Below are 121,896 nucleotides of genomic sequence, written 5' to 3' on the forward strand. Positions count from 1 at the left end.
CCATTCCTTTAGTTTTATTGCTTTCTTGCATCTTGAAACAAGCAGCGTCAGTGCAAAATGGCATCAGGATGACGCGTTTGTACCATGAGCTGTAAAATGAGTAATCATTTAGGTAATTCTGTTTGGATAAGCAGTTTCAACTTTTTTACTAAGTATAACATCTTATACTTACCCTTTCTTTGAACGGATTTTAGATTGTCAAGCTGCTAAAAGCACAAACATCTGACTCCATGGAGCTTCTTTGTGACAGCAAATACACAAATTAACCAAGTTGGCATTTTCTGTCTCCACTCACTGTTTTTGCTGCCAGCAGTCATGTTTGATAAAATAGTAACAGTGGTCGGTACTAAAATAAGTATTTACGCACAGGCACACTTTGCTTCATCCTCACTTTTAGCTTTTGTCTCATCCTATAATTGGTAACCTTCAGTATTTGTCTCGGTGTGTTTCGTGCGCACGCGAGCACAGTCAAATGTTTCCCGCTCAAACACACACAGTCTTCCATGTTGCTGAAATTAGTCATTAATGAAACGCTAAGGTTATGCACTTTTTTTTTTTCCTGCATTTGTTTTCCATTAGTCGACCTACATCCAGAAAGCAGGTAGAAAGACTTTTTTTTTTCTTCCTCCATAAATAGTAGCACTTGGAATATTCCTTGTATATTTGTGGCATGTGTGCCGTTTTCCAATATGATGTCTAGACTTAAACCAGGCCTTAGCAGGGAGGGGTGGAGAAATGGATGGGAGCGGGAGAGAGAGAGAGAGAGAGAGAGGCCTGCGCTCTGCCAGGTTTGCGTCCACACTCACCGTGTATCTGAATAAGCTTTTTATATTACTCCTAACTTAGACCAGATGGCCTGCGCACAGCGGGCAGCCGTGCATACATATTGGAACGCTGTTATATGTGCATGTTGGTGCTTTGCTCTCAAGCAGCAGCAGCATGCAAACTTATGATCAGATCTTTGCGTGAATGTTTGTGTCCTTGCGTGTTTTTGCCGGTGTGAGCTGAGGTGCAGCTGTGTGGCGTTTGCGGCCTTGGATGCTGTGCCTCTGCATTGACAGCATGCTTCCCCCACCACCTCTCCTAACCTCCCATCTCCTGCCCCCCCCCTCCCCACACACCCGCCTCCAGTCAGTGGTTTCCAGCTCTTCACAGCAGCAGGCCGTCAGCCAGCAGCACTCACTGCTCTGCTATGAAATGCAAGTTTTCTGCCCGTGGTGCCTGTATTTGATCATTTCTCCTAGCTTTTGATAAATGGCTTAATGAATGATAAAAGACAATAAATTTGACATTATTGTAGGATATTTCGTAGCATATGTAAGCGTTTTTTGATAAAACAATGGCTACCAAGACGTCATAATGAAACATCTGTAAACATTGTCCTATGTGTTATTTGAACTTCTGTCTCTGTGTTGCTGTACAGGGTTGCTACACCGTCTGCATAATTCTGGAAGAGCCTAAATGTTGATTCAAGTATTTTCCAGATCTGTTTGCCTATCATCCATCCGTCCGTCAGATTAGTCAGATTAAGGTTTTAAAAATCAGGATCCATTGTAAAACTTTGTTGTGGACTCGAACGACACTCTCTGACTGTAGTTTAGCTTACTGCGCCGTCCAAAACAAACAAAAAATTATGTTCCCATCCTTTATTTTCTTCTCCTCTCCTCTCATGGGTTTATTGTTTTTCCTGCCTCTCTGACCACGCCGCTGCCAGATGCTCACAAGATGGGATTATCAGGGAAAACGTTTGCGCCGCATATTTCTCACAAGGGCTCTCTCTGGCCAATTACTGTCTTGATGGAAGCCAGAGATTCTCACCAATTACATGCATTTTTTTTCTCCCCCCCCCCCACCTCGTCTCATGCGTGGACGCCGTCCAAAGCCTCTGTTCGCTCTGTCACAGTGCAGTGTTTTCTCTGGCACTGGCATTACCAATGTCCGGAGAAGTGGCACGTAGAAACTCGGGGCTCCTGTTTGAAATTCAGGCGAGCGGAGGGGCTTGATATGCGTCGAGAGGAAACGTCACGTGTCCCACTTGTTTCTTAAGCTCTCAAAATGGTGAATTGGAGGCATTACTCAAATTTTTAAAAAGCCCCAATTATATGTTTGACTGGCAAACAAGGAAATGGGTAGTTGTGCTTCTGGTGAGATGAGAAGCAAAAAATTAGGGAAGACGGGAAACATTGTTGTTTGGTGGAAAATGTAAAGTAGAATCACTAACAGAGCTGGCCCTCCAAGTGTTTTTATTCACGTCCAGTTCCTCGGTGGTCTGCTGTTGGCTTGTGTAAAGCCCCCCAGCTTTATATGATCTGCCTCCCAAATAAAAACCACGCTCCAGAAACGAAGGTGAAGATTTTTCAGGCGAGCTGAGACCGTAAACTTCTCCTTCGCCTTGGACCACAGTTGTTTTGTTGCTCTGTGTGGTTTTCCAGTGAGGCTTTTTCCGAGCTCCGATCGCCTTTTTTTTTTTTTGTTTGTTTGTTCTGCAGATGGACCCAAACACACGTTTAAATATGCACACGGGCCATAAATGGGGAAAAACAAGTGGCTTCTCCACTTTCACCTTCTTATTTTAGCTGCAAGTTTGCAGCTCATCTTCCTTTAGTTTTATTTCCCAATCAGGCGCCTCGACCGGAGAAGTGAGTCACGGCTCACCAGATGCTGACACCCAAATATATTAGCCTCACATATGTGTCAGTGTCTTCCGTCATTGTTTTATTTTTCTTCAAAGTCCAGAGTGCCCTTCAGCAGTGTTCACGAAGGTCTGCTACAGTTGCTGTATTTTTTTTCTCCTTAAACAAGTTTCTTTTGTTGTAATGTCTAGTCTTTATTATATATTTCTTAACTCCTCTTAGCTTTGTGCAAATGTCATTCTTCATTTTTTTCCCTCCTGTGTTTGGGTGCCTCAAATTTTGTGTTTGATCAGTTATGCTGTCAGTGAAATATCACTCAAATGCAACAAAACAATAAGTAACAGTCTCATAGGGTTTTGTTTTGCTGTAAAAACACTTTTTTTTAGACTTCCGTGCGCAACTATGACAATCCCTCTGAATCAGTGAATCCTAAAATGCCACGATTTTAAACAGTCGCCAGGCATTATATTTTGTCCGATGTGATTGGCTTAAAAAAAAAAAAAGAAAGAAAAGGAGGCCATTCTTCTTTGGACAGTTTAATAATCATTTCATTTGAACTGACTCACTAACTTACTTATTGTCCTAATTTTTCTAAACTCTCCTATTCCTATGATTCTTGTCCTTTTCTTGAATGCAGCGGTTGAAATTTTGTTATAAATTAATGTCTTTATTTTGTCAATCAGTTGTATTGTTGTTGGACCTTAGCTTAGATTGTACAATGAAAAAAAAAAAAGAAACAACTTTTCTGATGTAGTTGATGATGAGTTTGCTTGTCTTTATTGATTAAATTTATAGAAATTACAAAAAGTAAAATGCAATTTTTCTTAAAAACAAAAACATCTAAAAAACTCTTTGTTTTTTCTTGACCTTGTGCATAACAGGTCAGTCAGGTGGCAAACCAGAAAGTCTCTGTCTGCATTTTGCAAATTGGATTTTTTTTTTTTTTTTGTGATCCCTGAATCCCTGTCCTTCTTGCTCTTTGTCGCAATTCAGGGGAAACGGGATGGCAGTGATTTGTTTACAGGCGCTCTCCGTAGACCTGTAGTTGCAGGTACTGATAATGGCTGCTAATTTCACAGGCCCTGTGGGATGTGTCCCCGTCACCCCGCGGCCTGCTGTTGTCCCAGAGGGACATTTTGGGCGACCAAGAAGGGACAAAAAAGTGAGCAGTTGGCTGATTAGCTGGTCTTGGCTGTGTATGCTCGTCTGAGTGCGTCTACGCTTGTTTGTATGTGTTTGCCTCTCAAGCGTCAGCCTTTGAGACATTCTCACAGTACACAACTTGAGTATAAATGACTTGTGTATAAATATATTTGAGTGAAAATACCACGGTTTGTTTATATTACTGTATTAGGACAAAGCATTACACACAAAGCTGTAGAGCATAATCTTTTATTTAAAGTAGAAAAACAACAATTATTCAAACTACATGACAATAAATTAGTTGGAGGACCTCGGGCGTCACTGCAAAATTGTTCTCTCTTCTGTGCAATGATCAAATAAACATTTAAATTCAATATATTACTTATTTTGATTTTGATATGCTCACCTATACACCAAACACCTGTTTGATTGAACTGTTGTTTTCATGTGCCTATACGATTATTATACAGTTTTGTTCTGCGGCTTGTTAGTCAGGCTATCTGCTCTGGTAAAACAGCTGACACTTCATACCATGACTATATGTAATTTTTTGTCTTTCAGTCCACTTAACGGCAGTGCACAGCAGTAGGTGAAGGAGGGTCTGAGCTCCATTACTCCTTGTTTCACTTTCTCTGACATGTGCTTTAAACTTTAGGACTTTAAAGAGTCACAAAAGGATGCCAAAAATTGTTGTAAATGCAACTTTTTTGCAGCCCTGCTCCTGGTTTTTGGCTAATGACTACTCTCGGTGGGGTTTGATGTGGATTTATTGTCCAAAGCTGCCAATTGAAACCTCTCAGTAAGCATTCTGTTGTTGGGGAAGAAAGAGACTCCTAAGTCTGGCTGAGCACTGGTAAATTATGTCAGAGCAGAGGCTCAGGAAAGCAAGTCGCATGTTTCTCTATGAGTCAGATTCATACCACCACTGGAAGTTGAATCCATTTCTCCTCTTCCTTCCACAGGAGATACAGCGGTGGCTTCATCCCACAGCTGGGCTTCACGGTTCTGCACGCGCTCACTCCTTTTGCGATGAGGAATGGCTTCTTGTGGGTTTTATATATTTAGCTCTGTGGGGTTTTTTTTGTTTTTTTTTCTGCTCACCAACAGCCAAAGGCATCTTTAAAAGAACGAATCCATGAACCTTTGGAGGTTGAGGTGACGAGTAAATATGGACATTGTTACTGACAAAACTATTTTAACTCGAATGTAGTGTACAATGACGGATGATAAATCAGAAAGAAACCAAACGCACGACGGACGTACAAGATTGTCCGGCCAGAAAACCATTATTGCAGATTTTATTGTAAGAAAGGGGTTATAGTCACGATAGTCTTTCACAGCCACGACCAAAGACTGTAGCTGTCTCATTTGTCTTCCTCTATACCTTTTCTGTTTGCTCTTCATCTTTCTTCAACCCACCCTCCCACCCGCCTCTTCTGTCTCTCTGTTGTTTACACCCCATCTCCCCCTTCCCTCCTCCTCCATGTGTCTCCATCGCTCTCCCAACGTGTCATTAAGTCTAACCTCTCTGGCGGTGTCAAACCAAAGCAGGCCAGGCTGAATGGGAAGATGGAGACAGACGCAGATGGGAGACTGGGGCTTTACAGGCCATCATCTCCGTGCTTGTTTTCGGACCCTCCGGCGTTCTCTGCGTCTCGACGTTTTTGCCTTACAGGCCCAAACGTCCACTTCTTGCCTCATGTTATAAACACCTTGTGGAGTCTTGTCATCCCCACCCTCACTGCAATGTTTACCTCACGGAGCAGACAATTTGGCTGTAAGAAAATCCCCCCCCCCCCCCCCCCCCCCACCACCACCACCACACACACACACACAAACTCCACACACATTAAAGGCAACATCATGGTAGAGCACTGTGAAATCACTCACCAAACGGTACATTTTAAGCGTCACACTTGTTTTTTTCCCTCCAAGAGATTCTCCTCTCTGTTTTTTTCTCCCCCCCCCTTTCATCTTTTCAGTTGGACGTCGTGGGAAGATCCGTGCAGATGTGAACAGATGCAAAATTGTCTCTCTGTTAGGGCAGTTTTCACCCAAAGCCAGAGCTTTTTATTTGCTCATTGCGGACACTGTGATCAGCAGGCCACCTCCGTGAACAATGTCTGTAAAGCAAACAGTGCCATCTAGTGGAAGGAAGATCTAAAATCGTTCACTTTCTCATATTTCAAGTTGCAGCAAATCTTCTATTTGACATATACAGGATTCGTCAAACACATTCAGAGATGCGGTTCTTTAAAAAAAAAAAAGCCACCTGGAACTTCTCCTCTACAAGCTTTAGAGTCTCATCTGATTAAGAGGGGGATTGTGATTCTCATAAAAGAGGGTTTGAGGTCTGTCTGGAATTTCCTTGCAAACCTAGAGTCTATTTTTAATTTGCTACCTTTTTTTCCCTCTATTTTCTCTTCTTCCGCCACTTCCTCCACCTCGTAAAGGCAGTTAATTAAACTCCCTGAGATAAAGCGCGTCACGTGGTGGGAAAAATGCTGCAGTTGAGACCAGTTTACATCTCCCTGTGGAGCGATGGTTTAGAGAGGAACTACGCTAGCCAGCGTTGTTTGTCAAGATTTCCTCTTGACCTGTCCCGTTTCTCTTCACTCGAATTTTTCTGATGATAATATCTACATGCGTGACCACAGGACAGGGTTCGGTTTGGATGCGGGTGATTCTGCTGCTTGTAAATTACACCTCTCGTTCCTTGCCCAGGTTTGCGAGGGGGCAGCACGTTTCATCAGGTCAGCTCCTACTACTTGAACGGTAACAACATGAGGCTGATTAAAAAGATCTAGAGCACCCCCACCGGCTGCTGTTGAGCTGTAAAGGTCAACCGAGGTGGAGGGGGAGAAAAATAACTCTTTATATTAACACATTCAGTGGGTTAAAAGAAACCCACCGAATGTGGGCATTCATTCATCACAGCCCTCTGTGAATGCGAGTAGTCGTCACACTCACAGAGGGCTGACTAAGTCCTGGCCTGCAGGCACCCGTCTGTTTTTGACCTAATGAAGTTACGTGTGTTTGTGTGCTGAACACGCACTAAAAATTTCGTTTTGTTGCTGTCTTCCTACCAGGTGGCATCTAAATAACAAAGCTGGGTCCAACCGACCATAGTGTGCAGTGCCATGCAGGCGTATTTATACCTCATCTTGTCACATTTGTGTTATCACAAATCCTTTGGAGGAACATACGTGAGAACATTAACTTTTTAAGTGGAAGGAAAATTCCACTTTTTTTCTTTTAATTGCGGTCAAGTTCCAGACGAATTCTTTGTCCGGTTTATCCTTGCAGAATAAGCTGGAGAGCTTCAATGAGAAGCAGTAATCGGGCTTTCTGTGACTGCCATTGTAGTCAAGTCCATCCGTCTCCTTATCAACTCTGACCAGCTTCCAGGTCTCCGATATTGAAAGGCATCTTCACAGCATGATGCTGCCACAGTCGTGTTTCACTGCAGGGATGGCCTGATTACGGTGATTTGCAGTGTTTCCGTCTGACAAGCGATTTTGCATGTAGGCCGTAAAGCTCTTGTTTGGTCTCATCTGTCCCACTTTCTTCCAAATGTTTGCTGCGCCCCTTGAATGTCTTGTGACAAACTGAAAGCATTTCTTGCTTCATGGTAAATCTCTAGCTTCAAATATTGTTTTGTAACCTCAACCTGCTTTGAACATCTCCATACTCTGCTTGCTATGTTCTTTAGTCTTTATGATCTTGCGAGTTTGAAATGTTTTTTCTAAGATTCTATATAAAAAATAAAAAAAAATTGCTTGCACTGGATTTTATTTAGGACCATCATAGTATGGTGAGGTTAAAACAAAGCTCTTAAATTTAAAAACAATTTATTCTCATCCTTCCACTTCAACCATAAAACTAACCGAGGCTTGTAGTTCTCATGTGACAAAATGTGAAAAATTAAAGGACTATGAATCTTTATTTCTATGGTTCTATGGTTAGTTGCTTCAAATGCATATCTCCCCCACTCATTTAAACCTTTTGCTGTTTTTCATTCTTTTCCTTGGTACGTAGCTGTAGGCCTTCCATCCCCCCCCCACTTCTTTCTTGCTTTCTGACTCTCCTCCTCTGCTTGTCTTTAAGAAACCATTATGACCTCTCTGCACATGGCTCTGGGCCACTAGTGTAGCCTTATGATGCTATCTGAAGTCTTATCAGGGGTGTGGAGCCAACCCGACCCAGGCCAAGAGCCTCTTAGCTTTACAGGGTGTTCCCACCATGGGCAACCGAGCCTCAGTTTGGCTCGGCCCGTGATAGCTCAGAGCCAGCCAGACCTCCACAGCCACCACCCATCCCACCCTCCGTTCCCTGAGTCTTTAAGGCCCCCCTCAGGGAGCGCAAGTGCGCAGCCCCACGCACTACCGCCTGGCCCACAAACACATAGTGCACACACATGTCTGCGTGCACCGTGTGCATATTTTTCAACAGTTTGCTCATACGCACAGGCATTCAAATATATCACAGAGCCAAGCATGCACAAACGTGTATTAATGCTGATTAACTCCTTATGTGCAACTGGACCCACTGTTTTGCCTTTGACACAGCGCTACAGAGTTTAACGCCTGCACAGCGCTGCAGACATATCACACTGTTGCTGAGTATTAAAGATGTTTGTCAGACTGACTGTCTCAGAGTACTTTGACGATCATGGCTGCATCTTCTTTAGTGGTTTATAAGTTGAAGATATGCCACCTTTGTAAAAGATTTATTAGAGTCAATAAGAGCAATGTCTGTTTGTGACAGTTTGTTGCTGTAGCTGGATGTTTATCAGTGGCAATGGTTCAACAAATGACTGTTGCCATAAATCTTTTAAGTATAAAGCCTACTGACCACAAGGGAGGGCAGTTTTACATTTACAAGCATCATCATGACTTTGGTGAAGTCATGACAGGCTGCTGATAATGAATATCTAAGTAGTGCTTTATTAGACAATCCTTAGTTTAGATTTGAATAATCAGATTGATGTGCGTTATGTCAGGGGTTCCTGATTTATATCCGCAATAAGAGCTCTGTCTCCCTTTTCTGTCAATCTCAACTTTGGACACTCACATCCCATTCTATTATCTAAAGTCAGTTCACTAATTTCTTTTTCATGTATCAGAAACTCTTTCCAGTACATTTTCTGTCTTTACCTATCTCTGGAATTGCTTTTTCCAGAGATAAGCTGTCTGAATTTCCACAGAATCAAGAAATCACACTGAAGTAGAACCTTTATGACATATTGATCTCCAAAAGCAACACTTTGTGGTCCGATCTAAAAAATAAAAAAAATTCAAAAACAGAAACCAAATCACTGGCGTCCATCAGTCTGGGAAGGGTTAAAAAGCCATATTTAAGCCTTCAGGACTCCAGCGAGCCACAGTGTAAGCCAATAGCCCTCAATGGAGAATGTGTAACAGTGGTGAACCTTTTGAGGGTTGGCCCACCAAACAAAATTACTCCAAAATGGCATCTTTGACTCACCCAGGACGTCACAAAAGAGCCCAGAATAACATCAAAAGTGCTGCAGACCTCACTGTCTTCAGTTCAACTTAGAGTTCATGATGCAACAATAACAAAGAGAAGGGAGAGCTTCAAGTTTCTGATCAACATGAATGCAAAGGTCTGTCTCGCAGTTCCAAAGAAACATCACAAAGATCCTGAGGACCTTTGGAAAAAAATTTCGTTGACTTCCATGATTGTCGTTTTAATATGCAAATTTGATGCAGGTGCCTCTTTGTAATTGGCGGATCTGGGAAACGGATTGCGGATAGGTTACTAATAGGTGATGACGTATAAGATGATGCTGCTCGTCATTCATCCCAACCAGCCACACCGTCACCTTTGAAGCACCTATCAGTGAACACGTAGAGTGTCGTATCTTGCATTGAGGCCTTTAATTGACAAGACAAAAAGTAGAATATTTCCAATGATGAGTTGCATTACATCTGGTGTAAGCTACGACAGCATTTCAGAAAACGAGCATCACACCTACAGTCAAACCCGGGCCTGCTTTGCTGTTTGGGACCTGGACGACTTGCCACAAGTGATGGAAAGAACAGGAGATCCTGAAGAAGAATGTCCTGCATTCAATTTGTGGCCTCAAACTCAAGGATACTTTGGTTATGTAAGCGGACAATGATCCAAAGCACACCAGCAAGTCAACCTCTGAATGGCTCAAACTAATATACTGAGACATTTTGTGCAGATCTCAAACATCTATCATCATACCAGTATGACGTCATGCTGAAGCCACTAGAAGAACATTGCCATCAAGTAATTTTCTTGCCACAGTAGAATAGAATAGAACAGAATAGAATAGAATAGAACATAATAGAGTAGAATAAAATAGAACATATTGTCCTATGTGGTCATTGCATAAGATATGCTATGAAACTGAGATGGTTGTGGTAAAATAAAGGAGATTAAAAAAAACAAACAAATGAAATAAAACAATGCAATGCAACTGAGATTGCACTCAATGGTAAGATTAATGTTGCTCAGATTTATTTGTGCTCTGTTGAAAATTAGCCAAAAGAAATAATTATCTGTTTCAGAAATTAATTCAGGTATCAATTTTTCACTCGCTGAAAACAATTTTGTCTGTGTTTTAGAGTTTAATTTGATTATTAATGTAATAATTTGCAGGTGTGCAGCACTCTATTCACAATTCCAACAGAGAGTGAAGTCTATGTATTTGAGTAAGGAGACAACACATTAAATAAACTAAAAGGATTTATAAAAATGAAGGAATCCCCAATGTCTCCAGACTCCATCAGTGTCTGTGTGTGTATTTATGATAGCTGGTGTGTCAAGAGCACGTATTTGCCTCACGTGCTCGTGAGCATTACCTGCACATAATCCTAGATATATGCATGTGAGCGTGAGTGTGTGTGTGTGAGAGAGAGAGAATCAGAGAACATACCTCAGGGGTAAGTTGAGCCTTAGCGGGGTGAATGGCTCCAGTGTAGGACGACTTTGTCACAACCCCAGCCTGCTGCTCTTTGAATAAAGAGGGTCAAACAATGCTGACTCCACCACTGTAAGCCAACCTGCAGTCAACCTGTTCATTTTTCACCCGACAATAGAAAACGTCTCGAGTTACGACTAGCTGAAGCGGCCTCTTAAAATCCATAACTCTCCAAGACCCTATTTTTTTGTCCTGCTGTCCTTGATGTGCTCTGGCACTTCTACTTGTTACTCACAACCAAGTCTCAGACCAATACCACGGATGTAGGCTGAGGTAAAATAAATAACAAAGGCCTTTATCATACAACATGCGGACCAACTCTTATCAATAGAATTTTCCTGCTCTGACCCACATTTTTCCAATTACTACTTTTGTGTTTGTTTATCACATGATGTCTAAGTAAGACCCACTGAAGATTGTGGTTGCTATGTAACACAATGTGTTAAAGTTTCTAAGGTATCATTTCTCACCAGGTACAGACAATTGAGCTCAGGTCTGGAAAAAGTATTGACTTTTGACATGGAAAATGTGTTGCACCTCGAATTGCACTTCTGTTCTCATCTGTATTTGTTTCTGTTGTCAAAGTGTGTGGCAACTGGAAGTTGTTCTTCACTATTGATTTGTTGTGCATGATTTTTATCTCATTGCAACTTTTGGCACGGGCTGTTAGAGGATTGTCACAGTTTGTGTGCCGCAGTTTCATGATATTATGGTTATTTGAGATGCAAAGATCTCAAACAAAAATCAAACTATCTAGTTGCTGGTCTAATTACGTTGATTTTTAACAGGAGAAGTAAACATTTGTTTTGCTGCGAAAAATAATATATGCATTGTTACTATTAGGCATTTATGACTTACTTTTAGCCAACCAATTTCTAAGGGTAAGCATACCACTACTGTTATCATCACTTTTTTAAATAAAATGTCAGAAAAATTCAAGTCACTCTCGTTCTAGAAAAACCAAAAAAAAAAACATTATAAATGTTAACATGGAAATAGTTTAAGAGACCAATAAACTGAAGACATGTTTCACTATAAGCCTTTTTCTACCTGTCATCACTTCTAGCTGTTGCTGCACTCCATCTTCAATAAACACCTAATTCATATTGGATGACAAGGTCATTGTTTTATGTCATCTAATCCTAAAACTTTAACACTTTTGGCAATGTTCTAAGACCCATAATAATGTACTAACACAGGCATTCCTTTGTATCTTGGATTAAACTATTTTATTTCCAGACTTTGGTACATTTAGCCCGTCTACCCAGGCAATAACTTTCACTTCTTTGGTACAAGTCTTTTAGTTTGCTCATGAGGAGAGCCAAAATCTTTCGAAACTTTAGCTCCAAAAATTCTTATTTTGTCTTTTCTTTATTAGCGTTAAGGCTCTGGCTTTTAGGGCCCACGGTACCTCAGGAAAGGTTTCTACAGTGTCTATATAATGACTCTAAAGCATCAGACATTTTCAAAATAAGCCCAAGATTCCTCTTTCCATCCAAATCAAATTGGATCTCTTATTTATCTTAGAAAGGACAATCCCAGTTAGTATCATTCATGATTCATGGCAGAAAACTACTGTATGTGTCTCAGATTCCCCGGCTTTTATTGAGTCTGCTCTGTGGCTGGACGAGTGTGCACATAATTTCTAGCCCCGGCCCAATACACCACCTGATTATTATTTCTCGGCAATGGGATACTTTAATAGCCCTCTCGGCTCCCCTTGATTGGAGATGTGAGTGAAAATAACCCTAATATTCAGAGGAGAGAGGTGGGTGAGGGGTTTTTGGCATTCCCAGGGCACCAAGAGCCTGGGAATTCTAGGACTCTCGATGAGCTTTAAGGAGAAAAAAGTGTCCAAAGATGAAGCATCTCTATTATGAGTGAATGACGCGATGGAAGCACTGGACTGGATTTGTGGCTGTGTCTGTATTTTCACACGGAACAAAGGCAAAACCCACCCCCAAAAAAAAACTGTCTGTGATTGTTGTGGAACATCAGACTGACAGATTGATCTGGAGGTCACGGATTTGGTGATATGTGTATGAAATATCTTTTGGGTGCAACTTGAAACGTCTCGCTCTCTGTTCTTTCTTGCTGGTTTAGTGGAAGCTAAGCTGGAGGAAGGAGCCCTGCCTACAATTTGGTTCAGGTACAAAATATGAACACTTGTTGGTTTCCTCTTCCACACCAGAAGGTCTTGTCCTTCCTTTTATTCCTTTCAGCGAAATGTCACAACTGACAAAGATTTATAATTAGGAGTAACAATGCCTTCTGTTCACATGCAATTCATCACCCCAAACAATATGTTTCTTCAGCATGAATAGGAAAGATAATATGTTCAGCCATTGTTTCAGCTCACTGATTCAAACCCGGTTTGTCAGCCCCAAAAAATGGGAAGCTTTGGAGGAAAAAAAAAATCACATTCAAAAGTTCAAGCTAAAGTTTCAACAGAGCTCTGTCTGAGCAACTTCCTGTCATAGATAATTTATTAGGCAATACACAAATCCAACTTTGATGAATGCTGACCAAATCTTAAAAACCAGCCATGCAAAACTCTACAGGCACAAGAAGGAACAGATACGTCTTTCAGAACACCTGATGAAAGTTAGACATGCTTTAGGTCGCATGTAATAAGCAACTAACAGGAGCAATTTGCAAGAGGGAGAGGAAAGACGAAAATATGGACATTCAGTAAGATGAGCTGAGGACTTTTTCCTTCTTAGTCAGAGTTGTGCTGCAGTGAAGACTTGGCCAGGCTGGGGCCAAAGGGGAGAATCAGAGGGGCCCAGCACAACACAGACGCCAGTCCCGCCACAATGAGCCACTTTAGGCCCTTGTGGTTTGGGCTCGGAGGCTGGCCGCCAGCTCACTGGAGCTCTCTCCGTTGCTTTATTTGCTACTCCTCTACATTTCTTTTTCTCTTTTAAATCATTTCTACGACTTTTTCATCCTCCCCGTTAGCTCTTTTCACGTGTTTCGGTTTGTTTCCACCCTGCATTCTTCCAGTTTTTGGTAGTTGTGAAGTGAACAACATGACAATAGATATCACTTTCTTTCCCCCTACATGTTGTAATGGGAAAAGGAAGGTTTCCAGGACTCACAATGTAGAACTAAATGCATCCCATAATTCAGTAGCTTGTAGTGTCTGCGCTTGAACTTTTTTCTCTTTATTGAGCAGATTTGAAGCCGCTTTCTTTTTCGTTGTGTTTTGCAGGTGTTACTTGAAGTACAGCTCTCTTAAAGTCTTATGACTTAATTTCAGTCAGTTTCAAGTCTTGACCTTGACTAGGCCAGAGACAAATAGGTTCTTCTGGACTGACCTTGTGACTGATTAGATAAATTTTTGTTGTACAGACGAGTTTGAGGCTGACTCAATGACCGCAAAGTCTTGTGGCTTCAAAATAAACCCAACCACTTTAAAGTCTTTGTGCTGACCTGTTTTCTTATGATTTTCTTCAAACAGTATGGTGTTGTGTAGCATGGTGTTTCAAATTCACAGAAGCCAGAGGCAGGTGGTTTAAAGTGGGTTGATACGATTTGTTTGGTTTTCCCTAAATATGGAGTTTGGTCATAATACACAACATCATTTCCAATCTTTGGAAAAAACAAAACACACACACACACACAAGACTGTATCATTACCTTTCCATCTCTGTGTTTTTCAATTGCTATCATGGGCTTTGTTTGGTTTACCCCAAACATTCCTTCTTCGATCTTATCAAAGCATATTGTATCATACCGTTTATTCCTCATTGGTTTGATTGAGAACTGTGTGCTGCTTTGGTCTGTAAGATGTCACATTACTCATAGGCTTCTGTGTGTTCTGCCGTGTTACAGGAAGTCTCCCTCTGAAACAGCGGTGTGACTTCTGTCAAACCTCCCTTTGGCTGTTGACTGAATGATTTATGGTCCTCCGCTTCTCTACTGATGTCTTTATTGTCTCATTTCCTGTGTGCTGGCAGCAGGTGGGCAGTGACAGCTCCCACCCTGTCCTTGTCCAGGTTGCAGAGTCTATCTGCAGCTTTTACTCCTGGCTCAGCCGCTGGGGAGAGGAGTCATGCCCCATTGGTTCTCTGCATAGCTTCACCGCACCACCTACCTGTATGCCTGCCTACCTGCTCCCCCCCCCCACCTGTTCTGTCCTCATAAGCAAAGGGTGAGAGAGTGAGGACAATGGTCTCTTTATTTCCCTGGCCTGCTCTGAAAGAAGTGCTCTTGTTCTTGGTTAATCTCTCACTTTCTGGATCATCTCTTGCTTTTGTCTCATCCTAACTCATATGCCTTTCTGCATGTCATGGGAAAATCCTCATGTGTGTCTTTCTTTGTACCGGTGGGAACGATCGCAAGGAGGGTGAAGGGCGGTGCCTGGGCCTTGTTTTTGGCGTCAGACACCCCACTGTTTTGGTACGCTTCCTCCTCCTCTCTTCCTTCAGTCCTCCCCTTTCCTCATTCTTCCATCCCAAGAGAGACAGCTTAATAAGGAGGTACGGGCCTGCCTTCCCTTCTTCTTTCTCTGTCTCTCTCTAATTAAGCCTGTCGCCTTGGGTCGGTTCTTTTTGTTTGTGTCCGCCTGACAGGCCAGAGACACCGCAACTCAAAACACATCTTTCTTAACAGTATTTCCCCTTCCTCCATCTGTGTTCCTCTTCCTGCACGTAAAGGGCTACTTTACCCAAATTGCTGAAGTATCTTCAGTGGCATGCAGCGGAGTGGCTAGTTTGAGGTTTGCACGCTAAAATGACATAAAAGATTAGAATGTTGTTGTTATTCAAAGTGGGACATCAGTAAATAGACTTATTGATTTTATTAAGTGAAAAGAATATCCACACTAACCTGACCTTATGTGGAACAAATGCTGTGTTTACCTTGAGCGTAAAGTCTCATGTGTAAACCAAAAGAAAAATCCTTAAGGATTAACTTGGTTTACTTTCAATCTATTGTAGTTTTTTTCTCTAGTATCCAACTATTAGTGATTCTACTTTGTTATTATCGCAAGTTAGATTTTAGGCCACTGCAGTTCAGGTAAATTAGCCTATATTAAGCTAAATATAAAACATGTATATACAGTATATACTAAATTACCTGCAAGATTTCAGTAATTCTTGCAACCACTGATATGAGAAAGAATATTGAAATTTAATTAAACATCCTCTAAAAAACACAAAAACAGCATTTCTTTTGATTCAACTTTTCAGCACAAATACATGTTTGACTTTAGGTTTATTCAATGCATGTCATGTCGTTACAAGACACTCAGTAGATTTTTGATTCAAGTGTCTCACTGATTGATCTGTGTGTTCAGTAATGCAGATCCCTTATATAAACTGGCCTATTTTTTAAGAGGGCAAAACCAAAAGTAGCTTGTAGTAGTCCTGGGTTCAATTCCCGGTCTAGGAATGCTGCGTGTCTTCCCCTCTCTACCCTGTTTCCTGTCTATCTGCTGTTCAATGAAGGCCACTACTGCCAAAGGAAAAAAGATGGCTTGAGTCAGCATTTTTTGCTAAAGAGAAGCTGAGATGAGAGAGAGAATAAAGAACGAGTGGTAGGAACAATTAAAGGGACGGGGTGGGAGAGGAGAAGAAAGGGCCAGTGTGGACAGGTAGGCGGTGTGACTTCACCTCTCCATTGACCTGCCTTCTTTGAAGTAATCACCGGCTGGCTGGGGTACTCTGAGAGTGAGACAAAGAACGTCACACGCGAGGCCACATACCTTTAGGTCTCTGTCACAACCCGGCCGCGCCGGACGTCTAGACCTGCACACTGCTGCAGATTCATCACAGGTGCGAAGCAGGCACGCAGAAGACTGCGCGGCATGCATTTGAGACTTGAGGCAAGCAGGGACTCTGCTAACGTGAACTCTCTAGCAATTCTTTTAAGTGCTAGGAAATAACATTATTAGTAGCAAAGACTCTAACCTGCAGCGTGCGTGTGGTTGTCAGTGTCGACGTTGTCAAAGGAAGAAACAAAAGAGCCAGCTTGTTTGCAACGTTGCTTCGACTGACACGTTTCGTCAACTTTGGTTTCACGTTTCAGGCAAAACATTGTAAAAAGTGTTTCCTCCAGAGAGGAAACACTTGAGCTTCTGTGAGAAACATGAACGCCCTGAAAAATATCAACGTTTTTCTGCAATTAGAGAAAGACAGATCTGGGTCAAGGCCTGAACGGTAGCTCTGGAGGAGTTGCAGAGATTCACATCTCGGATGAAAGAATGCGTTGACAGCACAACGATCAGTGGCGCACTCCACAAATCTGCCCTTAATGAAAGAGTGGCAACAAGAAAGCCAGTGTTGAAACAAAGCGGTAACAGGTCCTGTTTTCAGCTGCCACACGGAGATCATTGTGTTGTAGGCGATGATCTGGTCTGACGTGACCGAAACAAAAAAGTTGTGTGTAGTGAAAAACTAACATTGTGCATCACTGTGAAATACTAGTGGAAAATCAAACTGTGGGGTTGCAAATCTTGTTATGCGAGCATCCCCAGTGTCACTTTGAATTCCAACATTATTAACAGACCGGCATGTTTCGGGCTGTGGCCTTCATTAGAGTCAAGACAAAATGCCAATCAAATTTTATCTAAATAGCAAGCATGAAAAAAAAAATCAGAAAAAAATGCAAATAAAAAAGAATCACCTACTTACTGTACACATACTGTAGATAGGCTGACAAATAGAAGAGTGGGGTTTGTTCTGCATACAAATGCATCCCACACTTTTTAGCTATCTAATTGTAAAAAAAAAGAGAAAATCTAACAATGCTTCCTTTTCTTTCCCCTTTACACTTCAAATCCCAGTCAAAAAAAGTTCCAAGCATAGCAAGCTTTTTGCAACGTAATGTTTTGCTTCGCAAATTCGGAGCCGTGACATAACATTTTGTTTCAATCTTTTCAACAGCCTATATTTGTTCCTAAGTGTGTTTCTCCACAGATTGCAGAGTGTTTTATGAGCGTAAAACAGGAACAGCCGAACTACTCTGCATGGAAAATTTAGGGAAACGTGCAGCTCAATCTGAAGTGTTCCGAGCTTTGACGAGAGACCATTGTGTATTTAAAGAAACATAAACATATTTTTCACGTGTTTATTTTGAATTCAGTGAGGATGGCTGCTCCAAAGCTCTTGTTTCCACCCTCCAAATACGGAATGATGGTGTGTGGTAGCACTGCACATAAACAGCCGTAGATTATTAGCAGCGTTTGTGACTTAGTGGAAATAACTGAGCGTGTGCCTCTTGCCCGGGGGGGCTGGGCGGGGGGCCGAGTTTCATTGTGTTGTGTTTTGATTATTTTGTTTATTTCTGTCTGACTCTGGGTTGTAATTGAGGCCTGTGTAAACTTTTGGTTGGTTTCTTTTATACTCCATAGCTTCCCCCCCCTATTCTGGGAGGCAGCTTTGCTCACTTGATCCTCTCTTTACCCCCTTGTTCCATTCTGCCTCCTGTTGCTGCTCTGATGCCCCCCCCTTGTCCCCCACGCTCCACATCAATAGATTTCATTAGCGTTTGGGGATTGGGGGGGGGGAGGATGGAGCACGGCTGGACGCATGCAGCAGGAAGCCAGACTTGATGTGGAGTCTGTGGAAGTGGTATATATGTATATAAGCTCATGCGTGTTTGTTTGAATCAGAGAAAAAAAGCAGGGAGAGGGAGTCGGGGTACCACAGCACTTCTTTTTTTTTTTTCTTAATCATTTTGCCATTTAATAACAGGTTTTGTACCACAGCTACTGGGTGCGGCTCCTAAGAAGGCCATGTAGTTCAGAGTAAGTCAGGGCATGCACACGCACACACACACCCGCACACGTCGAATCGCTGTTCTTCTCTGTAACTTGGCTGCTGAGTCCTGACGCAAATGATTGGTTACATTGGTTAACCTGCTCAATAAATATGTTTACAGTAGGTTTTATAGGTGAGGCACAACATGGCAGTCTAAATACTTTGAAGTTTGAAGCTTGCACCAAACCAAAGGGCTATTTTACTGGCGTTTCTGAAGAATCAGACTTGCATTTGATCGTGAAGTACTAGACCAGCATCGAACAGATCAGTATTTTGAAATTCTTACTATTTCTCATAGTTTTGATCATTTTTCATGGAGGCGTGTGTGTGTGTGTTTGGTTATTTCTGGGGAAGGGGGTTTGGAGGAGAACGGATTTGTCCAAGTCAAAATCCAAATTTTGTCTTCATCACGCCGTCCCTGGTTTGCGCGTTCTGAAAAACAAATGGATAATATTGATGTTGACTTTACAGCAGATTGGAGAAACAGCTATCAAGTCAGATGAAGAATGGACTGCAATATTTACTACATAAATCTAATCCTGCAAGGTTTCTCTGTTTATTAAAATACTGCCAGTTTTTTTTTTTTTTTTTTCTTCATGTAATAAAATTTGCTTATTCATGATGATACATGGAAGGACGATATGGTGACTTCTCAACAAGAATGTTGTGGTTCTGGTTTGAATGTCAGACACCTGCTTTTGTTAGTGCCTGTGTTCTAATGAGAAGGTGTTCGAGAGTCAGGCCATTGTCACTGTTAAGATATGAATTCTGGTCAAAAACAGCAGTGCTGGGAAATGTTTCCATCCCTGTATGCTGTCTAATCACGTCTAAGAACCACACGTCCAGGCTTTAACGACTTTTCCTCTATTTTTGCTGAGTTTTACCTCAGGAACCTCTGAGCACAGTCACATTTTGCCAAGAATCTTAATCAGATACAGCAACCATTACATATTTCAGAGCAATCATTCAGAATTTTCAAGAAAAAGCAAATATGAATGACGCAGCGCAGCACTGAGACAGTGTGTACAGTATGTCTGTCAGAAGGCGGTGGGAATCTGCTTAACTACATCCTGAGTGCCGCTCCTGTGACAGTCCGACAGACAGACACGGATCTGTTTGGAGACTGGGAGTCGCTGTTTGTTGATGGAAGCTGTAAAGATCACACGTTAAAGAGCAAACCCAAACACTGTGCATGCTCACAGTGGTCACAGTGTAAGCCGAAACTCATACAGGTGCACGCGCGCACACGCAAACACTTCTCAGGAAGGAGATGAAGACTGACAACGGCCATTACCCGAGACCCCCACTGCACATCCTCAAACCGGTCTGTTACCTGCTAGACTCCCATCATAGGTTTTGATCACTGAGCTGTCGCAGTCTACCTGAAACACACCCACACACACACACACCCCCGCGGACCCCAACTTAACAGCAAGTTCTCCAAGGCCAGCAGCCAGAGACTGAGTAAATGAAAGAAGCTCTTTGACTCAACTTTTCTTTTGATGCGGATCACTAAAGCAAAAATATTTCAGGATACACAAGTCATTATGGGTTTAACTCCACTTGGGCGCATTCAGCTGACCTTATTAGTTCTGAGAAAATGTTTAAGAAATGTAACACACTGGACCGGCTGTAGTTTTAAATTTGCTGGGAGAAAGAGATAGAGAGATAGAGAGAGAGAGAGAAATGAAAAAAGTAAAGTGACTGCTGAACGTGAACGGATACGTTTAACGGGGACCTGAACCGTACGAGTCTCACTCCAAGAGGAGAGCAGGTCAGCAGTTCATCACAGGGTGACTGTAATTCAACTGAATCAAATGAGAGCGTAAATGAGAGACGCAGCTGGGAAATCAATGGCGACACTAGAGGAGCTGCAGAAATCCACAGCTCAGGTGTGAGAATCTGCAGATGGGACAACTATTAGTTTTGCACGCCACAAATCTGGTCTTTGCGTAAGAGAGCTGGAATTGTTCAACTAAATAAACTACACAAAATCCTAAAGAACGTTTGCTACAAGTGATTTTGGGGAATCTTTAACTTTTTGGAATTAAAGAAAAGCATGTTGGTGGCAGTATCATGCTATGGGGGGGTGGTTTTCCCCACTAGGATAGAAAAGCTGAACAAAGTTAATGTTTGATTGGAGCTAAATGTAGCGTAGGCTCTTGCAGAAAGTACTTCAGAACGGCATTATATGCATGGATATTACGGTTATATATTAATGCTAACCTACATAACTTTGTATGAAGAAAAATGGCTGCTGTGTTTGTTTACCTAACGCATTTGGCCCCGAAAGCAGAGCCATAACAAATGCAGAATAAGAGAGAGAGAAGGGAGGGTAAATGCAGAAAGGAGAAGTGCGGACGGATGGATTTTTCCTCTCTTCCTCTCTGAGCCGTCATGACAGCTCCTTTCATCCTGGCTGAGGCCCCAGTGTTAGTGCTGGCTCTGCACTCTGCCTGCCACTTTATCTAACCAACACACACGCACGCCCACGCACGCTTACACACACAAATACACGCACACGTCAAACCCTCCTGAACTCTTGATTCTGCAAGGCTCCAGCCACAGCACATGAAATCTGTTTATATCATTTGGTAGCTGTGAAAGTGTTGGTTTGGACCACAGTGCCTGCCTCGGATCCACAGCCCATAAAGCTGAAGACACAGAAAGAGCGAGAGAGAGAGACAGAGAAGAGAGAGACAAAAAGAGAAAGAGAGAGATGAAAAAAGGGGAGAAAAGTGCAGTTTTATCTTTTCTTCCTGTGAGCCAAACTTTGCATGTCTCAGTTCCCATGTTCAACTCCTCTAAAGTATTGTTTTGTGCCAGTCGTTTGTCCCCGCTCTGCTTTTTTTCCTCCTAAATGCGCCCACCTTCTTCCACTCCTCCCCCCCCTCCCTTTTTTTTTCTTACCCTGTGGCTCAGCTCCATTAAGCTCCAGTACGGGTTGCCAGTTTCTAATGATTATTTGGTAAGAATGGCATGCTCCATTTGCAAAGCCTGGCTGGATGCTTATCTGGCAGTTACTGGCCACCATTTTGGGACTTGAGTTACAGAAAATACTTACAGGGGTCATTACTGCGAGCCGGAGTTCTCTTAGTGAAGACCAAGAGTCAAAGTATGGAAACACTTTGACTTCTCTTTGGGTTTCTGACATAAATTATGAAAACATTACATTTGAATCTAAAACATCCACACCCTAACCCCAGAAGATTATTATTCGTGGACGGTGTTAATGCTTTTAGCTGGTGTTAATGTCCTGCGTTTGTTTGCCTTGGGAGAGATTATTAAACTTTTACCAAGTTGTGTGTGTGTTTTTTTTTTTTTTTAAGTTTTGAAGCCCAAAGGTGCAGGGTGTACAAAAATAAACCTGATTGCCCTGGTTTCCAAAGATCACCTTGCCTTGTAATTACCTGGGAGTCATAGGAGTGCCGCCGATGCTGTCACTCGTAATCACAACCCTGAGCCTGCCAGCGTCAGTCCCGACCTTCCCTCACACCTCGACTCCCGACCGGTCGCCTTTGTTTTCTCCTCTGCCTTTTTAACCGTTTATTTCTCTCTTGGATGTCCTTTTTTTAAAAAAATAATTTTATGCTAATCAGAAGGTTTGGCCAAAAAGACAGATAGAAAAGATAAAACGCAAGATATTTTTAAAGAATAAAACCCATTTATGGACGCAGTGTGAGATGTAAAGGTCTTTAAAGTCAATAAAGGACATTAATGACCTTTCTTTTGAAAAATGTGATCAAATCAATTTCTGTGAAAATAATTTCATCTAAAGATAAAATTATTCCCCTTGGTTTTTGAAGCATTGCGCCTTAAGGAATATTTATTTCAATTTTACAAAGTATAACTGAACATGTAAAACCTTGTAAATTATAACCCTATAAAGAAATAATACATCAAATATTATATTGTGAATATTTGCTTTTGTAATCCTGCCTTTTTGGTTCCTAGTAGCTGTAGAGTCGCAGTAAATTGAAGCTTCAGTACAAACTCGCTTTAAGTCATGTCTTTATGTTTTATTACCTCTTTCTTTTCCTTAATTTTCTTTTTGTATTCTTAAATTTTAATTCTCATGGTTGTGATCGCCACGATTTTGTGCAGACAAATTTGAAAAGAATAAAAATTGACCAGAGTACTTTACAATTTAGTCAACTGATTGATAAAATAAATACAGAAAAAAAAAAAAAAATCCCATGGAGTCAAGAAAAAAAATCTTAACTTCTTTGACTAAGCAAACAAATCCCTCTGGAAGTAAAATGTGACCCACGTCTGTTTCAGGATCATCACTCTTTCAGATATTTTAATTTTCTTTTCAAGCTTTTTGACATACAGTTTGGTATGTTTTACATCAGTAAAACATATTCCTGTATGTTTTACTGAATTCATCCTTTCCTCTGCCAGGAATTAAGATGAACAAATCTTCATCATGACGGCACCACCACCATGCTGCAGAGTTAAATGTTCTGCAGCCTCAAACATATTTGAGGTTTTCAAAAGATAGAGAACAATAAATCTGGTCTGTTCAGAGATTTCAGTCTTTTTTTTTTTTACGTCTCTGAAAAGTTTTTTCTTCATCTTCATTTTTTTTTTTATAGCAGGTGTAATTGCACATAGAGCTGTACAGCTCCAAAATGTGCTAAATCACCCAGAGAGGTGTTCTTCGGTTCAGTGGAGCTCCTAATGGACTTTCGCTATAGATGCCTGCGGCTTCTGTTGGTTTTGTTCGGGGTTCTCAAAGTTCCTTTAAAGCTTTAAAATTTGTACCACCTGGTGTTTCCTCATAATTATTCTTAGCCAGGCATAAACCAAACAGGCTAAGTCTGAGATTTCGTTATCTGAGATCTCAAATCTCTCGGGGCGCCAGAACCTCTTAATGGTTTTATTTGCCTGTTTTTCTACTTTGATATAACAGCAAAACGACTCATATGTCACTTTCAATGCGGTGGAAGTCCTCTGTCCTCTGCAGTACTGTATCAGGGATTGAAGACATTTTCACAACTGTTTCATTGTATGGCTGCTTGTCTTTATGCTGCCTTGAGCCTTTCGTGTGTCGCCCACTTGGTGATGCCTGCTCTCAGAAAGAAACCAGCGGTTTGTGTGCTTACATGTAGCATTTGTTGGTTTGATCCGCACTCCACACCCACTCACCATTTCTGCTCTGTCACTACCTCAATCTGTAACTCTGTGCGAGCCCGGCCCATATAAACATGAAATCAAATCGTTAGCTCAAGTTTCATTTGAATATTATCAGAGCAGCGTTACGCTCATGTGGTTTTCCCAACATGACCGTATGTGCAGACACATGGTCAGGTGGCAAAAACATGTGGGAAGATGTTCCAGGTGGGAACAAGTATATGTAAATATGTGAAATATGTGTTCTGCATGTGGGAATGTTGCATATGTGTAACATGCGCAGTCACACAACACAGATTCCACATGTGGAAATTGTGCTGTTTAGTATTAACTAGTTTAGTGTGAACATTAGGTTTGCTATGCCATATATTAGCAGCACAAATCATGTATGGGATTAGCAAGGAGCAATATGCACGCATAATGTTTTTGTTCTAAAAGTTTTACATAACATAGTGGTAATTTTTTTAAAAAATATGAGACTTCCAACACAGTTAATAGTGAATTTATTGTAATTGCATCTCAGACTTTAAACTCTTAAAGACTGAACTTTAATAGTTAAGTTTTATCCTCTTTTAAACCAATAAAAGCATTTTATACACATGCAAAAAAACCAACAAAAAAAAAAAACGGTGTCACACAGCTCCATTTCTCAGCGCAAAAGTCCTAAAATTACTGATTCATTTCGCAGCTGAAAATCTTATTGACTCCAATTTGAACCCACAGAAGTGCAGAGACTGCTCCAGCACTGCTTCTCCTTTTTTGCTTAATTGTCAGCTCATCTTTGGGAGCAGTGCTGTTGTTTACTCCTCTCGAGTAAACAACATCTTCATCTCCTCCTTCTCCTCCACTCTCATTAGAATCCAATTCCAGCAGCCAAATCTTTTTATGGACCTGGCCCAATTGCCTCTTAATGCTTTCGCTATTAGGCGGCGTGTAATCAAGCGGGCTATTTCCATAAAACAAGTCACAAAGAGTTAGCTGTTAGACGTGGGAGCGGCGCTGTCGCTCTTCGCAGCCTGTTGCTCACTGTACTCTCTGTTATTTAAAAAGCAGCTGTACACACCTTCAATGAGACGATTATAATCTATGACTCTGCCCACAATCTGGTTCTCTCTTCCCTCAGGCAGTATATAGCAATATTTAAAACTATGGGACTTTTTGCAGAAAACAAAAAAACAAAACTTGATGCCTTCCCGTAAGGCGAGCGGCAAAAAGCACAATTCATCATTCATAGCGAATGAGGGAAATAAAAGCGGGGCAAAAGAGAGAGACAAGAAACTAAATCCAGGGCTGTTTAAGTCAGGAACGGTGCCATGGCAACCAATTGCTATCTAATTGCGACGAGCCGCCCTTTTTGCGTGTAGCTACAGTAACTATTGGCAACTGTAGCAGGAGACAGACAATATCGCCAAAGATGAGGGGTTGCTTGAGAGAAGGTCGAAGCAGGAGACGTAAAGACATAACATTCAGGAGATGAGAAAAAAAGGTAAACTTACTGGTAAACTTAAAAGTATTCATACGCCTCAAACTTGTCCAACTTTTGCATTATGTTGGGATTTTATTTAGCAAACACAAAAGTGAAGTGGTACACATATTTGAACGCTTTTGCGAATAAAAACAGGAAAATGTTTATTTTCCCACTGTATTTTGACTCCCCTAAAGAAAAATGAATGCAATTTTCAAGACAGCTGAGAAGAAAATACCACACACAAAAGGAATTTGTAAATTTAAAAAAAATTCTAAATATTTTTGATAAAAAAAAAAAAAAAATCCCATCATATTCCCTTGTTTCACAGATAATTTCTCTTTAAAAGTGCTTTTGCTTCTTAAATCCCTGCTGACAACAAAAGGGCAGGAGAAACCGGCTTGAACTTGCTGCAGTGTTTTTGCCCTTCCCTGCCCTCACAAGTACAGGGTGTGAGGACGATGTGGAGTCAGAGGTTAGCAAGAAGAAGACATGTCAGAGTCCCCGCAGGGCCTGGGTGATGAACACCAACAGCTGACTGAAGCCGAGTGCATCAGCTGGAGTTCCTGGCTACTTTATTCTCTGCCTGGATGATTGCTTTTCTGCCTGCAGGTTAATGATGTCACTGGGTAAACAAATGAAGTTTTATTCAATGCATTTATTTTAAATGTGAGATCCACCCTCATGGCTGTGCCTTCGTGGTCATGTGTCACAGGCTCAGCCTGTCACGACAAAGTTGGGCCTCTTTGCACTTTACAAGGTCGGAAAAGATAAGGATAAAGGTGCATGTGTAGATTAAGTAACTGATGAGTATCTAATGTTTCTAAAATTGCCCAGTTTGAAAGGTGAAGTATGTTTTTATCTGCAGTGTCTGTCACTCACAAATTAATGAAAGTGCTATTGCGCTAGTAAATACTAGTGTCGCAAAAAAAATATATATATATATATATATATATATAATTTTAAACTAGAACTGCAAGCAGTTATCAACAAGTTCCAAGTCCTACCCAGCAAGCCCACCCCATGCCTAGTCCCTCTTTGCACTCTGCTCACATCCTGCCAGAATGACTTCACTGAGTTTCACCACGTGAAATTGAAGACAATAAAAGCACACTTATAATAAAATAAATTAAAGACCAGTCTTATTAATCTCCTGAAGCCATTTCTAAACAATTTCAATTGATTTTTTCTACTTTTAAAATGCATTAATATTTGTAAAACCTTGTTTTTTTTCTTTCACTAGGACCATTCAGCATTTCTCCTTATATTTTTGCTTTCCGTCCAAGCAGGGGTGCGGCAGGAGTATGGGTTCGCCTGCAACGATTTTAAAGGAAGAGTCTCAGGGTCTTCAAGCCATGACCATCAGCGTTCGCTGGAGTTGTTCACAGCCGAATGTGATGCCAATCAGAATCAGCTCCTCCAGGTGTGAGGCCATGGTTGTCAACTAGAAAAATGTGCATCGCTCTCGCAAGGTCAGGGGTTGATATCTTCTTCAAGCAGGGGAGCCCAAGTGGCTTGGTGTTGTGTTAATGACGACGTGGTAGGATGAAGTAGGAGAAAAACAGACAAATTGGGGCCTCATTATCTTGAAGGCTGTTAAAGAAAATCATGAGCCAACAAGTTCTTAATTTAATTGGTTTGTCAACGTTTTGACTCTTAACTATATATCCCCTCCGGCAAGAGAACTTTACTCTTTTATTCGTCCTTTGGAATAGTTCACGTGTTTTTGAGTCGAGGAAATCCAGAATTGCCCATCAATCCAATCTCAAATTATATTAGATTATTATCTTATTATGCTTCCTCTTCACAACCTATTGGTAAGCGAAAAAAGACGTTGCCTTCTGAGCCCCATACTGATCCCCAACCCATAGATTGAGATCTTCAGCCTGATAGGAAGTGAGAAATTAACTATGCCTCAATTTCATTCTGGAAAATGTTTTTTAGATGGACGTCATTGGAAAGCCTCGACACTGAATCCGTGTTAAATTTGATTCCGCAAGATTAGGTGTCAAACAGCCATATCAGTTCTTTATTTTCAGTGCCCTGAGAATTTCCAAACAACCCATTATTTCTTTATCACTGTTATGATTAAGTCATATGTGATTTTTCTATTAACTGTTGCACAATTATACATATTAGCTTACGCCATCAGCCATCATTTAAATCAACAATTCCATGTGGTCTGCGAGAGAACAAGAAAAGGCACAATTTATGCTAAAAGCTGTATTTAACCTTAATTGCCATAATTGGCATTTTTCAATGGCACCGCGCTAAAAATTACAGCGCACTCTTTGAACAGATTAGAGTTGTGTGATAGTCGGGCGTCCAACACATTGTAAAGCGCATGTGAAAAACCGTAATCATGCCAAACGCGTTGTTGTGTTTTAAAATATTATCTCCTGCTTCTAATAGGCGTTATTCTTATAAATACTCCAGCCTCCGACGAGGTAAAACGGCGCTGTACTGACTGCTGTTCGGCATGCACAGATAAGCTGGAGGAATAGGTGGAATAGCTGTGGCTGTGCTGCACCAGCGGCTTAACTGGTTTGACGAGGACATCAGTCCTCAGGGCGAAACAGAGCGCGGCTAATTGAATTACATAAATAGGTCCTAATGGAGCTTGGCAGGAGAGAGTCTGCCTCGCCTGCAAACACAATCAGTTGCGAAAATGTCAGTCTAATACCTGCTGTTGTATTAATTAGTCTTGTTTTACCTAAATATGATGATGGGGTTATTTTATTTTATTTATTTTTCTATTTGTTGCTTATTTTTTGTTGAAGAGGACTGTGTTCTGGGAAAGTTCTGGCCTTTTTTGAAGCACACAGGAATTTGGACGCTTCTCATGGGCATCTGTGCCTTGAAAAACTTTTCAAAGCCCTCGAACTGTTTTCCATTTTGTCATGTTAGAACCATAAACTTTAATGCGTTTTATTGGGACTACTTTGGTGTTTATGTGATAAACACCAAAGTAGTGCAAAAATAGTGAAGTGGAAAGAAAACGATTGTTTTCTAAACACAGAAAAGGGGTTTGATGAATTTGTATTCATCCCAGTTTACTCTGAAGACACTTTGTTGTGTGTGAAGGCCTCAGGGGGGAAAAAAATAATATGTAAAACCTTAAAGCAGGGTTAGGTTATGACATCCCGAGTTGATTTGTGTCACATATTGAATCAGAATCGTCATTATAACATTAATGTGCGGAATATCATAAGTGCATCCAATGAAGTTAGGCAAGTTGTGTATTGGTAAACAAAAAAAAAATCTCCTGAAAATGCTGGTTAATCGTAATATCAATAAAGCAAATTTCAGCAGTACTAGCACAGTTGGTAACACTTTATTTGACGGGTTGTGAATAAGACGGTCATGACACCGTCATAAACATGACATAACACCTGTCATGAACATGAGTAAGTCTCCATGAATATTTATGACTGTTGTCATAAAGTGTCATTCGGTAAATCATGACACTTTTAATACAAAGTTGACATTATTCAAAATGTCTTCGTTATGACAACTTGACATAAATTTGTTATAAAAGTATTACTGATTAAACGTAAAGAATTATGTAGCTTTATGTTATTAAAGTAAAGTGTTACCGCACAGTTAAATATTATCAGAATAGCATTCAGCCTAATTTTAAAATGGAAACATAATGGTACAAGTGCATTGCCGTCCACCGGAACTCAACATCAAGACATGCGTTAAATAGTATATCGGCAAATTATCTGTACTTGATTAGCACTTCATTAAGTCCAGAGGATCCCAAAGCGCTTCACACTACATTCAGTCATTCACCCATTTACACACACATTTGCACGCGGATGGTGGCAAGCTACTGGATTATAGCCACAGCTGCCCTGGGGCAGTCTGACTGGGGCAGTTTAAACTGACAGAGGCGTTAATCAGAGAAGCAGGCAAGGCATGGGAGCATTGGAGTACAGCAGAAATCCTATCAAACGCTTACAACTAACAAGCATTGCACTCAACAAATCCCGCCTTCGGGGAAGAGTTGTAAGAAGACGGCTGATAATAAATGAAAGTTATGAGAACTCCTGTTTGTAGTTTGCTACAAGCCATAAAGAGGATGCAGGGGCTCTGGTCGGATGGGTTAAAGCTTATCTAATTTTCTCTGACTTTTTGGGTGTCATTCGAAAGGCTTTCTTGGTTATATAAAATGTATGGAGGTAAATACAGGACAATCCTGGAAGAAAGCAGTGGTTCAGATTGTGTTAGAATGGCACAGTCCAAGTTCAGACCTAAGTCCAATTGAGAATCTGAGGAAAGTCTTGATTGACTTTCATTAATGTTCCCCATCCAGACTAATAGCATTACCTTTGGGTAAATAGAAAGAATTTACGTCTTAAGCAACGCTAGTTGGAACATACCTCAAAAGAGTATAAGTAGGTGGGCTGCGTACATGCAGGGCTCGCTTTTTAGATTATTATTTGTAAAACATTATGCAAATTATGTATCATTTCCGTTCCCCTTTGTAGTCGTTTTCCCCACTTCAAATAAAGCACATTAAAGTTTGTGGCCTGTAATGCAGCGAAATACTTTTGCAAGCCAGTGCCTGTGTGCTAATCTGACCACCTGTCAGCACAGGGAGCATCAATTTAAATCTTAAGGCTGTAAAGAGACCGAGGAGCCTCGTGTTCCCTCTGTCTGCCAGCCTACCTGTTGATGTGTTTGCGCAGCGCTTTATGACTTTTGCTGGAGTGCACATCCACATCGCTGTGGTCTCGGTCCTCCAAAGCGAGTGCATGAGAATGCATCAGGGCTCGGGTTTTTACTGCATTCGTCTGTTGATGCACAGAGACCAGACAAAGTGCATTGAGAAAGAAGCAGCGGTGGAGGCGAGGTGGGGAGGAGACGAGCTACAGCCTGCAAGCCCCAGACGGGCTGGCTCCGGAGAGGCTGCACCCAGGCACAGAGCTGCCTTTGTCAGGGTAATTATCCTGACTCTCAGCCTCTTCTGGTGGAGCTACTGTTCAGTTGGGTGGCTAAGACTCTAGCGCCACCATTCATTGCTGCAGCGAAGCTGTAATTATAGCAAACAAGTCTTTTATAAACAAGCTCAACTGCACTTAAAATAAGTTTTAAATGTTAATACTTGAGTGCTTAGTACGGTCACAATCCGTTTTCACGTCCTCATGGCATTGATGTTTGTCCAGCATTGATTCAATCTTCCAGTTTTCAGCAGCTAATCCAACCCCAGCCGGGAGCAACAGGGAAGACAAGATGTGTCAGAGGAAAGAGAGGGAAAAGATAGCCCAGGTACTCTCTGGGAGTGTGTGTGCGTGTAGGAACCAAAGGATTATCCCACAGGAGTTAAATGAAGCCTGTCCAAAACAAGGAAACTCTTCCCAGCCTCTTTAAACGTCTTCTGTTGACTGTAGTCGCCGTGTCAAAAAGGTGGCAGTTTGCCAACAGGTCTGAAGTGCAGCAGGAAACTGGATAGGCTTGATGATTTAGTGTTGTTTACAGTGGCAGACAGGGAGCCATCTTCGTCAGCCAGTCTGTCTTCCTCGGCTTGTCTCTCTCTCTCGCTCTCTCTGAGCCACCCCCCCTTCTACCTGCCGCCGAGGACACGGCTCGTTTGTAAGTGGTGAAACATGATTTGTGTGTCGTGTCGTATTTCGATATTTGACTTTGCTTTAAAAAGTCCCAGGAGCATTTTGGAGGTAGTCTTAATTGCAACTGATGCTTAATATCAATAGATTCATTTTGTGGCTGGGATTATCAAGGCGTCTTTGGAAACCGCAGCCATAAATCAACCATGGGGTTCAGAGCCTTGAAAGTCGTATTGACGGATTTCTTCATGCTTTTGCTTTTCTGTCACACTGTTTTTGTTTTGAATCTTCAAGCAAATTTTCTCTAAAGACTTTCTGCTAACGAGCAGAAGTCATGGTTTCGTCAATCACACCAAGTCACGCAGGTCCCTCGTCAGTCCGCAGAAAATGTTCCAAGTAGTCCTAAGGATCATCGAGACATTTTTGGGGAAATGTGCGGTACACCCCTGAATTTATTTTTTTTTTTTTGACGGGTAGCATTTTAAGCTTTTAATTCCCCCTTTGATGCCCTTAAATTTCTTATTGTTGCATTATTAACACTAATCTTAAGTGAAGTACACAGAGCTTTAGATGTCATCCTTTGTGAACTTCTAGATGAGTTGTGAGTTATTTCTCTAGGCCTGACACTCACATGGTTCATTGGACTGCCAAGTCCTTAGAAATGTCTTCATAGACCATTCCAGAGTTATGCTGTCGCCAGAACACTGTGTTGTTCTGGTGTTCATTTTATCCTTAATGAATTGAATCAGAGATGCCCAACTCCAGTTCATGAGAGCTACTAACCTGCAACTTTTACACACATCCCTTCTCCAATGCACCTGAATCAATTAGGAAATCATGCTAAAGATTTACATCATTAGCATGTCACCCAGCTCTGAAGAGGCCTGGCAATACATCAGTCCTATGCTTCAGATGTGTTGGAGCAGGGATTCATCTTAAAGTTGTAGTTGAGTTGACAGTTGCTCTCAGACTAAAGTTGGGCTTCAACAGCTAAGACTTTTGGTTTAGAGTGAAGAGTAACAAAAGAATATTACTGGAGCTGTGAAAGCCACATTTCGGACTAAAAGTGACCGACTGACATTTTCTTTCTTTATTTCTTTCCTCCTCCAGGTTTTCGACTTCAAGCTCGTGCCACCAAGTTTTTTCTACAAAAAGAAGTTGGTGGGTTTCTCTTTGAGATAGGAAGTAGGATAAACATTTGAAGACAAAGGAATGTCTGAAACTTGCACTCTCTCCGAGTTTCCACTTATTGTTCGGTGAAGTTGAGAAGACTAAAATACGAGTTGAAACATTTTGTTTTTTCCGACATGCGGCACAAAATGCTCTGTGTCCACAACAGCAGAGCTGTCGGGCAACAGGTGCAGCTGTTGTTATACAGTCTCAGCTTCTCTCAGGTTTTCCTATTGACCTATTGTTGAACAGCATTCTACTTGGTTCCATTGTGGGAAGAGACTAACTGTTGGTAAATTTTTTGCCTTACAGATATATTTATATCTGTTGAACTTCTTTATGTTTAGTCAAACTCCAAACTTTAGTGTATTTCACACATTTCAAACATGCGTCCCTACAGCATGACGCTGTCACTACTGTAACATATAGTTGGGCTGAGTTGTTTAGGGTGAAGCACAGTGATAGTTTTATGCCACACATTAGACTCTCACCAATGTGAGAGAAAGTTGAAACAATCTGTATCCGTTCTGAACAGAATATCTACTTCTACGGGTCTTTCTTCTTGAACCATATTTACACCAGTATGTTAAAGACAACCACAAATTATACACCACGCACTTACTTTGTAAAGTTCACATTTGTGGAGTGCATTACAAGGGGTTTGTGTCACAACAGAACCTCCTGCCTACCTGTGGATATCTGCAACTTCTCGAGAGTTACCCTAGATTTCCATGTCTTAGTTGGTTTGCGGTTGTGCACTCTTTCCATTGAACAGAGCTCTGTAAGATATTCTTTTATACCAAAACTTGCTTTATGCTTCTTCACAATGTAATCCCTGACCTGTCTGCTCAGTTCCTTGGTCTTCATCATTTTGTTTTTGAATGTTTTCCGACAAATGTCATTAATCGTAACTAGGATCAGCTAAACGTCTGAAGAGAATTTAATTTGAACTTTCTTCAATTCAATTTCAAGACATATGATAAATAGGATAAAAAAGATAGCCTAGGCAATTGATTAAAACAATTCACCTGCTAATAAGGTAGTAAAAAGTAGGGTGTGATTTGTGAGTGTGTGAAGTGTTAATTATGTAGCCGAAGTGCAGGTTGCATTAGATTGTATTTAGGGGCTGTTAGAGTAAAATGGAGATGAATACAAATGCATTCCACGCTTTTCAGATTTTTTCTTTTCCTGAAATCAATGCACTGTATTTACGTTTTCCACCTACTCCACAATTATGTGCTGCCTTGCGTTTGCTTCTCACATACAATCCCAATGAAACGCATGGATTTGTGTTTTTAATGTGGCAAAGTTGAAGGGTTTGAATGCTTCTTGCAATGCGCTATAAATACTCATAATAGTAAAGAGATTAGGTGCAAATTTCCAAGATCCTTTAAAACGGTTAGACCAGACTCAGACTTTACAAGCAGCCCTGTTAAAAATCACCCTCCTGATTATTACCTATTGCCACTTTTAACTATCAGTGGATATTGTGAAAGCTGGTCTTCTTGTGATTCCTCTAAAGTCTTATCAGCAGGTCTCTGCTCTTACCTCTCCTCCTCTTTGCCGCGACAGTAGCAGAGCTCAGAGTTTGGAAGCCAGGCGAGCGCTCCGACCGCAGGCTCCATGGCGGTAGCTGCTAATTAGAGTGCTGCTCAGTGATTGGGGTCTGGGGTTTTGGAGCGCTGCTGCAGGGAAGCGCCTCAGATGGCTGCCAAACAGGCCTGAGGGAAAGGGTTTCCAATCCCTTTTATATGCTGTACATGCACACGCAACATATGCTCTGAAATACTTCATGCTTAGCCAAAAAGTTACAAAAAAAAAACAAAGTGCTCTGTTGATTTAGTTAGAACAGTAAGCATCACTAATGTCCCGACAGATCTGTTTATGGGATTTCATCAGACCAAGAGTGTTTAATGCTAAAATGATCATTGAAGAAAAGCTCTAATAACTGCCCTGCCACTTTAAAGGGCTTTGAAACCTCTTCATGTTGGTTTTGCATCCTCGGGATGTGTCAGCAGCGCTTTCTCCTTTTGACGCAGAGGAACGGCACAACATGGAAAAACCATAAATCCTGCCTCCTCTTTTGCCCGTGTTTTCTCGACACAAAGCTGGCAGCCTCACAGGCTGAAACAACCCTCGCCACTTCTTTTTTTCTTTCATGAATTTAATCAGATGCCTCATCCCACGTTCACATACATTTTACATTTAACATGTAAAATGTACAGGAAATGGAATTACTCGCTCGGTTTCTGCGGCGATATTTAGCTGGGCGCTAATCTGGTCTACCAGTGACGGCCTTCTCCGGCTCACGGCGGCCATTGTTGCCTGGGAAAAGAGCCAGAAATGAATCCAAGCACTCTGGCGTGTGGACCGGTTCTCCTCCTCTCGGAGCGGCGCAGGTGGTCAAGTCTACCTAACGCCGAGTTGATCAGACCTGCTAAATAGCTCGTTTGGCCGCCGCGGAAACCAAGAAGTTGGAGTTAAATTGTGAAGAGGGTAGTTGATGGTAATGACCGAGCAATCGATGATTGGGTCCATTCATGGCTGAAGTGGCTGGATGTGGGGGCCTCGCAGTCACACTTTCGCCAGCATGCGGGGCACAGTGTGCACTGCTCTCATTACCGTCCATTGTCTGGGTCCTTTTAGAGCCTTCTGAGACGAGTGAGGCGAGTGAGAGAGGAAAGGCGAGAGAGGAAAAAAAGGAAGAGATTAAATAATGGCCTCGATTGGTTGATGGTGTAGCGAACTGGCCCCCTTGTTGTGTATAGTCTGTGTATGTGGCGGTCTTAGCGCAGGATGGTCAAGATTCAATGGGATGCGTATGAAAAGGGGGGGAACAAAGAGCGCTAAAACCACTAGTTGGGGATGCAGTTGCCATGTGAGGCTTCAATCGATTGCTGATGGCCGCTCTCTGCGAATCATCTCATTTGTGCTGGGAGAAGTGTAAATTTCGCCTCTATTTAGAGTCAAACACGTTCAACTCTCAGAGAGAAAGGCTCTCTGACTTTTCTCGAAGGCGTCTCTCTGGAGACCCCGACGGGATCAGGACAAAGCACGAGCAGCACGGTGGACTGCTTCTGTCAGAGGAGAGGGTCCTTCTAGACAGGAAGTGAAGGTGAACCAGTACTGCCGTGGAACAGGTCCTAGACACCATTAGGCTGTACTGGAAATATTGCTGGACTCACTAAGTGGATATCTGCATGTCTAATAAGCAATTTTCTTTCTGGTTTCACGTCCCTATATACACATCAATAGCTGCATTATAGGCCAATATTTAACTATAATAGTGAAGTAACTGTTGAGTTAGAACTACTAATTTGAACAGCTAGAAAAAGTGGCTTCTTAGCAAATTTCCTTCTATAAATATGTTCTCAAGCAGGAACACAATGCATAATATGGGGAAAAGATTACGCTTGCATGTAATCTTTTTGGGGGGGGAATACAAAAAAAACAAAAAAAAAACAATGATGAAGTATGAACACATTTTGGATGCACTGTGGTGTGTTTTTGTGTGTGTCGTGGCCTTGTGAAAAGTTCTTCTTAAGGTACTTTCAACCATATTCCCAAACCATGCGTATTAATTCTGAGTGTGCGCGAATGGTTGTCTACGATGTAGGCTTCTGTGTTCCACAGTGAAGAAAGTTATTAACATAATTTATAGGGACTATTTTAAAATACCAGAAACTTAGTTTTTCTTATGCTTTTGTAATTTCTATTTTTTACATACAAAACCACTTCATTACTGCTGGTACTCTTTTTTTAAAATATCTTTAACTGGTAATAAAATGTAAATAAACTGGTACTATACAGCACTATACAGATATACAGTGCTGTAAAATATATTAAAAATAATCATAAGTAGTGAAACTCTGTTGTTTTCCTTGTTAATTTTTTCTAAACACACAAAGGCAATTCAACTTATTTCCATTAAAAACGCTCATATGTGATTTGGACTGTTAAGCGTGAATGAATTTCTCCAGCTTGTTTGGAGTCACGCTGATGATCTCTGAGATCCTGCAGGTTCTGCTTTGACTTTAGGCGACATCGTGTCTTTTTCAGCACGTCCCCTTAGACAGGACGTCCTGTCAGATTGATCACACCGACCCGAACAATCAACAAAATTCCACCACAAACTGGTTTCCAACTCATCCTCTTTCCTCCACGAGGGGAACTAAATGTCACAGGACCAAAAAATAAGTTGTGAGCACATTAGCTGACAGACTACAGCTCTCAGTCAGAGCCCTGGATCCATTTTTGTCAAACTGAAGAGTTTTACCGCATGTCATAATGGCAGACAGCACCCATTTGACTGGAACAAGCACATTTTCTCTGCTCAGAATGGGCCACTGTCAGGAATAATTTGCTGCCGTAAAGTTAAAAAAGGTCCAGCGGCGAGCGGAGCTGCTCCTTTTAACCGACAGCTCGAACTGCGCCGAACGGCATCCATCAGCTCACACGTTGCTTTCACATAAAATCAGTCGCTGGTCCAGCCGGGCATCCAGTGTGGTCTGGACCGAGTTCTGATGCGCTCCTTCCGCTGTCTGGGTTGGCAGCAAATCTGAGAGCGTGGCGAGAAATCTCAAAACTGTGAGGGATTTGATTTAGCTTTGCTCTCAGGCAGAAATGTTAAACTGTGCCGCATTTTATTTTCTGTTATGATGTGGTGGCAGTTAATATTCCTAGGATGTTTACTCCTGTGGGCGGCGAGTGCTAAATGTGACAAAATAAAAATAATGATGATAATAAAACTGCCGTCTGTTCACACTCGGTGCTATTTCCCATTTCGGTCTACTTTTTCACCCATTTCCACTTTTCCTCCCTCTGTCTAACTGTACTTCCCAGCTTCCTCCTCATCTCCCGCTCGCTGCAGAGAGCCGGCTGGCTCCAAGCCTACCCCCAAGTCTGGGATCAGCCTACAGGCTCCCCGACCACGACCACATCGTAGGCCTCAGGTTGGCCATGGCCCCATTTGCTGGCATGTTTGCACTGCATCTCCCACGCTACACTGTGAGGACAGCAGCATTTATAATCTTTTAGCAGCTGCACACAGACCTCTAGGGATGGGATGACTGAAACAATTTAATGCAGACAAATGCTGTGAGACATCAATCTGACAGGGTTACTGATTTACTGAGCATTTTTGAAGCTTTTGAGACAAATTTATTTGTAAAACGTTGCGATATTTTCTGCCGCCGCTAGGAAGACACCTGAATTTAAGATTGTTTTCAACATCAAGACACGAATCAAAACAATGTGCAGAATGCTTTGAATGCCTCGGAAACGTCATCGGCACAGTCCTGTGGGAATCTGGTAAGGCTGCTTATTAATTTCAGCTGAAGTTCAACTTGTTCAACTTGAAGGCAAGTCAAAAAAAATAAAGAGAGAAAAAAAAGAAAAACAAATACATTTAGAAAGCTAGAAAATGCATTGGGTCAGATCCGGATTTTAGGATTAGAAATCCTAAAATATTATAATATTTATTAGAAACATTGCAATAAAATTAGGCTTTTTGGATACACAGTATAAAGAAACAAAGGATGACTTAACATCTTTACACAACACAAGTTATGACCCTGTGGCTCATAAATAAAATAAAAACATAGTTTATGTGACAAATCCAGAAGTTCACTTTCATGCAATGGATTAGAAAATGATCCGCATCATTTGATCTTTCTCATATGTTGTCACATTACAAACATAAACTTCAATTCGTCTTGAGGTTATGGGATAGACCAGCAAATAACAAAATGGAAGGAAAGTGATAAATGGTTTTCAATTTTCACATTTCTGTACACCACTCCTTTAGGTCTGATACCTCTAGCAAATCACCATTGTCACCAAAAGCGTTCGGAATTCACGTTATCAGTGAACCGACGTGACGCTGACGTGTTGTTTATTCTCAAAATACACACAGCCGTTCTGGGAAGGCCTCACAGCGTCATGGCAGCCAAGTTAGAGATAGACTTATGGTGAAGTTTAAAGCAGGGCTATACAACTACATGTCTATGGTAAATAAAAAAGCACCTGCACCATATGCTGGTTGTGTTATTACCTGACAAGAGACTGCACAAAAAAAAAGAAGCAAGAAAGCAGTTTATTATGTATGCTTTAATAGCAAACATAGAACATTTGACAGCAATCACTCTGAGTTACAATATAGCTCTTGTCACAGTTCATCACAGAAGCCGTCATTCAGCAGAGAAAAAACACACCTGTTCCGTATCCGGACTGAAATAAAGCAGCTACAATGAGCTTCCTGCATCTGGAATATTGAAGTTGGTGTATCATGCAGATTTAAAACAACAGGGGAAAAAAGCTGAACATAAAGTCGTTGTTATATATGTAAACAATGATACATGACAAACTTCTATGACCCTGCCTTAATGGTTAACGCTGTACAAAGCTTCGTTACAGTACACATATCTTCATAAGGCTATAATACTGCCACCCTATATATACCGTAGGCTCACGAGATGCAAGCAGCACACCATCTGAAGTCAATAAGCAAATAAATAAAGACAGAGAAACAATTAAAAGACATGTACACAGTGCAAAATTACAACAAAAGCTCTGCCTTGTTCTGAGCAGACGTGAAGGTGTGCTTGAAAGCAGAGAAAGGAAAAGCTGAGTGAGCATCACATGCTACAGTGGCACCAACCGAATCGCACCAGCTCCCTGCTCTCCAGCCACTTTGGTTTAGGAGTCCCTTCCTATGAAGCCAGCTCCATAGGGCCCTCCTCTTCACCGTCCGCCCGGTTAGCGCGGATCTCCATGAGTGTGCGAGCAAAGCGCGCCCAGTCCTCAGGGTGGGCCACGGAAAGCTGCAAAGGTCACAGACACAAAGGCGCGAGGTCGTTAATGCTGGGAGAGTGGACGTGGATGTAACTTTTTCCTTCTACTCAACTTTCCATTAATATGCTGCATTATTTGTGGGGTCTAGGGACAACTCTCTGTGGATAGCTAGAAATCTATGAATACTTGCCACTTCCTTCATCTAAAAATGCTTAGAACTGCCTATTTTAAATCATTCAAACACCAAATATGCATTAATATGGGTTAGTATGCATAATGGAAAGTGCCTCAAAGCTAAGTGAAGAAGAAAAACACTTTGTGTGAAAGTCTTCTTTTTGGTCAGCAGGGCTTTTCACCTCGGAAATCTCCTTATTATTCTTGAATCACAAATACTGACCGTAACTGAGTGTTTTTCCCATCGTTCTGTTACAGTGATTTCGTTATTCTACAGATCAGGTTGCGTAAACAAGAATTAAAAATAAAATGTGGCTCAGAAAGTCGATTCATTATTTGACAAATGCCGTGATTAATACTTCATATTTAGCCAGGCTGGTTTGGCCTTTTCTGTTCAATTTTAAACTAGATTGCCGCGTTTGCTCACATTACCTTTGTTCAGCATTACAATCTGATTGATGAGCTTCTCAATTTCACATTTAAAAGAAATTAGGATTTTTATTTCTATGCTGATATGAAAAAAAAAAAAATTAAACTTCTGCCTATGAAGCACTTTTCACAGTGACACTGTCCAGCTGAGCTGCCTGTTAAGAGTGCTAATATCTGCAGAGTTTATCCATCCAGCCAGCCAGCCACCTGGTATAAAGTCTGGAAAATGTCCACATGGACACAGCAGGTAACTGTCTGCAGTGCTCAGTGTGACGACCATGAGCTGCCTTTCTCTCAGACTCGCAATACATTTCCAAACGTCGCCCTGATCCTGCAGACATGTGCTAGCAGCGCCGATATCATTTAAAAAAACATCATTAATGAAAAACTCAGAGGCTTCTGGTGTTTTGTTCGCTGTGCCGCTCCCACGCTGTCTATCTGTCGCTGCGGAGTGCTTCCAGCAGAGAGAAAATGAATAATCTGGCTGTGAAAACACCACCTTTAAAAAAGTCTAATCAAATTTAATGTCAGCTCTGTTCTGATTGTATATAGTTCAGCCAGCTCATGGGGTGAAAAAACTCACAAATAGCCTAAGAAGTAAATAAAAGTCAAACATGTAAACACACAGAGAGAGTCTTAAGTGATATTACATAGTCGCGCACAGCTTCATGAAGATAAAAACATTTTGCAAGCATATTAGTATCACATGAAAACTCCACAGCTGCCCCTACAGGAGGTTGTAAAGGAGAGGGCATAATTAGTTCATTTTAAAAACAGCACCCTTCACAATAATTGAGAAATGTGTGAAGGGTCTTACAATAAATTGATGTTCATTGCAGCAGCAAAATCTGAAAACTGAAAAAAATGAAGATATACTCCAACAATAAACTTTGCATATTTATTTATCTACCTCCTTGTCAAACCCTGTTTGTTCCAGTTCCAGTTGTTTCAAACCTAATAGTTATTAAATGGACAGTAGAGGGAGCTTTTTCTTCTGATAGCTATTTCCTGACTTAAAATTAGCACACAAACGGAGTGTTTTCTTGTCTATCCTATTTTAAAAAGTGGCACAGAAAAAGGTCGGATGAATATGTGGATGTTTTCCAGTGAACTGAATTCAAGTGACATGGGGTTTAGTGGAAATAAACGACACTGTTAGTTCTGAGGAATGGAGTCATAAGGGAATGGCTCCTACAGAGTGGTTACCTAGTGATGATAAAATGATGAAAGTGGAAAAGAATCAACTAGCATCAAATGAGAAAAAGCAGCGCTATAAATCACGAAAGGTTAAAATTTGTTATTGAGCTATGTAGCGCATTTAGGGAAAGTTTTGACTTCCTTGACGTGTTTACACTGCACAAGTTTCCGTTTGGATTGAAATCTATCAATTCGAATATAGCACATTTTTTTTGCACACCGTCACAATGGCTTATAATCTTTTAGATCCCACAATTTGATGTTAAGTCTGACCAAGGTTAGTTAGGTCAACAATTACTTCCTTGGTATCTCAGCTAAATTTCCCATGATGCCACACGAGGAAGCAGAGTGCTTGAAGTGTGCCTTAAAATACATCAATGCGTCACTCCATTGAACTCCATAAAACCTCATCACATCATGTGGTTTTGTCTAGACTGTTTAAAGACAGTGTATCTCAGTGTATGTACACTTCTGGCTTTGAAGAGAGTATGGAAGAGTGATGCATGTCGTTAATGCAGCCTTTAGCAAATAGACACAATTTTGGTCGTAGTAAACGACCTAAAACGGGAAAAGCTTAGTCTGATTAAATGTCAGTGAAAAGAAGACAATTTATATTGTTTGTTTGTATTTGTTTGCACGGTGTATGTACTGTACATTTCTGGTTTCAGTTTCATAAGAACTCTTAATTTGCGTGAAAATTGTATTATTATTTAAGAAAACAGTAATAAATACAAGCACTAGCAAAGCAGTAATGTGTCACATGTTGATTGTGAAATACATAGTGAAAACGCAAAATGCATTGAAATGTTTTGGTGTAAAATAAGTTTTAAAAGTGATATAGGTGCATCAGTATAAATCTATTATGAGTGTAATCTCTTCTGCTATCCCAACAGAAGCAGCATCAAAACGAAAGACTTAAAACGAGGCTAAACGAGCTCATAAAGAGGGCTGGTTTTGTTCCTCTGGAGATGACTGTGCAAATCAAACAAAACATTACACGCAGCATCCTCTTCATCATACTTTCACACAACAAAAAATTCTCTTCAGTCAGGGGCTTCTTCAAAACTGCAGTAATACAGACCACTACAGGAGATGCTTTCTGCTCACAGCCATAAACATCTAAAACAACTCTTAGAAAAGATATGAATAATGCGAGTTACATTTCATTTCCCTTTGGGAATAGTTTTTAATTGAACTGAACTAAATTACCAGAAATGCCTAATTCACCAATTAGATTTGACAAAAAAAGAGAAGATTTGTTTTGTTAAAAGCATCCAAATTAACAGTTCTGTTTAAATTATAATGACTATTATTTGGGGTTTAGCAGCAATTCTTCCAATTCCTAACAGTGAAAACATTCAATTACTACCAAAGAAAAAGTAAACATAATCATGCTAATTTGATTGGTGTATATTTTATGACAGACCACCAGTTTGCCAGCAAGAACACATCCAACGATCTGTCGAGTGTTGAAGTCCAAGGAGCCACATTGTCAGTATGGAAAATCCGTCACATGAGCTGCACAGACCGTCAGGGTCAAACCGAACGTTTTTCCTTCTCTTTAGCTGAGCACAGTTGGACTCAGAGGGAGTGGGACAAAAGCCGCAGCCACCACCCAAGATGTCTGCAAGCCATTCGCATGGCTAGGCTGTAATTAATCAGAAACCTGGCCACAGTCACGGAGGAGCGGGGGAGAGGGGAGGTACGTAGCACTGATGAGTGGCGTAAGCAATAGCAGAACGACTACGAGAGGCTTGTTCCTAATGATGCCTAGGTTTGAAAATCAGGAGTTTCATTACTCTGAAATGTACAAGACAACAGGGACTGAGTTTTTATCCTGTGATTTGGATTTTCCACACAGGGCAACACTTGTAAAGTTTTAATAGATAACCCCGATGGTAAATATGCTTAAAATAAAATGCTTAGAGTAAAATGAAACTTGGAAATTGTTGGTATTTTGTCCTTCTTGGAAAAGTCTCCAGACTTGCTGTTATTCCCAGAGATACTTCTTGTTTCCTTAAAAAAAAAAAAAAACCCTCTCTTCCCAGTTTTAGCTACATGGGCAAGTTTACAGTAAAGTAAATACCCCATTACCACACACCCCTACACACACACACACACCCAAAAAAAAAAAAAACCCTGCCTAAAGGACCCATAAAACCTTTCAGCTTCACTCAGTTTTATTGAGGCCTCTTCATTACCATCAACCCAGCACTGAGGCCACCAGCTCTGCTTGACTCCCCTCTAGCTTACCACACAAAAAAGATGCTAAACTTAGCCAAGCAGCTTAGCTAAAAACATCTTCAAGCATTAAAACGCGTCGGCTAGAGCTGAATCTTTAGCTGGCTGCTTTGTGATGGGAGCACTTTCAAGATGCATTGAATAAAATGTTACATACAGCAGTGTGAAGCTGAAAATGTTTTGTAAAAACTCTCGACTTACTCCTGATAAGTAAGTAAAATGTTGCCAAAAATTCAGAGATTAAGATTCAGTTCCACGTGCTTTGTACTATTTAGTAATAATAACACAGACATGATGTACTGAGACCCAATATTTCTTTTACAAACACTATTTGGTCAAATTACTGGTAGTAAAATTCTCTCTACCTGCTCCTGTCCAGCGACTGCAAATTTTGTTGTTTTTATTCTAGTTTCCTCATGCTTTTTGCACCTATGTTGTAATTAGGACCTGATTGAAAATGAAACTCGTGAGAGCCTCTCAGCTATGTATCATAGGAGTCAATGTGAATCTAACATGTGAGCCCTCAGCAAAAACAAAAAAAGCTGAGTAAATATTAATGTATTTAACCAAAACTGTAGCATTTTCAGGATGTACCTTTTGTTCACAACAGCAAAGGAAAACCTCTGCAGGACTATTTTGTGCCCCAGCTGAACATTTCAATGGTTGTTTTATGTACCTCTCCTGTGTCGTAGATCCAAACTCTGCCCTCTGAGTCGCCCACGGCCACCTCTTTCCCTCCCGACGACCAGCGAACCCTGTTCAGAGCCGAAGCTCCCTCAATGGTCACACTGGCAGTTGGCACCTAGGAGGAAAAAAAATACAATAAATACATGATGAAAATACATTATATTTACCTGGCCTTTCATTTTCCAGTGAAGCCATATTCTCCCTTCAGCAAAAATAATAGTTCAAACAAGAAAAGTAAAACTACTAATTAGATACTACCTGCCACAATTAAACATTTGCTAACAGTTAAAGTTTATTAACATTGGCTTAGGTTTTTTTTTTTGTTTATTACTTCAGAAGCAGTGCCACTGTAAAGTATTCCCTCTTGATTGGCGAGATTATTCGCAGCGGGTTTCTTTTATTCTGAAGACAAAATAGAGTAATAAACAGCCACGTACTATGACAAGCCTCTTGAAACCTTACCACATTTTATTTAGTGACCCTAATTGCAACGTGTCCTAATGTTTATTGAAAAATTGGAACATTACATTATGTGATTACAGAGCAAATTTACCACAAGAACAGGGTGGCTTCATCTGGATGTGCCGGAGGTTACAAATACAAAGCTGTCACATTTACGGCTTTTTATTCGACCGGACACATGCGAGCCGACGTATTCTGGAAATAACCCGTGCATGTTTGCTGGCATGGGCCGAGCTGAATCTTGATTTCTGTCTTTTAGTGCTCATGTTGCACCTTTGAAAACCCAAAACCATCTGCAGCGTTTCCATAAACTGTTCCTGACATGTGGCAGGCGAGTCTGACACATGTCACCAGTGGAGACAGAGGCCTTGGCATCGCGTCTCCTCGCACAGCGAGCTCCTGCGCATTTAAAGCAGAGCTAACCACAGACTGACTGCCATTAGCCCACTAGCTTCCCTTCCTCCGCAAGAGTGGATCTGAACGGAGAGCTTTAAAAACTCCGTGTGTGTGTGGTGGAAATGAGAACCAGGCACGCTACGCTGCTCTGTTAATGTTGTTATGACTCTGTGTTTTTAATATGATGGCAACAATGAAAGCCTGTTGCTATCAGACTGGCTAGTGTGTGAGCGAGCGAGCGAGCGTGCGTGCATGCGTCCGACGCATCCGTTTGCGTGAGCGCTCGTCTGTGCAAATGTTTCTCATAAAGCACATTGTTAGGCGAGTTAAGCCCCCGATAATGAACTCTTCCTCTGTCTGTGAGAAGGCTGCTGTTGAGGGAACCATGGGAATATGCGCTGCAGACAGAGGAGCTGCTGCTCCCACAGCGGCGTGCGTTAAAGCAAGACAATCCGCAGAGATGGGAGCTAAAGTGGGAAGACATGAGAGTCTTGTATGGTAGAGAAAATGGGAAAAGAGGGAGAGCTTATTATTTGAGAGGAGTGAGAGCATCTGTCTTGACGCAGACTTGCATTAAGGTTGTAGTCACTGGTGTGTCCATGGAAACCAAGGAGGAAGGAAGATGGAGGATCCTTTAATCTGGACTTTTACCTGAATGATCAAAGGTTGTCTGCTGACAGGGTTGAAAGACAGAAAGGTTTTTTACGGAATCATGGTTGAAGTTACATTTTTGCTTTATAATAAATGTGATGAAAATAACTGTAGTATAGTCCACAGGACGTAAAGCTCCAGCAAGGAGACAAGCAGACAATAAAGTAGTTGCTTGTTTTTTTGTTTTTGACAATGGTCTATTCAAGTTCACTCCCTACCAAGTTTGAACGGTGTGAAGAAGAAGTTGTACCCTAAAGATTCACCAGTCTTTAAAAGATGAAGTATATGTATGCAAGTACAGACAGTTTTGACCCCATTTGCCACTTGTGATACAAAACCTTAATGTAAATAAATCTTGTGTTTTGGAACATAACATTTCAGAAAGAACAAAACACTTTTTCAGTACATTTTTTCAGAAGGGCAAAATATAAATGTAAAGAAAAATTACAATTATTTCCCACTCTGATGATATTATTTTGCACAACCTCCAGTTGGAAATAGACTTCCTCTGTAACTTTTCCTGAAGGTTTAACCAGACAAAATAATTGATTATTCCTCCTCGAATGAGCTGTCCAGATCATCAAGGGTACTGGTCTCTTCTCTTCAGCTACAGGTTTTGCAGATTTAAATCAAAAGACTTAAAGGACAAGGTCAATTTTGTGTCTGATGAAGCATTTTTGTGTATGATTTGGGCCAATATTCAGCTAAAAATAACTAATTACAACAACTGGTCCCCTCAGATTTCTTTAATTCAGGATTCCCTGGTATTTCAAAGATATCAAGATAGACTGCACTCTAACAAAGCCAACAGTACATAACAGCCGGTAGGAGATGCTTTTCCACATATTTACATATTTTATATTTATTTTCTGTTTGAAAAGTTATGGGTTAATAATTGTATATTTGAATACACAGACCAGCATGGCAACTTAAAGCAGTATAATTCAGAATGAAATGTTTCAGTTGTCCTATTTTAAAATAGAGACAAAAAAGACACCCCGTTATAAATAAGAGATACATGTTTTTGTCTTTATTTTAAAATAAAGACAACTGTCCCAGTAATTCTAATGATTCTGTTAAAAAAAACAATTATGCCCTTAGGAGAGATACATGTTTTCTTTAATGAATCTTAATGTACTTAAGTCAAAGGCTGAATTTCTCAAAATTTTCTGTGTTGGTACGGCTTCCCTAGGGGTGCCAACAAACGCACTTTGTGAATTTGTGTGAAAAGGTCTGGATTAAGCAAAACTAATTTAAACAAAATCCCTAGCAGAAATACATGTTTAATGACAAATGAAATGAAGGGACCAAGTTATAGGATTGAAAACTATCTGCTCATAACTTTAGACATTTATTCACTCCTTTTACTTTTTTTGTGCTTAATACTACACATGATTATGTTGAATTCCAGCACTCAAATGGCCTTAAATGCACTCATCTCAAAAATAACTGTCACACCACAGCATTTCAAAACTCAGCCCATGCTGGCCTGAACTTTCTTTCTTTTAATCATTATTTTTCATGGGACTGTGGACTGAGGGCTGGGGCTCTCTCCTTGTGGTCGCCGACACATCTGTGCACTGCTCTGACGGGACACAGTTTGGGAGGAAGATGGTCTCTGAGGTCGTCTGAACGTTAGGCAGAGGTTGTAGAAATGTTAGCGGGGTGGCTGGGTGGGAGCCAGAGCGAGAAGATGTCACCCAGTCAGATTTAAAGCGAGAGCTGTGAGAAACGCCTACAGGGGAATCTTGAATCTTGTGTGTGTGTGTGTGTGTGTGTGTGAAGAAGAGAGCTTTGGGTGTTGGGTTGTGCGGTTCGGGCTGAGCCCCAGCAACAGACCCGGAGGACACCAAACAGGCACGCATATTGACAAAGAACAAGATGACACAGAAAACACGCCCACCGTGACCTAAATCCACACACCTCCGTGTCGTTGTTGAGGTTCCACAGGTCCAGGCGGCCCATGCCGTCCACGGCGGCGAACATGGCAGGATGCACGGGCGACCACATGACGTCATACACATAGTCGGCATTGTCCTCAAAAGAGTACAGCGGTTTGTTGTGCTGAAAGAGAGGGGGCGAGAGAAAATAAGAAGATAACTGTGGACGAGTGTTTGAGTGGCACGGTGCGAAATAGCACTGTACAGAAAAAAAAAAAAGAAGAAGAAACGGAGAGATTACAGGAGATGACACATTGGAGATGGACAGCAAAAAAATAGAGCGAGAGACACCGAGTGAAAAGGAATGGAGAGAGGGAGTGTGTGAGCTTCAGACAGAGCGGCGCTGCCTCAGCCTTGGGGCCTGTCTGGGTGCAGAGCCTAATTAAAAAGCCTTGCACATTCACACAGTGCCATAAAACCGCTGGGAGAGATGAAAGAGAAGGCCCCGCCACAAGGTATACTGTAACCTTAACACAACAGCTGTCAGAGAGATGGGAAGAGATAGAGAATGCAACGAGAAAGAGGGGGCAGACAGTGGATGGGAACGAGAGGCGCTCCGAGGAGGATGTGCTTGTTTCAGGCATGAACAGGTTAATTAATGACGAGTTTATTGGTTATGTTCGGCGGTAAAGAGCTATTGTAATCTCTGCAATCATATCAGCTGATGATCACTGTTAACATAAACTGATATTAATAAAGATTTATATCTGGTGCCGTGGGAGATGTGGGAGATTTACTTTTGCATGGAAAACTTGTCAGTGCTCTCTAGTGGACAAATACTAAATTACCATAACTTGTTATTATTTACAGTACACTTTGTTGGAAAGGAGATCTCCAACACACAGAACACACACAAGTCCAGATTTGAATTTACATCATAATGCAACAAAATTTGTAGAGATATTTACATGACTGTGTGTTATTTTATCTATTTAAGTACTTGGAAGCAAACAAAAAAAGGGAGACAATGTTATTCCTCATAATTATTCATTTGGCCTGGCAACAATGTTTGGAGAAGAACATTTTGGAACACAGCTAGGAATGAAGGATCAGCTGGCATTTGTTTATTGACTATTGTTTATTGTGTTCCCCAGTTACACTGGGAACAAAAGACAAGCAAAGATAAACTGGTGACATTACACTATAAATATAAACTGCAAACATTTTTCTCTCTATATTTACATTGGTTATATCTTTAAAATCATGACTAAATTTCAATTTTTAATTGATTTGGAGTTTAGAGACTTGTCCACTCTATATGTTAAGTTGTTGGGGGCTACCTACTCGCAGTAAAGTTCTTTTTAACTTAACATAATAATAATTTTTGTCATATTTCAAATAAAATAAAAAGATATAGCAAAAACTGCTTAAATTACAAAACATAAAAATCCCAACTTGCACCAATTTTAGCAGTCTACTAACAAATTAAATAAAAAAATTACATTTTGAGCTCTCAATCAACATTTTTACAGAAATGCCTATACTTCTGTTTTGTTTTGTACTGTTAGTTTTTATTACACTTTAACCAAAGTGTAATTTTCTGTAAGTAAGACTTTTAGTTGTTGTGTCTCATCAGTTGATTTTGAACTTCTATTTAAGGGAAACATCTTTAATATGTTCTCTGCACAAGAATATTTAAAACAATACTAAACGCTGTGCCCTAGATAATTAACCCGTTGGACCAAACGAACACTGTGCTCCTCCTAATGGCTGCCATCCACGATGAAGCATACTTATAAGTGTTAAAATCAGAGATTCCGCTTCAGTGTGTGTGACTGAGTGTAATCCCCATTTTTCAGATTGACGACTCAGATTCCAAGGGCTTAAGAAACAAAACTGCGTTCCTGACAAGAAGAGAGGGAGGGGTTGTGGAGAGGAGACAGGTTGGCTGCAGGAGCGAAATAAAAGAATGTACAGTATTCTGTCTCTCTTCCTCATTCTTAGCCCCTACTCCCCTTTGATTGTCTTGCTACAAAGTTTCTGGGAGACAACACGTACGCACTTAGAAACACGGCGCAAACAAACATCCGAGTACATTTCTAGCTTCGACTGAAATAGTTTTCCATTCAGACGACAGCAGAACTCTTTTCTTGTTCTTTGCCTCACAGGTTTTACATTCAATAAGTTGGTGGGTCGACGTTTAAAGTTCTCACCATATCATTCGCTCATTGTCCTCATTCTTTACTTGTCATCTTTTATCACAGCTCATCTTCCGGCAGTAACCCTTTTCTTTTTTAATTGGCTTTAAAATCTGTCACTTTGGATATAAAGTCAAAATTATACATGACTTACATAAAATCAACAGAACTGATTCAGGCTTAAGCTTCTGTTTTGGTCATTTCCACCATCTCCTAAGATTGTGAAAAGTTTCGAAACTCATCTCAAAACATAGTTTAATCCGAGTGGCGCCACACAGAAAGTACCTGCTTGTCATTATCTTTCCAGTGATAGTAGGATACGAAGCATCTTGCACGTCTGAGCAAAAGAACCATACCTCAATAGAGTGCAATAAAGTAATACTGGAGGACCTGAACTCTGTTATCAGAACTCTGCAAGACCGAGCTGCAAAACATTAATTTTAAATTGTGCAAGACATCAAATATTTCGTCACCTTCCTAAAATAACAACCAAAGTGATTTTCTGCCAAAAGTGATTTTTATTTTTTGCTCAAATCATTTTTCGGCAAAAAAAAGATGTGGTGATTTTCTTTTTTTGTCAAAATCACGTTAGGCAAAAAATGATATAGGCCATAATTTTAGGAAAGTGACGAGATGCAATACTAAAGAAAACAACAACATTAATAGAAGGTACACTGATCAAAACACACTGGCATAAAAAATACAACTGAGAATTTGACTTCAGTCCAAAATGTAAGCAGCAGCTCACCCAAAATTACTTCTGTCCTATTAGCTCCTTTGAGTCACGGCTCACAAAATGTGGTACAAGTGTGGACTGCCTTTGGCGGTACTGAGAGGAAATTTCAGTATCAACTACTTACAGGTAAATAAGAAGCTACTTAACACACGTTTTTATGGCAGCAACCTTTTCCAGGAATCTGGATAGTTTTTTGGGACCATTATTAGGCCCCCTGTGTTTCTATTGCATTTACCAGAAGAATGACCCTCGTCTAAAAAGCCTTCAGCTTCACTAAATGCTGTTTTTACACATTTAAAATGGATCAATTATGTTTGCAAAAGCATTCCCAAATAGTGTCCGATTTTTCTTTTTCTTTACAAAATGTTCTTCCACTGGCTAAAAACTGAAATTTTGAGCTTAATGTGAAGCAGTGCATCTTGTTGGATATAGATATTAATTAATCTTAACAAGAGTTAAAGATTGCATCTGTTCCTCTGTTTATTGCATCTGTTGTACAACGTAATGGAGACACTCTTGCGTTTCATTATTGTTACCCAGGTTCACCGTGTCTATTAAGGTTTAAGCTAATTCCGGGTTTTATGGCCGTACTGACACACTTTCATCTAATTATAATCCTTCATATTCTGTGCTGTGAGAGCACACCGGGACAGACCCCTGCTATAATCTTATTTCCAAAGACACCTACCGACGCTCAGCTCCAGACTTGATCCACACTCTTCAACAATCACCTGAACTAACAGTGATGCAGGCCTTTAATTAACTTCTTCAGAGAGCAAAAGTGGAATTATTATACTTCATCCAATCACTTAGTAGACGCTGGGTTTGGGGTCAAGAGAGCAAGACGGTTCAAGTTATGCACAATCATAAACCCACTCCCAGCTGTCGCGACATTTTCAAACTCTGGCCCGGCGCAGAACGGTCTCGCTAGCCACAATATTTGCACCGCTGAGAGTAAAAACATTAGCAGGCTTCTGTACAACGGCCTTTTTGAACTGTGAGGGCAAACGTGCAAGTGAATACGAAAACAATTCTCAGTCGATCTGCAAGTGCGAGTGCGAGGGCGTGTGTGTGTGTGTGTGTGTGTGTGCGTGTGTGTGTGTGTGTGTGTGCGTGAGCGACCGGAGGATTGAAGGCCGACCTCTAGGGGATTTCAGCCCCAGCAAAAACTGCCTTCTTAAGATATATGAGAGACATATGCGGTGTGTCTGTAGTCACACACCTTCACACCTCCAGGTAAGTGCCTGCCCACACACAAACATGGGTTATGCTGGAAGAGAGACAGACGTGCATTCCTGCGGTGGCCCTCAAAGGAGAGGGAATTCCCAAATCCTGAAAAAATAACACACTCTCCTGATGAAAATCCGCAGAAATGTTTTAATATGTGTCACAGGGCTCTTTGCTCAAGCTTTATGGACTGGCTGCTTGCAAACCTGCGCCAGAATTCATCAGAATGTTTTATGGCCTGTCGGAGCCAAGTATGAAAAGTAAAACATGATCCAGGATCAGGCTGTAGGTATAACGGGAAATTCATTATGTGTTTTATCATATTCAGCAAGCCTTTATAAAGATGATTTTCTTAACGGTTTCTTTTTTTTAGTCTACATCAGCTTTTCTAAACCAATAATTTTAACTTAGAATCCCTAGTCTACTTCCTCCTGCTAACTTCTGTAATCAGTATCTTTTGTTCCTCTTATTTCTCAGAAGTAATTCTGTGTGACACGTAAAATCACCCAGAACAAAAACTTCAGTCTCAGTAGCACAAAAATGTCCTGTCAGTGTTTTAACCAACGTTTCTCTTATCCAGCCTCTCTCCCGACAACAGCAGTGACTGTTTGGATTTCACTGCCGTCTAAATGCTGCCAAATGGAACTCATCACGTTCGTTTGAAGGGAGAGCAAATGCCCTGAGTGGACGAGGTCACTCAAATGCACCGAGAGCAGGAGCGCCCACCTCTTGATTCTCTGAATGCACCAGCGCCGTCCTGTCAGAGCTTTCGGGGGTTACGCGGGGACTTTGACAAATACATCAGTGAACACAGAAGCAAAGCATTTCTTCTGTGCGTTTGTCAGGTTAAGTGCTAAAAACATAACAAGCGACGAAGACCAAGATGCACGTTATGTATATATCTCTAAAGCATGTGTAGACTCTACCGGACTTGCAGCCCTATTCAAAAGTATTCGCAGCCTTTGTATTTTTTTCACATGCACACATGTTGCATATTCTATTTAGATTTAAATTTATGCAACAACAAAAAGTCAGAAGGTGGTTTTCAATTTCTTTTTTTTTTATTTGAAAAGTGCGGTGTACATTTGGATTCAATCCCCAGCTGTTGGAGACATACCAAAAAGATTTGCAGATGTAATTGCAGAACATTTTTAACCCAGGAAGCCTGGATGCAAAATATACACTACACTTTTTTGATTTCTATTTTAAAGAATTAAAAAATAAATTTGAAAGTCATAGATAATTTTGTGTCTGATTTCATGTCAGTCTATCATAAACTCCCAATATAATACATAAATATTGTTGTAATGTGACAAACATGTAAAAAGGCTCAGGAGGACTGGACACCATGGCAAAGTTATTTATTGGCAGATATAATATAACACTTACCACTTAAATGACCCTCATTTAAATTTTTAAATCTTTTAGGAAACTTGACTTTGTGTGACTTTACATTCATAAATTTGAGAATAAAATTTCTTAATTTCTTTTTTTTTTGTAATATTCCTAGGTTTACATTTAGCATATTTTTACATTTGCCTATCTTCTTGAACTTAATTTTTTCATGATAAATACAAAGAACAAAATGTTTGGGTTTGTGTTTGTTGATTTGTCAGAATGATCACAGATCCTTCTGACGACCGACGTAACTTTCGAGGAACAATTACGAGAGATATTTTTGTAATGACCAGCATCCCTGCTGATCCCTCTAAGGGACAAGTGTGTACAGAAAATGGATGGATGGATTTTTGTAATGCATTTAGGAATCTTATCTGTTTAAAATCTATAAAGCACAAACATAACATCCCTTCTTTACTATTACTTTTACAGAAACTGTCACATCAGTGTTTTTCCGGACAGCACTGAGCCTTGGAGCATAACAACGTCTGAGAGGAGGAATTCAGGTCACAGTCATCAGAGTTCCTGGCTTCTGCTAATTAATTTCACAGTACACTCACACAGTCAATATATGCAACAACACATCGCAAAGAGCTTACTCCAACACACACACACGCATGGCAACACACAAATAGCAAGAGAAAGACTGATTTTCAAATAGTTGTTCATCCAATGTACTCAACTCCCTCCCCTCATTCTCTCAGGAGTCCCTCTAAGTAACCTTTCAGAGACCACAATCAACCCCCCACACATCTGTTCCCTCTGCCATTTTCTCCCTCCCTCACACACGCACACCCACCCCGACTCACACACGGCGTACCTTGGTGCTCCAGAGTTTGACGGTCCAGTCGAAGGAAGATGTAATAAAGAGGTGGGAGAAGTCTACAGTGCCTACTGCACTGTGACAGCTGATTCCCGTAACCGGCCCCTGGTGGCCCTCGAACATTTCACAGATGCCCGCTTTACTGGAGAAGACAACGAACGTTGATGATTAGTTTTAAAAATTGAATAACAATTTTTAGAGTTTGGGATCAACTTACTAATCAGCCAACTTATGAAGCATTAAGAGCATTTTGATTCCTTTGGGACAATTCAAATTCCTCTTGAAAGAAAAAGTGAAATCTTCTTATTAAAGCAGCTCTTGTTTCTAGTTCATATTTCATTAGCTTATTTAATTAAGTCAAATTTCTTAATTACTTGCATTATCGCTATGTTCATAATTTTTTCTCTTGTGAATGAGATCTTGTCAAAACCACAGCCAGTAGGAATAAAAATCTAATAAATAAAGAAATAACTATAAACATGCCGGCCGCTGATGATTTCTCCTTACACTGATCTAAAGAATATGTATTTAAAAAGTGACAAAAAGGAGAAACAGGCCTAAATGTGTCTAATTTGAGAAAATTGTTACATTTCAATCCTTTTTCCTTTTTTTATTTGAGTTCCTTCCTTGTGCTGTACGCCTATGGTTAACCTCAATCTGGACTTTGTTGTTCTGACCAATGGATATCAATTTCTATAATAATTATATTTAACATAAAAAATATATTTTCTTGCTTTTCATGGACACAATTTATTCTTAAGAGGTCAGATTTGCTGTAAAACAGTTCTATTTCTTAGACAAACTGATAACAGCATGTAGATTATCAGCTGTTTTCAGCATCATAGATAACAACCAGCTCAGTTAGCATTGTTAACGATAAACAGCAGACTCTGTTTCCTAGAGAATGTAAACTTTTACCTTGTAGGAGCCAGAATGAACAGCAGACATATGTGCTGTAGAGAAAATATTCCTGTTAAATAACTTCATACATCTCATAGCTAACACTGAGTCCTCTTCCCTTTTCTTCCACACTGAAGAGTGTTGTGATTGATGACATCTTAGGGCTTAGGCATGTGTTTACTGATTAAAAAAAAGGGGGTATTTGAATGGCTGTTAAAACTGATCATCAGAGGCCTAGCTAAAAAAAAAAGTAAGTTGTCAGCACAAAACATTTCACCCACCTGCCATGTCTGGATGCAGTATACACGGTGCCTTCCTCGCTCCCCACCACATAGTTGTTGACATCCCCCGTGGGGAAAGCCATACCTGTCACCGCCACAGGTTTGGATTTGTTGTACACAAGTTCCATGGTCTCCTATAAACAGGAATGCCATGGATTTGGTAAACTATGCAATTTAAAGCTTTCAAATACACATAAAGTCATGATTTATATCGATAACTGACAGTTTTTAAGAATTTTTTTAGGGGAAAATAAAACAAAGGTTTGCTCCATTTTAACATCAAAGAACTACTGAGCTACAACAACTTTTCCCTGTAAAACTCTTAACATCAAGTCCTTCTGGCAGGTCGTGGGAACTGCGTGTCTGATGAGTGACATTTTTCACTACCTGAGGCTGAGAGAGCATGTCGAGACTCCACGAACACATCCTCCCATCTGTAGATACAGTGATCAGGTTGTTGGCATTCTGGGTGCCGACCACGTTCACGCAATATACCGGGTGCTGTTGAAGTAACGTACAGAAACACAGCCGCGGGGGCAATTACCACAGTTCTCATTAAAGTAACATCTCTGACAAATCCACCAAGTAAACTAAACAAAATCCCAGCAAATCTTTTTTGCCTGGAAGCATTTAAGTGTTCTTCAATCTGGCATCCTGTGTGTTAAATATTCAGACAATTCTTAATTGCAAAAGGCTGTCAAAATCACAATCGTATTCTGAACCTTTAAAAGTTGCTATTAATAATATGAAATTATTCATTCCTATTATGTAATTAAACAGGGAAACACATGACATAATGAGATACTTTAAGGACCAAAAGCACAGAGGGTTGACAGGCAACTTGCATGCCAGAGTGCAGTGGTCCTTTTCAATCCCTTTACGCTTGGGACATGTGCTGCTGTTCAAATCCATGAGTGTGTGAAGCCATTATATCATTACTGGCCAGTAATTGATTTGTCTGCTGCGCTGCACAAAGGGCCCATTCAGCAATCAGCACCATGCTAGTAAGCTGGACTTCACTAACTGGAGAGGACTAGAGCAGCAATCTCTTCAAGACTACAGTACAGAAGGCATGTGGCAATGTAAGGGGCTACATGACTTCTGCACATAAGACTATAAAAGGACTTGCTGCCTGTGTCCATGCATTGGTAATTTGTTGAGAGTGAGCAAGTTCACTGGAGTTAAACTGAGCAATCTGTTCGATATGTTGCTTTTTTTTCCCTCTCACAATAAGTTGTACACTCACCCTGAAATGCAAAATATGACATTTACAAAACTGAACATTTTGTAATACAAAAAAAGTCTGAAAACATATTTTGTAAAAGACAACATTTCAGAAAAAATAGTATTTGCATAAATCTGGTTTTGTTGGGTCTACAGCAATTATGTAAAGTTCACAAAATATTGTTTTGTAATAAATTCGTGTTTCACAAACTATTGCTGTATGTTCTGCTTTTTTCTTACTTTTTCAAAACTATTGACTTTTGTGTTGCCATTTATTGTTGTTTGTTTATATGATTTCCTAAATATTCTTTGTCATGTTTGAAAATTGAGTTTTGCACCTGAAGGCTGAACCGTCTATTTTGCTTCAACCAGCATTGTACGGGAGCATATTCAAATCAACATCTTGATATTTCCAGGTAAATGTTTAGTTAATACCAATGTTTTCTTGTCTGAAGGAAACTGATAAGACTGATCCTGAACAGTATTTCTTTTTGCAGGGATCAGAGGCTGAGATCGAACTGATCAGTAGCTGCATTTCCATAAGAAATGTGTGCAAAACTTTGTTAATATTCTGCTGATGTAAAAAAAACAAAACAAGAAAAAAACACAATTTCACAATTGTGGTGTTTCCATTAAATAAGAAACACAATTAGAATCACACATGAATGAGTTTGTTCAGTCATTACAAAAATATGCAGCGCCAACAACCTCTTCTTGTTATCTTTGCTACAGTCAAAAAAAACCCCCCAAAAACATGTCGACTTTTTATCCAAAAACATGAGTTTTTTTTAATTAGTGTATCAACAAAATTTATTTTCATAATTCCAGTTTGCACAATTGTTGGATCCACTGATCAACAGAAACGCAGCTAGAGACATAGTGGGCTCTAACACTTCTATTTTCTTGTTTTTAACAGTATGTTATGTAAAAAGGGCCTTACAGTGTGTGCTGCAGCAGAGAGGGGGGTCCTCTGCACTGGGGTCCGGCGGTGACTCCGGTTGTCCCACAGAACAATCTGTCCTGAATATGTTCCTCCTACCACCAAGTTCGGATGAAACTTAGCAAAACCAACAGCTACGACTGGAGACTGAAAAGAGAGGAGAAGAAAGAGTTTTTGGGAAAGGGATACCTGTGTGTTTCATCAATATAAAGACACAGATGGTTTACAAAATATTTGTTAGATAATACAGAAAAGATATGAGTGCTAAAATGCATTGGACTGGTGAAATTATGAGATGAGGCATCAGGTGGTGAGAAAAGAGAACGATATGGATTTAAAGCAGTTATGCTCGACTGGGTGGGAGTTGAAACCAGTCATTGAGACAACGAAATGGGTGGCAGTCGTGGGGAAACACGGAGATGATGAGCTTGGCCACTGAGAGGGTCTGCTGAGGAGAGAAGAGAGGGGTGACGCTGCGGTGGAGACCAGACAAAGAGGGGAATTGTAGACCCCCGTCCACCCCAGCCGTTTCACATTACAGCATCAAAACTCCAGCAGCCACTGAAGCGCTCAGCGTAGCCTCCATCACAACGAGCGCACCCTTGAACTCCCTCCCAACCCTCATTGCCGCGCTTATTGAGTTTTGGTTCTTCTTCGGTGCTCGTACCGTATTGGCTTCTGCTCGGAATAGCCAACCGCCCCTGACCCCGGGGTCACCGAAGGATCTCCTCGACTCAATTATGAGAAAATGTTTCATCCCGTTGCTTAGCGCAACAGGAGGGTAAGTGGTGTAACGCTTTAACAAATTGAGAGGAGAAATAATTTACAAGCACAACAGCGCCAAGTGAAGCTCCCAGACACAAATCACAATTAAAAGCAGAGCAACTACAAGATGCAGGGTGCATTCTGGAACAGCGTCGTTGCCTAACACAGTCGTAGATTTATTAGACGGAGCTCAGCTGACACATTTATTGGTCTTGAAGACTGGGTGCCAGATATTTGGCTCTTAGAAAAGCAGCTTAGCGTGTGCTTGGAGACTAAATTTGTCAATAATGATCAGAATCCTACTCCTAATCACTGTATTAACAAGGAAGTCATTGATGTAATAATGGTTTCATGACAAATTTGGTATTCTAACAGCTCCAATTTAAAATAATAATGCATTAGTGAAATAGATGTTGCTAAAATTTGTTTTGTGATGCTAACCCAAAACAAAAATAAAGATCCAGCCACAATGACCACTTGCCAGGAAAACCTCCACTAACCTTTGTAGCATTGGGCAAAACTATGTCCAAGACCAAATGCACACTCCAGTCGTAGTGGTCCTTTTTTTCTTCTCCGTCCATCCCTTCCAGCACACCATGTGCGAAGCAGCCAAAACCCCACTTCATTTTGAAGGGCGATTGGAAAACAAACCAGAAGGAAAGAAAACCCTACACAGTCCTTATTTTGCGTTTTTTTCCTCCAGAGGCATCACCGAGTCCAGAGGAAAGGCTCTGTAGTCGCCTCAGATGTCGAGACTCAAAATAAACAGAGCTTTTGGAGATAAAAATAAAGTTGCTCATCGGCTGCCATGAGGGCTCTTTCTTTATTTACACAGTGAGACAAAAGGGGACTGTGGTTTTAGGCTTTATCAGCGTGTATTACGAGCCAGGCTTGAATGGCCAAGATGCTGTTGGGCTTGTTAACAAGAAGCTGAGAGGGTAATAATCACCTAAACTACAAAATGTCTATATTAAAAGGTCTAGATCATATTAAACAACTACAGTGGATTGCAAAGGTATTAATATTCTTTGGACGTGTTTTACATTTTGCACATTTTGTGCCAGATCACTGCAAAGTACAGCATAAATGTAACGTAGGAGGAAAACAGAGGGTGCACTTTCAATTGTTTTGACAAATAAAAATTTCAAAAGCGCCATTTGTATTCAATTACCAAACCTTTTGCAAACTCATGCAGGTTTTCTTCCTGCATATAGCTGCATTCATCATCCCATCCACTTTGACATGCCTCCCTGTCCCTGCTAAGAAAGCAGAACCTTCCCAGCATGATACTTCCACTGCCATGCAGAAAATATGTGAATTGTCAGTTGTGTTCAAACTAGAATCAAGAATCTTTACAATCATTTTGAAGCTATAATAAGATGTTTGTTGCGACACTCGGCTCAGAATGAACACGTGGAACACAAACAAAAATTTTAAATGCTTAAGGAAAAGAATAAAAATCCTTACAAATATAAAACCCCCTTACAGAAAAATTGGAAGCAAAACTAGACAACAGACCTTAAGTGTCACCTCCAAAATGCCTATATGTCATCCACTGGTTCCATGGGATTTTTAAACCATTATTTACATAAAGTGCAGCTTGTGCCAGAGTGATCTAGAAATGGGCTGGTGGTCAATTTGACTGTCAGTGGGAGTGTTTATGAGTCTGTGCATACTATCTTATTTGTGTGTATCTCAGAAGGGGCGTGGGCGTGTGTGTGTGTGTGGGGGGGGGGGGGGGGGTGCGAAGGTGAGATGGGAAAGAAACTGTTGTGAAACCATGTGAAATTATATGGCTTGCAGCACAATGCAAACAGTGCATGGCTGTCTCTCAACAGCCATGCACTGTTGAAAGCACATGGCTGTGCAATGCACCGTGTAGTGCTTACACACTTGTAGTGTGTTTCTTTTTCATATTTACACATAACACTCATTAATTTAGACCAAAATGTCTCAATCAGAAATTGTAGACAGGCTCCAATAAGGTTTTTATGAAGTTACATCGAATAGTTTCTTTCTTTTTTTTTTTTAAGTGGACTCCTGTAGTTCAATCCAAAAGGTGCTGAGTTGATTTAAGCTTTCTCCTTAACTGTGCCTCTGGGCAAGGCATTTAGCACTAAATGCCTGTCAATCTGTGTATGGGGGTATGAATTCATTTATTATGTACCAGCATTTTGTCTGTCTTAAGATGAAAAAAAAAATAATTTCCCACTTCCATAAATAAGCAATAAATTAGCTTATATTATTAGTAGTAGTAGTAGTATTATTTCGGTCTGTTTAGTATTCTGTTTTACTGTATGGTTATTATTTTGTTGGATGGATGGATGGATGGATGGATGGATGGATGGATGGATGGATATCCAATCATACTGTAACACTTGTATCATCATTGCCAAATGACTTTTAAAAAAGTTTACTTTGACAACTTTTGAATAACACACATTTTCCCTGTTATTCAAAAGTTAAGCCTATAAAGTAAACCCTATAATAAAGTCAGCTTTAGTTTCTAACAATGACATTTGGGTGCGGTGGAGATGTGGTTGGTGGAACAGTCACACCATGAGCTCTTTCTTACAGAATGCCAGTGACTCATGGAAAGATGCTGCTCACGTTCAGATCTATGTTTACAGGCACACAAAGTGAAGAGATATTAATGATTTGATACTTTATGTATGTGTAAGATATATATTTAGATCTCATTTTTATCTAATTTAAGAGGTACTTTGTTACTTTTGGATTTACGAATATGTGGCTGAGATGAGGATTCACCCCAATCTTCCAATTGGGACATAACCGAAGAGCCACAGCTGTCCTGAATCTTCCAAGGACAGAAGAGTGTGAGAAAAAATCTAATTCTGTCCTGTTTCTGATTTTCTTTTCTTTTGTGTGAAGCAAGACGTGTGTTTTAAATTAAAAGAAAAAAACCTACTGTAAACCACTGGCCACAAGAAAAGTGAAGGAACTGATAACCTGACCTCTGTCACACGGTACAAAATTCCTCTCAGCAAAAACTAGTACTGCATTGCTTAGCCAGTGCTTTTATTCTAATATGTGTGTGTTTAAATATTTACTGGATGCATATTTGTGATGTATTTGTCAAAGTGAAACAATCTACAGCAACACATATAATGTTTCCATTTTTTAAAAATTGAAAAATATGATTTAAATTTCACTATTAACGCCGTCAAAACTTGAAAATAAACATGCGAATCTACTTGCATAAACAAACACAAACACAGAACATCCATGTCCTCCACTCGCTCTATTTTCCTCTACAAGTCACCACCCTACATAAACATCTCTACCCCACATGAGTAATGACAGAGAGAAGCTAAATCAAATCAAGAGACCCCTCAATTTGCTCCATATGTTAGTTTAACTCAAAAGCCCTATCAGTGTCGCCATCTTAAGAGGAAAATTCCCAAATAAACTCTGAATCCCCTTTTTGAGAAACCGCAGGTCATGCCACCATTCCCCTCATATACAGTCAGGCTTAGTGGAGGTGCTACTGAAAATTAAGACTGGGTCTGTCCCAAAGACGGCAAGATGTACAACAGAAACTTGGGTGTTTACACAAATGTCCTTCTGGCCACATTATTTAGATTTTTCTAAATTCATCTTATGTAGTAATGCCCACAAATAGAGTGAATTATATGGTCAACTAGTTACTGACTGGAAATTTGGAGTTAAAATATTCTATAATTTACTGAACATGTACATGACTTTTATCTAATTGTCCTTAAACTGAAAGCCTCTGCCATTGGTTAGTTAAATGTCGTCACTGCATGAGTTGCAGGGAAATTATGTACTGTCTAAAGTACTCAATGCAACACATATTTTGGGACAGGTATCCTCCATATTTAACAGCAACGTATATACAAAAGCCTGGTAATAAATTCACTGTTTATTCCAGCAGCATATTCTCATACCAAATAGTTTACAAAAATGTAATTTTTTTTATTGGTGAACTTATTTTTTCAGTGAGAAAAAAGAAGTTCAACATTAAGAAATACTTATTGCCATTTCTAACAAGTCAAACAATTCCAGTTGAATAAACATAACTCATGCTTCACTTTTTCAATAACTACATTTTTAGCTGCAAAATGTTACTCCATGGTAGCATGGAGTAACATAATAATACTATTATGGAGTAATAATATTGGTACTAAAGAAAGTGACAGAGTGACCAAATATTTCTCAAGCTGCATGGAGCCTAAAGACGCAGGAGAGCCCCTCCCACACTTGTTACTGTGAACCTTCTGGTCAGCTTCATGACAGAAAGCAATTACAGTTTTCACTCACTTACAAGAAAGACTAATTAGGAGCCCGTAACATACTTTCAATGTTATACTGTAATGAGCAAGAGGACAATTCTGCTCACTCCATTTTCCAAAACAAGCAAGTTTACTTGAAAACGACTACAGAATTATTCAATTATTGCTTAAGCGTTGTGTGAAAATCCAAATGGCATTATTAAAATAACACTATTCTAACTGTAAGAGTAAGCATCCAATATGGAGAAGGGGTAATTGCTGGAATATAGTTTTAAATAGATGCATTTAGATTCAGTTTCACATTTTTTAAATCTTTGTGACTATACAGTGATACTTTGAAAGTGTGGTATTTTTACTTACGGTTAGAATACCGTGAGAATCTCATACCCGCCCAAGTCTACTCAGCATTACAGTCTGGTAAGCACTAGCAAAACAGCTAGCTGGTAAGACTTTCAAGGATAAAGACACTGTCAATCTTGTAATTCAGTTCACAGTAAGATGGCAATTAGCTAAAGCAATTTTTATAAATGTCTTTTTTTTTAAACTGAATCAAATACAGCAATGGTCCTTAAATTTCACAAACCAAAAGAGAGTTTTTCTTTATTTCATTTCCTAGATGTGTTAGTCAAAAGCACATCTGTCTAAACAGTGTGATTGCATCTTGATAGCAGCACTAACTGGATTCCAGGCCTGACATTTAATTTCCAAACTCAAAGTGGCTCTGTGGAGGATTTTTTTTTTTTGGGGGGGGGGGGTTATCTCACATGCAGAGTAGGTTAGACACCTGCTAAGTCATCTCCTGTTAGACCAAAAGAAGAGGATGTAAGGACAAAAAAAAAGAAAAAAAAAACTCCCGGAAGAAAACGAAGGAGCAGTAGGAATCCCGAGACACACAGAGCGACACTCCTGCTGTCAGAACAGTGGGTTTTATTTCTGTCCTCGGGCAAAGTCTGCTGTGTTTGTGTCTGACGAGGAAAGTCACTCAAGTATCATCCTATGTTCCTTCTATACCAACAACTGGTATTTGGCAGTTCTGACAGCCTGTATTATATTATGGAGAATTGTTCTGTAAAGGATAAAACACAAACAGTGCACCATGATGAAAGATGACACCCGACAAGGGAATGTAGATGTTTAAAGGAATTGTATTTGGAGAAAGAAAGCTGGAGATTGGTCATTTGTTGTTTACTATAGCACTAAAATGCTGAAAGTCAGTTCAGTTGCACAGAAATAAAGTGGAAGTGCTATTTAAATGAAAGAAAAGTCCTAGTAGAGAAGGCCAGATAGTATGTCTTCCCAATCTCCATGCTGTATCCCTCTTCTCCCTCTGGCCTCCGCCCCTCTATCTCTCTTACCGCACTCATCTGTTTTCAACTCTGCCTTATCAGGACCAGATGGATCCCACTGTCTCTCCCTGCATCAAGGCTACGCAACCTCTCCTCTCTCCCGACCACCTTTCTCCCCATGGCTTCGCTCGTTTATGACACCCCACAGATTTTGTCACTCTGCGGTTTCTGGCACGGACCGAGAATTACCAAGCCAGAGTCTCCATTTCACCGAGCAAACAATGGAGCATAAGAACGAGGAAGAGGCTCTGGGAGCACATACCGGGCCTTTTTCCTCTGTCTCTTGGATCTCCTTTTTCAGTATTTTCCGGCATGTTTGCTAGGATTCCTCCCGAAATTAAAGAAAAACATGTTGAAATGTTGTTTTTTTCTTTTAGAATATTCTAATTACATGGACATGCACACTAATTTTAAAGTATAGTTTCTGTTCCACAGCAAATTATATGCAAGACTGTGTCAATTTGCTTCAGATTTGGCCGTTTTTGAGAAAACTAACAACATAAAAAGTCACTTTCTCAGAAATATGTGCTGCAGCTCAGTTACATGACTCAGAATTGGCATATTCATTACAAAACAATGCTTTTGTTGATACTGCTGATGTCTTCTTTAACTGAGAATTAAAATAAATGACATTTTTATATATACACTGACTGCTTTCTTACAGACATCACTGATTACTTGGCAATGTTGCCGCAGCAGCGAAGGCAGACAATTGGAAGAAACAGCTCAGAATAGATCACATGTAGACTCCCATTTCTAGTCTTAATGATTTGTACAGATGTATAACAGCAATGAAAATAAATGAGTGTGGATAGTTCCTTCTTTTTCCAACATCTTCCACAAAGAGTACATTTGGTTGTTCATCCTAAATCTGCTGTAACACTGTTATCTATTTTGCTATAAGTGCTGTTTTTTCAGGGAAACAACAAGAATATAAATATTAAAGATCAAGACATGTTATTTATTTTGTGTGACCCCTTTAATGGACCCACTTTCTGAATAATTTTAGATCAATTCTGCACATCCTTTTACATTTAATCTTCAGTGCTCCACATAAGACAATGAGGGGAACTGAACGTGAACTCATTGTGTGAGATCTCTGCTGAAGATAGGGAACAGAGCTCTGAACACACACACTTCTCGTGAAGTTTTTGAAGTGCCGCCATTAGTCTTTACCTACTGGTAAATGGCATCCTGGCATTGAACGCTGTTAAAATGTGAAACTGCTTTTACATTAACTCATTGTTTTATCTTTTTATGTTCTCTATTATCTGTTTAACGATGTTTCTGCCTAATGTTGAAGATCACAGAGAATCACTGTCTTCCTGATGAAATTACAATAGTTTCATTTGAATTATGACGCAGTTTCTGCATCAGTCTCTGCCAACTCTTCTTTCCACTTTACTCCATACAAGCTCCATTTGTGGTAATCGGACATCCTGGAAGTGCCAGAGTTTCCGATAGCAATGCAGAGGATATTGATAAAAATATGACTGAGACCAATGAGATGTGACAGTAGCGGCAGGAGTCCTCAAAGGGAGGCGTGTGGTTGGGGGAGTTGAAGCAGAAGTTTTGAGCCAAACGGGCCCCTTTCATGTGGTGCAACTCTGCCCACTTGAGAGGCTGGTGTGAAGTTACAAGATTGGACCCAACTTGGACGAGGCGATGATGGGTCCCACTGTCAAGATGGCCGTGATGAGCGGAGCCATGCTGGTAGCAGAATCCGGAGCAGATGCAAAATCTTTTCTGCAGTACAAACCCTCCCCACACACTCTTAACATTGCAGGTTAATGGCTCCAGAAGTGGGGTCACAATACTTACTCAGTTCATGTCAAATAAAATCTAGAAAAAAAATGGCTGATTGCGAATCATGTTGAAATGAATTATTAGGCTGAACAGTTTCACGTTTTGAGTTCAGGGTTTGTTCAGTTTGTAAATTACTGATGGATGGCACAGTCACATTTCAATGAACATAATGTTGCTGCTCAAATGACAACTTGACCACACCAAAACATCTCCTATCAAGCTTAGCATCAGTTGAGTTCCACTTTTAAACGTTTGGCTAAACGTTTCCACAAAGTAAATATACCAAAACAAGCTCATATACTTTTAAATTTTTATGAAAGAAAAGAATAATACAGACAGAAAACGTACACATCTTTAACATAAATAAATAAAGAGACTATTGCTGATGTATAAAACAAAAGGATGAATATAAAAATACCATTTCAGACTACTACAAAGAATGGTGAAAGGTCTGTCATGCTGTGGGCCGGTTTCTTTTCCAAAGCTCCATAAAATCTTAAGAAGGTGCATTGTACCATGATTTCTTTTTAAAAACCCTGGAATGTTAAATACAAATCTGAAATTACGGTACCAATATCTCTATAGGATAATGATTTTACACATATTTACTAATAGCTTTTTTTTTTTAGAATAAAAGGTATAAACGAAAGCAGGCAAAGCAGCTGCAGTAACAGACACAAATACAGAACAAAATGAATTAAAACATTAAGTGTAATTTTAGTCGCATTTTTTTATTTGACATATGTTTTCGCAAACCACAATCTGTTTCAGTAAGTAGTCTAACACAGTGCAACAACAAACCACCACTTAATACGGCTACAATATTTATGCTAGATTCCCACAGCGCACAGCCCCAAACAATGCTGATGCTTTGCCAAAACATAAACCTCCTCATTACAGTCAATCACATCAAGATTTTAGAGACATAATGCCAGCAGTACCTGATTGGTACAGCTCCATATACACTGGAGCGCTGTAAAACTTTTACAAGGCACAGAATATCTTGTTCTATTCAATTTCTCTGTATACTTCCCTCAACTAAGCTCTCCTCACCTATGAGCCAATTAATCCCATCTTAAACTTTTTAAAGCTTACTGCTTGCCTGAAAAGCTCAGGCTTTACAACACTATGTCTGTTCTATGAACACACATTGATAAGAAAGAAAGGAAGAAAGGAAGAAAAAAAGAAAGAAAGAAAGGGAGAAAGAAAGAAGCCTGACCTGGGATCCCAAAAATTTAATCTTCAATCAATCATAGTCTTAAACAATAAACCCCAAAGCTAAATCCAACCTCAACCACAGACCCACTTTATGCTTACATAGAAATAGAGAGTTATACAGAGTTCAGATATTACCTCCCCATCTATCAGGTAAAGAAAAATCTGAAAACAAAACAGGATTTGGTAGTATTTGCTAATGGCAGCAATGTGGTGTGACAAAGCATGTGGGCACGTGTTTGTAAGGGTATAGCCAACATCTTGTATAATTACAGATGCAGGGGAGAAGGGGCATATGGCTAGACTCTGTTATTCTTGCTACAGACAAGAGGTGGAAGTCAAAAGACAAAAAAAAAAAGTTCGGAAGAGGTACCAGACCCTGTGGTTTGGCGGGTTAAACAGCAGAATATGCTTGCACTTTAAGAGCCATCTGATCCACAGCTAACTAGAGCCACAGTTCTGTTTGGACAAGGTACCAAAGAGAAAAGGAGGAAAAAAAATATTTCACTTTCCATAGTTCTCCCCATACCATGGCAGAAGAATTAATGATCTATGCTTTATTACTTGTTTCTTCCTCCCTTGCTTTTTTTTCTGTTTTCTTTAGACTCAGTTTTTTAAACTTCTTATGAAAATATCAGGAATTTGTCCTCAGTCTTTTGCAGCCTCTAACAGTTTTTTTTTTTTTTTTACAGGATTGCCCTGTATTCAACTCCATCGGCCTTCCCATTAACTTAGCTTGCCTATTCCTTCTGAAGAAAAGCATGATGCTGTTACTGTCATCTCTGAATGTCATAAGCAAGATGACTTTTAGGTTCTTGTTCCTGCACTACCAGTTAAGCTTAAGCAAATTCTAGGGTGGCTTTGTTTCACACAACTGCAAAAAAGAAAAAAAAACATATAGATGATATATTGAGCCTTTTATTTGTCTACAACTGGATGCTGACAATTCACGGATCGGAATGAGCTAAAACCACACTGTTAATAAAGTCAAAAGTACATGCACTGAACATATTCCATCTAAGAACCACAGGGAAACTCTACACAATGCTACAGCGATATAATGCATGGCTATTTTCTATCTGTGCAACCACATGAAGTTCAGCAGCAGCATAAATGATGGTGCAGGAAAAGGATTAGATGCTCCATAATGTGGAGGAAATGTCTACATAAATGCAGTACACATGTACTGAGTAGATAAAGCTTGAAACAGAGAGTGTATGCTTATTTCTAACATCACTTAAACAGCAGAGTAGAACATTAATGCAAGTGATTTTCACTGTTTTGTATGAGGAAGACTTATTACACTGTCCCTGTGGGAGGATCAGCATGGGTGGGCTAACAGGCACACATGCAGTGTTGGATTAGAAAGTGGTACACCACATCTTTTTATGACCAAGACATCTCTACACGGCCCTGCCTGTTTGATGGGACCTTTGACGGTCCTCCCCCTCAATCATCTTGCTCCCTCTTTGCTCATTCCATCAAGTTTCTTTGTGTCATTTGCGATTAACGTCACAACCACCCATGAGTTTTCTTCCCCTTTAAACCTCAGTTTCTTTTTAAAACCGGCCTTTTCCTATCTAAAATGTCAGGTGAATGTATGTAGAACTTTAATTTAATTCACCCTAACGAACAGTGTAAAAAGATGCTGTGCACACCTCAAATAGCTATAGTACTGTGTAAAAAATGTAAGTGTAAGTTTAAAGGTTTAAAGTACCTGACAGTGAAAGATGTACTCTGGTGTAGCCTTCTTAAATTTGGTGTTCCACACCAGGGCAACACCATCTGGTTCGTGGGGAGCATCTTCATTGTTATTGTAGGATGCAACCAGTAATTCAGGATACTGCAAGAGAAAATGGAAGAAACCACAAGGGTTAGAAAAAGAGAGAGAGAGATACATGTTTAAATAAAAAGAATCAATAGAAAGATCATCTCTATCCATATAATTCTTTAAACTGCCGTCAAGTTGTTCCTGTCTTGCAATGTTCGTATTTTGAAAGACAGGCGTTAGGTGGGTCTAAACTTGAGATAATGAAGCAGATTTTGTGAAATATCAAGTCTTGTCACGTTTTTAACTATGAATTTCACTCTTGATTTTCTCAAGAGTTTTGAATAGTGCATGTATACTGGGATCAATGGTGTGGAGTATGTCATGGTCAGGTGTGTAACTTTTTCATGACATTGCCATCGTGAATTTTTTTTCTTTTATGATACTAAATGATCAGCTGACCAGTAATCCAAATTACAGTCCTGTATGAATGCACCCCAGTGGTCAGAGGTGAGTGAAGCATTTGCAGAGAGATTATATAGATTGAGATTATAAGTGTTCAGATTAGGCTTGTTTGTGAGATTAAAAGTACCTTCAGAAAATAACAATCATCAAGCAGATATTAAACATTTTTTTCTTAAAACCATATTTTATTTGATGATGATTAATGATTATTATTCTAATTGTGTCATTTTTTCATTAGTTGTAAGCAGAAAGTCATTAAAATTGACTGAAATAAAGGATTGAAAACATCAGTCTATGCTTTTAATTTATATGGTGTGCTTCACTTAATGAACCAAATCACTGAAATAAATGTGTTTGTCAATAAGTTGTGTGTATGTGAAGTAGACATGGCATGTTAGAGTTGCAGCGTGCATGCGATGATGTTTTTCAACATGTCATTTTGTCTTCCTATGCCACTGAAACTAAAGGTGGATGCTCAATATTGTGAAGGGAATCTTAAACACAGAACAAGAGGAAATTAATCAAATAGTAAAAGTGTTATATGGCATTATTGGGTGAGATTTAAATAAATTGAAACACAAAAATGTCAGGCCTCACCTGAGGGGACCAGTCAAGACAGGTAATAACACGATGTTTGGACCAGTGTTCATCATAGAATAGTCTGCTGAAGGACAAACTAGAGCCGCTTCCCAAGTCTCTGCAAGCAGACAAGATGACAAAGTTTGAGGTGAATCAAAACCAAGTCCAGATCTGTGACCTCTTCCAAACACACAGGTAAAATCACATCAGGTAAAAAGCATGTACCTGCTGGTACATGAAGAGATTGAAACAACCCAAATAATATCATTAGATCATAAAGCTAAGACCTTTTCAAACTAAATATCTTAAATACGCTTTGTTTTAAATCATTCCATTCCAATGTAGCTTGGCCTGTTTGTTGGTGTTCTACTGGAAGATAAACCTCTGGTCCTGTTTCAAGTTTTTTAAGCCTCTAAAGTTTTCTTCCATGTTTGCTTGTTACGTAGTTCTACCCATCTTCTCATCAATTCTGACCAGCTTCCCTGTCACAGCAAAAGAAAAGCACCGACACAGAATTAGCAGTAATGGTGATTCCAAATAGCGAGTAAGGCTATTTGGTTGCCCTGGTTTTTCGTTGAATGTGTCAAGAGTAGCTGAACCGCACATTTAATTGTTGATTTTTTTTAAATCCCCCAGAATAAAACAAATAAATAAAACATTTTCCTATATCTTTCACTACATACTTACACATCATTTTCTGTTAATGTCACATAAAATCATAATAAAGCACCTAGCAACTTGAGACTGTAACCCCTCTGACCATTGACTAATAAAATTATTTGCAACAATCTGTACTGCTTTAGAATCTTTACTATCACTAGCATTTATTTTCTTTCCTTACATATAGATAATTTGTATCTACTGAGACAGAATGTGTAGCCTCATTGGTATTGTCAAAATCCATTCACAGGCTCCAAACAAGGTTAAACAGTTTTACGTCTTCCAAAGAGCAGGAAGAAAACTGTGTGCCTTGCTTTTCATCTTACAGTCTGTAATTTCAGCCAGCGATGAGCATATTCCTTGGGGTCAAACTACATGTTGTTCTGTTATGTCACTGACCACAGCAGCAATCTGTACAACAAGAAGTTATTTCTTGGTCTAAACCATCCATGACAAAACTGAGAGGACAAAGCAACTGGACTACAAGCAGGATTTTTTTGGAGTACTAATTAACAAAATATATATATGCACCATTCTTACAGTGTTGGGTGAGACTGTATATAATAAAACAAGGCAGTGGAATGTGGGTTATGTACTTATGCTCTTAAAAGCACATTGCTGGGGAGAAAAAAAAAATAGCAGGTCCAATCTTGAGCAATGGGCTACGGCCTCTTTTAGACATAATCTTTATTTGACCACAGGCTTCATACTTCGCTGTGGCTGCAGCGGTCAAAGTTGAAGTAAATCAGTAAAAGCAGTTGTTCCATAATAGCAGCGCAGTAAGTAACCTAAAACAGCTTTGCACTTCTGGCTAGAACAACTTCAACCAACGGCTTGATAACCTCTGTTTTGGAAGCAGTCGCTCAGATGGCAAGACAACGCTCTGTAAGAAGCGATGGATGCCACTTCACAGGAATCTTTAACCATCTGAGAGTGTGACCTCACTACGAAGACATGCTTTTCAAAGAACAAAGCAGCTCGTATGCCCCAAGAGGGACACGGTGGGTGTGAGTCACTTTTAGCACATTTGCAATTTGGAAAAGTATCAATAGGTGCATGTGCGGACCAAATTCATTTTGCATCCCCATTATTTTCTAAAATACGAACAAATAATTTTTCATGATGGGATTTAAACTTTTTTTGAATTTCTGAAGGATGCGTCTTAGATTGCCAAAAATTCTCACCCCTCTTTGTCCTCAAGGTCACGGCCGCTGTAGTCGAATAAGATGTCACTGTCCTCAGCGAGCGCTCTCTCCATCACCCGGATGCTACAGTCGAAAAAACTTTGAAACTCTGACGAGTGCAGGATCTGTTGCCTTTCCTCTTCTGTCAGTTCCCGCAGAACAGGAAAACAACCTACGATATTCATAGTAAAAAAAAGACATCATAACAGGAAAAAACACTGAAAACTCGTACAATATCTTGTTCGTATTTCACCCAGAATCCACACAATCAGCGCTGCTTCTCCGCCCATGCGCATTGCGCATTTCTCCAGATGTGACCCCAGGTTTCGATTTGTTTAATGTTTCTGTTTGAAACAGACACTAACTCGAAGCCATAAAAGAAATTAAAATGTTATTTTTAGTGTTTTTGTAAATAGAACAAATATTTCAAAAATCTCTGTTTAATAAGAGTTTACTATATGCTTGCTTGAAAGTGATAGAATTAAATAAAAACCCATTATAGCATTGTGGGAAAAAAAACAAAACTTATTATATTTTAAGACATAAGTAAAAGAAACACTGGTTTCTTTACACTGTTACCGGGTGTAACAGAGATATAACCTTTTCTTCTACCCACTACTCACTCTTCTCCTTCTTTCCACCACCCAAAAACATGTTGTCACCTTGAGTGGAGAGGCATGCTGACCATATTAAAACTAGTCTCTAGTTATGTGTTATGAATCTCTAAGCAACCAGATGTGACACTTTCACACCAATCTAATAGTCAAAGGCTGCTCTTAATCAAAATACCATATTCTCATTAGAGTGAAGTTTGTCTCACTCAGTTGTTGCTGCGCTACAGCTTGGTCTGGTAAAGTAATTGTAAGCTAGTATATTAGGCCCTGTAAAAGGGATTAGCACTTTAAGAATGACATTATATTAATATATGCTTGAAATTCTTACTTTGAGAAAGTAGTTGCTGAGTTGTTCTGTTTGGTTCACAGAGTTTAGTGAGAACCTAAACTTTGTGCTCACCACACTGGTTAGTTAAATAAGGAGCCCAAGTAACCATGGAAAAAAAAATTGTGGCAACAGTGTGATAGAAAATAACAAAGTGAAAAATACAGTAGGATCAATTTCTATGTTAGTGGAATAAAATGAAGCCAGGCAATGCACTTAGCTAAAAAAAAACAAAAAAAACTTGTTAAACATATACTAGATTGTTAGACACTATACAAATTTGTTATTACACAGTTTGGGATTCAGGCCACTTTTAATTCTCAACATATACACTGGTTAAACCTGGACTGAACGGTAATGATAGAATCTTTTAAATAGTTTTTATTTGAAACTTTTACTGTAATTGTGGGAAACGAGGATTCCTAGTTTTTTGGAGCTACATTATTTTGCCACACTCCCACTTCTAGGAGACAGATAAGTGACAACTGCGTCACATGAAAACTTATTAATTTGAGAAAGCAAAACCAAATGAAGTAAAGCCTGAAAAAAAAACTTGACTGATTTACAGTTTTAATTAAAAATACCATTGCTAGCATTTGTTTTAGAAAACAAACAAAAAAACCAAAGCACTGTCCTCTTTACTTCTTCCAACAGATTAGCATTCTCTTTATCTCAATGAAAACCAGAACCAGAACATCATAAACTACAGACAGTTTTAATGGATGTTTCCAAGTAAAGTCCTTCAGCGAGAACTTCATAAACAAGAGAAAAACAAAGCCCTGTGAGCGGCCCGCCTCCCTTTGAACGTAATGGCTGCACAGCAAGGCGTCCGGTTTTTGAAGTCACTGTCCCCTAAGCGCACACGGCCTTTTACACACAGACACGCATGCATGCAGACACACATGTATCGACCTTTCCCCCTGCCTCTTGACTTTGATCCCCTCATCCCTTTGTATGTTCTTATGAGTTGTCAGAAAAGACCCAGTGAATCGAGTGGCACAGATCAAAGGCCAGGCCTTCTAATAGGCCAGGATGAGACGGATGATTGTGTGTTTACGAACGTGTGCATGTGTTTGTCTCCTATTTGCTGCAGCCAAAAAAATTATTCACTTTATTCAACTGAACATACATCTAAAGCTTTATTATATCTAGTATATTAATACACCCCAAAGGCCTTGTGTCTTTTTTTTTCTATTGTAAACTACACAAACCTTGCACACGAAAACACTTTTTCCTTTGAAATGTGGCCAGAGGGTCAAGTGACAGGTTTTTAATCAGCGCTGACCCCCACATGCCATGGAGCTGATATGGCGGACCCTCCTTAACCTCAACCTCAACTGTAACCTACCCCCTCCCTCCAATCAGATACAGCCACTGACTGGGCTAAAAAAAAAAAAGTGTCACACATGAGCAGCCACGTTTCATCACAGACTCACCAGCAACATGCAAGAAGCTGAGAGGGAGGAAGACTGAAGGGTAAAGAATGAGAGCTTTTGTCTTTGCTGTAATCTATAATAACAATGTGATATATATTTTAAAATTCCTCCCAAAATATGTCAAAAATGTCGATGAAGAAAGTGGAAGGAACACAAAAAAAATAGAAAATGAAAATTTGTTGTATATTTTGTTCTTTTTAAAAAGTATTATTTTTGCGGAGTTATTTATCACACATCAAGTCTAGAAAGATAAGATGGGATGTCAAAGATTACAGGTATTATCACACAATGTTATTTAAATAATCTAATGTTGCAATGATTTAGATTAACCTATAAACCATAAAAACCTATGAAATTAGTTATGACAATCTCTACAGATAGGACAATCTTAAATATACCAGAATTTATGCCAGTTGATTATTTAAGCTCTTTTAGAAACCTTAAATCGGACAGTTTGTAAATACAACAACAATCGTGCTGATCTCATCAACAAGGGTTAGTTATTCATTTTTTGAGCTGATGTTCTGTCATTATAAGTAAAGGTTCCCTGACCCGTAGTAGAAAAATGTCATATCATCCTGAGATTGTTTCAAAGAGCAGTGTGAGCCAACAGCTAATGAGGTGTTCACTGTCTGTTTTAGCTAACTTTAGTCATTTAAAATTCAGTATCAAAATGTTCCGATCAGAGGGGAAATAAAAGCATGAGATTTTGTGTCTGTTGTGCAGCAGCATCAAAAAAGTGCTTGTTAGCTTCCACCACTCCCAGTGTGTTCTTCAGAAAGCTCATTTTGATACAAGATCTTTCTATTACAGGTATTACAAGTATTATCATATATTTTTGTTTGTCGGTTTTTAATGTTGTACTACTTGGAAGCAAGAGAACTCAGGTTAATATTAACACTATTATTTTAAAAAAAAACAACAGTTTTTTTTCTGCACTGTGATATTAGGAAAATAAATTATGCAAGAAAGTTATGTTTTCAACTGTATTGCACACAATATTACAGCTGAGGGCCTGAGAGGCTAAACTTGACAAGATTTCTACCAAAGTAGGTTAATTGTCATGCTACAGACTGTTTGAAAACAGCAGTTTTTTTTTAATGAGAGTTGTTCATGCTCTTCTGGCACCAAGCTAAAAGATGAGAAAAAAATCCAAACGGTCTACTTCGTCTTTGTTCAAAAAACTGAAAATTCAGTGGGAAATCCCCTTCATTTAAACAACTTATCGAGCTGTTGGAGGAGGGAGAGTTCTCTACCCCTTAAATCACACTTCCACATAAAGTTACACAAACAGAGATTATTTCAAGTATACAATGTCATATCCAACTTAACTTTGAGTTTAAACTTAATTAATTTGAATCAATTTGAAGTTAATTGAATTTAACTTTATTGTTTACATTTTATTCATTAAAAAAATTGCTAAGTATAACATATATTTTAAGCTTAGCAATAAATATGATGGAAAAATGCTGCAATAGAATAGCAATAAAACAACTGGATAGTAAGAAGATATTGTGCTGCTTCCAAACATAAGCTACAACAATCTAATAATCAATCATTTAATGATCCTGATGTATAAATCTCTACTCGGTCTAACCCCAGCATATTTATCCACTCTCCTACATAGAACTGTCAGTTCTCGTTCTCTTCGCTCCAATAACATTATTCTTCTGCATGTCCCACGCTTTCGAACTGAAAAAAGGGAAGCAGGCATTCAGTGTTTTGCCCCCACAGCGTGGAATCAGTTGCAGTCTGAACTTAAGATGTCGGAAATGATTTCACTGGACTTATTTCGAGCAGTTCTTAAAGATAGGCAACAAGATTCTATGAAACAGTGTCATTGTTTTTAAATTGTTTTTATTGTTTTATACTTGTGCATATGTATTAATTGTTTTTATCTTGTAACCAGGTTGCTATGTATTGCAAATCCTTTTGCCCAGGTCCCTCTTGAAAATGAGATCTAGATCTCAACGGGGTTTACCTGGTTAAATAAAGGAAATAATAATTTTAAAAAATGTACTGCCTCAGCTCAAAGTTATGAAAGAGTTTTATTCGCTGCTGTGGCTAAAGAAAATATATACGATGGTGATAAAAAGAAACTTCATCAGTATTGCATTTGAGGTGTTTTTATGTATAGCTGGAGGTTTTTCCAAAACCATTTGACCTCCATCTTTGCTTAAACAACACTGGAGTAGGATGTGTATACTCTGGTACACTAGAGATTAGTTTCAAATAACTGTAGAAGCAGAGATGTTATTATTATGTTTGATATTTTACTTCCCCATCTCTTCGTTTCTTTTACCTTTATGTTCAAATTTAATAGAGTTCTTTATTTTATTCTTACTTTTTTATGTCATCTTTCTTAACATCAACTTATTTGTTTGTGAATGTGGGGTAGCGTTTTGCAGCAGTGAACACAAACTGTCTGCATTTTCACCACTATTGTTGGAGTAAATAAAGAAGTCAATAGTAACCATAATTCAAACTTTTGTGCATTTTTCAGATATTCTCCATACCATCTTTGCTCTCCTTGTTGTCGTCTTCATCCCGCAGCTCGGCCTCCGGGCCTGGCTTTGCCTCTAGCATGTCTTCATCTTCCTCTTCCTCTTCAACTGAAAGAGAGTAAAGGAAGAAGAAGAAGAAAAAAAAAGAAAAACAAGCGAGAGAGCACTCATGTTAATCAACAGCTGTTCCAATTTTCCCCGACCTCCCTCTGTGTGTCTCCTCCCCCTGCTTCTTAACAAAATAATCATTCCCAGACATGCGTCGGTACACCTGACTAACATTCACCCCAAATGGGTTGCATTTACAAACAGAGAGGTGCTTGTAGTTGAAGCATGAATCCAGCTCACTTTCAGTTACATGTGTAAGTTAAGGTACTTTGCAGTGGGAACAGATATTTCAAAGGGAACCTGCTTTTGAATGTTTCGATTGGTCATAAATGGCCTACATGATTGAGCGTACTGGTCAATGCAAACCCAAATCACAAACACACACAGTCCGCAGGAAATGTAAGTCCTGAGCGCTTTCCTCTTCCACTCTTGACCTTCGACCCGCTGGAATAGAGATCCTGTGATGTGTATGTGTGTGTGTAAGAGGGGATTCCCTCTGCGTTTACTCTAATCAGGCTCCGCAATTATGTTTGACTCTCCAGGATTTATACTGAAGTCAGTGCAGCGTGTGTGTGCGTCTTGGGTTCAACTATGAAGGGTTACTGTCAACACAGGCACCTGCTTGTCAGCTACTGCCCCTGCCTCCCCTCAGGGTCTGTGTAGGTAACCTTCGCCAACCTCTCCTCGTTTCGGCAGTGCCCTCCCTCTGAAACAGATGCCGATAGTCGGGGGGCCCTCTCCAAAGACCTCTTAACACCCTGACACCGCGACCAGACACCTGTGGTCCGCCGGCGCGCACGCCAGACACACACACAATCTGGCTTTCTCTCTCTCACACACAGGCAAGCGGGGGCCCTCGCCCGCGGTGCCAGGGGTGGCGAGGGGTTAACTGGCAGGGTCGAGCTGACAACAGTTGCTCAGTCCAGTGGGAGGAAGTGACTACATCACACCCTCAGAAATGCTGCGCGCAGACACATGCACACCCCGACATGTCAGAGTGTGTTTAACTCAGCTGGAGTACGGCCTAGGGCACTGATAAAACCACTCACTCAAGGGCTACTTTTACTCAACTGTCTCTTTATCATTTGCACTGAGCTAAGCTTTTCATAAACATCCTGCTTTGATTTAATTCAGGGTCTCTACAAAAATTTTGAATGTATAAAAAACAATACAATTTTAACCCTTTGATTGCCTTTTTTGGACCATAGGATAATGAATGAATGAACGAATGAATTTACCTTATTAATTCCAGTGGAAATTTCACATAAAAACATGGATGGATGGATGGATGGATATCCAATCACACTGTACCTCTAGTATCATCTATTGCCTAATAACTTGACTTAAAAAAGTTTCCTTTGACAGCTGGATGGATGGACGATCTGGAAATACAAACAATTTTCTAACTGTTTTCTCTTCCCATATGCACTGACCCAGACTTTAGAAGGGCCTTACAGAGGTAATAGCCAAGGGTCCCACTTTTTTAGGGGACGGAAGGCATATACTTTTTTTTTTTTAACAAATGCATGTTTTTAAGACATTGTACTTTATCTAAGTACATAGGCTAAGAGTCTAAGAGTCATAGGCCCATATTTGGTGTGTTGTAAAAATATTTTTATGACTAAACAGTAATCAGTTGTTTGAAAATTATGAAGTTAGAATATTCTCTTAGGAACAACATGGACGTATTACTCTTACCATACATCAGTTCATATAGTTTTAATGTTGTGTAATTTGCCTTAGAATATATTTTTATTGGATAGGGCACTAAAACTATCTCCAGCCCAGGGATCTACATCTCTGTAAATTCGGCCCTGCTTATCCAGTCCTGGAAAACACTGAAATTCAACAAACTTTTTTCAGAACCCAAAGAAACTCTATTAAAAATTGTTTCTGCATCATGTGACCAACCCAGAAGCTTGGTTATCAGTGTGATAAATCCTTGATTTTATTATAATATTAGCTTCCACAGCACATCCTTCCTTAACTCTGTCTATGTCTGTTTTTTGCCTTTACTTCTTCCATTAAAACAGGCTTGATATATGACTTTAATTTTCATTCTGTGTACATAATAAATGACTAAGCTAAATCAAATACATGGTGTTCAGCCTGGATCCAAGTTGGTGGTTAACAGCCAGTAGTCCTGATCCAAACACCAGTGACCCACCAGTGAGGAGGAGAGGCCAGAGAAACACAGACAGGCAGACTGCCAGACTAACTTCATGTCTGAGCAGCTAAAACAGATTTTACCAGTGCACACAGCAGTAGTACTATTTTCAGCCTTTTTTCTCTCCTGCTTCCTTTTAAAAAGTGTTATTTCTCTCTGGTGTGGAGATTTTTGCGCATCTGTCAATCATTTTCCCCTCAACAAACTGCGGTTATTAATCTGAAAAGCTTCAGGATGTGAAAAAAAAGGAAAGCAGGAAGATACATTACACACAGCTACTATTCTCTATTTTCTTGACCTTATGTGACTGGTCCGGTGGTTGGAATGTGTGGTGATGGGGATGGGAGGAGTGTGAGGAGAGGAGGGAGACCACATTGAGGAGCGGTCAAACTGTCAGTCCGTGGGACCACAGGAGTCTGGAGCAAAGGAGCTTGATTCATGGCCTATGGGTTACCTCACGGAGGGGAGACGGTCCAATTCCCGTACGAAGATACTGCTGATGTCTCTGCCAATGGCCATGCATCAAGCAGTTCTGTCACAGTCCCGCACCAAAAATATCTCCACTATTTCCCTTCAGTGGATGCTTTCAGAAATGTGTTTTTTTTTCTCTCCCTTACGTGCGTTCAGATAGTCGAGCATAAACGGGCAAAAGAGAGGAGATAATAGAAATATTGAGCACAAACCTTTATGTAAAGTGTTGAAGCAAAACACACAGAGAGGATCCACATGGTTTCATATTGCATTGTAAAAGAAGCAGTGAAGGGAAATTATAAGAGACAATCTCACAGTGTGAATGTGTCTGCCTGCTATCCCTAAGTATCGGCACACCTTCCTGTTTCCACCTTATTCTAGTCCCTTTCCTTTCTCTACCTGCCGCTTAATACCTCTCCTCGCGGCGGGACAACCGTTTAACTGGTATCCTCCCCGCTCAACGCAGACGGGGGGTCCACCTTGATGAAACACCACTTGGGGGCTCCCGTTTTGGCCGGCTACACGCCCGAGGTAATGATATCCTCGGCGGCCCGAGCGTCTGCATCTGGCTGCTTCAATCTTCTCCCAGCTGCTTACTCATGCTGGCCGGGTCCAGTCAATTCAGAGCAGCCCAGCAGGCATGAAGGAGATATATACAACATACACACACACATCAAGGGGTAAAAGAGAGCATACACACACCATCCACACACCTAGGATTGATTCAAACAACTCGCTTTGGTGCAGCAACAAATATTTTGTCAGACCAATCTGAAAAGAAAGAAAAAAAATTACCTATTGTTACCTAAAGCAAAAATATCTCACATACTCAATTTTAGAAAAAGGAACTTGCTGTTTAACGCCTCACGTAACCTCACCACGAACGAATGGTCTCAAGTAAGGGATTAAAAACCTCTAAGACACACTGAGATCCGATTGCACCACATTTTGAGGTGTTTTGGGAATGTGTGAGGTCACGTTATTTTTGCGGGGTGAATGTTAATGTGTAACGGCTAAACATTCAACTAGCATGACGTCTACTACTGATAAAATAAGGGCTTGTTTATGAGCTCTAGAAACTTTAATTGCAATAAATTTTTCTGTTGGTAAAGCTGTTTGTATGAAATAAGGCACATCTCTGGTTAAAATGTACAAAAAGCCTTAAAGAGACAGAACATTAACGAATAGCTGTTTTCCTGCAGTCCTGTTTCTTAATTTATGAAGATAAACACGCCACTGCCTTATTTGAATGTCTTTCCCATTTCGCACAGTTGCTAAAAGAAATGTGCCTTAGTGTCAAGTCATATTCATAAGCCAGTGAATTAAAAGTTTCAGGACACTCTCACCAACTTACAAAAGCAAAACGTAAATTTAAAAATGTATTAAATGTAATGTATAGATATTGTTGAAAACATACCCAAATTACTACCGCTCCAAAAGATGCACTAATTTCAAAAGAAGTTAAGGATTTTAAAATAGCAATGTTGAGCCAGTAAATGAGGGTGCTGCTTTTGATTGTTCTAAATCGGGTAACAGTCTAAGTAAAACAGGGAAACTAAGTGCCTTTACAAATGTTACATGCTTAAACAAATGTTGGAGGAAACTCTACTTAGAGACACTGTAGTTTGAAAAGGAAGAAAGAGTTTTAAAGGGAATACTGTCATGACTTGTGGTTTAGTTTTATCAGAGTTTTGCGTTCTCATTCTTCAGCGTTTTTACTGACTTTTACTCATCTCTCTGATTCTTTAGTTCTTCCTTATTCATCCCTAGATTGCCCTGTGTCCATTTTGCTCTGTTCTTTTCTTCAGTACCTTTGTGCTGCGCACCTCTCACAGCTGTTCCCCATATGCAATCACTCACCTGTCTTGTTCCAGTAATCACCTTCCAAGCATAAGCAGCTCTCTGATTCCTTAATCCTGTGTCAGTTCCTGTTTTTCTACCAGCACTTTGGTTTGGTTGATTTGAATTTGGGCCACTCTCCCTATTAAGTTTAGGATTTGTTTTGTTGTACTGGCTGCTGTTAGTAATTACTAAAAAATATTAAATAGTACATTTTTGTTTCTAATCTGCATACCTGCTATAACTTAACATTTCAGTGTAGTAGGATAATGACATCTTTTTATTACAACAACTAATTTTAGGATGCAAGATGCTAATGTTAGGTCTTGCATGACACAACACAGGATTTCTTTGTTCACTTTTGCATGTTGTGAGGATGTACGTTCAAAAACTTTCCTAAAATCAGCTATGGTGGATTCTTACTGACTGGGTCTGTTTCAACTGATAATCAAATATGAATCCAAATTAGCCAGCTTGCATTTTCAGAAAACAAGAAGGAACTTTGAAATGTTTGTTATTAGGGCTCCAACATTATAAGGAGACTTAAGCACTGGCAGAAGCTTTAACAAAAATAGTATAATTATAAACTTCAACAATCCTAATCCTGGAAGTAAAATATTATTTTGAATCCAGCTTGTCCATGTTATTGATATCCCCGTCAACAAAACCAAAACAGCAGAGCCTGAAAGTAAATGGCTCATCAATATGAATCTTTACTGCCATAATGAGGTAATGCAAATGCATTTCTAATGACTGCTGTTATGCAAAGCAGTCTAACCGTAAAAGCCTAGGAAGTTTTGCAGTTCCAGTTGCAGCATCTAACTAAAGTGTAGCATATTATGCGGTGTTTGTTCACTCATAGCGATTGTGTTTAAAGTTTCCTGCACGATTGTAATCTGGCGTGAATAATTAACAAAAACATAGGTGGGCATTGCGACCATGATAAATACGTGGAAAGGACCACACATGGATGAAGAGAACATGCAAACTCCATGCAGAAAATCCCAGCACAGGATTTAAACCTGGGACCTTCTTAATGTAAGGTAGCAGTGCTACTAACTGACCAAATATAAAACACTATTGTTTTTATTCACTAATAGTTTTCTGGCCCCTCACAGAGTTTTGCAAAAAAATACAATTAAACAGTATGCCACCTGACCAAAAGAAAGTTACCAACTGGATGCAAAGAAAATGGTAAAATCTTGCCATTATAAACATTCAACTGTGAATAATTAATTTTCTCTGGAAACTAGTTATTAAACTAATGTGTTTTTAACCAAACTTGTAAGAAACAGATGTGGTTGCTCTGTTAAATCAAAAGTTTCTGATATGTGTAATATTTGTCAGACACTAATTGAATAAACCAATTCAGATATCAAGGAAAGTTGTTTAAAACGCAATTATATGAAAAAACCTTAAAGAACAATGATAAACCATTATGTTCAATGCAGAATGTGGTCTGGGATAAAAATGTGAAATGATTTTAAATGGGATCAGTTCAGTATTTGAAAATTAGAAATGTAAAATAAACATCAAAAGTAACAACTTTTTCCTGTCGCACAATGGTTAGAAAACTTTTGCTGGATTTCAACCAAACTGATTTATTTTCTATCAAGCACATATTTTAAATTCTGGAGTCATGTAATACTGATTAAGAGGTTTGACTCAATAATTATTTATTATATCTATCATTGTAAAGACCAAGTCTTCTCGAAATGGTCATGTGGAGGTTTACAAAAGCATCCAATGTCAAAAGAAAGCTGAAAGACCAATTACTCGAAACTATTTCAAAAGATTGCAGATTGCTATGTCACTGGAAGTAAGATGTAAAGAAACTTAGAATGTTTCAAGATTATTTTAATTTTGTGCGTACGTTTACTAAGAGTTTATGTCCACATTTAGATCAGAAGACAACTTAAATATACATACTCACTGACTTATTTTTTTCCCCAATAGACAGAACAATGCCAAAATTTGTCAATCTCAAAGAGAGTAGTTCAGGGTCCAAAACCACACAGTGAAAAACTCTTTCATCTGCAATCTGACTCTCTCCTTTTCTGGACAGAAACAAATCTTGTGGTATTACAAAGGCTTATGGAGACCCAACCAGGGCAAATGCTCACCATAATCAAAACTAAAACCAGTATAGCGATATGATGCATTCAGCTACCCTGCTGAGAGTGATTAACTCTACATATAGTGAATTCTGCTAAGTAGATGATTGAAATAATACAGCTGAGAGAGACGGGCTGATCTGTTTGTGGATTAAAGTAAAAACAATCTTAATGAAGACTGATCAACTGCTGGGAGTTTCATTAGCTTAAACATGTTGTACTATTTCTCAGTTGGAGGTTACCTCAGCGCGTGTGAGGGGAAAGATATTGGCTGCATATAAAAGACGCCGACCGTCTATTGCTCCTCTTCAGCTAGTACATGAAGCACAATGGCGTGATGCGTCAGAGCAATAAAGTGTTGGCATGTGTTCTGTTTGGTTAGGGATCAAAGCGTCAGCTAAACCTTGATTCTGAACCCAATCCACAGTCGGGTGTTGGTGTTGAAATGCGTTAGCGCATGCCTGGAGCAGTTATCAAAGAGCTGTGGGTGTTTGTGTAAAAGGGAGGATGAGAATGAGCACCGCTTGTCATCAAATACAGCGAGGGGGGCAGAGCTGCTGACTTATCACGGCAGCATGGAGGTGACTACTGAACTGAGTCACGCACATTTTGAGTTGACAGAACTCGTTGTATTCAGTAACAAAGAGGAGACTGAGGACACACAGGGAGAAACGCAAAAGAAAAAATAAACTAGTCAGAGTTAGAACTCCATATAAATCAGCATGGATTTCATATAAGAACTTTAACTTCTGGGCTGCTGAACTGTTGCTCCCATGTTGTGGTCCTAAAAGGACCAAAACATGGGAGCCTTGTAGAGGCCAACCCCATTTGAAACCTCCTCTTATGTGGCCCTGACACAACATACGCTAACCCTAAAAAAAGAGTAACTCTAATCCTAACTCGGTTATTTTAAGAAATGAGAGGTTTAAAGTAACTTGAATTTGAATGAAACTCCAAAATTATTTACCCAACTTCAGGAAAAAGTATTAAGAAACCCTATTTAGAGGGTTTTTAAAAAAATAAAATAAAAGTATTCACAACTTTATATGTTCCACACAATTTGTATTTTCTTGAGATTTTATGCATTGCATAAGTGGAAGAACACATGTGGCGTTTCTTAAAACTCTTAAAATTGTCACCGGCATTTCTATTCAGTCTCCTTTTACCCAATACCCTTAAATAAACTCAAGTGCAACACACTGTCTACAGCAGAAATGAAGTTAAACATTTTTGGTCTACTTGCAAAACTCTGAAAACTGAACACGGTAGTGGATGCATCATGCTCTGCAAAAAACATTCTTCAGCTGAGAGCAGAGAGCAAATGAGAGTGGAGATCAACATGGACGGAGCTAAGTTAAAACAATATTTTTTTTAAATCTAATTATTTTTTACAGAAACTGAAAAATCACTGAAGGAGCTTTAAGATCTGAGAATAATTATTTGTTAGTATGTCATAGACCCAACTCCAATCTAGAAAATCTGTGGCAATACTTAAAAATGGATTATCTCTATTTAATCTGACTGCTACATTCAAATAATATTTATAGTTGAACAAAGTTGGAACGTCACTGTCTGTCTGACCTGGAGCAAAAGTGTTTTTCGATTGCAGCGGAATTGACCTTGGAGTAGAAATGCAAGATGCATTTTTAAAACAATTTCATAGGCATAAAAAAGTGCTTTTAAGGTCTTTTTATTGTTGTACATATTCTCGAGATTTAGAACAAGTATTCTGTATTACTTGCTTTAGGCTTTGACAGTTGAAACCAGCTATATTCTCCATCTGAGCACAGAGAAAAACTGCAACCATTTTAGGGACCCCAGTTAGCTCGCTAGGATGGAAAATTGCTGGTTTGGAGCTATCCATTCGTAAAGCCGAGCAGATCTTTTTCTGAGAGGTGAAAGGCCAGTCCAACCTGCTCAGGAATCTTGCTGATCGTCGCACAGACAGACATCACAGTCGCAACTTCTTGAAAAGACATCACACTGTGAGGGCACCACACTAAAATGGCCTGCAAAGTGGGGAGATTTGTTGAGTAACCGGTTGGAAAAAGAAAAGAGTTTTGGGCCACGAAGAGTAGATTTTATTCATTTACAAGAGAAAGCCAAGATGCACAAAGAGCCAGGCGCTCATAATCTTTTACAGCCATTTTTGCTAATTTTCCTCAATTTTTCCCTTATTATTTATTCTAATAGAAACGCTATTGAAAATTCATCATGGTTCATCGAGGAATGATTGCCACAGTAGGGGTAAAAGTATTCCCCACACACCAACACATTAGCAGCAGGACCTAATGCAAAACTGGCAAAGCTAAAAACCCACAGCAGGATTTAGATTAATGCATCTCTTCACCGCACTTCCCCACACTGATCAGACTTTGTGTATGTGTGTGTTTGAGTCTGCATCCACCATAAACACACACCATTCCACACATAACCCACTTTCATTAATGCAGCCCTTACAGGCCTTTAAGGGGTCTGTGGCTAACTTTTGCTGAGTACTGCAGGCTGCTGATTCCCTCTCCTTTCTTTCTGTCTGTTCAGGACGCCACACTCTTTCCAGCAGTGCCACCCAGGCTTGGCCCCGACCCAGACCCACATCTTTAAAATGAGCCATCATGGCCGTGCCGTGCCATGCTCTGAGTCCCACCGCAGGGCCCTGATTAAAACCCATGACTTCAAACTTTCCAAACTGTCAAAAATCCAGTCAGAGCGAGAGCGTCAAGAGGATGAATCAAAAGACCGAGAATGTCCTATGAAAAAACAAACAAACAAACAAACAATAAAATGATGTGGCACCAACTGACTTAGTATTTGTGTCACCATTTGTGTGGCTAAGACGTCGACCAGTGGTCCATGCTTCCCCATTGGTGTTTCATTTAGCTTTACGGTTATGGGACAAAAGTATTTCATAAAAGCTGGCTAAAGGTCAAGATTTTCCAGGTTGTGCTAAAATAGACAAAACTATTTACAGATGCTTTGATAGAGTTTATGATGCATAAAGCAGCTATGTTAGAGAAATAATATATATCCTAAAAGAGATTAGGAGTTTATTACTGTAAGAGTTTGGAGTGGGATTATTTCATCCAACTTCAAACAAAAAAAAAAAAATCTGGTTAAGACGCTGTAATTTCAGGTTGGTGAGAGTTGAGAAAAGAAAAACAACATGTGCCAAGAGTGCTCCCTGCTGGCGAGTTTAGGAACATCGAGACTACTGAACCTAATGAAACTGTAAACTCTCTATAACGATAACATGTGTTTAATAGCTATAAGTGGCAACTATATTTTTAAGAAAGCAAATAACTTTTGACTAAAGATCAAATACAAACTAATTATTGTCATTTATTTAATTTTTTTTGTTGTTGTTAAAATACAAAATGTAGAATGTATACAAGGGGTGAAACTGTCCATAAAGTTCTCAAACAAAACAACCGATTAAAGTTAAGCTATAAGCTGAAGGCTCGCTGGAGCCCTGAACCATATCAAATGAAACCCCCCCGGGATCCACAGATTTTTTTGATTTTTTTTTTCTCTGGTGTAAGAAGAGAGACCACCCAGGCAAATGTTAGAAACCCACAGTTGTTTTATATGTGTGGAAAAAGACAGTACGAGGGGGACAGGGTGGGGCTCAAATGTCAAAAAGTCAAGACCAGCACATTGCAAACCAAGAACATGAGAGGGCTGAAAGACAGAAAAATGGAAACCTAAAACTGCATTTCAACTCATCTCAGGTACTCATCAGATGACAAATACTATTTTGGGTGATAGTCATGTTACTGGAGAGAGAGAAGGTATAAGGTAGGGGATATAGACAGAGTTCATGTACCTCATTATACAGTGGTCATAGTGGAAAATTGCAATCATCTGTAACTTGCTTGCAATACCTCGGGCGCTGCGAAGGCTTCTTTTCTCTCCATCATGCCGGATTTTTCTGTGTTTTAACAGCCTTGATCATTCCGACTCAAACCGCTTTGGACTCTAGATCAATTTTGCAAGTGAAACAGGAGTGAAGGCTGATACCCGTGGAGAGCGGTGGAGATGAAACCAAACCCCAAAAGAGACAATTATGAGTCTTCTGCAAGGGAAAACGTCACATCCACTGTAATGCAAAAAGCTGGCTCTGAATCCGAGAAGTAGGATTGCGAGCATGAATGTACACACACCCACTCCAGCAGAATTACAAGAAAAAGCTACCCCAAGGCAATAGCTCTATAAAAAGACACATCACCAAACATGAAAAGACAAATTCTTCCACTTCGGGTTTTTTTTTTTTTTTTTTCCTTCTTGGTGCTTTTTTCTAGATAGCATTCGACTTTCGACACACTCACACCCCTTCTGGTCAGTTCAGTCTGTTGTCTGACTGGGACAACAACAAGAGGTATGAGACAAGTACTTCCATATGCGGCTGGGCACACATGCGCACAGAACAAAATACACACACACGGACATGCATGTGGTTGACGAGGCAGAATGCACTCCTATAAACCGTATTCTTCTGTCAACGACTGTAGCGACTGCCCAATAACCAGTGGGTAATGAGAGTTTCAGATAAAGTTAGTAAGTTATACAGTGTTCTCTTCTATTTGAATGCATAATAGTTCAGATGGTTTGTAGAAAAATTATGCAACTAAAATAGTAGAAAGAATGTCTTACTTGCATTTTTTTACTATTTTTAGGTTATATACGGTAAAAATGGTATATTTTGCAAAAGTATGGCACTTGCACTGATCATTCCTTTTTGCCTGAAACCAATTACCAGTTTTGTTTTGTTTTTTCTTTAAGTCGAAAGTGTTGATTTTTAGATTTGGTCTATTCTGATAATCTTTCCATGTACTTCTATACATTCAGACTTATTTGATTGTAAACATTGTCCTTACAAGATTAATCCCATTTATGTATAATAACATATGCACCCAGACGTGCATTTCCTTTTTATGTGCTGTACAATAAGAATGAAGAAAGTGAAAAATATAAATGTCCATTTCAGGATTGCACAAATTTTCTAAAATAAAAAGTGATATATAAACAATTAAAATATATTTACACATAATGAACATTGCACTCAGCTGATAAGATGTAGAGAATAGCACCAAACAGCTAACACCGGCACACAAAAAAATGAGTTTTACGGGGATTTGAAGCTTTAGCATCCTCTATGTTAAATAAGTGATTTTGCAAAGATCTTGATCTTGAGACTTAAAATCCAGAATTTGGATTCTGATTTCATCCAGTCTAAATTGGTTTTTGATGAGAAGTACGAAATAGGGAGGAGATTTTTACAACAAAGATCACATAACAGGAACATTCAAATAGACTCGGATGATCCACAGTCCATGATGAATGCTACAGCGAACCTCAAGCTGAACTGGTTGATGATGAGGATAATGGCTGCTCTCAGAACTTTTCTTTGTATAAATATTCCCTTTTAACACTTTTTTTATTCTATGGATTTCTGAATGTTTTTCATTCACAAATAATATAAATCTAATGTAGCAAACATTTAAACAATCTGAAAAGTGCCTAAACAGATAGATAACTTAATTTTAAGTTTCAAAATCGGTGCTTAAATGAATAAGCTGCTGCATTTTAATCATTCTAAAACATATGAACAGCCATATGTCGGTTTTTCTGTAAGTACATTTTTGTTGTTTTGTCTATGCATATTTATTCCAGTATCCTTTAACAAGACTTAAGTGTTAACATCTGTCTGAATGCTCATGTATGAGTCTTCAGCTATCTTAATGAATGTAACTGTTTCTTTTCAGACTAACGCCAGAGCATGATGTTTGTTTGTTTTGGGGTTTTCTAAATTTAGCTAGAAAACCTCCTTTTGCAAGAAACATACTTAAAGGGTGAAGTTCTGACCAGCGTTACAGTTGAGCTGTACGGAGCCCGAAAAACCAATGGGCCAGAAAATATTGCAAACTGGAGTAAAGAAAAAGTCACAGACACACATTTTTAGACACAGACGCACAAACAATACGTAAACTCTTGAACCCTCAAACTTTTAACCCCGAGAAGGGGTTTTCCAACATCGCATTATCTAATTATACACATATACACAAAGAGTTTCAACTGTAATGGCCCCCTTTCTGGTTCACTGGTAACAATTACTGCTACAGTATCAGGGCCACTTTTTTCAATGTAATCTTTACCACACCTCCCATATTAGTTTCTCTCTGTCAATCCTTTACTTAAACTCTGAAAACATTTATTTTCACTTTTTACCACCTTTCAGTTTATTGTTCATTTTCATCATTTTCTTCTATTTTCACTGACTTCTTTCACAAGAGCTATTAAGCATCTGTAAAGAGCTCCACCTAGCAAAAGTAATTCACAACTAACTTGTCACATCAAAAGGTGCAGAGCGGTTGTTTTTCAGACATGGAAAATCCGGAGCAGGTCATTATCCATCGTGTTTTCCAGATCAGGATATGGTCTGATCGCAAACTGCAGGCAGCACAAGGCCAGCGTGGGAGTCCAAAAATAGACGGCTTGCGTCCCGGATGTGGACCTCGGGCCGTCATTTGAAGACCAATAGTGTAGACTAAGGTTTGACTCACAAATGTGATGATGGTGTGTGGTTTCCGGTCTTGGCCAAACTGTCAAAAGTGATATGTATCTATTTGTAAACTAACCTTACAGGTTTGTGCATTACATGCATATGTAACAGTACAAAAATGAAGGTTCGGCATAATTCTCAGCTATAAGTTCAATGATTGGTACGTTTATGGTGCCTTTCAATCAAGAGAAAAAAATAATACACATTTTTTAAATTTTACAATTAAGTGAACAATCAATGGTTTACATTTTCTGACATGAATCTTACTTGGTCAGTGTGTTTTAGCATTTTAAGAAGTGGCCAGGATAGAAGTAACTCAAGATTTGGTTTGATTGGGTCAGCTAATAAAATCCTTAAACAACAATGTCCACAGTCCAGTAAACTTAGCTTGACCCTACTGATTCCAGTTACCGTAACACACAATGCTAGTCTTTTATTAATTTCTCCACCATCTAGTCATACTCATCCATGTCCCACAACAATTGTGTCCATTCATACCGCTGAAAAGAGAAGTTAATAGTTGGAGCCAACCGTGACTGGACTTAATCTGATTGCATTGCACAATATAAACTGGTTATAGACTAATCAGAGGACTTTCAAAAGGAAACAGGGGATTACTGCAACCCATCACAATATCAAGACAGCAAACTGGTTGCAGCCATAAAATCCTCATCATCAACTTGTTTAGCTTTTAGTCTGTCTAACAAACTTTATAGGAGCTTTAAAACACAAAGTGCAGATCAAATCTACTTTAATGCCAGTGCCTCCAGGGTTCCAGCTGCACTCTTGAATAAACACACAAACACAAAACAGCCACCACAACATACGAGAACAAATATGAGAACACAACAAGTTAGAAGTTCAAGAGGGATAAACCTTTCACTCATATTCTCTTAGTTTAAACTGTAGTAAAATCTTACAATATGATTACAAATCTTTGGGGATTGTGTAAGGTCAGAGTTCAAAAGGTCCAAAATGTATTTGCTGAAAGACCGCATGACAATAACAAAAAGCAGAAAGATAGCAGAAAGGTAATTAATGTAAAGCTCTACCGAATCTTACAAAACTGTCTAGATCAATGGAAATGCAGAAATGAAGTAAAATTTGTCATGTTGAGGGAATTTATACAGGATTACAGGTACTTTTCTGCACACATAAAGATGTAATAAGCATAATATCTCAAGCTATTCAATTTTTTTCAATACACTCGTTTCTAAATACATCACAACTGTGCCCGACTTAATATTTGAGAGAAAAAAGCTACAATTTACTATTATGGGTAAGATTTTAAAATCCTTCATTCGTTTTTTGTGACTGTGAGGGGGCTTAAAGCAGCTTTCTATGACCAAATTTGAAATATCTTTATCAGTGAGGCCAAACCCTGTATGAGGCAAAGAGCAGTCAGTGTTAAATAACTCTGCAGTTAAACAAGATGGAACAATTATCACAAAACGAAGACAGCAAGTTACAGACTTGATATTTTAAACTGTCTTAGCGACTTTTACTAGTGATTAGTGTAATTAGTGTGGTTGCCATTACTAACAGCAGTCTCTGTGTGAATTTCCAGTAAATTTAGCAGTGTTTAGTACCCAAACACTGAGAAAACTCTATACATTTTGTAGTCCATCGATTTTCCTCACAATAATCACAATTAATTAAATATATTTAGCTTTTCAAGAAAATAAGAAAAGTGTTGCGCATATACTTTTAATTTGAAGATTTTGGTTTTCTTAGCTAAAAGTTTGGACACCACTGGTCCAGAAGCTTCACAAAGCTCCTTTAAACACCTCAGAGATGCTGAAAATGGCCCTAACACCTTCAACACTCCAGAATAGTGTTGTAAGAATGACATGTGTGATCAGAAAGTGCTAACATCACTGATGGGGATCAGTCAGCATAAAAACCTAACCATTCCATTAAAGATCTTACATCCGCACAACATCGCAATCTCAAATGTAGCCCACCGGAGGGTCAAGCTAAAATTTGTAGCTCAAGCACAAAACATCCATCTGTAACCACAAGCTAAGATATATTTTGTAAGCTGGGTTCATTATCCCTCCAAAAAAAGGAACAGACCTGAACAAACAAACAGCCAGAGAAGCAGGCAGGTGCTACCGTCTCTTTTTTTTTTTTTTCCTCTAGACACACAAGCTATGTGGTAGTCTGCAAAGAAAGGGGCTCCTGAGACCAGGGTCACCTCCCAGAAGACCACCATAACTCTGCTCTGGTTCCCAGATGTTCTCATGCAGGCAGGCTTACATGCACACAGACACACTCAGACCTCCTGAACCCTCACGGAGACTGAAAACAAATGACTCTAAATAAAAAGGCACAAAGCGTTGCTGCAGCGTGTTTGTTTTTACGCCCATACCGACTACCTGACTTAGATAAACCCGCTTGTTAGTCTGTATCTAAGTGTCAGGTATTATTTGTTTGTCAAGTCCTCGTATGTTTAAGCAAAAGTGACCGAGAGCGACGGATTGTGATTCCACTGCGGACATATGTTAACACGTGTGTAAGCATGAGTCAGCGCACGTGCACTTGTTGAATATGTGATCTATTCCTGGGGCTGCCGAGGAAATGAGGGGAGCTGCAGCAGGCCATTAGGATGCAGATCAGGACAGACGTGTGTATGTGCTCAGTGGTTGCCGGTTAAAGGGGTGGGGGGGCAGAGGAATCAACAGCAGACCATCTATTATAATGACAGGAAGCAGGAAGTACAACCCTTTACAGTCACATGGCTGCCAGCTGTCTTGGCAGCGAGAGAAGGGGAGATAGAGAAAACGATAGGGAGAGTGTGTGTGGATGTGTGTGTGAGCAGATTTGATAAGAATTCTTTCTACTGGCATTCCAGCACGTCAAGAGAACATTTCTACACAAAATATCAGCATTAACTATTGGCAAAGAAAACAAAACGCCTAAGTGTATGGCGCGACTCCAACCGTCCTCGATCCAAAATACCAATTTAGGTCCTAAAAACCAAAACGCTTCAACCTTTACACCTAAAATCACGGATGTTCTTCCTGTTCCAAAGCGGGAATAAAGCTCAAATTTTGGCCATATGGATGTGTTTAGTAGCCGCAGCTCTGCACACATGCGAACGCCCACTCGCAGGGACCCAAATATGCACATTTTCGCATGGATGCACATGTGGTCTCGTGTTCTCTACAGACTCAGACCATGCACTCAAAACAGAAAAACTGTTATTTTTTTACTGGCATCAACTCCAAATAAAATCGCAGCGGCATTTACACTTAACAGCAAATTTCTGTTAAGACGTACAATTAGTATATCAAGAGACTTCATCTGACCTATATATATATATATATATATATATATATATTTATATATATATATATATATATATATATATATATATATATATATATATATATATATTTATATATATATATATATATATATATATAAAAGTTAAACCTGTTAATCCGTGTTCAATTCAACACAATCCACCAGATTTCGACATCTGATTCAGCAACAAAGCTAACCCGGCAGCTGAAATCAATAAGTATAGTCACTCATGCTCACTTTAAAAACAATAAATAAATAAATATGTGTTATTTAGTTATTTATATATATATATATATATTATTTAGTATATATACTGTATATATACTAAGCTACATGTACAAATGTATATATTTACATATAAATGTATGATATGTAGATACTATTTAAAAACCATCCTACAGATGCCTTATTCTACTTAGAAGCAAAAGTTAAGCGCATAAACCTAGGCTACTAAGCAGTAGCTTAGTTTCTTAGTGAAGACATTTTTGAACAATGCTGAATATAGAATTGATATTTCAGAACATATATAAATCAGTACCTTCAGAGAGGAGGGTGTTGACAGGTGTTTGTGTCTCCTTGCTGTAAGAGACCACCTCTTTGGGAAGGAAGTCAACCTGGATGATTTTAGAGGCCCCAAGCCTCTGCATCTTGCGCCTGCATGAGAGCAAAAAATCATTTTAATTACTGTAATTATATTGTAAATAAATCCCAAACCGTTTTTTGTCAATTTCTAATCGTTTTTTTTAAAGAGTGAGATGAGAAAGATGTACCCAAGTACGGAATCAGCTTGCAGCTGCAGCACAGAGGGGTCTGTGTCCCATTGCAGTGTCCTAATGTCACCAACAGAGGGAGCAAGAGAGAACACGAATGGTTACAAACATCTTGCAATCACTAGAACAGATTTATGAAGGACCTACAAATACACCACATGTACACACACATACAATGCATGTTGGAGTAAAATGTCTCCTGTAATGAGACATTATACTGTCTTTCATTATGCATCATTGAAGATCTCTGCTTTTATGTTGTGAGGTTTTTCTTTGATTTAAAAGCAAGAACAAATTAAAATTCAGAAAATCTATAAAAGTTGTTTATTCCTTTATTTAATCTATGCTATTTTCATTTAAATGGACAAAAAATGACTTTTAGTTTTGGAGATATTTATGTTCACCTTTTCTCTCTAATTCCCATGTAAATGAGAGCACACACATTTAGGAAAAGCTTGCACTTTTCTCTCCTCATGAAAACGTAGCTGCATTTAAAAAAAAAAAAAAAACATATAACAGCAAAGTCTGCAAAAGCAAAAATTACCAGCACCTTGCAGAAGCATGTCCACCCTTAAACGTTTCAACTTTTTTCATGTTACACCCAGGAAATATTTTGTTAGGATCATATTGATAGACCAACACAAAACAGTGTATAAGTGTGAATGAAAAACACATTTTTCACTATTTTTTTTTTACAGGTAAAACCTATAAAGCATGGCATGCATTTGGATTCATTTTGATTCATCTGCCTTCCCATCCTCTTTGGCAGCTCCCCAGCATTATGCTGCCATCACCACCATGTTTACCATAAGGAGTGAGAGTCCACAGGAATGCAGTATTAGATTATCCCACTTTTGGGTTGGTCTAGCACAGGAGTCTGTGACCTTAAAAACCCAAAGAGCCATTTTTGGGTCTGGCTAAGTAAAACTCCTTCAGAGTCCCAAATGTTAAATAAAGTTTTGAAAAGAAAAACTTTCATTTTTCAGAAACACTTACTGTAGGAAGTTTGTTGTTATTTTTAAAGAACCACAGTTTTATTTATACTATTATATTTTAAAACAAATTAAAACTTGAGAACTTTAGAAAAATAGGATGAATATATTTTCTTCTATAGGATATTGATTGAACTATGTAAAAAAAAAAACATAGTTTCCAATCGAATGATAAGAAAAATAGATGCAATTGCTATAAACGTTAATTTTTGTGTTGTTTAATGCAATTTTTCTGTGACAAAAAAACTGGAAAACCTACTAAAACATGCATTTGTTAATATATCAATATTTAAAAACATTACTTAGTTCGTTATTATATTTAGCTAAGATTTTAAAGAGCCATTGTGGAAAGTCCAGAGTGCTACTTCTGGCTCAGAGCTGCAGGTTGCAGACCCATGGTCTGGCAAAGAAAATCCCCCCAAAAATTGATTAAGTTTTGCAGCAGCAACTTGAAAATGTAAAAAAGTTAAAGGGCTATGAAGGATTTTGCAAGGCACTGGATGTAATAGAGTAAATGGGTCTAGCATGGACAAATAATTAAGAGCTAAATAAGGCATTAAAAATGCCATGCACAATCAATGAATTTGACAAACAGTGAGGAAAAGTGCTGAGCTCACTGGCTGCATTCCTCTGCTGCTTTGGCAGGTAGGAATCAACCAGTTATGGGAAAATCAAAGCGTTTCTCAACTGAAACACACCAGCTGTAAAAGGATAACACACCAGACCTCCTGATGATACATTTCTGAACAGAAAACAGACCCGTCACACATTCAGCATGTGTCACACGGCTCTGAAACAAAGAGTGCCAAGGGATTTCTTCGGCTTCACAGGGTGGCTGTTTTACTGTGGCACAGATGACACTTTCAGCAACACCGTCACCTCTGCGGAAAACTGAAATGACCTCTGCGGCTCAGCTCATGTGAGAGAAGATGTTTCGAGCCGCTATCAGAGGCGGCAGCAGGGCTTAAGACAGGACAAGAGAGGAGCGGGGAGGAGAAGGGCGGGACACAGCACTCTTTTGGTCTTTTAAATCAAGTCGAAAGACAACACTGTGGAAGCCTTTCTGTTCTGAGTTGGACCTCAGCCACAGAAAGTTAAGGAAGGGGTTTCCTGGGTTTGACATGAAAATGCTTACCTTGAGCTCTGTGCTTGGGGCTTGTTTTTAGAGAAACCTGACCTATGAAGGACACACACACACACACACACATATACACAACCACAAATGGAGAAGCTCAAATTGGCATGTGGTCATCCAAGGTGGAATTGGAGGGGGAAAGTCGTCTTCAATTCACCAAATTGATCAAAACTAACATGAATGAATAACTTGGCAAAAGAGCATTCTGTTCCCCTGGAAACTTACGCTTAACTTTCTCCACTTCTTCAACCCCCAACGCCACCGCTGGCCATACCAAACAATGAATCACTAATGATCCCAAAGGCGTCACTCACACACTGACCTCACAGTAAGCAAATGGAAAGCACTTGATGACCACACTTTTTTTTTCTCACCAGAACACTGACATTAGGACTACCGACTGCACCACTTCTCTGCAATTAACATACATAACATGCTGCAGTGGCTGGAGCATATATGACACGTAACTTTAAATTACATCTCACTGAATTTTTATTGCCTTTATACGAAACAAAAAACTCAAGCCCAGTGAGGCACAATAAAAGCAAAGATTACTTTTTAAAAATCGGCTAAGATGTTGCTTTCTCAAATAGATACAGTGGTTTACCAAAAGTCTTGGTAATGAACGGTTTTCTGGGGTTACTGTGTCTGCTAGTCTGTCTCTGTAACTTCTCTTGTTAAGGGTTTTGACACTCCACAAAAGCAAACTTCTCAGATGTACCTTGGTGTGTAAACCAAAGACTAGACAGTGGTCATCAAAACACAAAGTACTGTGATAACAAAACAAAAAAAAGACACCAATATCACATTTATATGCAATGAAGAAACCTCATCCTTACCTAAATCTGTTGTGCCAACATCAAGAAGAAAAAAACAGAAATATTTCTGTGAACCATCAAGACCTCATTGAAGCGATTGCCATTTTTAGATAAAATGTCTTTTATGAAGCCTTTACACTTTCAAAAAGCAGTCCTTAAGTCTCCTATCTCTTACATAAGCATCAAAAACATTGTTCCTACAAATGCCATTCACTATATTCATTTTTAAAATGACAAACAAAATAAATAAGAATATCTGGCTTTGAACTCTGGGTGAGAAACGTTTGCCTACCTGCCTGCTGCCCCTCCCTCAGCTGAATCTTGGCTTCCCGTCTCACTGGGCGTGCTCACCGATTTAGAGGGGGACACAGGTGTAGGAACTAAAGGAACATGTAACAAAAACCATCTTGTTTTTAAGGCTTGCATAAGACAAAGCACAGGATTTTGTCAAAGCAGAAACATATAGAAAAATAATGCGAACAGAGGCCCAGGTGCAGTGCAGGATTTTTGCTTTGTTTCTCATCAATCTGTTGTTTTACACGACTTATAAATAACTAGAGCTAAAAAAAAAATTAAAAAAATAGCGACCCACTTTAGAGGAGTTTACGATGTTGTTACAATCCTGGACCACTAGAGAACAGCACTCTTTAAGGAGCTGGCAAACACTTCTAGGAGAAATCAAAGCCTCATTTTTAACAGTGGAAATGAGATCTGGATGAAGAATACAGCTTAAGCACGGACCTGTACATTTAATTTTTCATTAGAACTTAATTAAAATCGAAGGATTGTTTACAAATGTTTTGTTTGTAATACAGAATATGATGTACCTAGCGGAGGTTCGGGGGAGATGCCAATACTCTGTAGCAGGGCCTCGGTCTCCCTGCGCTTGCGGTCCAAGTCTGAATCTTCTGGCGTCACCTCTGTTTTCTGCTGGCTGTCTGACTTCTCCAGTCAGAGAAACATATAGACGGAGAACTCAGAGGGGTTTTTTCAAAGATTTACCGCATACATTTTTCACAACTTCACCTCCTGCAGTTTTTCGTGTTGCTCTAGCCTGACAAAAAGCATAACATAAATTCATATACAATTTTCTTTACCTCTTTCTTCTTCCTCTCCTCCTCCTTTCTTTTCTTCTCCTCCCTGATCTGGGCGAGGCGCTGCTTTTTGCGCTCCAGCTCTGCCTTCAGGTCACTTTTGTCCGACATGGTGTCCTGGAGGACTTTCAGGATCAATAAACCACAAACGACATTGAAACAGTATGCAGTTGCCTTATACGCGCCCCCTTAATAAATGAGACGCCACAGAAGAAGAGCTTCTCTTCAGAAAGCAAGTCTAGCTGTTCACAGCTGGGTGTGTCAGACACATGTCCTTACAACCCCCCAGAAAACTGAGAGGATTGATTAAAATGTATCAAAACAATAACATAAAAGCATCAAGCCAAATATTTAAACAAAGCTTAGTCCATGAGGATGTATCAAGTGTAACCATAACCTTATCCTAATGTCAAAAACTGACATTTGGGAGCTCAATGCAAAAAACATTTAATATAAATAAGTAGAAATGTATCAAAGAATATTGGCATAAATGTAACTATATTTGTTACATCCCAGGTCTATGAATTACACAATATGAAAGAATATGAATTTGTGTGCTTGGTCACTGAACGCTGTTAGCTAGAAATTAGTGCACATTCGCACAAACCTGTAAATATGACCCTGCATATTTACAGGTTTTTCAACTACAAAAAAAACACAACTTCCAACGCTGAAAATTATAAACAAAAAGCTTCAATATGTCGCATATACGGCCATATTATGGTGTCATACCTTATCCACTTGTAGGGCTAATGATGTGTCACCGGCAAAGATGCTGTCTCACTGCTGTATCTCGATTAAAAAAAAAAAAATCAACACATCCTCTGTTAGGTTGCTTCCAGTCTCTTTGTATCGAGGCCTCTCTGGTACCAGAGGATGCTTCGTTTTGGGTCTCGGTAAACGACTAGGTTAAAATGGGTTATTGTACTGAGACGAGGCTGGAAGCAGGTGCACGGCACGCCGATACATCCTCGGGAAGGAGCGAAGAGGGGAGTGATGTTGAAGAGGAAGAGAGGAAATCCCTCCTCCTCCTCAGCTTGGAGACGCGCTGTCATTAGCAACGCCGCCATCTTGAGGCCGCCTGAAGAAGAGCCATTACAACACTGGGAAGATGTAGACTGAGCTGCTTTTATTTATTTATTTATTTATATATTTATTTATTTATTTATTTATTTATTTATTTATTTATTTTCTTACTTAAAATAATAAATATGCCACAAAACGTGTTAGAGGAAGCTCTTGCAAATATGATGAGATAATATCTTGAGATAATATGTTGTGTACGTATGTAAAAATATACTTCAAAAATCAAGACAGTTTGCTAATGTACCTCGAAAGTTTTAAGACTATTACTGCAAGATCAGAGAACTGGAACTTTTGGGACTGCAAGCTCGAAATGACAACACTTAACTTTGACATGTTTTGTTGGCAAAACCTTGTTTTTGTTGGTGTCCCACAACTATTATCATATTGCCATACAAATGTTGAAGATGGAAGACCCTAAGATGTTTTCTTGAGAGTTCTGCAAAAAAAGCATCTTTTGTTTCATTTGCTTCATATTTCTTGTGAAGTATGAAATGTCCTGACCAGAACGAACGTTGCTCTTACTACTGTGAAAACAATTTTCTCTATTTTGGTGGATGTTATTTTCAGATTTCCTTTCATTGTAAAAAGTCTTTAAGATCAAACAGGTTTCCTAAAAAAAAAAAAAAAAGAATTCTCACCTCTTATTCTGAATATATAAATTTTCATTAGCTTTAATTTAGACATGTAGATTATATCCTGGATCTTTCTTATGTTGTGACTCCTGCTGCTGCTTCTGAAGCTCCCCTGAGCTCTTGGAGTGGATTTTGTGTCACAAACCTCTCAAAGTTGAGGATAACTCTGTTCCTTGCACAAACTTCTTCAACACACTTTTTTCATGTTACTCAACTTTCAGTATGCTTAGTTATGTCACTCTGCATACACTTTACCTGTTGTACAATGGACTTTGTGGCTTACCTTCGTTGTGGAGGGTGTCAGTGATTCTTCCCTGCATAATCAAGTCAGTAGTCTTCACCATGTCTATACTGGCTATAGCCATGACATAACATGTCTGTGTAAAAAACAGTTTTCATTGGTCTAATTTTCTGAGAAACAGAATTTTGGGTTTTCATTAGCTGTATGTCAGAAACCGTTGATTATTTATCCTTCTGTATGTAATGAGTCCATAGAAGTTTTACTTCTTGAATCGAATTACAGAAATAAATAAACTTTATCATAACTTATGATCTGACATGCACCCATATGTAAAAAAAAAAAAAAAACTTTATATTGCCCTAATGTGTTAAACAAAACTGCTTTATAAATACAGACTGTTTGTATCCCATAAGAATTATATCAGAGAAAAGTATTAGTCAAGTAGTGATTTAAAAATATGCCTTATGATAGACGAAAGGAAACTTGAGATAAGGTTTTGCATGATGTAACAGTTTACTTAATTACAGCCCACGCTACTTCCAATTTATTATTTCATTTGAACTCCGGGTGCAGCCAGAAACATCCATTTGATGCTACAAAAAAAATGATGGCAGTGGCTCAAAACAGTAAACACAGGGATTTTTGATAACCGGTCGGTAGGTGATGCTATCATAAAGAGGTCTGTCATTGTACGGCTCTTCCAGTTCGGTACCAGCCGAGGGGCTCTGAGCTCCGCCCAGAATGAAGAAAATCTAAGCGCTGATTGGTTGGTTTCAACGTCAGTCTTACGTCTTCCCCTTGCAGACAACAACATCCCCCCCTGCTCAACGCTAGAAGTTGAATTCAGAGGGCGCAAATATGGAAGGACACAGCCAGAGAAAAACACATGAGCGGGCCTATGAAGGATGATGTGAAGGATTTCACTGATGTGACGCCGAATTATTGCCCTGTTAGCTAAAAAAAATTTTTTTTAAATCGTTAAACTGGATTGCGCTGGAGTCAGAAACGACGGCTTGTCCCTGATACACTGCTAGCATTTGGGGTCTACTGGAGCGGAGAAAAAAATGAGGTTCGCCCAGTTTTTGTTGAAAAACGGCTCGTTAGCTGGGATACCGAAACAAGTGGAGAGGTTTTCCAAGTTTTCGCCTTCCCCATTATCCATGAAGCAGTTTATTGACTTCGGTAAGTGCTCCTGGCTGATGTGGTGCTATATGCTCCATGTTCGTACTATACATTTACGCTGCTATTACGCAATTGGCGTTACTTATTGTCTAATTTAGCAAAGTACAGGTCATGCCCAGATAACTGCAGACTGCATTATTGTCTAGGAGACTTCCAGATAATTTGTACAAACATAATTAATTTGCACAAATGTATAGTTTTCTGTACCATTTGCTTTTTTTCTGCTTTGTTGTATTTGTTGTTGATGTCGCTCATGTGACCACAGGCTCTGCTAATGCATGCGAGAAGACGTCCTTTGTGTTCCTGCGACAGGAGCTTCCTGTCAGACTGGCCAACATCATGAAAGAAATTGATTACCTCCCTGACAAGCTTCTTGGCACTCCATCTGTAAAGCTCCTGACAAGCTGGTAGGATACCTGGACTTGTTTTAGATTCACTGTGCTGAACAGAAAGCATGTCGCCAAACCTCAGTTAGTTGTTCCCATTATCCTAAGTTCATGCCAATGGGGGATTGCAGAACTTTCCTTCCAGTACCAAAATCTTGTTATGATTACACCATACAGAAAATCTTCCTTGTATTTAATCCTTTCAAAGTAACAAACCTGTTACCATCTTTATCTTTAATGATCTTCACTTTAATTAGACATGAAGATTAGGTTACATCCAAACTGCAGCAAACCTATTAAATATTGATGGATGAGTTGTTTTCCTATGTGCTGGATTGTTATTCTGGGTGTCTGTTAATGTAATTTGATCTAAATATTTTCTTAGTTTAGCTAAAAGTGGAATAATGGCATATGAAAAAAAAAATGTAATTCAAGACGATTAAATTCTTTTGAAGATCTCTAGTATCTAGCTGTACTTTTGTTAATTCACTGTCCATTTGTCCATCACTCATCCATCCATCCCAGTTTTTTCCATATTTAAATCCTGATCAATCTAAAAAATATGCTATAGTAGACCATGTGCTAAAAATGTTAGAGAAGTCTTGACATTTGAATCTTGCCTTTAAATGAACTTGAGAGTGAATACATTCCTTTGTTTTGCTTTGGACACAGAACAGATTTTTAAATGAATATTGTTTTGCTACTCATGAGTAGCAAAAATCATCATAATGACATTTTGTTTCAGTGTTTGGTTTGAGGCTGTTTTGCCCAGAAATGCCTGAAAGTAATAGTTCCCACCAACAGGTGATCATTCCTGCATGTATTTTAAGTCAATTTGGCTGAGCAAAACCACTGATGTATGCATGCATGTGTGTGTGTGTGTGTGTGTGTGTGTGCAAGGGTTTTTCTCGTTGTTATCAGAATTTGTGAAATTATGTTAATTATGTTTAAAATCCATTGTTTATGTTACACATTTTGTCTAAGTTCTGTATAAAAAAGTTTACATTCTCATGTTAGAAGTTACTTTTCAAAGTTTGCGATCATTGCTGGTCACCAACTCAGCATTCTCTATTTGCAGACAATCAGTCTTACTGTGGAAGAAATAAAACGCGTACTGTTTGTGTTTGTACTTGATGCCGTGAAGCGTCAGCTGGGGGCAGCTCTCCACGCATGTATCCTACCTCCAGGTTTTTAATGTTTACATAACAGTGTAAGAGCCACAGATACAAACGTTTAAATGCTCTGTCGAGTTTTTTGTTTCTGCATAACTGAAGAGCTCAGTGGCTTCTCTTTGAAGCCAAAATATCTTGATGTTTCATGTTATACTTGTGTCCATTCCAGCAGAGATATCAGCCTGTTCACATGGACATGAATACATATTTTTTGACTTGAGGCACAGGCTCAGTGAGGGACATAGAAAGCACATGCAGGGACACAGTGAGTCACCTCTCACCCAGATTTTTCTTTTTTTTTTTTTTTTGCACTGACAGAACGTAAGAGAGTGTGAGCTCAGCACTCAGGCCCCCTTGTTCTCCTGGCCTGCACAAGACGTCCCGCACATGACAGGCAGTTATTGTTAATGAGGAAATGGAAAAGCTTGTTCAGTGTGATGTATAAAGTTTTGAAGAAGATTAGATATATTTCTGCTGTTTTGTTTGTCATTCCTGGTCATAAAACATCAGCCTGTATTTATTTTTGTCTTTTTCTTTCCTTTTGTGTCCTACAGGTATTCACAGAGTTTGATGGAGCTTGTTGACTTTTTAGAAAAAGATCCAGACGATAAGGATGTCCTAAAAATGTAAGCCATTATATTAGATATCTCACTATGTGTTTGTGATTGTAGTTTAGGTTTTCTTTTGTCTTCAGATAGTTTAATGACAAACCTCAGGTAAATTATACAAACTCAAGAGTTTATAACAATATATCCCATTATCTATTGTCATAATAAGAAGAATAAAAAAAAGATGCAAGCATTTTTGCCAATATTATGTATGACTGTGAGGCTGCAGTCACACAAACATTGCAATTACTGTTTGTCAGACTGTTTCTTTAGGCTTTTATATAGATGTTACTAACAGAGCATTAACGTGTAGTTTTATTTTTGTACTTTGTAAAGCTTACTGGTTCACCACTTTAAGTATGTTTACTTTCAATAGTAAAAACTGAAAATTTAAAAAGATAAGATAACGTGGGAAGAAAGAAATAATAATAAAAAAGTTGGAGAACTACCGCTTATTTTTATCTTAAAAGGTAAATACTGCCCCTAAAATAATAAAAACATAAAAAATAACCAATCACTAATTATTGAATAGGCTACTTAAGGACAATAAGTGCAAAAGCTCACAAACATTGTAATTAAGGATATTTAAAATTTGTTATTTATTTCTTCTCTTATAGAGCCGAAAATAGTAAAAAATAAAAATTCTGTGTACAAACCCCAGAAATGTTTGTACGGAGCCCTCTAGGGGACATGGGGAATTTTTTTTCTTTTGCGTTCCCTCGCAAAACATTTGCGTTACCTCGCAATACTTTTGCGTTACCTCGCAAAACTTTTGCGTTCCCTCGCAAAACTTTTGCGTTACCTCGCAATACTGTACTGGTCAGTTATGCAGCATAATTGAATACTGCCAGCCTTTCTTACGGTGGGCGCCGTACTTTATGCTTTAATATAAGGTTATGTGAGGTTTTTCCATGAATGTTAGTATCTTTTTGTGAAATATCTGAAGTTTTATATCTTTCTTTAGGATAGAAAGGCACCACAAACCTACGATATAAACAGAAACCTTCCGTAAGTAGGAAAGAAATAAAAATACATTATAATTTGGACTATTTCTGAGTTATTATCGCGGGTAATAAATCATCTGACAGTTTTGATTGTGTCTCTGTTGTGTTCGTAACCTGAATGGTTTAAAGAGCTGCTTTCAGTGCCATCTTAGTTTACAGACATAAACATGCAGTAAAAAATAAATCGATTTTCAATCAGTGTTTTGCACCAAACAGTTAATAATAATAAACAAGTTTTCACTGAGGCTCTGTAAGAGCCATATGAATGAAATAAGTAATTATTGATATGACAGGAGCAGCGGCTTTGACACTTGTGTGGTGGGTGTGTCGATGTGGGCGTGACGTCACCAGGTATGAATGGGAAGGATACTGGCTTTGTGTGTATTAGGAAGCAGTGAGCGGGGCGGTCAGTCCTTGCAAAGTTTGGAACCTGATCATCAAAATGGAATAAATCGATAATTGTGACAGAACAAAGAAAAGGTTTGGAGTTGATTGATAAACGGACAGATGAGATTCCCAGAGTTAACCCAGTGCTGCCCTTTACCATCATTAGTTTGTCGTGTTTTTAATAATAAAAACTTGTTAACAGTAAAAACTGTTTGGTGCAAAACACTGATTGAAAATCGATTTATTACTGCATGTTTATGTCTGTTAAGGCGAAGATGGAGCGGCACTGAAAGCAGCTCTTTAAACCATTCAGGTTACGAACACAACAGAGACACAATCAAAACTGTCAGATGATTTATTACCCACGATAATAACTCAGAAATAGTCCAAATTATAATGTATTTTTATTTCTTTCCTACTTACGGAAGGTTTCTGTTTATATCGTAGGTTTGTGGTGCCTTTCTATCCTAAAGAAAGATATAAAACTTCAGATATTTCACAAAAAGATACTAACATTCATGGAAAAACCTCACATAACCTTATATTAAAGCATAAAGTACGGCGCCCACCGTAAGAAAGGCTTGCAGTATTCAATTATGCTGCATAACTGACCAGTACAGTTTTGCGAGGGAACGCAAAAGTATTGCGAGGTAACGCAAAAGTTTTGCGAGGTAACGCAAAAGTATTGCGAGGTAACGCAAAAGTTTTGCGAGGGAACGCAAAAGTTTTGCGAGGTAACGCAAAAGTATTGCGAGGTAACGCAAAAGTTTTGCGAGGGAACGCAAAAGTTTTGCGAGGTAACGCAAAAGTATTGCGAGGTAACGCAAATGTTTTGCGAGGGAACGCAAAAGAAAAAAAATTCCCCATGTCCCCTAGAGGGCTCCGTATGTTTGCACACATTTCTGGAGTGTACAAACATCATTTTGATAAAGATAAACTATATGTTAGATGCCCATCGTTAGATGGGAACATCTACCTTCATAATGAAATTTTGAATTTATATATGCATTGTGAATTTTTAAATTTCAAGTTGGAGAAATCATATTCACGTGGAATTTTGGCATGAAAATGTTTAGGAAGCCTGGGAAGTGAATGAATGCGATGATAGGCAGTTGAGGCTATAAGGATCCATAAATTCTTTTTTTTTTATTCCGGCTTTAAAAGTAAGGTTTCTAACTATTATTTAATTAACAAGTTTCTAACAAAAACAAATACGTGATTGACTCAGTTTGGCGTGTTAACATCAATAAAAGAAATGTTTCTGATGAGCCGAACCCAACGAAGCCTGTACCCTCAGTTACTAACCTTTTGTTCTCTCTTACCTGTAGCTTCACACAGACTCTTGTGAACATCCGGAACCGGCACAACAACGTGGTACCCACCATGGCTCAGGGTGTGTTGGAGTTCAAGGAGGCGTTCGGCGTGGACCCCGTCACCAACCAGAACGTCCAGTACTTCCTGGACCGCTTCTACATGAGCCGCATCTCCACACGCATGCTCATGAACCAGCACAGTCAGTATTGCACTCTGTAATAACTGTGAGTTAATCAACACAGATCCTAACACGTAGCAAGTAGCAGCTCATGTCAGTAATGGGGCCCTTGTAAATCAAGATAAGTTGTTACCATATTATGTTTTATGTATTTAATTTAACCGTTCTTTGTGCGCTTTAGTCTTTTAGCCAATAAAAGTAAAGCATAAAGTACAATAAAAGTCTGTGCAAAAAACTAAACGCAGTTTCATTGTTGACATGAAAATTTGCATGCATGACACTTTAACACATTGATGTTGCTATAACGAAAATTTTTTATACTGATTCACCTGTAACGGACGGGCCTAGACTGAAGTAGAGCATCAGAGTCAGCTCTTTTCACAAATGCACTCCGCACTTTTCAGTGTTTTAAAAAAAAACATATCCGGCTTCTTTCATTTCACAAGTGTTGTATCTAGTTTGTTGCGTAACATCCCAATTACACGCGTTGAAGTCTGTAGTTTTAATGTGGCAAAATGTGAAAAAGTTCACAGTGCATATCAACTTTAATTCCCTCACATGTACATCTGACACTACATGTGAGCCATTTCAAACATGTTTGTTTCTTGTTTCCCGTAGCATTAATCTTTGATGGCAGCGTAAATCCAGCCCATCCCAAACATATCGGCAGCATCGACCCCAGCTGTGACGTGGTAGAGGTCGTAAAAGGTAATAAGTGATCCTGACCTACTGTTTGTACACACAAACAGTCTGTTTTCACCACCCCTTGTTTGACCTTATTATACATTACTATGTGAAAATACGCACTTTAAGTAGAAAGCAGTGCCATCATGGTGTATATGGTGGGAACTGGTCACCGTGACATCCATGGGGCACAAAAAAAAAGAGGATCTGTTGCTTACCGTTTAGCTCGGGTTGCCATGTTTTTGGGTGTTTGAAATTCTGGTAAAGCAGTAACAAGGTTGGGTGTTGTGTCACTTCGCAGATGCCTATGAGACCTCCAAGATGCTGTGTGAGCAGTATTACCTCACCTCTCCTGACATGGAGATAAAGGAGGTCAACTGTAAGTCAAATGCATTAAATACTTTCTATTTTTAGCATGCAGCTTTGTATTCTTCAGATTTCTCCTGCAGACCTCACTGTCTCTCTCTTTCCCTCTCTCTGTCTCAAAAGTGTTAGTTTTTCTGTCTTTTGCAAGCAGCAGGTTCTCCTCTTTTTTTTTGTTACTGAGTGTCAGGATGTCTGTTTCCTGTCAGCTGACTCTGACAAAAACCACTAGTCAGCGTCTAAATGAACTCCCTTTGAACCAGACAGAGACTCTTAGAATGATTTTTTTTTAGGATTACTTTTGGAAAACTTATATTAGTTGCAAATATCAGTGTCCTACTACAAAACAGCACATTCTAGCATTTTAAATATGTGGTTGATTGGACATGTTGGGGTAATTTGTGCTACAAATCCTATTTTATCCTAGCATAGAGCAGAACAAGTAGTACTAAAAAAATTACGTTTGTGCACAATCCCGTTTGGGACTGTTAACAGGTTTTACTATACCTAACCTGCGATAAAGTAACGCTGTGTCCACTGACATGAATTTAATAGCACCATTATCTTCTCGTCGTGGAATCTGTTGGTGAGTGGGACGTATTTGGCAGCAAGGGAACTTTCTTAAAGTTGATGTCAAAAGTAGGAGGTGGTGGAGTTGTTGCTGTGGTTAGTGGTTTGTGAACGGACAGCACGGCACACCTTCAGAGATCTAGTGGAGTCCATGTCCCTCGACAGAACAAGGCTTTTTAGGCAGGAACAGAGGGACCGACACAAGATGAGCAGATGGTCATAATGTTGCGCCTGAATTGTGTAATTTAAAAAGTGGGGGAAAAAAAACAAACAGACCCAAGATTTATGAAGGAGAAGATGCACCATTAAATTCAGTAATGCTTGTACGAATTTTGCTTTCCAAGGAGATTTGTTATCTGTAATTTATCGATCTACTAAGTCTGACTCATTATTATTATTATTGTTATTATTATTAGATGCAATTAAACTGTGTGGAATTTGAATTTGACTATTTGATTGAATTGTAGGTGAATTTTGTAGACTGTATTTTGACTAAATGTCAATGTAATACAACACAGTACAAGATTAAATAAGATCTAGTTAAATGTGAATTTGTGCTGTTCTCTATGTAATACTGTATGCTGTGAATTGTCTCACAGCTAAAAGCCCTGGCCAGCCCATCCACATCGTATATGTTCCTTCGCATCTCTACCACATGCTGTTTGAACTCTTCAAGGTACATCTCACCCGAATCACGGAAAAACTCTCCCCTGAGTTTTTCTATAGTTCCTCATCATTTTCTTCCTTCAGAATGCCATGAGAGCCACCGTGGAGACACACGAGACGAGCCCGTCGTTGCCCCCAATTAAAGTCCGCGTTTCATTGGGCAATGAGGACCTTACTATCAAGGTATAGAACTAGTTATTAAACTAGCGCTGTTCACACAGATTAGTTAGCATAGAAAATATGGTTCCAAATGAAAACGTTTCATGTCTTTGTATGTCAGATGTCGGATAATGGTGGCGGAGTCCCCTTGAGGAAGATTGAACGTCTTTTCAGCTACATGTACACCACGGCTCCCAGTCCCGTCCATGTAGACATGTCTAGAAACGCTCCGCTGGTAAGATTAAATGTGCCTCTCTTGCTTTAGACAATGTTTTTACAATCTTAAAATTCAAGTGTAATTTTCTATTTTGTTTTGGAGAAGGGGCTGCACATTGGTGCAGTAGGTAGCACTGTTGCCTTGCAGCAAGAAGGTCCTGGTCTCGATTCCCTGCCTGGGGTCTTTCTGCATGGAGTTCGCATGTTCTCCCTGTGTGTGTGTGGGTTCTCTCCGGGTACTCCGGCTTCCTCCCACAGTCCAAAAACATAACGATTAGGTTAAATGGTCTCTCTAAAATTCTCCCTAGGTGTGAGTGTGTGTGTGCATGGTTGTTTGTCCTGTCTGTCTCTGTGTTGCCCTGCGACGGACTGGCGACCTGTCCAGGGTGAACCCCGCCTCTCGCCCGAAACGTTCGCTGGAGATAGGCACCGGCACCTCTCCTGACCCCACTAGGGACAAGAGTGTTTTGGAGAAATCTTGCTTTAATTTTAAGCTCAGAATAAAAGTAAAATAATATGCAGCGCTCTGTAAGCTAGACTTAGTTTTACACAATCAAACATAGTTGCAAAGTCAGCTGATTACACAGCAAAGGAATGCAGTCAACCACATATTGTTGGATTTAAGCCGCAATCAGATGAGTAAGTATGGAGATGTTTTGTTGAGAAGCCTTTACAGGGTGTAGTTTATAAATGTAATGTTGGAGTAATCCGTCTTAATCTGCACAGGCCACATTATTAAGAGTTACCTTTATTTTTTTGTTTCCTTTTTACCTTCAGGCTGGTTTTGGTTATGGTCTTCCCATCTCTCGCCTTTATGCTAAGTACTTCCAAGGAGACCTGCAGCTCTACTCCATGGAGGGCTACGGCACTTCAGCTGTCATATATTTAAAGGTGAGATCGGTTCAGTTTACAGCAACACTTTTGAAGCTATAAATGTACTTAAGTAAATGACCAAAACACAAAGTCGATCTGCATCTGATGAATGTCAGACTGATATTGAGTATGTCTCAACAATGTTTTCTTCTGTATTATCGTATTTCATACATTTATGATCAACTGAAGTGTTGTATTGTTGTTCCTATTATACTTTTTTTCTATGCATTTTTGGTGGAGGCTTTTGTATAAGCCCATTGCACTGTTGCCTTTACCTGGGCTGTTTCATTATTATTTTTTTCTTAAGGTCTTTGATCTGTATTTTAAGTATGCAAACTAAACTAAAATAAAAGTGCATAGGTATCTAAAAATAATCAGATTTCAAAGCAAATTAGGAAGTAACCAGGATTTTATTGTTACTTAGATATGTCAGCACGAAATTGGATCCAGAGAGTAACTATTCATTTTCTGATGTTTCTGACCAGGCCCTGTCCTCAGAGTCAGTGGAGAGACTTCCTGTTTTCAACAAGTCAGCCCTGCGGCACTACCAGGCCAGCATAGAGGCAGACGACTGGTGCATGCCCAGCAAGGAGCCAAAGAAACTGGGCAAGTATGAGAGGACCCAGTGATAGCGGACCCAAGCGGAAGCGGACGAGACTCTGGAACTGTTTGAATGAAAGTGTAAAAACGAACAAAAGAAAAAGCAAAGCTATGGAACCCTGTGAGGAGACGATGAAGCTATCATGTGACCGAACTTGAATTTCTCTGTATGAAATGTGGGATCTTCTCCCAGACTAGAAAGCTTCAGGAGAGCAGTGATGAGAAAGTTTCTTTCATGGAGAAATGATGAACATAAAAACACATTTCAGACCAGCGTAACCTCACGAAACCTCATACACCACTTATAAGTTTGTTTGTGCTGCTAATGGAAGATGATAAAGAAAAAAAGCTGAGTTTAATTTGTTTCATGGCTCAGTTAACAGATACAAATGCTAAACCTGCTTCTGTTGAGAAGTGTCTTCACACGCAAACACTAAGGAACTTTAGGAGATTTATGTACACAAGTATTCCCACTGTAACTTTGACTGTCACATGCGGTCATTGCTCCAGATTCCTCATTCACAGAATACCTCATCCGCTGATCTTCCAGATGTTTTACTTCAGTGTTAGTAGGGGAAAAAATCATGAATTCCAGAGAAAACTTCACTCCTTTTAAATGTTTCTATAACCACGGTGGATGTGTGAACATGACTGAGCTGTAATTATTTCTCAAATCAGAGACTGATACACGATCCTCGGTTACTAATCCTGCATAAGGGGTTTGTGTCTGGGAAAGCCTAGCTGAAGCCAGCCAGCGTGGGATCACTCAGGTCAAACATGATGAGTGTAGTAACACAAAGGGAGCAAAGTCTGTTTTTAACCCTCCATGTCGCTTAATTCACTCAACTAAACCATTTCTTAGTGATGTTAAAGATGAAGTAGCAGTGCTAAATCTGATTGTTTCTAGCTAGAAAATTATGAACTTCTTACTGTGGCATCGAGTCCTTGCATGCTGAACTTTAAAGTTTCGACTGCAACAGCTGCCAGGTTCACTTTGGTCTGAACTAAACAGATGTTTGTCCTTTTCAGTATTTCCTAAAGATAACTGCCAAAACTTGCATAACAGGTTTCAGCAGATTCCTTCTACAAGTATGTTATCGCCCAAGTGTTTTGTAATGATGCGTGAATTTTGTCATCCATTTTTCCATTTTAAAATGCTGTGCAGTAATGTAATCCAAAGAATACAGAAGACAAGCCAATTAAACTTCATGCTAACGCTCGCTTCTTTTTCTTGTTTAAGCCAGTGACACATTTTCTTAAAAGGTTCAAAGAAACTTGATACTGGGCTGCGGTGCTGAAGTGTGCTTAATAAGACATTGCTGAGCGCATGTTTTCTAGAGAACATTTTGTTTCAGGTAGACAAATAGCTGCCATTTTAAAGATATAATGATAATGCAAGTTTGTGGTAAAAAAAATTAAAATATTTGGTGCCTTATCACCCAATATTTTGCTCCCGAAGTAAGACGGAGACAATGTTTCAGTGAGGAAAAACACCATCATAGAGAAACTGTTTCTAAGTTTTTCTATGCAAAAACCAACACAAAGTGGTGCAGATATTTTCATTTATATTTAGAGGCTTTGACTGGACCATTACAACATGAAAATGCTTTGACTTGAGTCAGCCCTTTTCACCGCTGGCTGTATGTTTAGTCCTTCAGAATGGTGATCCACTCTCTCAAATCTTAAGCACTTGACAGTTTTCTTTCAAGGTTTTCTGTGTGCTTTTTCAGTCCCACTTCTCTGTCTTTGCTGAAATCCCTTCCCACACCATGATGCTGCCACCACCACATTTTTACAGCACATAGATGGTTTGTTCACGGTTATGTGCAGTGTTAGTTTTCCTCAACACTTTTTTCTTATTGTTGCAGAAAGACCCAAAAAATTCACACGTAATCATCAAAGATGCACTACACAATTTCCACATTATTAATTGCGAAAGAAATTATGAAAGTCATGCGTAATTTTTTCTCCTACCCATAATTATGTACTACTTTGTGTTGCTCTAGTAAATGAAAACCGAATGAAATACGTGCAAGTTTTGAATGAAGATGGGAAAAAACTGTGGAACAAATTTAATGGGCATAAATAGTTTGGCATTGTCTGCAGTAATTTGTAGATTCATATATTTTATTTTAGTTCAATGACTTTTCAACTCCTAACTTTTTTTGGAAGCAAGTTGTTTATTAAAATAACACTTCTTAAAAGCTCAAAGGCCTTTGTTGAAATGTTTAATGATTTATAACAGGGAACTACCCATGTGCCCTGTTAAGTAATACACTGTGAACCATTACTTTGTTATTTTTAACTGACGGGATCTCTCACTCACACACACACACACACACACACTTCGTTGGTTCGACAACTACACCGTGTTCCAAATTATTATGCAAATTGGATTTAAGTGTCATAAAGATGAAATTTTTTGTTGTGCCATTAAATTTATAGAAGGTATTGTGTGTCAGGGCTCTTTGAATCACTATAATTAATTTCAGAGTTGGGTTGATTAGTTTGTCTGGTGAGCTCAATTAAAGGAAATCTACTTAAGAAGGATGTTCCACATTATTAAGCAGGCCACAGGTTTCAAGCAATATGGAAAAGAGAAAGGATCTCTGCTGACTAAAATCATCAGATAGTGTAGTGCCGTATGACAAGATATGAAAACATTAGATATTTAAGAAAAACTGAAGTGTCATCGTACTGTGAAGAGATTTGTGGCTGATTCAGAACAAAGATGGGTTTGTGCAGATAAAGACATAATAAAGGTTTCTGTTAGACAAATTCATCGGATTAAGAGAGCAGCAGTTAAAATGCCCTTACAAAGCAGCAAACAGTTATTTGAAGCTGCTGGTGCTTCTGGAACCTCAAGGTGGAGGATCCTCCAGAGGCTTGTGGTGCATGAAGCTACTATTGGGCCACTGCTAACCAGAGCTCACAAGCAGAAACGGTCCAGTGGGCCCAGCCGTACATGAAGATTAATTTTCAAACAGACTTGTTCACTGGTGACTGTTGTGCAACCTGGGATAATCCAGATGGACGTAGTAGTGGATTGGTGGTGGACGGCCACCACGTCCCAACACGGCTGTGACGTCAGCAAGGAGGTGGTGGAGTCATTTTTTGGGCCGAAATCATGGGGAGAGAATCATTGGTCGGCCAATTCAGAGTCCCTGAAGGTGTGAAAATGACCTCAGCAAAGTATATGGACTTTCTAACTGATCACTTTCTTTCATGGTTCAAAAAGAAGAGCCGTACCTTCAGTAGCAAAATCGTCTTCATGCATGATAATGCACCATCTCATGCTGCAAGGAATACCACTGTGTCATTGGCTGCTATGGACATAAAGGGGAGAAACTCATGGTGTGGTCACCATCCTCCTCTGACCTCAACCCTATTGAGAACCTTTGGAGTTTCCTCAAGCAGAAGATGTGAGGGTGGATTGCAGTTCATATCAAACCAGCAGCTCTGGGAAGATATTCTGACATCCTGCAAAGAAATTCAAGCAGAAACTTTCCACAAACTCACAAGTTCAATGGATGCAAGAATTGTGCTGTGATATCAAAGAAGGATCCTATGTTAACATGTAACTCTGTCTGTTAAGATGTTTTTGATTGAAATAGCTTTTGATTTTAGTACATGTCACCACTTAATGCTGCACATTCAAAGAATGACCGTTTGCAGTTCTTTATAAAACATAAAATGTTTAGAAAGTCTGCTGTGCTTTTTAATTTAGAACAGTGCATTTTGAGTTTTTTAGTTTTGAAAAAAATAATGTTCTCATGGGGAGCTTTATTCAGTAAAATTTGATTTATCCTGTAATAGTTCATGACTTGAAAATTATACTGACCATCAGTTGCATTGATCATTTAAGAAAATCAGAGAAAATATCACTTGCAGAATAATTTGGAACACGGTGTAAGAGGAACGCTGTATTGATCTAAGTGATATGGCCTTACACACTGAGATATCATGTTACTGGTCCCAATCATCTACCAGTCTGACTACATTTTGTTTAAAGCTTCTAGTATTACTATATTGGTTGTTTAATGTTTAGTTTTTACAAGAATGACTTAAAGGCCAAGCGTTGCCACAAAGCTCAGTGTGTGATTCGACACAAAACGGACCAGTGACTGGAGTAAAAAAATACAACTCATTTTACCTCCCATTATGCCATTTTGTTAAATTGTTATTTTTGCAGCTTTCAAAATAGTTTTCATTTTTTCACCGGACATCACACTGCCGTGTAACCTCCGTAGGGTTTGCATGAAACTACAACTCTGTTGTCACTTGAAAATAAAAATACAAAATTCAGCAATAAAAATGTTTCTGGTGTGTAAACAGCTCTGTCTGCCTCTGTAATGATTCTGCCAAACTGTTGTCTCCCTCCTCCTCCTCCTCTTCTCTCTTGTTTTTGGAAACTTTGGTCGGGTTGTCCGTCGCCATAGCAGACACAGTCCAGTGGCTTTTGATGGCCGGCTGCCAGCAGGCGCTGGGAACACACTGTTCAGCTCTGTCAGACAGTTTCATTAGCGTGCATGGTGATACTGTGTTGTGGTTTTGTCACCTTTTTTGTTTGTTCGTCTCCATTTTTAGCATTCTCAATGCATATCACTGCACTACTAAAACTGGATCATTGCAAGATGTGCAAATAAAGGAGCTTTCAGCGGGAAGGTGACCATAAATCTCTTTGTTATACATCTTCAACAGATAGATTCAGATGTTTGAATACACTCTGGTGTGAAAAGATGATACAATTTAAAGAACAAAAGAATTGGTTTAAAACATTTTTTTGTCTGTTGTTTTGCATATCCACACACAAGGTTGAATGAAATGCGCAAAGATTTTAATCTATACAAACACTCCCTCTTAAGTCTGGTTAAAGGAAAGTTTCACTTTGACAATTTCAGGAAGCGTCTCGCTCAGTTCCAATGGAATATTTGACCAAATCAGTAATTTGTAATTTGATTTACATGAACTGCCAAATCAGTAATTCGTGTAAATCAGTTGAGAGGGGGAGTTTGTGGAACGGACCCAGAAAAATGAAGTAGATGCCCCAATCGCGTCGACCAACAGCTGGTTAATTTTTTTCAGACTTGAGGTAAGGACGATTCCAGATTCTAAATGTGCATTTTGGATTACAATACTGCTGAAGAATTTAACAGGAAGTCCTCTTCTTCATAATTCTGCTTTGTACAATGCATCAGTTCTGGCAGCAAAAACAAACAAAAAATCCCAAACCCTCACCATGATGCTCCCACCACCATGCTTGACAGTTGCTACACTATTACACCTCAAAACACACTTCTCCACAAATAACTTTGTGTGAGTGTCTGTGTGTGGCTTCTCCACGTATAACTTGTTCTTTATCCCGTCTGACCATGAAACCTTTCTGTGCTTATCCATGAGGGTAGCCGCAATTTGCAGCATTTTTTGAACGTGTCAATTTTCTCCAAGCCAATGACCCTCAATGTACGTGACACCAGTTTTCCAGTACCGTTTACACGAAGATTGTTTTAGCCTTGATTGTTTCTCTGCGAATGGGTCAGATTTGCCATTAAAATCTTCAATAAATTAATAAATTCAAACCTAATTTTTTTTTTTTCTTTTGAGCGTTAATTGAAACTGTTGTATAATCTTTCTATCCTAAGCTTCTGTCTGCAACCGAATGACTCAGTTTTCCCCTTATCATGTTGTAGAAGGAGTGTCTGTATGTGGCTTGGCAGTCATTGGTTTATTTTAAGTCTGACACTTTAGTCATGCAGACAATGTTCTCTGATCTGACACACACAGAGAACTACAAGAGACTTTTCTTTTGGATCTCTGCTTCGTTATGAGCTTGGAGACCAAGTTCTTTTCCGCAAATTTAATGTTACATAATTTTATACCGTTAACATTTGTGCTACACTTACAAGCTGCAGCTGATTCACATACAGGAAGAGAGCATGTGAGTTCATGACATTTTCGTATTGACTCTGTAATGTATTTGCTTAATAGGCTGAGACATGTTTGCTCCCAGGCTGTCCTGATAGCAAAACCAAAAGAGCTGCGCTTCCAACTCTGCAAAGTTGTCAAAGTTTCCGCCTGTGTTGGTTCTTTGATGCACAAACACATCAGCGCCGGATTAAGGTTTAAAATAGAAGTCAGAGACTCGCCTATCAGGCGTGACCTATGATCGGGTAGAAGGTCCTCAACAGTATAAACCTTGTTGGTGATAAACGACTTATGTAAGGCAGCGTCTGGTTCATCCATGCAACAAGAAATACTTATGTCTATAAATACTCTGATTAGCTTTGGAAAAGCAAGATAAAATATTAGGTGGTTAGAATAGTGAATTTTTTTGGGTGACTTATCTAAATATACCAGATTTTTAGCAGGATAAAACTGGTTCAAACTTGTTTTATCTGTGCTGCATGCACAGAGGTGAGTCGACTAGAGTGGGTGAAGGCCAATGATGTTTTTTTTTTTAAGTAGGCTATAGAGGAATGTAATATGGAGTTAAACTGTTTTTGTTTGAAACAAACACAGCTCACAAACTTCTCCCCATCCCTCTCTGATGCGCTTCAGCTCTGCTTCCCCAGGCCATGTAAGAACAAACCTACAGAAACTAAACTGTAAAAACAAAATCAGCTGTATTTCTGTTGTTTGATAATTGTAAACCAAACTTTTAAGACATAAAAAATTGTTTTGTACCTGTTTACGCTAAGTATGATCCATGGTGCTGTGGGCTCTTGGTCATATAGAATTGTTGAGATTGTTTAGCTTTCTGCATGTTGTCTGACGGGATCTATGGAAGTGGTTTCTCGATGTTACTGGTAAAGCAGTAACCGGACCTGGGTGTTAATTAAACTAAACAAAGTTCAGTCAATCAAAGTTAGTAATTTAACCAAAGCCAGAAATTCTATTTTTACATAGGATCCAGCTGATTTGAATAGTTTTTTTTTTTCTTTAATCAACAAAATCATCATTGTGTTTACTTGCCTTATCTTTATCTGATATTAAAATATGTATAACATGGAACAATTTTAGATGTAGGTAACTGGAACATGTCTTGAAGAGGGAGGTTGAACAGATGAGCTTTTTGTTGGTGAGAAAGCTGGGAACAAAAACAGGCCTGGGTCCCTGGCTGCATGCAGCCCGGTGGAAAAACAAACACTTATTGTGAAGTGATCAGTCAAGAGTGTTGTTCTGAAATAAGAATATCATGAGTTTGAGAGCGAGCATTGGGCCTAGCCAGTTGCTAGGTAGCGCTGGATCCTCTTCAGCGTGTTGCAGCACTTTCAGCCTGAAGCCACATTGGTCAACATTGCTGAGAAATAAGTGTGGAAACGAAATAACTGAAAATGAGTACAGGCAAAACTAAAACAGGCCCTTTAAAGCAGGGAGGTGAAAGAATTAAAGAACGGGGATTGATTTCCTCATTGGTCATTACATCTATAAATACAGACAGAAACATTATCTGATTTAAACCTTCTTTCACTAAAACCATTGTCCCAGCAACATAGCTAAATATTATAAAAAGTCTCTTCATCAGTAAAGTATGCCCTCAGGTTCTAACAATAAATATTTTTTCATAGTCGATGGCAGAGGTAACTGATCAACTCCTTGCTGACAAAACCCTCTCAGACTGGCTCTGACGGCACATCTGGTGAGATGAAGCAGGCTGCGTGGCGTGTTGGTGCAAACAGCAAACATCGAGTCATAGAAGCCTTTATGTCGCTGCCAAAACAAAGAAACCCAAAGTCAAAGAATCGCTTGTGACATTTAAGAAGGAGGCTGCATATGTGGCTTCTCCGGTCTCAGTGAACCAAAGAAAGACTGGTCTACCTCATAGCAGTCGTCGGGAATAGCTCCTCTCCACTTTCTTGTAGGTTTTAAATGTTCATAGGAGTTCACCAGAATTTCTACAACTTGGGGGTAGTCATAGCAGGACTGCAGTACCTGTCAAAAACATTACCCATCATCCATTGCCTTAAAATGTATTTTCACACTTTGTCATTCGAACTTCAACCCGTCTCTTTTTTGTGAACGGTGTGAAAAACATGTATTCCCTCCTTTCCACTTCACAACTTGTTGACATAAAATCATAAAACATAAAAATGAAAGGGACATGAATACTGCACACTTTGGTACCTTGTGGAACTGCGGAGGATAGATCCGCGCTGCGTTATAGTTCAGCAGAAGCTGAAAGCAGACCTCAGGAATGGCCATAGGCCTGACTCCTGTCACTTTGAGGACGTATTGAATGGGAGCACATCCATTGATGTCCATGGCTCGAACATCCGCTCCGGCCTCCAGCAGCATCTGCATCAGGACGTGATCGCAGTTCCAGGCTGCCATGTGGAGAGCTGTTTTATTATCCCCTTCCTTCAGGTTGGGGTCTGCAACAGAAAGATAATGTTTTTAATAAGAAGAAAAGGGAAGAAAAAAAAAGCTTTTCACACATTACAGCCTTGAAGTGGATCCAGAACCCCTCACCCGCTTGGTGGTCCAGCAGAAGGCGACAAACGAAATGATGATCTTGGCTGTAGACTTGCTCCTTGGAGTCCAAAGCCCAAAAGGCTGCAGTCATTAAGGGGGTCTCCTGGAGAGCGTTGAGGGTGTTCACGGAGGCCCTGTGGGTCAGAAGCAACGCCACCAGCTCTGGAACCCCAAATCTGGCAGCCGTGTGCAAAGGTGTGTCCTCCTCGTTGTTGTGGCTGGCTGTGTTGACCTTTGCACCTTCGTAAGCAACGCTTATCAGAGAATGAACATTTTCATTTACTCCTAGGCCAGTTCACACGCATGCACCCTCGCAATTCTACCTTTGAGGATGAGCTGCCTGGCACACTCCACAGACTCCCTGGTGATGCAGTAGTGCAAAGGAGTGTGACCGCTCAGAGACAGGCTGTTGACCTTTGCCCCGTAAGCCAAGAGCAGGGCCACACAGTCGCTGTTGGAGACCTCGCAGGCCACATGCAGGGGCGACTTCCCATTGGGCATACTGTTGATGGCCGCACCTTTCTGGAGGAGGACCAGCGCTGTTTCCACGGCGTTGTACATCACACACACGTGGATACCCATCGCCCAGGATTTCTCCAGCTTGTAGCCTGGCAACCAGTATCCTGGAAAAAAATCAGTAGAGCTTTTTTGAGTTATTAAAAAAGCTCATTTAAAATTTTTGTTACTACTGTATATTTACTTCAGTGATTTAATGTTTGTGGGCGTTTAGCACCACCTAGTGGTTAAACTAATACATTACTATCATTATGGAGGGAATTAAGGAAAATGTCATTTTTACTTACCCTGTTTATAAGAGGCCAATAACATACTGGGATCTTCCACCTCCAGCACTGTGTCAATATCAAGCTTGCCAGTGTTCAAAATCTGCAGGACTTCCTCAGCATTGTTTTCCTGCAGGGCCTTCAGGAACTTCTCCTTTAGCTCTTTGACTGCCATTTGCCTGGGGCTCAATTCCTCCATGCAATCCTGCAGAAAGTCACTCTGTCCTCCCAAGACCTCCTCGGAGTCTATTATTATCCACAAAGCATGTATGAGGTTGGATATGATCATACAGACAGTAGCGATAAGGGAATCAAGAAGCATGTCAACCATTAGAACCTAGCCATGGGAGTTGTTTGGGGAAGGAGGAGGGAAATGCAGTCGAAGAAGACGGGAAGCGAGCGGCAGCAGCGTGTCGTCACGAGGGAGAAAATAGTGACTCCTGAAGTGAGACATAAATAGAAAGCATAGAGGTCGGTGCCTGCTCACCGTAGAACAGCTGTTCGGCTGAGATGTCTTGTCATTCAGTGGAAGGTCACATGGTATAAATAACCACCTTTCTGAGTATGTTAAAGGCTCTGGGGAACTTTGATGATTTTTTTTTTTTTTTTTACTTTAATCAGATTATTTTCTGGGGACATCTTATCTGGTAAAAGTATTTCAAGAATCAAAAGGCACCAAACTTGCACATCAATAATTTAGCAAAGAAAACTCGGCATTTTGTTTCTATCTGAGACCCAAACAGCACCCTCTAGCTATAGATCTGGAAATCTCTTGAAAACAAAATGTTTTGAAATGTTCTCACACTTTATATAACAATGTGTTTTTAGTACATTTATTCAATCAAAAGAAAAAGTTCTGAAAAAACAAAAACAGCAGAAAAATCAAATAAAAAACACAGCCGAAGGCGACAGTTATTTGCACCCCAAATATTCCTGCAAAACAAAAGTAGCTTCTGTTGTTGTTTTGTTTGTTATACTTTATTTCTTTTTCAAATTGATCAGTGTCCAGAAGCCTTTACCAAGTTATCTATGATTTCCTGTTTCATTAGGATATTAATGTAACGTGACACAGATGGCTAATGTTCAAACTGTGAAAGATGACAGGACACACGGATAAAAGGTCACAAAAAAAAAGCCTCAAGAAAATGACTAAAATTTCCCATGTCTGCAGTTAGAAAAATTAGTAAAGGTAGAAAAAAAGGTAGTACTGCGAAATACAAATCTCCCAGCTCTGTTTATCTGAGCAGGGAGCTCTGGTAAACAAAACATATCCAGAGCTCCCTGTCAGAGCACTGCTGTAATTAATCGCATCTTGTGGTCACACCAAGTCTTTGCGTCATCCATTAATATTTTATACATCTCTGTTTGTGACATGTATTTTCTGCCCTATCATCAAATTTAAATGTGCAGAGGTTGTTTTTTTTTTTTTAAACTGCAACACGTAAAAAAACTGATGTTTAACAAATAGGTTATTTATGATTAATAAACCTGTTTATGTCCAAAGAAAATCAAAATAATTAAAGAGGAACAAAGAAATAACCAAGGCAAACTGTGGACAATGACCGCACATTTTATTTAGCGTGACAGGTTGCTACCCTTTCAAACTCTGCTGAATGCAAAAAAAAAAAAAAAAAAAAAAAAACAACAACCAAAGGAGCAAGGCAAAGACAAAGTGGGGCAGCTTTGTAAGGGTAAAAGCAGGACTTACTGTCGATGGCAACGTTCTTTCACTCTCAATGCACATAAAAAGACAAACACTTCCAGATCAATACTTGAACCATCTGCATTTCTTTGGCCTGCCAGGAACACCAGGGTCTCATCCATACGTGGGATGAGTCAGTCCGGGCAAGCTCAATCAAACACATCAGAGAAGATGCACCGCGGAGTCCCGCTGGTGGCTCAGGGTCTCCTCAAGCTTCTGACGAACTGTGCAAACACACTGACACAATATAAAACGAGGCTTCTGCAGGATCCTTACACCATATTGCTTTTAGTGTTTAACTGTACATACAAAAGAAATGAGTCAAAGGAGTCCAGTTTGCTGCGTATTCACAGAGGGTTACAAAATATTTTGTAGGAATTATTCGTTAGCAGTAGCGCTGGAGCAGCATTCTGGTTGCAAGAGAGGAAAACCACAAGCACAACAGGAAATTACTACTGTGTATCCTTCTCTCTTTGGATGAATTTCTCATTTTCCGTTTGAGTTTTAATGGGAGGATTCATACATGATTTGGAAAAAGGGTATATTCGTACAATTCTGGATAAATCATTATTAGCTGTTAATAAAACTCTTTATATTTATAAGTTAAGAAAACAACAGATATATACTTAGTAAAATATATGAATAGATAAATAATAGTGACTGATGATGCTGCGACAATGCCTGTTCCTAATCTGTTAGCAGCAAGTCAAAAAGGCTTCTTGAACAGAACGGGCTTACTCCAATCATGTGGCGCAAATCCTACAAAATGCTCCTTTGGAAACAAGAAACATACTTTTCATAATCTTAAATAACATTTTAAATAACTCCGAAGCAACCTAACAAGTATTGGTTATGGTTTCAGCTGAATCAAATACAGAATTGGATAAGACATTGTTGATAGAGATGCACCGAGAGATCGGCTAGCGACCGGAATCAGAACTTAATTGGTCACAAGGGATTTCCAACCAACTCAAAAATCCGATCTTTTTTCCAATCGGGAAATTCACAGTATCTTGTGTTACCTTGTTACCAAGTTGTGATAACAACATACTTGTAGGATCGTTTTAAGACCATTATACATTGACTTGTACAAAGAAAACTTTACGCAAGTCAGCTTAACATACTTACCTAAAAGCTTATATTTAATTTATTGAAAAAAAAGCTAAATTAAATAGAACTTTAGCAACTAAAGTTGATGTTTTTAGCTCTGACATGTAGCTACAGTCCTTAGACATCAATAATTTACTTACTGTTAGTTTCAAACTTAGTGGTGAGTTTTAGTCAACCACTGAAATATGTAGATTCAAGTCAAATCTAGCTAAATGTAGATTATTTTTAGATCCTGCAGAAATCTGTTTTTCTTCTACAGCAGGTCCTGGCATATCTAGAATTTGCTCATGCTGCAAGAGAATGAGAGAGAGCAAAACTTTCAGCATGTGACAGGAAGGGTAAATGTACTGCAAAGCTGCTTTATGTTATCCATTTGAGCTTTCACTCTATGTTATTAAATATTCTGAATTTGGAGATGTTTTGTTAATGAGTGTTTGTGTGCGGGGGTGTGTGTGCGTGTGTAAATCTCACAGTTAAGGTTAAAGTCTGCTGCTGCTCGTGTTCTCACTAAAACCAGGAAGATAGAGCACATAACACCAGTTTTAAAGTCCCTCCACTGGCTCCCTGTAGCTCAAAGAATAGACTTTAAAATACTGTTGTTAGTTTACAAATCACTGAACGGCTCAGCACCACAATACATTAAAGATCTGCTGTTGTTGTATCAACCTTCCAGACCTCTCAGGTCTTCCGGTTCTGGTTC

General features: G+C 39.4%; 3 protein-coding genes and 1 long non-coding RNA gene across 9 annotated transcripts; 2 read left to right on the forward strand and 2 right to left on the reverse strand.

The window, feature by feature from the left end:
* Positions 1 to 37,943: 37,943 nt before the first annotated feature.
* dync1i1a (dynein cytoplasmic 1 intermediate chain 1a) lies at positions 37,944 to 97,824 on the reverse strand. 5 transcript variants are annotated; one of them, XM_028036892.1, is made up of 19 exons: positions 97,542 to 97,824; positions 96,813 to 96,926; positions 96,543 to 96,660; positions 96,008 to 96,095; positions 95,737 to 95,742; positions 94,898 to 94,939; positions 92,771 to 92,830; positions 92,539 to 92,654; positions 75,446 to 75,541; positions 70,555 to 70,726; positions 68,729 to 68,828; positions 67,616 to 67,741; positions 56,493 to 56,639; positions 54,716 to 54,829; positions 54,329 to 54,462; positions 53,145 to 53,289; positions 46,809 to 46,949; positions 43,366 to 43,491; positions 37,944 to 38,677 (listed from the first exon to the last, which is right to left on the reverse strand). In XM_028036892.1, the coding sequence occupies exons 2-19, from the start codon at positions 96,918 to 96,920 to the stop codon at positions 38,567 to 38,569; spliced, it is 1,950 nt and encodes a 649-aa protein (XP_027892693.1). In that variant the 5' UTR covers positions 96,921 to 96,926; positions 97,542 to 97,824; the 3' UTR covers positions 37,944 to 38,566. The 5 variants fall into 5 exon arrangements, with proteins under 5 accessions (XP_027892693.1, XP_027892694.1, XP_027892692.1 ...); XM_028036893.1 differs by having other exon boundaries at positions 96,543 to 96,657; positions 96,813 to 96,934; XM_028036891.1 differs by having other exon boundaries at positions 96,813 to 96,934.
* LOC114156448 (uncharacterized) lies at positions 46,956 to 48,744 on the forward strand. Its single transcript, XR_003597942.1, has 2 exons — positions 46,956 to 47,415; positions 48,625 to 48,744. It is a non-coding gene; the product is annotated as an uncharacterized LOC114156448 (long non-coding RNA).
* Positions 97,825 to 99,565: 1,741 nt separating the features above from the next.
* On the forward strand, positions 99,566 to 110,615 carry pdk4 (pyruvate dehydrogenase kinase, isozyme 4). Of its 2 annotated transcripts, XM_028036663.1 has the most exons (11): positions 99,569 to 99,950; positions 100,216 to 100,357; positions 102,063 to 102,134; positions 104,836 to 105,020; positions 105,618 to 105,707; positions 105,985 to 106,062; positions 107,216 to 107,292; positions 107,367 to 107,465; positions 107,563 to 107,676; positions 108,435 to 108,548; positions 109,016 to 110,615. In XM_028036663.1, the coding sequence occupies exons 1-11, from the start codon at positions 99,833 to 99,835 to the stop codon at positions 109,157 to 109,159; spliced, it is 1,233 nt and encodes a 410-aa protein (XP_027892464.1). In that variant the 5' UTR covers positions 99,569 to 99,832; the 3' UTR covers positions 109,160 to 110,615. The 2 variants fall into 2 exon arrangements, with proteins under 2 accessions (XP_027892465.1, XP_027892464.1); XM_028036664.1 differs by lacking the exons at positions 105,985 to 106,062; positions 107,216 to 107,292; positions 107,367 to 107,465; ... (1 more) ...; positions 108,435 to 108,548; positions 109,016 to 110,615 and having other exon boundaries at positions 99,566 to 99,950; positions 104,836 to 105,045.
* Positions 110,616 to 114,140: 3,525 nt separating this feature from the next.
* Positions 114,141 to 121,686, reverse strand: asb4 (ankyrin repeat and SOCS box containing 4). Its single transcript, XM_028036620.1, has 6 exons — positions 118,406 to 121,686; positions 117,926 to 118,225; positions 117,600 to 117,842; positions 117,255 to 117,502; positions 116,949 to 117,062; positions 114,141 to 116,840 (listed from the first exon to the last, which is right to left on the reverse strand). Exons 1-6 carry the CDS (start codon positions 118,713 to 118,715, stop codon positions 116,652 to 116,654), a joined length of 1,404 nt encoding a protein of 467 aa, XP_027892421.1. The 5' UTR covers positions 118,716 to 121,686; the 3' UTR covers positions 114,141 to 116,651.
* Between the last annotated feature and the right edge of the window lie 210 nt (positions 121,687 to 121,896).

The sequence above is a fragment of the Xiphophorus couchianus genome, chromosome 13 (genome assembly GCF_001444195.1).
Source record: "Xiphophorus couchianus chromosome 13, X_couchianus-1.0, whole genome shotgun sequence".
Lineage (NCBI taxonomy): Eukaryota > Metazoa > Chordata > Actinopteri > Cyprinodontiformes > Poeciliidae > Xiphophorus > Xiphophorus couchianus.

Excerpts from the sequence above, each read along its gene's own strand:
- asb4 (XM_028036620.1), bottom strand. The coding sequence starts at position 118,715 with ATGGTTGACATGCTTCTTGATTCCCTTATCGCTACTGTCTGTATGATC. Across the intron at positions 117,843-117,925 it reads CAGGCAGCTCATCCTCAAAG|GTGCAAAGGTCAACACAGCC; the intron begins GTAGAATTGCGA and ends TTGCTTACGAAG. Across the intron at positions 117,063-117,254 it reads ATCCTCCGCAGTTCCACAAG|GTACTGCAGTCCTGCTATGA; the intron begins GTACCAAAGTGT and ends TGTTTTTGACAG.
- pdk4 (XM_028036663.1), top strand. The coding sequence starts at position 99,833 with ATGAGGTTCGCCCAGTTTTTGTTGAAAAACGGCTCGTTAGCTGGGATA. Across the intron at positions 105,708-105,984 it reads CGTGGTAGAGGTCGTAAAAG|ATGCCTATGAGACCTCCAAG; the intron begins GTAATAAGTGAT and ends GTCACTTCGCAG. Across the intron at positions 108,549-109,015 it reads CAGCTGTCATATATTTAAAG|GCCCTGTCCTCAGAGTCAGT; the intron begins GTGAGATCGGTT and ends GTTTCTGACCAG.
- dync1i1a (XM_028036892.1), bottom strand. The coding sequence starts at position 96,920 with ATGTCGGACAAAAGTGACCTGAAGGCAGAGCTGGAGCGCAAAAAGCAG. Across the intron at positions 75,542-92,538 it reads CAACACCCTCCTCTCTGAAG|TTGAAGAGGAAGAGGAAGAT; the intron begins GTACTGATTTAT and ends ACTCTCTTTCAG. Across the intron at positions 53,290-54,328 it reads ACTGCATCCAGACATGGCAG|TAAAGCGGGCATCTGTGAAA; the intron begins GTGGGTGAAATG and ends TGTCTTCTCCAG.